Below are 144,179 nucleotides of genomic sequence, written 5' to 3' on the forward strand. Positions count from 1 at the left end.
TAAAAAACAAACAAAAATTATATATTCATATTTTATCCAGTATCAAAGTGTATGATAGGAACATAATGAAGTAAGTGTCAAGGATTACCCAAAAGGTCATTAATTTTGATGAGTAAGTAAAGTGGCTTCATGGTCAGCCTTTTGTAATCAGTTACTTTCAGCAATATTTCAAAGAAGAGACATAATGTATGTGTGATTATTGCAATTGTTTTGATAATTTTCCATAATGGTAATATAATATACATGATGTGTGTGATTTTATTTTCAATTCTAAAGACTGTTAGAAGAATGTTACTGCACTGTTTGAATAGTTCTTTCTGATAAGATTGTGAGGTTCAGTCATTGCTCAAATACTTCTACTAGTCCTAGATTATTCTATTAGTGCTTCCTAAAGGGTTAAACTGCTGATGTGAGAGATCTTTTGGCCTGTTATATTATGGTGTAGAATTATATTCAATCACTATAACAATTTGAGCAAGGATGTCATGGTAATGTGGTAAACCAATTAATCTGTGATATATACAGTGCTTGCATAATGAAAGCCGAGTGCACACTTTGTCATTTATAATAGTCCTTTACGACTGTTGCTTGTCAGACTGTACGAACATGGGGCATCATTAACTATGTGCCGATTCAGGCTGCGGCCCCTTTAAATTCTCGGCTCCCCGTCCACAGAGCTCGCACTTGCCTTAAACAGCATAAACAAAGTTCACACAGCTCATATAACCCTCAAAATGGATCTTTACAAAGTGTTCTTCATGCAGCATGTCTAATCGCGTAAGTAGTGGCTAAAGCTAACATTACACACTGTTGGAGAGATTTATAAAGAATGAAGTTGTGTTTATGAATTATACAGACTGCAAGTGTTTAAAAATGAAAATAGCGACGGCTCTTGTCTCCGTGAATACAGTAATAAACGATGGTGACTTTAACCACATTTAACAGTACATTAGCAACATGCTAACAAAACATTTAGAAAGACAATTTACAAATATCAGTAAAAATATCATGATATCATGGATCATGTCAGTTATTATTGCTCCATCTGCCATTTTTCACTGTTGTCCTTGCTTGCTTACCTAGTCTGATGATTCAGCTGTGCAGATTCATTTTACAGCATTCCTTAAACTAGGTTTAAGTTAAAGAATATTCTGTTATTTAGTAATTCATGTTTGTTCTCAATACACTAATTACTGTTAAATTACACAGTTAATCATGATAACTAATGAATATAGAACACTCCAAAAGAGTCTAACTGTTGCTTCTCTGGTAATCCTGTGAATTCAGTGTCCATTTCTTTACATTATCCAAGAACAGACTTGATTCTTCATTAAATTATCAACTGATGAGACATGCATGTCTTATAAACTGAGTTGTCTATAATACATCAAACATGACAAATTGTTTCATATGACACATTAAATGTGATGTTTTCCTGCTTTGATGAAGTTTTCACTAAATTCACTAATTTTATGTGTTCTATGCAGTCTTTATAAATCAGGTTCCATGAATAATATTTGCCACTATTTGTCACTTTTTCCCCTTCATTGTTGGTACCAAATAGTACTCATTACTTATTACAAATACTCAGTCTGCCTAATTTTAACCTGCTTACTAGCATGCTGTTTCCCAGTTGTGTTGATTGACAATTTACATTATAGTTTATGTTCAAGTTAACATGTAATTTAAATGTAAATGAATGTAATTAAAAATACATCAATATGTTATTCTGTTATGATCTTGTTAGTTTGCACATCTCACAAACTTTGACCATGGCCTATACATTCCTTCCAGTGATCTTAGGGTAGGCTCTTAAAAGTTTATTGTAACCATTAATTAATGGTCAAACACATTATTAAACACATAATTAGCACAATATTATCCTTCCTGTAGCTTTAACCGTAGAGCATGGCACTAGCAATGCCAAGGTGATGGGTTCAGTTCCCAGGGAAAGCAAGAAACTGATTAAGACCTGATCGGTTGCATAAACTGCTAAGACTTGTCTTACAAGTTAGTCATCTTTTTTTGTATTTATTCTTCTTCTTGCCACACTATAAATCACTTTTTAAATCCACTCATAATCCCTACAAACACAGAGACAAAGAATGTTTGTACATGTGTATCTGCAAAGTATCACAAACATGTACCATGGAAAATTACAAACTGGTTCTGGTTCCAGTAATGGTCCACCCATTTATTAATAAATAAAATTGTGAGAGCTGCAGTTCAGCAACACTGCATTGAGCTGCTGGATAGAGAATCTGTCTGAGTTTGCTTTGACTTCAGGTAAAGTTATTTCTCTGCATTTTCTCTTAATGTGATCAAATGAAGATTTGATCATTTGCTTTTGATAAATCTAAATTGATATTTATCTCTGTGAACATTATCATTTATGTGTTTGCAGGTGGCGTTCGTCACAATGAGGTTTCTGATCTCACTGTGTGTGTCTCTACTGCTGCGGATTAATGGTGAGTGTTTTATAATCTGTCATGTGAAATAACTGAATATTTTTCTAATAATAAATGATATATTTTGTATTTACCAGTTGAAATAACCATTGGACAAACAGGTACAATCATTGTTTTACTTCATCAATTCTTCATCTTTCCTATCCTTTGCTTTTCATTAAAAATGTAGAAATGAAAGAAATTTAGTATGAATAATTCATAGTGAAAAAGACTGTCATACTTTAGCAGTCTATAACTTACACATTTTGGGGGTCGTTACATCATGCAGTTGTAACTTGTAACATTAATGTGATAGTTCTATTTGATTTGAATAGTACAGAGTTATTAAAATTAAGCATATTTTTAGGTGACTTCAGCAGACTTTTTTTTTTTACAGTGCTTTGCTAATGCTGCCATTCTTCACAAAAAATTCTATTTAAAAAATCTCACACAGAACACTTCAATTTATTATTAGGCTTATTTAATATAACATATATATATATATATATATATATATATATATATATATATATATATATATATATATATATAATAGGAAACATTTGAACTATCTATTAAACAGTTACATTAAATATCTATTATACAGTTCTAGATCTATTAAACAGTTCTGTGACAAAAAAGGAAGAAAAAAGAAAAGAAAAAGGCCAAGACAAAAATGACAAAATATTTTGTTGTCTTAATGGTGTTAACCATTTTAATCACAAATCTCTGGTCAGGAATTTAGCAAGAACTGCACAAATATCGAAGATAAAATAACTTAGCATGGAACCTTCACCAACTTGCAGACAGCTTTTTTTTTACAGGAAAAAGAGTTTTGTTCCACTCAATGTTAATGTTAACAGTTAACAGGGCTCAAATCTGGACTCTGACCAGGCCAAAACATGAGCTTGATGGACTTGTTCTCAAGCTGCCACTTGGTTTGTCTTTGCAATTTGGGCAGGCACATTGTCTTGTTGACAAATAACATCTGATCATTCCTCTTTAGATATCACTTTTCATTTGTGCGAAGCAAGCCATTCTGAAATATTATGATAATGTCTTTATGTACTTGCCATATGTGGGAGTAAACTCTGGGTTACCAATAGGAAGTTGATTGAACTTGCTCTTTGTAGGAGTTTTGGAACTGACATGCCCAAGCAAGGTTTGGGTTAATCAATCAAGATTTCAGGGTATATGTGATGGCAAGTTAACCTTGCTTTCTGGAATACCCTTTGGTGATATAGCCATGTAGATAATGTGATGGTAATGATCAACAGGTGAAATGGGTGTAGTAAAAGGTGGGATGATCCATGATAGACAGCAGAACACTGGCACCCGACTTCACCTGCTAGTCAGAGCAGAAATAGCAGGATCTGAAAACCAACTGGAGAGAGATGATAGAATAGATGTGATGGCTATAATAACTTTTTAAAGCAAATTACATTAAACCATAACAAAACAATTTCTTATTTTCAAGATTTATTCAAAGCCACTTTAGTGATTTTTAGTATTTTTAGAAAACAAATACTTGCTGTACAAATACAAACAAGTGCTACTATAACAAGCCGAATGCATATATACTGAATGCATATGTATCATCACATTTCTGTCTGTTGTTTCTTTATCATCACAGTTCTGTCTGTTGTTTGTTTCTTTTCAGAACCTACAACTTCCAGCTCCGATCCATGCTGTGATTTTAAAAGTCTTGATGAATCCTGGAGAGACATACGGCAAAGCCAGTACTCTGGATATAATGACACTCTTGTTGAATGGAGTGGCTGGTATCGGCTGTATTTGAATGGAGAAAGTGCCCAGATGTCTGAGTGGTGTGTGAGTGAAGTTGCATGTGGTGGTGAAACTGGACTGTATCTCAACGGTTCGCATCCTACACTTGAGGATGGAGTGGTGACCCGTGAAGTCCCGGGAATTTATTCAAGGTGGTGGGGGAGGTATTCCGTTGAGTTTGGCACCTACAGATCCAAGTCCATCCAAGTCAAAGCCTGACAAAGAGATTATTTAGTCTATGAATTTGTCAAACCCATCATATCAGCTCCCGGGCCTACGTACTGTGCAGGTGAAATTTTAAAGGCCTGTTCACATCAAGAATGATAACTAAAAAGAAAACATCTTGAGTTACGACTCTAACCCTTGTTCCTTTTCAAGGTAACTCTCACTGCGTCAGCGGCACTTTGGGAATGCGTATACTTTATTGTGTTTAAAGCATGTGTGTGAAATCAGTCCAGTGGCATGACGGAACATCACAGGCGGGTTGACATCAGGATCAGAAAGCTTAAAAGCGCATCTGGAATAAGCATGGCATTAGCTTCAATTAGCCATAGCAAGTTGATCACAGGAATGCAGGAAGTATGGCAGGGCGACGCAGCGTCTCATTCCTTCTATGACTCTATGACTCTGGATGGTCTGAAAGATTGTGCCCCTGGCCTGAGACGGAAGGTCCCTTCTGACCAGAATCTCCAGGTAGAGCTGTCGAGGAGGGAGACAAGGTCTGAGAACCACTCTTGGGCCAGCCAGAATGCGGCTACTGTTACTAGACTGACAATGTCCCAGCCGACTCTCTCCAGAACTCCTGGGAGCAGAGCAATCGGGGGGAAAGCATACAGATGTAGCCTCGGCTATGTCTGTACCATGGCATCCAACCCTAATGAGGCTGGATGCATAGAACCAGAGTGGACAGTTTGTCATATCTTGAGACACAAACAAATCCACTTCCGCCTGGGCGAACACCCTCCATATGAGCTCCACAACCTCTGGGTGAAGTCTCCATTCCCCGGGCCTCAGCCCCTATCTCAGCAGGATATCTGCTCCCTGGTTTTAGGACACAGGAATGTAAAAAGCTGCTTTCCCTGGGACCACAGGAGAATCTGGCAGACCAGTTTATATAGTGGGTGCGACCTCAGACTCCCATGATGGTTTATGTAAAAGACCACCGATGTGTTGTCTGTCCGAACAAGCACATGATAGCCCCTCAGGTCTTGGAGGAAGTGCTTAAATGCTTGAAAGACAACCATCATTTCCAGGCAATTTATGTGCCACTGGAGATGATGGCCCCTCCATTGACCCTGAGATGAATGACCTTCCATGACCTTGAAGGGTGCATCCGTCCTAAGTGTTACGCGATGACAAGGATCCCCCAACACAGGACCTTAGGATAAGAACCAAGGCACATATCTCTGGTACAAAGGCATCTGCATGTAACCTTGATCATGCTGAATGGGTTGCCCTTCGGGGAAGCCCTTGGTTTTGAGCCACCACTACAGGGGTCTTTTGTACAGCAGGCCAAAAGGTATCACGCTGGATGCAGCTGACATCAGACCCAACAGCCTCTACAAATTTTCAGTGATTGGCCTAGTTTTATTTCTTTCACTGCCGCTAGGATCGTACCAATACGAGTGAGTGAGTGATAGACATGCCTGCATCATACCACGTCTAGAAAAGTAGTTTTCTGTACTGGAGAAAGCACACTCTTCTTGGCGTTCAGCCTTAACCCCAATACTCTCATATAGGCGAGGATGACATCTTGATGCTGAACCACCGCTCCTTCGATTGAGTTAGTAGCAGCCAATCGTTTGTATAATTTAGTATGTGAATGCCCAGGAGTCTCAACAGAGCTGCAGCTGCATCCACGCATTTCAGTGTGGGGTGATAAAACTAGACTGAAAGGAAGAACCTGGTATTAGTATGCTTTGCCCTGAAAGCAAACCTCAGGAACTTCCTGTGTTGTAGAAGAATAGATATGTGGAAGCTTGTGACAAACCAGTCCTCAGACCTGATTTAAGACACAATCTGTTTCATGTCAGCATCTCTAACTTGAGATATTTTGACAGAACGATTATGTTGGCCTATCCCTATCTTTCTTCAGAACGATGAAGTACAGGATGTTGAACCTGAATGCTCTTTTGGGTGGAGGAACACGTTCTATGGCCTCTATGCTTACGAAAGTTTTATACTTATTGTTCTGTTACCAGAGCCTGCTCGGGGCCGACCACTGTGGGAATGACCCAGTGAATCGAGGCGGGTGAGAACCAAACTGGATTCTGTAGCCTCTTTCTATGGTATGCAGGACCCATTGAGACATATTCAGCAGAAGTTTCCATGCAGAAAGTCTACTAAGGGAACCAGTCTGACTGGCCTCTGGTGTAGCCAACTCGACACCCTGAAGTGGATGACTGTCAGGTAACAACTGAGCTGATTCCTCTGAAGCCCTCCTCAGAGGGAGCAAGCCTCCCAATACCTCAATGCTCCCGGACAGATGATGTGACATGAACTTGCTGGAAACCGCTGTGCCCCAAAACACAGAGAGTGGCGGGGTTGGCAGCACGGCCTCTTAAGGGCACAGAGGAGTAATGGGCACCATATAATTACGAGGGAGCCATTACCCCACGTAGGGGCCTTCCCTCTGAAGTCCAGCACTTCTGTCATCAGCACTTCTGTCATCAGGACTTCTCTTTGGCCCTGACGGCTGGGGCTGCTCCCACCCAGCAGCCCCAGAAACCTGAGTCTTGTGAGGGAGATATTCCAGGTGTCTTGTAATGCACTAAGTCAGCCACCTCAAGAGCTGACCGTGCATGCTCCTCTCCCAAACAAACCACGCACAAATCATGTGTCTCCTTGTCTGTTATGTATTAAGGCCAGGAAAGAACACACAATTTAAATGCATGCTTTTGTAACTTGGACAAACAACAATAAATAAGACAGACAATTCATACAGAGCGCTTGCTGAGGCACAGACTCTAATGCCGGTCATTCCGGATGCACTTTTAAGCTTCCTGGTCCTGACATCAACGTTCCGTCCCGCCGTTAACCCGATTACACAGACCTGCTTCAGACACAATCACGTAGAGGCATTCACAAAGCATTATTGACACAGTGCGAGTTACCTCGAAAGGGAAATATTTTAGCATCCACACCAATGCACAATATCGTTCTGTTTATTATACTTTTCAGCCCACAACCCCCAAAATAACGATGCCAGTGACTTGCGACCCCCACTATCCTAGGAGGTGGTTAAAGTATACAAACGTTGTGCGCAATACACATGCTCTAACATCTGTTTCACACATACTCTGTTTACAGTGTTTTTGCCTGTTTTTATCTATTTTAAATTTAATTTAAAATGTTTGTGATTTTAACATAAAGCTTATGTTTAAATGTTTTGCCACTTGCATGAGCAACATAATATAAATATGAAGTATTACTATACATAAATATAAAGTAATTAAATTATTAAAATGTAGTGCATTTAAATGTGACATCTATGAAATAGGCTATTGTGGCGAGGGGGGCGTGGTTCAGCGAGGTCTGCAACCGGAGAGAATAGCGGGAGACGCTTGGTAAGTGAGTGGGTTGAATACAAATCACGAACACCTGTTTCTCATTCCAGTGATGAAACGCCGTGAGAAGCAGGAGTGTGTGAGAGAGAGGGGAACTGCTGACTGAGTCGTGTCGAGGTTTTGGAGTGAAGCCCTTGTGGATTGTGTGTGCCGGACTTGGAGGGAGGCCCTTATGGATGGTGTGTACCGAGCCTGGAGTGAAGCCCTTTGTGGATTGTTTGTTTTTGTTGTTGTGCGCTGCACAGTCTTTCTGTTGAACCCTTTTGAAGGTTGATGAAGTCTCAGTCAGCAGTTGTTCGTCGACCCTGTCCTCTTCCTTCCCCCAACTACGAACTGAACTGTGTTACAGCTATATTGTATACAAAGAGAATCGCAATGCTGACACGCCATGTTCAATAACAACTTTTGGATTTGAAATAAAAATAAGTAAATTTTTGTGTTTGTAATAAAAAGCCACGAATCAGTTGCGCACTGCAAATGCAGCATTCGTGAAAGCACAATAGCGCGTGCTGCGTCATACTGTAAAGACATGACGGTGGTGCTTCTCCGCTCTCCTCTGCTGACCTCCCTGCATTGTCTTTCATTTAGACAAAAATATAAAGCCTAAAGAATTATCTACGTGCACATGTCTGAATGTTTAACATGGTGCTGTAAACTGACCATGCTGTTGCTAATATGCTGTTAATCTGTCGTAATCACCTCAGGAGTCACGGTTGAGGGGAAGGAAAATCGAAAGGTTGATGGCTTTTTTATTTGCAGGTTTTTTTATTTTATTTTAATTTAACTACTATTTTTAGTATTTTGTTACAATTATTTATAAAATATGCTATTTCTAATCATTTAAAAAATCATTATTTTTTATTATTTCTTGAAATCATCCTGGGAGAGGTCGCGACCCCTACTTTGGGAACCACTGCTCTAGAGTCCAGTGGCGGCGTGCTTTACACCACTGCATCTGACGCTTTGCATTGCACTTGGTGATGTAAGGCTTGGATGCAGCTGCTCGGCCATGGAAACCCATTCCATGAAGCTCTCTACGCACTGTTCTTGAGCTAAAGGCCACTCAAAGTTTGGAGGTCTGACTTGGCACACTGTGTGACTCAGCATGTGCTGACCCCGCTCTGTGATTTGTACGTGGTCTAACACTTTGTGGCTGAGTTGCTGTTATTTCCAATTGCTTCCACTTTGTTATGATACCACTAACAGTTGACTGGAAATTTAGTAGTGAGGAAATTTCACGAATTTCACGGTACCACGCTTGAATTCACTGAGCTCCTGAGAGCGACTCGTTCTTTCACAAATGTTTGTAGAAGCACTCTGCATGCCTAGGTGCTTGATTTTATATTCCTGTGGCCACCAATCATTCCAGTGATTGGAACACCTGAATTCAATGATTTGGAGGGGTGTCCCAATACTTTTGGCAAAATAGTGTATATTAATTAAAATATTAAAAATATGCATAATTTGCTTTTTTTGTAATAATTCTGCATTACAGTTTAAAATGATACCTTTTATGCATGAACTTGTAGCATCTCATATCATACCACACAGCCATGTCATGTAAAGTACAAATCGCTAAAATATCTTATGATTATTACTATAGATTAATTTAGGCCTCACAAAGTTCCTTATTTTGATTTCTCTAACACAGATTATGATCCGTGCAATAGCTACAACATACTCGACAACCAGTGGAGAAGCATAATCATTTACTGGTATACAGACGGATATGTGAATAGACATGATGACGCTCGTGTAGAATGGGATGGCTGGTATCGACTCTTCATTAATGGATCAAGTGCTCAGATGCCTGAATGGTGTGTGTCTTACATGTCATGTGGAGGTTTTAGTTCTCTGTATCTTGGTGACTCTCATCCTCGGCTAGAAGATGGAGTTGTTACTCGTGAAATTTAAATTTAAATTCTCCCGTAATGATCAGTGCAGTCGCTACAGATCCCCCAATCCAAGGCAAAGCTTGTCCTGGAAATTATTATGTCTACAAGTTTACCAGGCCGACTCTTCCAATCCCAGCTCTTGTATATTGTGCAGGTACATTCATTCATCTTTTTATTTGACATGATTATTGTAAATTGTATTATAGATTTTCACATGATTAGCTGTGCAGACCTGTTAAAGTTTATTTTCTGTATGGATGCATTTAATCTTCACTATATAAAGCTCTTCTTTTTTATCAACAGTACCCGTCTCCATCCCAAGTGTTGACCCCTGCTACAGCTATACCAGTCTGGATGAGCCTCGGAGAGCCACTGACAACTCTTACTATAATAACTACTTGGGCATGTGTGATTCTAATGTGGAGTGGAATGGCTGGTACAGGCTGTACTACAATGGTCAAAATGCTCAGATGCCAGAATCATGTGTTAATCAAGGCATGTGTGGCACTAGTGACCCACTGTGGCTCAACATATCTCACCCACAGCTGGAAGATGGAGTGGTCACCCGTCAGGTCTGTGTCTCATCATGGAATGGCTGCTGTACTTACGCTTCCCACGCTATAAGATTCAAAGCATGTCCAGGAAATTACTATGTTTATGAGTTTGTCAAGCCAATATTTTGTGGAGCTTACTGTGTAGGTAGGAGAGGGTTTTTTTAATTTTACATGCATCCAAGCTCTAAAAAGTTCCTGTTTTAAGTGAACATAAAAAGTTGAGAAAGAAAACGCATGTTTAACAGTATAATAGATCCGTGCGCAGAGTGTTGTAGTACTCAAGACTCAGACTCGGTCTCGAGACCATATTGTAGCGGTCTTGGTCTTGTCATGGACTCGTGTGCATATTGACTCGGAATTGACTCGTACTCAAACATATTTGACTCGGACTCATTCCCAAGACTACTCGAGTCCCATTCAAAATATTTCATGACTATTACAGTATGTTAATGTTTTGGGGCAAATAGCGATGATAATATTGTGGTCAATAAAACAAAATGCATTTAAATTATAATTAACATGACAATGTGTACAATAGTAACAAATTGCTCAAAAGTCGGAAAATTCCAATTATTTTTACATATCCATCAGTGTGAGGCTTTGCCATAACGCGTTGCTATGGGTTCCACAGTCTGTCTCCAGCTATATATGGTTCATTCTCTGAGTGTTTATGGCTCAACGGAAGAAAAAAATAAACCAAACAATTTTTTAAAACTTTTTTTCCCCCATCAATAATCAAAGCTAGTGCGTCGATTTAATTAAAAGATCTATTATATATTTTAAAATATGACATAAATCACCATTTTATAAATGAAATTGCATCGCTGACAAAATGGATGTTAACTGACTACAAAGCCAAAAGTCGCATTAATGGTAAGTAGTGTTCAATTCATTTAGTGTTGATACCGTTTACTATTTGATGAAACTGTCAGTATCATAGTTAATGAAGCCCAAGTGCCACCTACAGGCCTATTATGTTAAGTGTAGGCTGGCGAAATGGTGACGTGTAAGGACTTTATTATATTACCATTTTTATAATTATTAGCTTATGTGGCATTATGAAATAGGTCTCTTATGCTTATCAAGCCTGCATTTAACTAATCAAAAACAGCTAACTTTATTCTGGGGACACCGAGGTCACAGAAAATTAATCTTTCTTTCAGCTGTGTTTATCCTCAAACACTTTCCACGAATGTGGAAATAAACCCACTGGAGAGGTGGGAATCTTTTAACTAGAAAAAACTAATGCACAGTATAAAAATTAGTAAATATAGCTTTTGTCTACAACCATACCAAATTAATTATTTAATCATTTACATTAATTGGTATATTCTACATCTTATTTTACTCAAGCTGATGTGATACAACAACAAAGGCAATCAAATTTATGTTTATTCAAATCATGAAAATGCCTTAGCTCAATAACATCTTAAAAATGAACACACTTATTTTGCAGCTTAAGGAAATATTTCTATAAAAGGCAGAAAGAAAGATGATTTGGTCAATGAACAAGGCACAATATAAGAAATAAACTTAGTCATATCTCAGTGAGGGATTGACATGAAGACATCAACTTGATGTTCATTTTGATATTTTTAACAATCTTATGTTGTTGTTGATTAAACAGGATATAATGTTATAGAGTGACACAATCCCATTAGGGTTAGCATTCAAATTGATTTACAATTAAAACAACATTCCCAAGAAAATATGTTTATCTTTAAACATTTAAATTAAAGAAAGACAGACAGACAGACCTAGAATATTTCTGAATAGATTTTTGTCACTGTATATTAAATCATGAATGATGTGGACATGAAAATGCAAGAATAACCCAATAGTTAATTAAGTTTGAAGAAATGCAGTTTTATTATATATGCTTTTTTTTTTTTTTTTTTTTTTTTTTTAATAATAATTTGCTTTCATTAATAACTAAGAGAAAAATTTGTTTTTTCCCCCCTCCTACCATATCTTTTTTTTTTTTTTTTTTTTTTTAACACTTTACAATAAGTACTGCATTTTTAGGGTGAATGGTAATACACATTATGCATTTTAGTATTTTGTAGGTTGTGATAAAACTGTTTCAATCGATCTGCTGGTGTTTTTTTTTCCCCCTGTCTTTGCTCTGCATTGTATAAAAATGACAACAAACCTGATTAGTTTGAGTAAACAAAAAAGGTCAAGGAAGGTTGAAGCTGATTCGATACAATTCAAATGCTGACGTCATTTTTATTTATATGATTGATACCTATTGAATATAGAACACTCGTTCCTCCCTTGGTAAACCAGTAAATATAGTGTTCATTTCCTTATTCTCCAAGAACAGACTTGATTCATTACTACGATCAACCCATGAGACATGCTTGTCTTATAAACCGTGTTCTACCCATACTATTATCAAACATGTATGACAAATTGTCTCATATGATGAGGTAGACATTAAATGTGGCATGCAAACATTTGCCCGTTTAGCCTAATTTTATGTGTTCTATGCAGTCTTTGTATATCAAGTTCCATGATTATTATTAGTCACTGTTTCTCTTTGCTTTTCCTCTTTGACGATACCAAACGGCGCTCTACCTTGACAGTATTACGTATTAGATACCTACTCATCTGCCTAATTTTAACCTTCCTATACTGTAGCATGCCATTTCCCAGCTGCTTTAAAATAAATTAGTGTTTACTTTAATGTTTAAGTTTGAGTTGTAGTTGCAATCAAGATGCATTCATATGTATTTATACTGTTGTAATGTTGCAAGTTTGCACATCTCACAAACTTAATCTTACTTGACTATACATTCCTCCCAGGGAATTAATTAATTAATGGTCTAACACAAGAATTATTAAAACACACAATTAACACATTGTTTTTACTTCCTGTAGTTTAAACAGTAGAGCACAGCACGAACAATGCCAAGGTCATGCATTTGACTCCAATGGAAAGCAAAAAGTCACTATGGATAAAAGCATCTGCCAAATGCATATGTATCTAAATATAATTTTTAAATTATTAAGCATGGATCTTGGTCTCTCACAGTATTTTAAGGTACTATTTTTTTATGTTTTTGTAAACCTGTTTGGAAAAAAAGCTAAATAAAAGAAACTGACTCACTGTTACTCAATTTCCATTGATCTATTCAAACACAGAGTGGAACAATGTCTTTCTATAGGTGTATGCAAAGAAACAATCAGTTCATTCATAGTGAAAATTGTGACATATTGTGTCACATGAAAAATTAATCTGGTTTAAGCTATGTTGATAAATTACTTCTAGTTCCCTGTAATGATCCACCCACAGTTATTAAAGGCACTGATAAGATTGTGAGATCTGCAGTTCAGCATCACTTTATTGAGCTACTGAAGAAATAATCTCCCCGAGTTTGAGCATCTGACCTCAGGTAAAGATATTTCTCTTCTTTTGATCTCATTGTGCTTGAATTCGCTTTTAATGGATTGGCTTTTGATTTGATCTAAATTCATGTAAATATCTGTGAAAATTATCATTTAAGCTGTTTTTACAAATATGCACAATAAAGAATAAAATTAACTAAATAAATAAGAAACATGTTTTAATATTTCTGTATGTTGTATGTGTGTGTGCAGGTGCGGTTCGTCACAATGATTAATGGTGTTTTATAATCTCTCTGTAAAATAACCAAATATCTTCCCAATATTAATTCTATATTTTGTATTTAACAGGTGAAATAACCAATGGACAAACAACAACAGGTACAATGATTCTTTCACATAAACTAATCTTTAGTTCCTAAATCTACTAATCTTTAAATGTTTAAATGTGCAAAAAAAAATCCCTTACCAGATCTGTACAGCATAAGCACAGATGTGGTCACATCATGCCTTGTACCTTTAGCTAATGCTGCCATTCTTGACTCTTGAGTCCTTCAATTCCTTATTAGGCAATAATAATTATAATATGAAGCATTTGAACTGTGATCTATTAGGCTACATAATTTCGAGAAATATAATTATATGGGCAGATCAGCACGTTCGGGGAAGAGTAGTGTTGCTTCCGACTTCAGTAATATTTTATGTAGTGGTGAAATTACAAACAAGACATACACATTCTGAAACATGAAATTAAATGAAGAACCTGGAATTTTTTTTAATCATTAATTGCTTTCTTTCATTTTCAACTTACACTTTTGTGAAGGCTCCCTTGCCTCTCCTGACAAGCCATCAGTATTTTTAGAAAACAAATACTTGCTGTACAAATACAAACAAATGCTACTATAACAAGCCTAATGCTGAAATAATCTACAATCGAACAAGAATAAGGAAAATACTGAGGAAGAATACCACTTTTTGCAGTGCAGTGAATGCGTATGTATCACCACAGGATTGTCTGTTTTTTGTTTGTACTTATTCTTTCAGAACTTACAACGTCCATCTCTGATCCATGCTATGATTATCACACTCTTGATGAATACTGGAGAGATATACGGCAAAAACAAGTTTATGGATATGATGACACTCTTGTTGAATGGAGTGGCTGGTATCGGCTGTATTTGAATGGAGAAAGTGCCCAGATGTCTGAGTGGTGTTTGAGTGATGTGAGATGTGGTGGTGAAACTGCACTGTACCTCAACGGTTCTCATCCTACACTTGAGGATGGAGTGGTGACCCGTGAAGTCCTGGGAAAACAGGCACTGTCCAACCAGTGTGGTGATTACAGATCTACGTCCATTCAAGTCAAAGCCTGCCCAGGAGATTATTACGTCTATGAATTTGTCAAACCCATCATATCAGCCTCAAGACCTACATATTGTGCAGGTACGATTTAAAATTTTTAAAGGCTCATTCACACAAACACATAACTATTAAGGTAACTAATGATAACTGTATTAATTATAATGATTAACTGTCTCCAAATACAAACCCGATTCCAAAAAAGTTGGGACACTGTACAAATTGCGAATAAAAAAGGAATGCAATAATTTACAAATCTCATAAACTTATATTTTATTCACAATAGAATATAGATAACATATCAAATGTTGAAAGTGAGACACTTTGAAATGTCATGCCAAATATTGGCTCATTTTGGATTTCATGGGAGCTACACATTCCAAAAAAGTTGGGACAGGTAGCAATAAGTGGCCGGAAAAGTTAAATGTACATATGAGGAACAGCTGGAGGACCAAATTTGCAACTTATTAGGTCAATTGGCAACATGATTGGGTATAAAAAGAGCCTCTCAGAGTGGCAGTGTCTCACAGAAGTCAAGATGGGCAGAGGATCACCAATTCTCCCAATGCTGCGGCCAAAAATAGTGGAGCACTATCAGAAAGGAGTTTCTCAGAGAAAAATTGCAAAGAGTTTGAAGTTATCATCATCTACAGTGCATAATATCATCCAAAGATTCAGAGAATCTGGAACAATCTCTGTGCGTAAGGGTCAAGGCCGGAAAACCATACTGGATGCCCGTGATCTTCGGGCCCTTAGACGGCACTGCATCACAGGAATGCTGCTGTAATGGAAATCACAACATGGGCTCAGGAATACTTCCAGAAAACATTGTCAGTGAACACAATCCACCGTGCCATTTGCCGTTGCCGGCTAAAACTCTATAAGTTAAAAAAGAAGCCATATCTAAACACGATCCAGAAGCGCAGACGTTTTCTCTGGGCAAAGGCTCATTAAAATGGACTGTGGCAAAGTGGAAAACTGTTCTATGGTCAGACGAATGAAAATTTGAAGTTCTTTTTGGAAAACTGGGACGCCATGTCATCCGGACTAAAGAGGACAAGGACAACCCAAGTTGTTATCAGCGCTCAGTTCAGAAGCCTGCATCTCTGATGGTATGGGGTTGCATGAGTGCGTGTGGCATGGGCAGCTTACACATCTGGAAAGGCACCATCAATGCTGAAAGGTATATCCAAGTTCTAGAACAACATATGCTCCCATCCAGATGTCGTCTCTTTCAGGGAAGACCTTGCATTTTCCAGCATGAATTACAACATCATGGCTGCGTAGGAGGAGGATCCGGGTACTGAAATGGCCAGCCTGCAGTCCAGATCTTTCACCCATAGAAAACATTTGGCGCATCATAAAGAGGAAGATGCGACAAAGAAGACCTAAGACAGTTGAGCAACTAGAAGCCTGTATTAGACAAGAATGGGACAACATTCCTATTCCTAAACTTGAGCAACTTGTTTCCTCAGTCCCCAGACATTTGCAGACTGTTATAAAAAGAAGAGGGGATGCCACACAGTGGTAAACATGGCCTTGTCCCAACTTTTTTGAGATGTGTTGATGCCATGAAATTTAAAATCAACTTATTTTTTCCTTTAAATGATACATTTTCGTAGTTTAAACATTTGATATGTCATCTATGTTGTATTCTGAATAAAATATTGAAATTTGAAACTTCCACATCATTGCATTCTGTTTTTATTTACAATTTGTACAGTGTCCCAACTTTTTTTGGAATCAGGTTTGTAGTACAGTTGAGTACACTTAGATGTGCTTAAGATTATCTTAAGAAGTACTAAAGAAGAATTTTAGTATATCAAGTACAAAATTAGTGAGTGAAAATAGAGCACTTTAAGTACATTATGGAAGTGTACTTTTTTCACCTGGGTACGAATACTGCATTAACAGTCACATCTGTTACGGTAAACCTTTATTTTTGCATGATGCTACAGTATAAGTAAGTGTACACTGGTCAACGCAAGATAAACCAATTGAGGAACATCTAAGGGTGGTGTTTGAAAAATCAATGTTACGACCACGTTTAATTTTTACTCATCAAAATAAGTTGAGCAGTTTTTTGTACAAGATTCAACCCATTTTTTTAAAGGCAGTTTAATGTAATTTAAGTTGAAATTACTTAAGGAAATTTACTCTAGGCTATTTAAAAATGTAAGGCAGCAACCTTTTTTTTTTTTTACAGTCTGACACATATGTCTGTTTATTTTGAACTGTGTTTGATTTTCATTGGTTCCTTTGTTCAGTTTCCCACCACTCCTTATTTGTCATGGTCACCTTAATTATGATTATTGTTTACCAGCCGTGTTTAGTTAATTACTCTTATTTAGTCCTTTTCTCCTTGTATTTAAGCCCTCTGTTTCAGTTAGTCCCTTGTCTTCCGTTGTATGTTCAAGGTGTTTTTTGGTTGGCAATTTCTTCTAGCCATTCTCCTGTTTATGTTGTTTAATGAATTAATAGTTCTCTTTGAAGATTTCCTTCGTTGTGCGCTTCATATTAGCCACACACCGTGACATCAACATTTAATTGTTTAATTTAAAATATCAGCAAATAGGCTTTTTATTTATGATTCTGTCACTATTACATCAGTATAGCTGCTCAGCTCATCTGTGATGTGCCACCAGATGTGCCAATAAGCATAGCGACGTATCATTGGCTTCTGTGCATCAGATGAGTTTGTTCATTCTTCTGTAAATTTTTAAATAAATTAGCTGGCTTACCAGTAAACTCAACTATTAAATGCTGACTGTTTCGATAAGTTCGTTACAACATGTAACAAATAAAATTCTCTTTGGAATCTATTGTATGGAAATTGATAAACTGCTTTGGTCTGACAGCATCCGTTAAATGAAGAATATAATGTTGCTTTGCTTTCTCTTTTTTCTTCCTGAATCTAATAATAATAAAAAAAAAAATTGGTTGAAAAAAACAAACAAACAAACAAACAAACAAACAAAAAGGCCTCTGGTCAGAATATTATATATATATATATATATATATATATTATATATATATATATATATATATATATATACACACACACACACACACACACACACACACACACACACACACACACACACACACACACAGTGGGTACGGAAAGTATTCAGACCCCCTTAAATTTTTCACTCTTTGTTATATTGCAGCCATTTGCTAAAATCATTTGTTCATTTTTTTCCTCAATGTACACACAGTACCCCATATTGACAGAAAAACACAGAATTGTTGACATTTTTACAGATTTATTAAAAAAGAAAAACTGAAATATCACATGGTCCTAAGTATTCAGACCCTTTGCTGTGACACTCATATATTTAACTCAGGTGCTGTCCATTTCTTCTGATCATCCTTGAGATGATCAGAACACCTTCATTTGAGTCCAGTTGTGTTTGATTATACTGATTGGACTTGATTAGGAAAGCCACACACCTGTCTATAAAAGACCTTACAGCTCACAGTGCATGTCAGAGCAAATGAGAATCATGAGGTCAAAGGAACTGCCTGAAGAGCTCAGAGACAGAATTGTGGCAAGGCACAGATCTGGCCAAGGTTACAAAAAAAATTCTGCTGCACTTAAGGTTCCTAAGAGCACAGTGGCCTCCATAATCCTTAAATGGAAGACGTTTGGGATGACCAGAACCCTTCCTAGAGCTGGTCGTCTGGCCAAACTGAGCTATTGGGGGAGAAGAGCCTTGGTAAGAGAGGTAAAGAAGAACCCAAAGATCACTGTGGCTGAGCTCCAGAGATGCAGTCGGGAGATGGGAGAAAGTTGTAGAAAGTCAACCATCACTGCAGCCCTCCACCAGTCGGGTCTTTATGGCAGAGTGGCCCGACGGAAGCCTGTCCTTAGTGCAAGACACATGAAAGCCTGCATGGAGTTTGCCAAGTTGGTGAGAAATAAGATTCTCTGGTCTGATGAGACCAAGATAGAACTTTTTGGCCTTAATTCTAAGCAGTATGTGTGGAGAAAACCAGGCACTGCTCATCACCTTTCCAATACAGTCCCAACAGTGAAGCATGGTGGTGGCAGCATCATTCTGTGGGGGTGTTTTTCAGCAGGGTCAGGACGACTGGTTGCAATCGAGGGAAAGATGAATGCGGAAAAAGTGCTCAGGACCTCAGACTGGGCCGAAGGTTTACCTTCCAACAAGACAATGACCCTAAGTACACAGCTAAAATAACGAAGTAGTGGCTTCACAACAACTCTGTGACTGTTCTTGAATGGCCCAGCCAGAGCCCTGACTTAAACCCGATTGAGCATCTCTGGAGAGACCTAAATATGGCTGTCCACCAACATTTACCATCCAACCTGACAGAACTGGAGAGGATCTGCAAGGAGGAATGGTAGAGGATCCCCAAATCCAGGTGTGAAAAACTTGTTGCATCTTTCCCAAAAAGACTTATGGCTGTATTAGATCAAAAGGGTGCTTCTACTAAATACTGAGCAAAGAGTCTGAATACTTAGGACCATGTGATATTTCAGTTTTTCTTTTTTAATAAATCTGCAAAAATGTCAACAATTCTGTGTTTTTCTGTCAATATGGTGTGCTGTGTGTACATTAATAAGGAAAAATATTAACTTAAATGATTTTAGCAAATGGCTGCAATATAACAAAGAGTGAAAAAAGGGGATCTGAATACTTTCTGTACCCACTGTGTATATATATATACACAGGAATAGGAAATTTACCATAAAAAATAAAACTAAATTATCCATCCATTCTCCTTACCGCTTCTCCTATATGAGGTCACAGGAATGCTAGAACCTATCCCAGAATATCGGGCCATTTGCAGGGCTAATTAGCTGATCTAATTGATTAAATCTTTCATGCAAATATTTAACAAAGATCTATTTTGTCCATGTCAGTTGCTTTCCAAAGCATCAGCAGTGATCCGTGCTACAACTATGAGTCTCTGGATCATCCCTGGAGAGCCAACAATGCAAGTGGAGATCACATTTGTGATGAATATTTCTCCTGGAATGGCTGGTACCGGCTTTTCTACTATGGAATGGACATCCCGATGTCAGAGACATGTGTTAGTTCATTCAGCTGCAACACGGCATTCAGTCTGTGGCTCAGCGATCCTCATCCTCAGATAGAGGATGGAGTGGTGATCAGGGAGGTCTGTGGAGGGTCTTTGAGTGGCTGCTGTGATTACAAGACAAAACCCATCAGAGTGAAAGCATGTCCAGGCAATTACTATGTGTATGAACTTGTGAATCCACTATTCTGGTGTTCAGTATACTGCACAGGTATCATGCTTTTTCCACTTTTCAACAAAGTATTTCAAGCATTTTAAAATAATATCAGTCATGGCTTAATTTCCTTTCTTTTTTTAAGATGTCAGCACCATTTCACAGGCGCTTTCCACAGTGAGTCCAGGAATAATCACTGGATCCAGCAGTAAGTTGTATACATTATTTACAGAGCGCTTGTCACACCTCTCTTCATCAATTTTCACTGGTTGCCAATATCTGCTTGCATCAAATTCGAGGCACTGATGTTTGCTTATAGAATAACCACTGGCTCTACACCTCTGCACCAATGCTACTACTACTGACTTATGTGCCCCCCTAAAAGTGTTTGTTCTGCAAGTGAATGGCACCTTATGGTGCCATCCCAAATATGCACAAAATCACTTTCACAGATCTTAACCTTAACTGTTCCCTACTGGTGGAATGACCTACCTAACTCAACCTGACTTGGGGATAGTAAGATCAGATTTCCAGATATCGGACCACCACTTCAGGCTCACCATTGGACCACCATCATATATTAAACTTGCCTAATCATTAACCTCATAAGCACTCTGACCATTTTGGGGATTTCCGCCTGGATTTGGCATACCCAAATTGAAAAGCTTCCCATACCCACATACAGTGCTCTAAATACAAAATCTTGGTGTCATTTTATAGGAAACCTTTCGATGTTACATACAACACTCCTAAAAGTGATTAAAAAAAATTATAGTATATATTGTACATAGTATACATCACCTCAGCATCACCCGTCTGCCTCCTGGAGATGATGCCAGCTACTGCTGCTGCTCACTAATCTTCAACAGATACTGAAACAAAGAAATGACTGTTTACTCACATTTTTTGCACTGTAATTATACCCATTTCTCAATATCAAAATGTAGATTTACTGAAATGGCAACTCTATTCAAGTTTGCATACTTGCAGACAGCTGTGCAGTGTGCAAATAGCCTTGCCATATCCCAAACGTATAGTTTTGACATTTTTTTGGTCAAATAAAAGTTTAATTATATTGGTTGCTGTTCTTTCAAATTTTATAATAATAATAGTTCAATCAAAAAATGAGTATAAGCATTGTAAATGCAGTAATACAGTTTATACATACCAACGCAGAGTCCTCTCCTCTCGTGCGTCCTCCCCATAGGCCTTTTTCACAAGAATCGGAAATCACGTGACGCAGGGTAAAGTTAGTTCCGCTATGCGTCTACGGCTATTAGATTGATATGCTATTTTCGCAAATATCGCTTCTTACCTTTTCTGTTTTGTCTGTTTTCCAAGTCGCTTTTGTATAATCTACAAAGAAATTATTTTCTACTGGTTTGTAGCTTGTACGGCCGCTAAGACCGTTGAATTTACCGGCAGGTGGATTATATTACCAGCTGTCATACAGTAAAGGCTACGCAGCTACTCATTCAGCAATTTCCCCGATCGTATTACGAACGACGAACATTATTTATATAATTTATTCATAAAAAAAAAAACTCCCAATATATACTTTAATGGGGGATAAAAAATCGACATACATAATATTGTCGTGAGTTTAATATGTTTTAAATATATATAGCATGTAATCTCATATGGCATCATCCCACATTCAAGCATGTTATAACTAATCCTGATCGATTAAAATGATTAAACTAAGACCTAATTAATTTCCAACACCACATTGTACAACTATCAGTCTTTGCATTAATGTTGCAACAGCACAATAATACTGTGCATAATACACACTTTAAGATGATGACGACAGGAAAATGAGTGAGAGACTGAAGTGTTTATATCATAGACTGTAAGGTTTATATCCAGAAATATCAGGGTGCGAGTGGTCCTGTTTCATGAATCAGAGGATCTTGCGTGATAAGGGAGCTTCCAGCTGATCATTTCCCCAGCACGTTGCTAAAAGCACTCTATACATCCCAATGTGCATACTATCCACCCTAAATAGCACTGAATATTACACATAGACTACTATTTACTATTTTATTACACATAGACTAGCACGTTGAGACGCAGGCACCGTCTGTACAGCACATGGAGCACGATAATGCACAGCCGCGCCAAACATACACGAAGAATAACCAGTTTAACCGCCATCACTTCAAATTGTTTATTAAATTTAGCTCTTAATGAGAGCTCTGTAGTCTCACCAATAATTTACCAAGAACGTTCAAACATTTTCATGACATTTAATTCGTAAAACGACTTTGATTCCCGAGCTGGTTCTGATCGAGGCTATCTATCACTGTAACCGGAAAAGCTTTTACACTGCGTGGATCGTTCCGGAAGCCAAAAACCCGGAAGTGTGAAATTGGCCTATTATGTCGCTGGCCGCGGCAATAATCACTTTAGTTTCGCTTTCAAAGATCTCTTTTATCGTTGCCATAGATGCTTTTCCATTGCTAGATGTGATTATCAAATTCAAAACAGTCCATAAACTATAAGTCCTCAGGAAAACTCACAAATACTTCTGTCAAGCCAGCTCACGCATCAACCAGAACTGAATGTGAGAGAGATCAGATGTCAAATTTCTCGTTTTCTGAATGGACGGTTGGCTTGATTGACATGTCCCCACGAACGCTAACTTTTGGGCATGATTTATATACCATCGACATGTCCTCAGAAAACGTTAGCATGCTTTGATCGATGGTTTGGAGATTGCGTGTTTCTTTGAGAGCGCATTTCCTGTTCTGCACATGGTGACAAAACAGTTATTTACGAACGAAAGCTCACAGAAACGTGAAAATGGTCTCATTTGAAAGAAATGTAGCTAGTTTGTAGTTTTTTTTTTTTTATACTGTTTTAGTTTGATACTGACGTAAGTAGCCCTTATCAAATGTGCAGGGGTCAATTTCTGTTTTTTTAAAACTGCGGGGGTCCTGACCCTGACCCTGACCCTCCTGTCCCCCATGGCAATGGCGTGCCTGCTTTAGCCATTTTCAAGAAACAACTGAAGATGCATCTTTTTCATCAATACTTAACCGAATAATACTAACACTTACTATTCTATTGTGTAAAAAAACAACAACAAAAAAATCAACCTTGCTGCATGTAATGTTCTAGACTAAATGGGACCAGTCACAGCTCTTACATATTGTTGCTGTTTTGTTTGTTTATAGCAGGGGTCCCCAACCCTGTTCCTGGAGATCTACCTATCTGCAAAGTTTAGCTCCAACTCTGATAAAACGCACCTGAACCAGCTAATTAAGATCTTCAAGAGCGCTTGATAATAGAGGATATACACGTGACGTCACCGTCGACCGTTAAGACTGCAGTCACGCCCACTGAGTGGCAAAATGACTGAGTGGCAGCATTGGTTTTCAGCGTTAATGCCGCAAAAAAAAAAAAACACACAAAATGCATCTGTCTAACAAAACGGGAAAGAGCTTTGCGACTGACTATACAAATAGATCTGACATAAAACCTGAGGTATATTTTTATAGACTGCTGAAAGCTACAGAAAAAAAGAAGCAAATGGATCGCTGCAGTTCGCAGAAACAGCTGGACTCCAGGCAAAGAAACATGTTTTGCAGTTATCATTTTGTGTTAAAATGTTGGATTTTGAGGTAAAATCATATACTATATTGTATTGTTATATTTTGTTTTGACAACTCATCAATTAAATATTTACCATCTCATATTCTGCATAATTGGGTGTTTAAAAAAAAAAAACACTGACAAAAACTATACAAATTTTAGGGCTGGACTATATGAGGAAATATATAACACTGATATAAGTGAGCTCTCCGATTTAGACCTACTGATATTGTATTTATATAAAGTGTTCATAGGCAGATTTGCTTTATGTGTTTCCCCGGCGTCGAAATCAGGCACATATAAATGTCAGTAAACAAGATTCCTGGCTGCATGTCAGTATCCACGGATTAGGTTTCCTTGACATGTCACAAGGAACACTTTCGAGCCCAAACTTCAGTGTAATCGTTTGTTTTACTTGCGTTTTTGCAGTTTCCCCTATTAAATCCAGTCAGGTTCTTTTGTCACTCAGTCCAGCTTAGGAAGTGCGTTCCTGCGGGAATGTGACGTCAATGCATACCCCCTATTAAAGACGTGTGTTGAGAAGAGCTGGAGCTGAACTCTGCAGGAAGGTAGATCTCCAGGAACAGGGTTGGGCACCCCTGGTTTATAGGGTTAGTTCACCCAAAAATGAAATTTCTGCAGTGGTATAATGTAACGAAGTAATAATACTTCGTTACAGTACTTAAGTATTTTTTGGGAGAACCTGTACTTTACTAGTTTTTATATTTCTGTCAACTTTTACTTTTACTCCACTACATTTCCTAAATAAAATGTATACTTTTACTCCGATACATTTTCCCAAAGCATTTCCGTTACTTACTACAAAATAAAGTCGGAAGAACACCGACTGCAAACAGGTGCTCGCACAACCGTGGTTGATTTCATTTTCAATTCGCGTCCGTTGCTGGAGTGGCTGAGAAGAGTGGGCTGTCATTAAACAGTACGAGAGCGACCTCTAGAGGCGAAATAAAAACTAATACTGATGCCTCGAAGAGTTTGTTTTGGCACGTGACGTAAGGCTGCATGCTGTACAGAGCGGGACATTTAAAAAACGGATTTAAAACAAACAACAAAATGGTATGCTATACAGTGTACACTACAGTACATGTTTTCATATCATTATAAAGTAATTAGTTTGTTGAGTAGATGCTGCATTAGTGGAGAACAGCAGTATGTTTGCCGTCGAGGCTGAGAGGATGCTAACATTAGTAGTACCTCAAGCGGTTGAAACAATGTGACAAAAACACAAACTGTTTGATGACACAAGTTTATATCCATTTGTTCGCTGTTATGCATTCATTATCGAGCGAAGTTGCATATTTAAACTGTATCCTCATCATGCAGCGACAGAAACATAAATCAGAAATGTATTTGATTTCAGTTTTATTTATTAGCACTATAACACATATTTTGATTAGATCATCATCAAGTTTTCTAAAATAGAGGCAAATATTAATGTGTTAAAGTATACATATAATAGACCCATGCTATGCCTTTGACTGTAAAGATGGTAAGTTTTAAGCATGACTGTTATGAAATGGTAACACTTTACAATAAGAGTCCATTTGTAAATTAAAAGGTTAATAAAAGTATTTTTCATTGTTAATTTCGACATTTAAATTTTTACATTTTAAAGTTGTCTCTTACATTAGTTATAGTGCACTATGAATTAACATGAACGATCAATGTATAATTAATATATTAGTGTTTTTATATTTTAAAATTACAATAAACGTTTAGCCATTTTTTAATTCAAAGAAACAAAATGTAAGAAAGATTTAAAACTGAACATAATCATGCTGCTCAAACTGTGTATAGAACAATTTTTAATAATATTTTTTTCTCGTTTTGTATTTTACATTTACTTGTAGTTTTACTTTCAATACTTAAGTACATTTAATATAAAATAAAATACTTTTCGTACTTAAGTACAAAAAATATCACATACTTTAAAACTTTTACTCAAGTAACATTCTAAACAGTTCTAAACAACATGAGGGTAATTAATGACAGAAATATTTTTTCTGGGTGAACTAACCCTTTTAACGGCTTCTATTGTTCTCCTCATAATTCTGCTTTTAAAATGGCATATTTTGAAATGGCTATCTTCTGGCATCACAATTAGCACACAGTAGTACATTAGAGTACACGGTCATGTCATGTACAGTACAAATGGCTGAAGTACCTTTATGATTATTAATATGTTTAACTGGTTCAAATTTCCCCTCACAAAGTTCCTTGTTTTGATCTCTCACTAAAACAGATTATGACCCGTGCAATAACTACAACATACTCGACAACCACTGGAGAAGCACACTCAATTACTGGTATGTTCGTGGATACGTATCTGCACACGATGACACTCTTGTAGAATGGGATGGCTGGTATCGACTCTTCATTAATGGATCAAGTGCTCAGATGCCTGAATGGTGTGTGTCTCACATGTCATGTGGAGGTTTTAGTGCTCTGTATCTTGGTGACTCTCATCCTCGGCTAGAAGATGGAGTTGTTACTCGTGAAATTTACGGCTCCCGTTATGATCAGTGCAGACGCTACAGATCCGACCCAATCCAAGTCAAAGCTTGTCCTGGAAATTATTATGTCTACAAATTTATCAGGCCACCTCTATCAACCCCAGCTCCTGTATATTGTACAGGTACTCATTCATTTTTATATTTGACATGCTTATCATGAATTTTTTTGATTTGTATTCATATTGTTTTCTTGAATATATTTAATCTGCAGTATATAATGCTCTCTTTCTACTTTTTCCCTTAATAGAGCCTTTCTTCACCCCAAGTGTCGACCCCTGCTTCAACTATACCACTCTGGATGAGCCTTGGAGATCCACTGACAACTCTTACAACAATGGCATGTGTGATTATAATGTGGAGTGGAATGGCTGGTACAGGCTGTACTACAATGGTCAAAATGCTCAGATGCCAGAATCATGTGTTAATCGGTTCAGGTGTGGCACTAGTGACCCACTGTGGCTCAACGGATCTCACCCACAGCTGGAAGATGGAGTGGTCACCCGTCAGGTCTGTGGTTCATCATGGAATGGCCGCTGTACTTACACAACCCACCCTATAAGAGTCAAAGCCTGTCCAGGAAATTACTATGTTTATGAGTTCGTCAAGCCAATATTTTGCGGAACTTACTGTGCAGGTGAACATTTACCTATCTGTACTTTAGTCATTTATTCGTCTGGATTTTGTTTGAAAGTTATTGATGTTGATGTAGGGTCCCGGCTGAGGGCCAGGGAGGGACCGGCGGGACAGACCAGGGCGGGACCGGCGGGACAGACCAGGGCGGCACCGGCGGGACAGGAGTCCTGGCAGAGGACCAAGGTGATGCTGGAGGAATAAGCGGCGCCAGCAGGGCAGACAGCTTGGCAGGCGCCGGCAGGGCAGACAGCTTGGCAGGCGCCGGCAGGGCAGACAGCTCAGCGGTCTCCATGGCTGTATCAGGGAGAGCGGGCAGCTCGATGACGGCAGCGGGCTCAGGCTGGGGCTGCTCTGGGACGGCAGCAGGCTCAGGCTGGCAGACTGTTCCAGAGTCAAAAACACCTGAGTACCTCCTCCAGGCATGCAAGACCGCCAAAACATAAAGAGTGAAGACAGCCCTCTTGGCCATCACAGGACTAACAGGGAGAGCATGCGGGGCTGGAGCGGACTCACGGGCTGGGAAGGCCTCCGGGCCTTGAGGGTTGGAGGAAGGCTTCTTCCTCTTCCTCCGTTTGCTAGGGTGAGGCGGTGGCACTAAGCTTTCCGCCTCTGTGTGCATTGCAGCATCTTCAGCAGCCTCTTGGGGTGCTGCAACGTCTTCGGCCACCTCTACTGGCACTGCAACGACTTCGGCTGTCTCGAAGGCTGCAAATAAAACTGAGGCGGGGCCGTTCTTCCTCCTCCGTCTCCGCGAACGGGTCATCGGAGGGCTGGGGCCTCCACTGACTGCAGGTGGAAGTGGAAAACAGTCAGTGGAGTGGGACTCTGCTTGAGGTGGGGGTTCAGGCTCCCCACGCTCAAAGATGTGGTACACAAAGTCCCAGAAACCAATATTCCCCAGCTTCTCCATATCCCACTGGCTGAGGGGCTGATCGAGGCAGATGTTGAAAACGTACTTGATATCAGCCTCACTGTAATCCAAATGGTCAACTTCAATGAGTAAATCACGGGCAAGGTCCCTTACGTCAGCCCCCTGCTGACGAAAGTAGCAAGAGTTGACATGATGGATCAACAACTGCCGGGTGGAAAGTCTTGTGGTGGGAGATGAAAAAAGAAAGATGCCCATTCTCTGCTGAGTCCTCTTGTGGCTGGTTCGTTCTGTCAGGTTTAGGGAAGGGAAGGAGCGAGGACTCAATGATGCAGAAAGAATGGGCTTTTATTTATAATAAAATAAAACAAAAACACAACAAAAACAACCCCGAGGGGGAAAACAGACTATAACTTAAACTTGACTGACTTGACTAGATTTGATGACACACAAGGAGAAATACGACAACGAACCAGCACAGGACTGCAAACACAAGGAGAATAAATAGGAGAGCAAACAAGGCAGGTAACGAGGGAGGACAGGGGCAAATCAACCAATAATCAGGTAACAAGGTGGGCGGGGTCAAGACAATAGACATGAGAGCACATGGCACAAACAAACACATGACAAACCATGTGCTAACACCAAACAAAACAAAGACACAAGCACATGGCCGATGAAGACAAATCACAAGCCATGTGCTTACACAAGACGAGACATGAACACGTGACTATGAAAACTCATAAGCCACGTGTTCACACAAAACAAGACAACATGAGAGCACGCAGCCCGTGAAACACAGACTGCGTGCAACACAAAAGACAAAACATGAAAGCACGCAGCAGGTGGAAACAACCGCGTGCTGCACAAAACATTACAATACAAAAGACAAAACATGAGACAAGAAGCACGTCAAGTGAAGGAACACTCGACCGTGCGCTCACAAGAGAGACAGGACTGGGAGCGCGAGTGTCCGAATCCCGACACGAAACCAAACTAGACACGAGAGCTGGGATCCGAACGCCACGCTCCCAACAAGAAACAAGGCACGCAGACAAGAGAACGCACGCCCCTGAGAACACTCGAGACCGTACACTCACACAAAAACACGACAAGAACGGGAGTGTCAGAGCTCTGTCACAAAACCAAGAAATAAACTAGACCGAAGTGACAGAACCCTGACAGTTTGTTTAAACGTTATAGAACAATTTAGAAAAAGTCATAGCAAAACTAATTTCTCCATATCAGAAGTAAAACAGCTCACAGAATGAGTATGTACAAATGAGAAGGAAAAAATAACAATTGCATAAAGACTCATCTTATGCATGACGCTTGACTGAATCTTATTGCTGCATTATAATAACGTGAACAGATTATGTGTTTTTTTTATGAAAATAAATCTGAGAGAACAACAGAAAAAGATGGTTATAAAAATAAAAAGTGCAGCTTTATTAATTGTGAATTATCTTTCATATTCCCAAAAGATTTACAGGTCTCAACCATCAGAGGCAGGAAATTACATAATGGCATGAATGTACAGGGATAAAAATAAAAGCAAAGGTATCAAAGAGGAATTTGATAACCTTCCATACATATATATACTGTATATATGTTTACAGTGTACTTTCATTGCTGATTTAGTTAAAGTTGCCCTAGAATTGAAAATTGAATTTACCTTGGCATAGTTAAATAATTAGAGTTCAGTACATGGAAATGACATACAGTGAGTCTCAAACTCCCCGACGCAACAGTCGGGATCATTCATATGTACGCATTTAAAGGGGACATGCGCAGAAATGGTGCATTTTTAATTATGCCCCAAAATAGGCAGTTAAAAAATGTAATAAAAATAAATCTATGGGGTATTTTGAGCTGAAACTTCAGAAACATTCAGTGACACCTTAGACTTTTATTACATCTTGTGAAAAAGCATTCTAGGGCACCTTTAAAAGAAAATTTTTAAAAATTACTTGAAACAATTTTAACAGGGAACTCAAGTAAAGAGAGCTCTACGGATAACAAATTCACAACTATTCACAACTGTACAACTACTACAACTATATGAAAGTATGTAACATTCAACAAAATGTTTTCCCCTAATATTTCCATAACAACAGCTCCCCCTGTTGACCCCTGCTACAATTACTATGTCCTGGATGATCCATGGAGAGCCACCAACAATCAAAATTTCTCTCAAATAATGTGTGATGCTGGGGTCAGTTGGAACGGCTGGTATCGTCTCTTCATTCAGAGTCAGAGCGTTCAGATGCCAGACACATGTGTTGATGAGTATAGTTGTGGCACTGATGCTCCACTGTGGCTGAACGGAGGACATCCAACAGTTGAGGATGGAGTGGTCACTCGAGATGTCTGCGGTCACTGGAGCAATAACTGTTGCTATTTCCAATCCAATCCCATTAAAGTCAAAGCCTGTCCAGGAGATTATTATGTCTATGAGTTTGTGAGACCAACTGCCTGCTATTTGGCATACTGTGCAGGTAAATATACAGCATTTACATGTGCAAATTTTTTTAAGTAAGAGACTATTATTTTTTATGTAATATTCTTTTTTTTTTTTCAGACGCAAGCAACATAAACAGCTCCTATACTACTGTCATTCCAGATACAACCACAGAAACAACAACCATAGAACCTATAGCCGAAATCACAACAACTGGTAATATATAACGTGCTGTATTACAATCTGTAGGATTATTGTTTTCCATGTTATGTGTCTGTGATGCTTTTAAAACAATGAACACATAAAATATTCAGTTAAATCTATAGTTATAAAACAAGTTCCTTTGCAGACCACCTTGTGTACTTGTTTCAGGAACAGTTTGTACACACAGTACTTGTGGAAGTTTTCTTTTTCTATTTGTTAGGCAATATGTAATGCTGAGAATTGGTTGATTTATGACTGGGTATGCTGTCAAAATTCTTTCATTAATTACTCACCCTCATGTCGTTCAAAACCCGTAAAATTTTGTTCATTTTCAGAATGCAAATGAAGATCTTTATGATGAAATCTGGGAGCTTTCTGTCCCTCCATAGACAGCTACGCAACTGAAACATTGTGCTTCAAAAAGTTAATAAAGAAAATTAATCCATATGAATTCAACAGTTTAGTCCACATTTTCTGAAGAGATGAATGATGATGTATGTTTTCATTTGAATAAAAGCATAAATGTAATCCAATAAATTCATTATATAAAGCGATTTGATTCGTTTTATGATCTCTTTATGAATGTTTGGTAGCTGTCAGTGGAGGGACAGAAATCTCTTAAGGCCCGTTCACGCCAAGAATGATAACTATAAAGATATCAATAAAGATATACTTCTAGATATCGTTCCAAATATAAAAGAATACCACTGTCCACACCACAGGTATAATGATAACTATATAGAGAAATGATATCGTTAAGATCACTTAATGATTTTTTCCAGCAGTTGATAGCCAATCAAAATCCATTCTAATTTAAGGGCTCTTGCATTTAAAATGGCAGATGACATTGCAAAGAAGTCCAGAAAAAGCATCCACTGTTTGACAAGTCAAAACACCCTTTTTCAAGGATACTTTAAGGAAAATGGATATATGGAAAGCAATCGGTCATACCCTTGTAATAAATGGTGAGAAGTATTAAAGGTGCTTCTTTCACAAGATCTAATATAAGTCTAAGGTGTCCCCTGAATGTGTCTGTGAAGTTTCAGCTCAAAATACCCCATAGATTTTTTTTTTAATAAATTTTTTTTAACTGCCTATTTTGGGGCATCATTAACTATGCACCGATTCAGGCTGCGGCCCCTTTAAATCTCTCGATCCCTGCCCCCCGAGCTCTCGCCTATAATACAGTGCATAAACAAAGTTCACACAGCTAATATAACCCTCAAATGGATCTTTACAAGATGTTCGTCATGCATACTGCATGCGTGCTTCGGATCATGTGAATACAGTATTTATTTGGATGTTCACATTTGATTCTGAATGAGTTTGATAGTGCTTCGTGGCTAACAGGCTAAAGCTAACATTACACACTGTTGGAGAGATTTCTAAAGAATGAAGTTGTGTTTATGAATTATACAGACTGTAAGTATTTAAAAATGAAAATAGTGGCGACTCTTGTCTCTGTGAATACAGTAAGAAACGATGGTAACTTTAACCACATTTAACAGTACATTAGCAACATGCTAACAAAACATTTAGAAAGACAATTTACAAATATCACTAAAAATATCATGATATCATGGATCATGTCAGTTATTATTGCTCCATCTGCAATTTTTCGCTATTGTTCTTGCTTGCTTACCTAGTCTGATGATTCAGCTGTGCACAGATCCAGACGTTAATACTGGCTGCCCTTGTCTAATGGCTTGAACATGGGCTGGCATATGCAAATATTGGGGTCATACATATTAATGATCCCGACTGTTACGTAACAGTCGGTGTTATGTTGAGATTCGCCTGTTCTTCGGAGGTCTTTTAAACAAATGAGATTTATATAAGAAGGAGGAAGCAATGGAGTTTGAAACTCAATGTATGTTTTTTCCATGTACTGAACTCTTGTTATTCAACTATGCCAAGATAAATTAATTTTTTGATTCTAGGGCAGCTTTAACAATGAGATCATTATGCCAAGCTAGCAAACAGTGTAAAATGAAATTACCTCAAGTATCCAGCCCTAGTTTCGACAACATTGTCTTGCTTCCTTTGAAGTACTTTGAAGAACAGCAAAAACATGTACACACTTTAAAACTGCAGTACGTGAGCTTAGAATAAACAGACCGTTATCGTTTGTTGGTGTGGACGCAAATATAGTTATCACTATAGTTATCTTTATAGTTATTCTAACAGGCCTTTAGATTTCATAAAAAAATATCTTGTTTTACTTTTGCGCACAAAAGTATTCTCATCGCTTCTTAACATTAAGGTTAAACCACTGTAGTCACATGGACTATTTTAGTGATGTCTTTACTACCTTTCTAGGCCTTGAAAGTTGCAATAATATTGATACAGTACCTATGGGTGCATGGTTCAGAAATCTATCAGATTTCATCAAAAATATCTTAATTTGTGTTCCAAAGATGAATGAAAGTCTTGCAGGTTTGGAACGACATAAGGATGCGTAAATAATGACTAACTGACCTTTTAACTGGTGAACTAACCCTTTAATTGATTGAGTGGTTTATTAAGTTTACATTTACAGCTGAGGTGATGTGCAGAGAGTATTTTCTTGGTGAAGTTGTGAAATTCTACTGTTAATTACAACCCGAATTCTGGAAATGTTGGGACTTTTTTTTTGTTGAATAAAATGAAAACTAAAAGACTTTCAAATCACATGAGCTAATATTTTATTCACAATATTTTATTCACAACGTAGATAACAAAATATAAAGGGAGAAATGTTACACTTTTATCCACTAATTGAGATTATTTAAAAAAACATTTAAAAAAATAAAATATTGGCTCATGTGATTTGTAGGTCTTTTAGTGTTCATTTTATTCCAATTTAAAAAACATCCAAACATTTCAAGAATTCGGGTTGTATTTAACCGGATCTAAATTAACATGACTCAGTATGTCTTTGTGTTGTATTTCCTTCTCCTAGTTGATGGAAACCCCTGTTCTGAGCTCAGCTGCTCTGAGGATGAAAGATGTGGGATGAAAAATGGTGTTTATGGCTGTTTATGTAAAAAGGACAATCACAGACCACAACCACATTCTGACTCTTTTGGTTGGTATCATTCCACAACTAAATGTGAAATATACTTTTTTTTTCTTCTGTCCAGTGATTAATAATTCCCTCTTTTTTGTCTCAGATTACTCAGAAACCTGTGAAAGCAGCTCTGGCTCCATGTCTGTGTCTCGCTGTCAGCTCTTTGAGGCTGGTTTTCCAGCTGATGTCTTACACCTCAATGATCCCAGCTGCAAAGGAACGGTCCGGAATGGCAGAGTGGAATTCTATTTTGATAATGATGAACACATGTGTGGTACAAATCTTGTGGTAGGTTTAGCTAAGTATAATATATTCAAATACAACATCAAATTATTTGTAGTCCCTGATAGAACTAAGAGTTTGAATTGACTCCCTGGAGAATGTCTATGCAACACCATGCCATAAAAGAGACTGGAGCTTGTGCCCACATTCTCCACCATTATTTAACTTGTCTAATACAACTTTTGTGGCTTTTCTAGTTTCAAGTGTAGCTTAAATACATTGAATTCAATTTAGGCTTAATTACAAAATGTTATATTTGTTGTCCACAGGCTAACGGCACCCACTTCATCTATGATAACTTTATTCTGGGGACACCAAGGTCAGAAGGTCTCATCAGTAGAGAGAAAATCCTGAAGCTTTCTTTCAGCTGTGTTTATCCTCAAACACAAACGCTTTCCATGAATGTGGAAATCAACCCACTGGAGAGGTACGATTCAAATATAAATTCTGGTTTCAGCTGTACCATTTTATTAAGAGTAGTTCAACCAAATCATTTTCTAACCTTGGTGTTGTTCAAACCCTAATCTTTTTATTTGTTACATGTAAGTAATAAGTCTTTCAATACAGTTAGTCCTACTGGACAGTTTCAAGTTTTAAAAAAGATGCAAGGATGTACTGCTTTACAAGTCTTTGTAAATGATTCCGTTGCATATATGGAGCTTGAGAAGCAGAGCAGTATTTTTACATTTCATTTTAACACTGATCTAACTGTTAATTCAGCATTGTGCACAAGACTCTTCCCGCTGGTGAAGGCAGATATCGTGTCCGGATGATTCCATATCAGGATAATGAGTTTACCCGGCCCTTCACTGGTGCAGTGGATGCAGAGCTCAACCAGGAGATGCATGTGGAAGTTCGTGTTGAGGGGGTCGACAGCCGCCAGTTTGCACTGGTGATGGACGCGTGTTGGGCTACACCTGTAAATGATCCTGATTACAGCCTCCGCTGGGATCTCATCGTTTCAGAGTAAAGCAGTGCTTTTTTAGGATTGCCTGAATAACTTATCTCTCAGGATTTCAAGACCAATGCACAGGATTACATTTTTGCACAGTGGAAAGAATGAAAATAGTTTGATTTATTGATTTGTCATTCTTGATATTCTCAGGTGTCCCAATCCAAATGACGACACTGTGGAGCTGCTGCAGAACGGCGTCTCAACATCCAGCCGTTTCTCCTTCAGAATGTTTATCTTCACTGCAAACTCCACTAAGCTTTACTTGCACTGTGCTGTTCACCTTTGCCTTCTGTCAAGCAATCGCTGCTCAATGGTCAGTTTTGAGTATTTAATATCAATCCGTCCATCCATGCATCCATCCAAATGTGAATTTTTTTTTTTTTTAAGAATCTGACAATGAAAAACTCCTGTTGATCAAACACTAATCTAAATATCAGCAGAGAAATATCACTCTAAAAGTCTATGGTGGTACGGTTTAATGCTCAAGGCTGCTAAAATATTTGTTTTGGCTGTTGTCTGCTGGAGACTTTGTGCACTCTTTTATGTTTCTTGTTTGTTCAGTGATATTTAACAGGGATTCACACAGCTGATTTTGGTCTTTTCTCTATTAGGACTGTGACTCTGGACACCAGCAGAGAGAGGACTGGTCTCTGGACTTCCATGACAGTGCTTCCATATCCATGGGTCCTCTGATGTGGTCTGAAGGGAACACAGGTGAACATTTCATTTAATTGAATCTTTTGTAAATAAAGGTTACTGATGATTTCTATCATGAATACATTACATATCATTTCATTATATTCCTTGTTTACAGATAAGTGGGTTCCAGACCAAGTGAAGGTATCTGAGGCTTCTTGTCTGTGTGGTTCTCTGATGGTGTTTCTTGTTCCTCTGATGAGTGTCCTGACCATCTTTTAGTTTAGTACCAAAAAAAAAAAAAAAAAAAAAAAGTACATACATATTGTCTAACTGTTTTGTCACAGATGCTATATAGCCTTTGTTTGTTTACTTATAAGCACCAAAAAATATTTAATTAATGAATTATTCAATCAATTAATCATTCAATAATTGCTATGTACTATGTTAGTCATTAATTTTACTTAAGAGGACATGCTGTAATAACAAATACATGTTTATTCAAATTCGAATTATGCAAAACATTAAAAGGATGATTCCTGTTCTCCGATTCCTTTCAGTTCAGTAACTTGTCTAAAAAAATTAAATGCTTATGTTGCTGTTCAAGGAATTATTTCTATAACAGACTTTCAGAAATAGAAATATGATATGGTCCATGAACAAGATGAAGACATCAATTCCATTCTGTTGGTATTTTTAACCATCTTTTTAATAGTTGAAAATATCAGACTACTTTGTGTAATTGGATCATATTTTAGTGACGCAAACCAGAGATTTGTTTTAGAAAGGAAAAATACATTTTAATTAATTTCCAATTAAAACAATATATCACAATTTGCAAAAAGTGAAGCACATTTTCAGAAATATAGCAGCTAGATGTTTCATTTGATATTTTATAAGTGCAGCACCATCTTTAAAAAACAAACAAACAAATGATATATTCATATTTTATCCAGTATATCAAGGTATATGATAGGAATGTAATGCAGTAAGTGTCAAGGATTACCCAAAAGGAAATTCATTTTGATGAGTAAGTAAAGTGGCTTCATGGTCAGCCTTTTGTAATCAGTTACTTTAAGCAATATTTTAAAGAAGAGACATACTGTATTGGTGATTATTGCAATTGTTTTGATAATATTCCATAATGGTAATATAATATACATGATGTGTGTGATTTTATTTTCAATTCTAAAGACTGTTAGAAGAATGTTACTGCACTGTTTGAATAGTTCTTTCTGATAAGATTGTGAGGTTCAGTCATTGCTCAAATACTTCTACTAGTCCTAGATTATTCTGTTAGTGCTTCCTAAAGGGTTAAACTGCTGATGTGAGAGATCTTTTGGCCTGTTATATCATGGTGTAGAATTATATTCAATCACTATAACAACTTGAGCAAGGATGTTATGGTAATGTGGTAAACCAATTAATTTGTCATACAGTATCTCATAGAAGTGAGTACACCCCTCACATTTTTGTAAATATTTATTATATCTTTTCATGTAACAACACTGAAGAAATGACACTTTGCTACAATGTAAAGTAGTGAGTGTACAGCCTGTATAATAGTGTAAATTTGCTGTCCCTTCAAAATAACACAGCCATTAATGTCTAAACCACTGGCCACAAAAGTGAGCACACCCCTAAGTAAAAATGTCCAAATTGGGCCCAATTAGCCATTTTTGAATTAGCTTGTTAGTGTTACAAGGTCTCAGGTGTGAATGGGGAGCATGTGTGTTAAATTTGGTGTTATCGCTCTCACTCTCTCATACTGGTCACTGGAAGTTCAACATGGCACCTTATGGCAAAGAACCCTCTGAGGATCTGAAAAAAAGAATTGTTGAGACGTTTGCCGAGACCCCGAAACTGAGCTGCAGCATGGTGGCCAAGACCATATAGCAACAGGACAGATTCCACTCAGAACAGGCCCTGCCATGGTCGACCAAAGAAGTTGAGTGCACATGCTCAGTATCATATTCAGAGGTTGTGTTTTGGAAATAGACGTATGAGTGCTGCCAGCATTGCTGCAGAGGTTGCAGGGGTGGGGGGGTCAGCCTGTCAGTGCTCAGACCATACGCCGCACACTGCATCAAATTGGTCTGCATGGCTGTCGTCCCAGAAGGAAGCCCCTTCTAAAGATGATGCATGAGAAAGCCCACAAACAGTTTGCTGAAGACAAGCAGACTAAGGACATGGATACTGGAACCATGTCCTGTGGTCTGATGAGACCAAGATAAACTTATTTGGTTCAGATGGTGTCAAGTATGTGTGGCAGCAACCAGGTGAGGAGTACAAAGACAAGTGTGTCTTGCCTACAGTCAAGCATGGTGGTGGAAGTGTCATGGTCTGGAGCTGCATGAGTGCTGCTGGCACTGGGATCTACAGTTCATTGAGGGAACCATGAATGAGCAGAGCATGATCCCCTCCCTTTGGAGACTGGGCCGCAGGGCAGTATTCCAACATGATAACTACCCCAAACACACCTCCAAGACGACCACTGCCTTGCTCAAAAAGCTGAGGGTACCTAAACCCTACTGAGCATCTGTGGGGCATCCTCAAACAGAAGGTGGAGGAGCACAAGATCTCTAACATCCACCAGCTCAGTGATGTCGTCATGGAGAAGTGGAAGAGGACTCCAGTGGCAACCTGTGAATCTCTGGTGAACTCCATGCCCAAGAAGATTAAGGCAGTGCTGGAAAATAATGGTGGCCACACAAAATATTGACACTTTGGGCCCAATTTGGACAATTTCATTTAGGGGTGTACTCACTTTTGTGGCCAGCAGTTTAGACATTAATGACTGTGTGTTGAGTTATTTTGAGGGGACAGCAAATTTACACTGTTATACAAGCTGTACACTCACTACTTTACATTGTAGAAAAGTGTCATTTCTTCAGTGTTGTCACATGGAAATATATATTTACAAAAATGTGAGGGGTGTACTCACTTCTGTGAGATTCTGTATATTCGGTGCTTGCATAATTAAAGCTGAGTGCACACTGTGATTTATAATAGTCTGTTTCACGACTGTTGCTTGTCATACTGTACGAACATGATCCCCGCTGTATTCCATGTCACCCTGTGGGATAACAGTTGTCATATTGAGATATGTATAATAATTAGGCAGTTCTCGGTCTCAGAGAAACGGGCACCTTGTACTTCTGGAGACTCCATGTAGGTTTCAGTTCTGGAAAATGGTGACTCTGAAGACTAAAGGGTTCCTGGTTGTTTCACACTTAATTCGTTGCCTTCATTCGTAAAGTGTTTTACAGTCGGTTTTCTTCTCAACCTGTTTTTTGCAACGACAATTATTAACAAAGCATTTCATTGTCTGATGGTCACACCTTCATTTTGAAATTTCCAAAGTGTTGCACCTTCACATGTCTCGATTGTATTATATATTTATACATTGTTGCTGGGAATCTTACTGATCCAGATTAAAAGGAACATGATCTGATTTTACACATTAACTATTGTTTTCACTGTAATATCAGAGCAGTCCGTACACAACAGAGCTGCACAATGAAGTGAAATGATTAAATGGCAAGCATCGATACAATCTCTAACAAGATGAAAAGAAATGAAACACATCTTCATGGTATTGTTTAGAGATTACTCCCTTTTCCAGAAATGATCCTCCCACAGTTATTAAAGGCCCTGATAAGATTGTGAGAGCTGCAGTTCAGCATCACTCTATTGAAGAGAGTTTGATCACCTGACCTCAGGTAAAGATATTTCTCTTCATTTTATCCTGTTGGGCTCAAATATCTAGGCTTTTGACTGATTGAAATTATTTAGTAAAATGTTATTTTATATAAATATCTGTGGGCATTATAATTTAAGTTGTTCTTACAAACCTGCGCAATGTTTCATGTACATATGTGTGCAGGTGCAGTTCGTCACAATGAGGTTTCTGATCTCACTGTGTGTGTCTCTACTGCTGCTGATTAATGGTGAGTGTTTTATAATCTGTGAACTGACAAAATAATTTTCCAATATTAAATCAGACTTAATAATTTGTCTATTAAACATGTAAAATCAGGGGCCTTATAATTAAGCTTTTTTTTTTGAAGGTGCACCAATGAGACATGATAGTCTAGTGCCGTAATTTGTTTAAAGTAAGGGAGCTGGGTTCAAATCCTAAACTATAATATAATTCTTTTTATAACGAACCAAGCATATTACACATGAACTCAACTGCTAGTGATCGCTCTGTGATTTTCATGCATGGAAAACAGGAGAATTTTCTTTTTTTTTAAATAACACTTTGTTTTATTGGGAAAACCCAAGCCCACATAATTAGAATTCATAGAAATTAACTATTTGTGTAAATGACAATGGAGCATATAGATACAGTGTGAATTCAGGGTGATTGGGACACTTTTTGCCATTAAAATGACTGGGAAAAAGTGTCCCAATGAACCTGAATTGACCCTAGATACGGATCCTAGAAAACACTGAGGTGAGCAGGATTTATCTTGGTTTTAGACTAGTACATCTAATCCAGCGTTTCTCAACTCCACTCCTCTGGACACCCAGAATGTTTTCAGTGTATCCCCATTCAACACACTAAGAAGCTGATGAGTTGAATCAGTGTTAGTTAGATGTCTGAAACATTCTGTAATTGGTTATGTTTCATCACAGACTGTCCCCCTTTTCTTCATTCTCTCAGAATCAAAAACTTCCAGCTCTGATCCATGCTATGATTATCACACTCTTGATGAATATTGGAGAGACATACAACAGAGCCAAGACTATGGATATGATGACACTCTTGTTGAATGGAGTGGCTGGTATCGGCTATATTTGAATGGAAAAAGTGCCCAGATGTCTGAGTGGTGTGTGAGTAATGCTGGATGTGGAGGCAAAACTGGACTGCATCTCAACGGTTCTCATCCAACACTTGAGGATGGAGTGGTGACCCGTGAAGTCTTGGGAACTTATACATTGTGGTCAGGGGGGTTGTATTCCCATCGGTGTGGCGCCTACAGGTCCACGTCCATCCAAGTCAAAGCCTGTCCAGGAGAATATTTTGTCTATAAACTTGTCAAGCCAGATGTGTCGATGTACATGCCTTCATACTGTGCAGGTGAAGTTCTAGGCTCTGTTTTCAAAAGAGGTTTTTGTTAGTTGTATGCATACAGATTTGCTATGCAAATGTTTTTCAATTAATTTAAAAAAAAGTTAAAAGTGTAATGTGTTATTTCCATTCTTAACAGAATCAGTACATTTTTTATTAAACTGGTTCCTTTACAACCCTCCTTGATCAGACAAATGAATCAGGTCCTTGTTAAATGGACTATTACATCTTCATTCATCAACTAATGACCTGTTGAGCCATAAGTTCTCATGGTGGGCTCCTCAAGCAAACGGAACAATGAATGTTCTGAAAGAAAGTTTTTAGTCTTTGGGAAACTCAACCTAAGAATGATTTTTTTTTAGACTTTAAATGTGACCAAACACTTTCTACTATCAAATTTCTTTTAATAAATTTCAGTGGCATTATCCAATCACACAAAATATATTTGAAGGCATGTCACAACACGCCATCATTATTTATATAAAGTGTGAAAAGTCTTCTAAAATAATGTGTCTTTTCCTTTCGTCCATGACAGTTGCTTTCCAAAGCATCAGCAGTGATCCCTGCTACAACTATGAGTCTTTGGATCGTCCCTGGAGAGCCAACAATGAAAGTGGAGAATATATTTGTGATGACTCTTTCTCCTGGAATGGCTGGTACCGGCTTTTCTACTACGGAATGGACATCCGGATGTCAGAGACCTGTATTAGTTCATTCACCTGTAACACAGTAATCAATCTGTGGCTGAGTGATCCTCACCCTCAGATAGAGGATGGAGTGGTGATCAGGGAGGTCTGTGGAGGGTCTTATTGGGGAGGCTGCTGTGATTACAAGACAAATCCCATCAGAGTAAAAGCGTGTCCAGGCAATTACTATGTCTATGAACTTGTGAATCCACAATGGTGGTGTTCAGGATACTGCACAGGTACTGTGCTTTTCTCATTTAAGTATTTCAAACCTTTTTAAAAATGATTTCTGTCATGACATGAATTTCCTTCTTTTTAGATGTCAGCACAATTTCACAAGTGGTTTCCACTACAAGTCTAGATATAATCAATGGATCCAGCACCACCTTGCGTATGTTGAAAATAACATATATAAATATGTGAATACATGATTATCTCAACAATAAAATTTGCTGTTTTGTTTTATTTTCCAATGAAAGTTCTGCATTACAGTTTAAATGGCAATTTCTATACATGAACTTCTAGCATAACTTTTACACAGTCATGTGTCATGTATAAGTGGATTAAGAATCTCATGATTATTGTAGTGTTTGACTGGTTCACATTTACACTTGTGAAGCTCATTATTGTAATATAATTTGTTGGTTTTGGTGATCTCTTACTAACAGATTATGACCCGTGCAATAACTACAACATACTTGACAACCACTGGAGAAACACTCTCAATTACTGGTATGTTCGTGGATACGTATCTGCACACGATGACACTCTTGTAGAATGGGATGGCTGGTATCGACTCTTCATTAATGGATCAAGTGCTCAGATGCCTGAATGGTGTGCGTCTTTCATGGCTTGTGGAGGTTATACTGCTCTGTATCTTGGTGGCTCTCATCCTCGGCTAGAAGATGGAGTTGTTACTCATGAAATTTTCGGCTCCCGTTATGATCAGTGCAGAAGCTACAGATCTGACCCAATCCAAGTCAAAGCTTGTCCTGGAAATTATTATGTCTACAAATTTATCAGGCCACCTCTATCAATCCCAGCTCCTGCATATTGTGCAGGTACATACATTCATCTTTATATTTGACATGATTATCATGAATTGTATTGAAGGTTTTTGTTATTATACACTTTCTGTGATTTCATAATAGTATCTTTCACCACTCCAAGTATCAACCCCTGCTTCAGCTATACCAGTCTGGATGAGCCTTGGAGATCCACTGACAACTCTTACAACAATGGCATGTGTGATTATAATGTGGAGTGGAATGGCTGGTACAGGCTGTTCTATAATGGTCAAAATGCTCAGATGCCAGAATCATGTGTAGATCGGTTCAGGTGTGGCACAGATTCCCCACTGTGGCTCAACGGCCCTCACCCACAGCTGGAAGATGGAGTGGTCATCCGTCAGGTCTGTGTCCCATCATGGGGTGACTGCTGTACTTACACATCCCACCCTATAAGAGTCAAAGCCTGTCCAGGAGATTACTATGTTTATGAGTTTGTCAAGCCACCATTTTGCGGAGCTTATTGTGTTGGTGAGCATTTACTCGTATGATCTTCAGCCATCAACTTTTCTGGATTTTGTTTAAAAATGATTGCTGTTGATTTTATTGTCAATTTAATTGTTTCTAAAACCAGATGCCTCAAACCAGTCCATCTCATCAGTGTCTACAACAACAGAGAGAATCCCATCCACTGAATCCATTACTCCATCAACAGTAGAATCCATTGTAGAATCCATTACTCCACCAATCACAACCACTGGTAAAGTATTATCTTGCTTCCTTTATAAACTCTCATGAACAACTTAGACTTTTTTAGTTTGACCCATTACACAAGAGTATAGAAAAAGTCATAGAAAAACAAATTTCTCCAGAAAATAAATTTCTCAACAGCTTCTTAATTTTCTCAACATCCTTTTCTTACACATCATTGCTGAATTCCGATTCTTTCCTATTGTGATGGATGAGGAATTTGGCTTATGTGTCACATCATAATTAGAGCAGAAGTCATGACTTACAATTTAAGTGTTCCTAATCACTCAGGTGAACTTAACTTACAATATGATAATGAACATACTTTGGTTAGATTTTACTCTTAAGAATTTCTAAGGGTGACAGTTGAGGAGAATGTTTTATTTATTTATTTTTTCCTACAACTTCAGTTAAAGGATAGATTGTTGAGAAAATTTTGAATGAAAAATGTCATTAAAGGGATAGTTCACCCAAAAAGGAAAATTTGATGTTTATCTGCTTACCCCCAGTGCATCCAAGATGTAGGTGACTTTTTTTCTTCAGTCAAACGCAAATTATGATTTTTAACTGCAACCGCTGCCGTCTGTCAGTCAAATAATAGCAGTAGATGGGAACTTCAACTATAACAGTAAATAAAACTTACTTAGACAAATCAAAATTAAAACCTGCGGCTCGTGACAACACATTAATGTCCTAAGACACAAAACGATCGGTTTGTGCGAGAAACCGAACATTATTTATACAATTTTTACCTCTAATACGTCCAACTTCGTTCAGCTTCCTGTTAGTGAGGTCAAAAAACGCGTTCTGAAGACGGAAGTGATGTCTCGCCCATATACTTCAATGAGCGCGAGACATCACTTCCGTTATCAGACCTCACTAGCCGGAAGCTGAACGAAGTTGGACATAGTGGTGTATTAGAGGTAAAAAATTATATAAATACGGTTTCTCGCACAAACGATCGTTTCGTGTCTTAGGACATCAATGTGCCGTCACGATCCGCAGGGTTTAATTTGGATTTGTCTATGGAAGTTTTTTCGACTCTTATTGTTCAAGTTCCCAATCACTGCTATTATTTGACTGACAGACGGCAGCGGTTGCAGTTAAAAATCATAATTTGCGTTCGACTGAAGAAAAAAAGTCATCTACATCTTGGATGCCCTGGGGGTAAGCAGATAAACATCAAATTTTCCTTTTTGGGTGAACTATCCCTTTAATACCATGGAAAAATCACTGTTAAGATGCGTAAAGACAAAAATGCTTGTTAAAAAATTAAAAAGAAAGAAAATAGATAAATAAGAAATAAAAAGGAACAGACTAGTTAGGTTGGAATGATCTCTCTGAAACTGCATGTCTGAAGAAAGCAGGGCCGTGTATAATAAGCATAAATAGAAAACCATTGGCAACAATTGACTCTGATTCAGGCTGACAATGATTTTGAGAAACACAGTTCTCGTTAGCCTGTGTTCTGATGTAGAACCTGGAAGTGCTGAATGTAAACAGCATATGTGAATAACACAGAAAAAAAGAAATTGTTGAATAAAGTTGTTATTTTTGTTTTGTTTTTGCACAAAAAGCATTCTTATCACTTTATAAAAATAAGGTTGAACCACTGTAGTCACATGGACTATTTTAACAATGTCTTTAGTACATTTTTGGACCTTGACAGTGGTGGTTAAATTGCTGTCTGTGTCATATACCTCTCTGATTTCATCAAAAATATCTTAATTTGTGTTCCAAAGATGAATGAAGGTCTTACGGGTGTGGAACTAAAGACAGAATTTTCATTTTGGGGTGAACTAACCTTTTAAAGCCAGATAGATTCTGACAGTGTCAAGGTTTTTATTGTTTGTCAGCTGGATGAAATTATTCTGAAAGTGATTATGACAATATAGTTTCTCTATTTCATTATTGTTATAGTTGTGGTGTGTACAACACTATTCTCGTAGAATTGAAATGATTATTAAAACTTTTATAGTTATTGTGCTTTGTGTGAACGGCCTTAACATTTTTACTCTGGGATTTTTGTGATAACATGATTTTTTGTTTAATGTCAGTATCAAGAATAATTGTAATTAGTTGGTTAGTTAATTTACATAGCACAATAGATGAGATGTGTCTCATCATGGAATGGCTGCTGTATTTACACATCCTACCCTATAAGAGTCAAAGCCTGTCCAGGAAATTACTATGTTTATGAATTTGTCAAGCCAATATTTTGCAGAGCTTACTGTGTTGGTGAGCATTTACTCGTATGATCTTTAGCCATTAACTGGATTTTGTTTGAAAATTATTGATGTTGATATAAATATTTCCTAATAGCAGATGCCTCAAGCCAGTCCATCCCATCAGAGTCTACAACAACAGAGACAATCACAGAAGAATCCACTACTCCACCAATAGAAGAATCCACAGAAGAATCCATTGTAGAATCCATTACTCCACCAAACACAACCACTGGTAAAGTATTGTCTTGCTTCATTTATAAACTCTTATTTCTCCAGAAAATAAATCACATTAGACAGAAGTAAAACAGCTCAGAATGATTATTTCCTTGATAGTGGAACTGGCCATTTTCAATTATCTTTAATTTTTATTTCTAATATCAACTTCAATTTCTAAACAAAATATCTTTTGACCCATCCTTCACCTAATTTGATTTTTGAATTTGTCACACCACACCAAAGGGGTCTCTTTATAATTCTTCAATTATAATTATTCAGCCAATTTTATTAATTCGTCAAACGGAATATTCCCATCAACACTTTATTTTCCGTCAGAGCGGATCTGCACGGATCTTCCTCGCACAGAGGAATAACCAAAATATTTGCTAGGTAGTTGTGCATTTAAACATTACCCTTACAGACAATTCTTCCTGGACTAACTCTTAGAGCTCCATCCAAGGATAACACTACCTATTATGGGATGAGTTCAATCAATCCTAGCACCACAGGAAATTATTAAAAACAACTTACCTGTGATGAAGGATGACCTCTCAGTCCTCAGTCCCGTGTTTCTTGGGAATATCCCGGACGAGCCCCCAAACTGTTAGATCAAAATCTCAATAATAGGTAGAATATTTGTGGTCTCAGTCATTAGTTTAGAAACAGGTGCCTCAACCCCTGTGATGTGTGGCAGCAGCAGTGCGAGATCTCGGGAGAATGACCAAGCAGACACAGATCAAGTGCGGTACAAAGCATTCTCAGATTTATTCAGGAAGAAGGGTCATATTTATAGACATAGGTCAAACAACAATCTCCAGGATGGCTTGAGCAGCCAATCATACGACTTAAGAATCAAACCTTACCATGTATGGCATTTTAAGAAATGTAGCTGCATAAATGTGTGTGTGTCTTCAACTTCTGGTTATGTGTGAGAGTGTCAGTGTGTCCAAGGACTACTACTTCTTGTTTTGTCTAGGTAGGCACATGATGTGCACAATGGAAAAATCCCAAGACACAGAGAAAGTCAAAAAGTGAAGCCCAATAAATAAGAAATTATTTAACAAACATTTTCTCAAAAATCTTTTGTTTAACATAATTGCTGAGTTTTCAGTCTTTCCCATAGTGATGGATGAGGAATTTGGCCTATGTGTCACATCATAATTAGAGCAAGAGGTCATAACTTACAACTTAAGTGTTCTTAATCACTCATGTGAACTTAAAAACTTACAATATGATTGGTTAGATTTTACTCTTAAGATTTTCTAGGGGTGAGAATAATTAATAATAATAATAATAATAATAATAATTATGGCACATATTTTGGACAAATGTTGGATATGTATGTATATGAATAAGTCCACACTTTGACCAGTCCAAAACCAAAGGTCATCATCATTGTCCCACTACTAATAGCAGCCAGATTCCTCTCACATGACATAAACATGAGCCTCACAAATTACTGAAAAATGTAAATGTCAAATCTTTTGTATTTTTTTTTTTTTTTTTTTTCATTCTCTCAGCAGCACCAGAAATATTCTACCCTTTCGGCTCTTCAGGAGACACAAGAAATGCTGCTGCTGATGATGGAAGCTCCTCTAAAATTCAGCTGTTGAGGCCATTTCTGTTCTTTGGCCGCACGTACCAGCAGATTTATGTAAGAAATTGATTCCATCTTAATTCTGTGTCTAAATGTGATGTGCCTAAAGCTCATCTGTGATCAGAAAAAAATGTGGCTGTTATTTTGAAAGTATGTTCCATGTTTCAGGTGAATAATAATGGACATCTCACATTCAACCAGTCTTCATCACAGTTTATTCCCTACTCTTTTCCTGCGAATGGAAGCCAAGATATAATTGCTGGTCTCTGGACCGACCTTGACAACCGTGCAAGAGGTGTCATTTCATATCATCAGTACACTAATGGAAGTGTTCTCACACGTGCCACTCAGGATATAAACAATCATTTCCCAAATCTGACCTTCAACGCTTCTTGGGTCTTTGTTGCAACTTGGGATAAAGTCCCTTACATTTCCATGTTTAGAGCAGTAAGTTTGATTATACTTCTGAATTCAATTCCATTCAAAATCAAAATACTTTGTTGGCATGAATACAATACAAAGTGTTACAATACACAGAAAATGAATTAAATCATTAATATTAGCAACAAAGTCAAAATAATGGTCATACAAGAGCAATAATGAAAAATGAACATTAAATGATTGTCCTTTTTTCCAGTCTTTGCAGGAAACATCATTTCAAGTGGTTTTAATTTCAGGCAGTAATTTTTCATTTATTCTAATGAATTATGGTGACACTTCTGTAACAGGGCTTCCAGTGGAGGTAAAAGCAACTTATCTGTATCCGAACAAAATATAACTATTCAATACTATATGTACTATAGTGTATGTATGTATGTATGTATGTATGTACTGTTCACATATATAATTAGCATATTTTACATATTTTATCCAGGCTGGATATGACACTGTAAACTCCATACACTACTTTGTGATTCCTGGATCAGTCAATGGGAGCTCCATTCCAAACCTCAAGAACTCCAGTAATGTCAATGTTGCAGGCCGTTGGGCCTTCAGGGTGGATGGTGGACACAAAGGTATAAGATTTATCTTTTTAGAAATAGATAAAAACAATACAGTTTTGCTTTACAAGCCATTTTTTCTGATAAATGTCATATAACTCGGTGCAATGTTTTGAATGAAAAACATTCAAAATACTTTATAGTTATCGTGCTTAGTGTGTACAGCCTTAAGATTTCTACTCTGGGATTTTTGTAATGATAACATTATTTTTGTTTAATATCAATATCAAAACTAATTTTAGTTAGTTAATTTTTATAGCACAATAGATGAGATATGTCTCCTCATGGGATGGCTGCTGTACTTACACATCCCACCCTATAAGACTTAAAGCGTTGGTGAGCATTTGCTCATGATCTTCAGCCATTAACTTCTCTGGATTTTGTTTGAAAATGATTGCTGTTGATATAAAATTGTTTCTAATACCAGAAGCCTCAAGTGAGTCAATCCCATCAGCGTCTACAACAACAAAGACAATCACAGAAGAATCCATTACTTCACCAATCACATCCACTGGTAAAGTATTGTCTTGCTTTGTTTATAGACTCTTACAGTATATATCTCCGGAAAATAAATCACATTAGACAGAAGTAAAAAAGCTCAGAATAATTATTTCCTTGAAAGTGGAATCAGCCATTGTAGCAACGTTCAAAGTTCTTGGGGAAGGAAGAGGACAGGTTGGCTTTGACTGCTGACTGAGCTTTAATTCAGATATTAAATCTCCAACAAAAAGGCGACAGATTTTTGGCGTCTTCCTGAACGAATTTACAAATCATGTATTTAAGCGTGCGATTAAAACGTTCGACCAGCCTGTCCGTTTGTGGGTGAAAGACGCTGGTACGAATTGATTTAATGCCCAATAATTCATAAAGTTTGCGTAATGTGCGTGACATACACGCCGTGCCTTGATCAGTGAGGATTTTGTTCAGAATCCCCACTCGGGAGATTAGACTAAACAGTGCGTCTGCAACACTCTTAGCGGAATTGTTGCAGAGAGCCACTGCTTCGGGGTATCGCGTTGCATAATCCACAGTGACAAATGCAAAGCGATGCCCTCTCGCTGAACGCTCTAATTGCCCGATGAGGTCCATAGCAATTCTCTCGAAGGGGACCTGCATTAATGGGAGAGAGAACAAAGGCGCTTTTGGAGCGGCCGGTGGATTCACCAACTGACATTCACGACAAGACGCGCACCACCTGCGCACATTCTTGTGGATGCCCGGCCAAAGGAATCGGGTCATGAGGCAATTTAGTGTTGCCGTTTGTCCTAAATGTCCAGCCATTGGATTAGAATGAGCCACTTGGAAAAGCATTTCCCTGCTGCTCTTCAGAACTAACAACTGAGTTGTATCTTCCTTTGTCTGAGTGTCTTGGGTCACTCGATACAACCTATCTTTTATGATCGCAAAATATGGAAAAGTAAGCGGACGTCCAGGCTGGAGAGGCTGACCGTCGATGGTGCTGACCCTTTCAAAGGCATGTTTTAGTGTTGCGTCCTGAGACTGCTCCAGGGGAAAGTCATCGCGTTCCGAAAGAATAAGTCTCCCGATCCCGCTCTGTTCCCCTGAGGCTGCAGTCATTGGTCCCTGGTAAGTCTCTCCCACCTGCACTCGTGCATGCTTATCCAGCGTCTTTTTTCCCCAAGAGGCATCCGAGCACAAACATCCCATTAATTTATTAAACGCTGGCCAATACGTTCCCAGAATTATCGGATTATGCGGGTTAACTGCCACCTCAACATTATGCTTTTGCCCCCTGAATTTAATAACAATTGGCACTATAGGATATTCCACCACATCCCCGTGTACACACCGCACCCTAACCATGTGGCTTGTATCCAATGCCCCGGATGAAATCAGGCTTTGATGAACCGAGGTTTGGTTACATCCTGAGTCTACCAAAGCCTGATAAGTACCCCCTTGATACTCACAGGTATTTGGTACCAGCCAGCCTGACCAAGGGCAACCTGCGGGTCATCCGGGACCCGCATCATCGTCCCGAACTCCATGACCTGTCCCCGAAATGGTCCGTGTCCCTGCAACGCCAACAAGCCGGCCCAGACCTGCTCGGAAAACTGTCCCTGTTCAGTCCCGCCCCACCCCCGGGGCGGGACACGAGGAGGGCCGAGCGGATGAGACCTGGGGAGAGGGACAGGTCTAGAGAGAGAGGAGGATGGGGAAAGAGAGGGAGAGAGAGAGATAGATGGCAGGGGTTCGCCGACCCATGGGCACGCCACCATGTGGTCCTCCGCAAGTTGGATGGCCGAGTCCAGCGACGTAGGACAGTGGCACCAGGAGGTCCAGGAGACCAGGAGGTTCTGTACAGGAAGCTGCTGCGCTGCCACCGGCGACTCACCCGATAGCAAAGGGGTGAGCTGCATGGGCCACTGATCCCGGGGCCATCCAGAAACTTCGGCAGACTTTTCAAACAAGTCCAGGAAGGCCATCCTGCGGGCCCATTTTGTTCAGTGGCAGATTGGTGGTGGGCGCAGCGAGCTGTCCGGTGGTCTCCATACGAACCTCCCGGTCAATCCAGCTCCGGAACCTCTCGCAGTCTTCCTGCTGGACTTGTAGAATGGCCTGGAAGCGGCGGTCTTGATCCGTGCATAGGTCCAGTAGGGCTTGGTGTTGGTCTTGGTGCAAGACCACGAGGGATGAAATAATGTCCACAAACTCCGTGGCGGAGGTCGATTACATGGCGGCGGCTCCCTTCTTCCTTCCCGGGTTTCGGCACCAGTATAACAAAGTTCAAAGTTCTTAGGGAAGGAAGAGGACAGGGTCGGCTTTGACTGCTGACTGAGCTTTATTTCAGATATTAAATCTCCAACAAAAAGTCTGTGCTAATGCACAGCAATAAAATAATCTCCACAGTAATGGCTTCACTCCAGCAACAGGTGTCTCGGCAGTCCAGCGTTCTCAGTCAGCAGTCCCTCTCTCTCTCACACACTCCTGCTTCTCCTGGCGTTTTATCCTGTCTCCACGCCAATTACTGGAATGAGAAACCGGTGTTCGTGATTTACATTTAACCCACTCACTCACCATGCGTCTCCCGACTCTCTCTCCCGCTGCAGACTTCGCTGAACGACGCCCGCCTCGCCACAGCCATTTTCAGTGATCTTTAGTTTTTATTTCTAAAATGAACTTCCACATTTTCTCAAAAATCTTTTGTTGAAAGTCATTGCTGAGTTTTCAGTCTTTCCCATAGTGATGGATGAGGAATTTGGCCTATGTGTCACATCATCAGATAAAAAAGAGTGAACAATCCCTTAGTACAATGAATTGTGAATTGCAGTAGTCCAGTCTTGTTGAAAGAAATGCATGAATAATGCATGAATAAGTCCACATTTATACCAGTCCACAACCAGAGGTCATTATCATCCCACTACTAATAGCAGCCAGATTCCTCTCACAATACATAAATAAACATGAGCCTTACAAATTACTGTAAAATTTAAATGTCAAATATAATTTTTTTTTTTGTTCATTCTCACAGCCGCACCAGAAATATTCTACCCTTTCGGCTCTTCAGGAGACACAAGAAATGCTGCTGCTGATGATGGAAGCTCCTCTAAAATTCAGCTGTTGAGGCCATTTCTGTTCTTTGGCCGCACATACCAGCAGATTTATGTAAGAAATTGATTCCATCTTAATTCTGTGTCTAAATGTGATGTGTCTAAAGCTCATCTGTGATCAGTAAAACCTGTGGCTGTTATTTTGACAATATTTCTCATGTTTCAGGTGAATAATAATGGACATCTCACATTCAACCAGTCTTCATCACAGTTTATTCCCTACTCTTTTCCTGCTAATGGAAGCCAAGATATAATTGCTGGTCTCTGGACCGACCTTGACAACCGTGCAAGAGGTGTCATTTCATATCATCAGTACACTAATGGAAGTGTTCTCACACGTGCCACTCAGGATATAAACAATCATTTCCCAAATCTGACCTTCAACGCTTCTTGGGTCTTTGTTGCAACATGGGATAAAGTCCCTTACATTTCCATGTTTAGAGCAGTGAGTTTGATATACTTCTGACTTCAATTCCATTCAAAATCAAATTACTTTGTTTGCATGAATACAATACAAAGTGACAGAAAATAATGAATTAAAACAATAATAATAGCAACAAGATCAAAATAATGGTCATACAAATAAGAGCAATAATGAAAACACTAAATGATTATCCTTTTTTCCAATCTTTGCAGGAAACATCATTTCAAGTGGTTTTAATTTCAGGCAGTATTTTTTCATTTATTCTGATGAATTATGGTGACACTTCTGTAACAGGGCTTCCAGTGGAGGTAAAAGCAACTTATCTGTATCCGCACAAAATGTTACTATTCAATACTATATAAGTGTATGTATGTATGTATGTATGTATGTATGTACTGTTAACATATATAATTAGCATATTTTACATATTTTATCCAGGCTGGATATGACACTGTAAACTCCATACACTACTTTGTGATTCCTGGATCAGTCAATGGGAGCTCCATTCCAAACCTCAAGAACTCCAGTAATGTCAATGTTGCAGGCCGTTGGGCCTTCAGGGTGGATGGTGGACACAAAGGTAAAAGATTTATCTTTTTAGAAATAGATTAAAAACAATACAGTTTTGCTTTACAAGCCATTTTTTCTGATAAATGTCATATAACTCGGTGCAATATTTTGAATGAAAAATATTAAAAATATTTTATATTTATTGTGCTTGGTTTGTATGGCCTTAAGATTTTTACTCTGGGATTTTTGTAATGATAACATTATTTTTGTTCAATGTCAGTATCAAAACTAATTTTAGTTAGTTCATTTTTATAGCACAATAGATGAGATGTGTCTCCTCATGGGATGGCTGCTGTACTTACACATCCCACCCTTTGCTCATGATCTTCAGCCATTAACTTCTCTGGATTTTGTTTGAAAATGATTGCTGTTGATATAAAATTGTTCCTAATACCAGAAGCCTCAAGTGAGTCAATCCCATCCGCGTCTACAACAACAAAGACAATCACAGAAGAATCCATTACTTCACCAATCACATCCACTGGTAAAGTATTGTCTTGCTTTGTTTATAGACTCTTACAGTATATATCTCCGGAAAATAAATCACATTAGACAGAAGTAAAAAAGCTCAGAATGATTATTTCCTTGATAGTGGAATCGGCCAGTATAACAAAGTTCAAAGTTCTTAGGGAAGGAAGAGGACAGGGTCGGCTTTGACTGCTGACTGAGCTTTATTTCAGATATTAAATCTCCAACAAAAAGTCTGTGCAAATGCACAACAACAAAATAATCTCCACAGTAATGGCTTCACTCCAGCAACAGGTGTCTCGGCAGTCCAGCGTTCTCAGTCAGCGGTCCCTCTCTCTCTCACACACTCCTGCTTCTCCTGGCATTTTATCCTGTCTCCGCGCCAATTACTGGAATGAGAAACCGGTGTTCGTGATTTACATTTAACCCACTCACTCACCATGCGTCTCCCGACTCTCTCTCCCGCTGCAGACTTCGCTGAACGACGCCCGCCTCGCCACAGCCATTTTCAGTGATCTTTAGTTTTTATTTCTAAAATGAACTTCCACATTTTCTCAAAAATCTTTTGTAGAAAGTCATTGCTGAGTTTTCAGTCTTTCCCATAGTGATGGATGAGGAATTTGGCCTATGTGTCACATCATCAGATAAACAAGAGTGAGCAATCCCTTAGTACAATGAATTGTCAATTGCAGTAGTCCAGTCTTGTTGAAAGAAATGCATGAATAATGCGTGAATAAGTCCACATTTATACCAGTCCACAACCAGAGGTCATCATCATCCCACTACTAATAGCAGCCAGATTCCTCTCACATTACATAAATAAACATGAGCCTTACAAATTACTGTGAAATTTAAATGTCAAATCTTTTGTATTTTTTTTGTTCATTCTCATAGCAGCACCAGAAATATTCTACCCTTTCGGCTCTTCAGGAGACACAAGAAATGCTGCTGCTGATGATGGAAGCTCCTCTAAAATTCAGCTGTTGAGGCCATTTCTATTCTTTGGCCGCACATACCAGCAGATTTATGTAAGGATTTGATTCCATCTTAATTCTGTGTCTAACTGTGAGTGGTGAATGTTTTATAAACTCATCTGTGATCAGTAAAACCTGTGGCTGTTATTTTGACAGTATTTCTCATGTTTCAGGTGAATAATAATGGACATCTCACATTCAACCAGTCTTCATCACAGTTTATTCCCTACTCTTTTCCTGCTAATGGAAGCCAAGATATAATTGCTGGTCTCTGGACCGACCTTGACAACCGTGCAAGAGGTGTCATTTCATATCATCAGTACACTAATGGAAGTGTTCTCACACGTGCCACTCAGGATATAAACAATCATTTCCCAAATCTGACCTTCAACGCTTCTTGGGTCTTTGTTGTAACTTGGGATAAAGTCCCTTACATTTCCATGTTTAGAGCAGTAAGTTTGATTATACTTCTGAATTCAATTCCATTCAAAATCAAATTACTTTGTTGGCATGAATACAATACAAAGTGTTACAATACACAGAAAATAATGAATTAAATCATTAATATTAGCAACAAGGTCACAATAATGGTCATACAAGAGCAATAATGAAAAATGAACATTAAATGATTGTCCTTTTTGCCAGTCTTTGCAGGAAACATCATTTCAAGTGGTTTTAATTTCAGGCAGTAATTTTTCATTTATTCTGATGAATTATGGTGACACTTCTGTAACAGGGCTTCCAGTGGAGGTAAAAGCAACTTATCTGTATCCGAACAAAATGTTACTATTCAATACTATATGTACTATAGTGTATGTATGTATGTATGTATGTATGTACTGTTCACATATATAATTAGCATATTTTACATATTTTATCCAGGCTGGTTATGACACTGTTAACTCCATACACTACCTTGTGATTCCTGGATCAGTCAATGGGAGCTCCATTCCAAACCTCAAGAACTCCAGTAATGTCAATGTTGCAGGCCGTTGGGCCTTCAGGGTGGATGGTGGACACAAAGGTATAAGATTTATCTTTTTAGAAATAGATAAAAACAATACAGTTTTGCTTTACAAGCCATTTTTTCTGATAAACGTCATATAACTTGGTGCAATGTTTTGAATGAAAAACATTCAAAATACTTTATAGTTATCGTGCTTAATGTGTACGGCCTTAAGATTTGTACTCTGGGATTTTTGTAATGATAACATTATTTTTGTTTAATATCAATATCAAAACTAATTTTAGTTAGTTCATTTTTATAGCACAATAGATGAGATGTGTCTCCTCATGGGATGGCTGCTGTACTTACACATCCCACCCTATAAGACTTAAAGCGTTGGTGAGCATTTGCTCATGATCTTCAGCCATTAACTTCTCTGGATTTTGTTTGAAAATGATTGCTGTTGATATAAAATTGTTTCTAATACCAGAAGCCTCAAGTGAGTCAATCCCATCAGCGTCTACAACAACAAAGACAATCACAGAAGAATCCATTACTTCACCAATCACATCCACTGGTAAAGTATTGTCTTGCTTTGTTTATAGACTCTTACAGTATATATCTCCGGAAAATAAATCACATTAGACAGAAGTAAAAAAGCTCAGAATAATTATTTCCTTGATAGTGGAATCAGCCATTGTAGCAACGTTCAAAGTTCTTAGGGAAGGAAGAGGACAGGTTGGCTTTGACTGCTGACTGAGCTTTAATTCAGATATTAAATCTCCAACAAAAAGGCGACAGATTTTTGGCGTCTTCCTGAACGAATTTACAAATCATGGATTTAAAACGTTCGACCAGCCTGTCCGTTTGTGGGTGAAAGACGCTGGTACGAATTGATTTAATGCCCAATAATTCGTAAAGTTTGCATAATGTGCGTGACATAAACGCCGTGCCTTGATCAGTGAGGATTTTGTTCAGAATCCCCACTCGGGAGATTAGACTAAACAGTGCGTCTGCAACACTCTTAGCGGAAATGTTGCAGAGAGCCACTGCTTCGGGGTATCGCGTTGCATAATCCACAGTGACAAATGCAAAGCGATGCCCTCTCGCTGAACGCTCTAATTGCCCGATGAGGTCCATAGCAATTCTCTCGAAGGGGACCTGCATTAATGGGAGAGAGCACAAAGGCGCTTTTGGAGCGGCCGGTGGATTCACCAACTGACATTCACGACAAGACGCGCACCACCTGCGCACATTCTTGTGGATGCCCGGCCAAAGGAATCGGGTCATGAGGCAATTTAGTGTTGCCGTTTGTCCTAAATGTCCAGCCATTGGATTAGAATGAGCCACTTGGAAAAGCATTTCCCTGCTGCTCTTCAGAACTAACAACTGAGTTGTATCTTCCTTTGTCTGAGTGTCTTGGGTCACTCGATACAACCTATCTTTTATGATCGCAAAATATGGAAAAGTAAGCGGACGTCCAGGCTGGAGAGGCTGACCGTCGATGGTGCTGACCCTTTCAAAGGCATGTTTTAGTGTTGCGTCCTGAGACTGCTCCAGGGGAAAGTCATCGCGTTCCGAAAGAATAAGTCTCCCGATCCCGCTCTGTTCCCCTGAGGCTGTAGTCATTGGTCCCTGGTCAGTCTCTCCCACCTGCACTCGTGCATGCTTATCCAGCGTCTTTTTTCCCCAAGAGGCATCCGAGCACAAACATCCCATTAATTTATTAAACGCTGGCCAATACGTTCCCAGAATTATCGGATTATGCGGGTTAACTGCCACCTCAACATTATGCTTTTGCCCCCTGAATTTCATAACAATTGGCACTATAGGATATTCCACCACATCCCCGTGTACACACTGCACCCTAACCATGTGGCTTGTATCCAATGCCCCGGATGAAATCAGGCTTTGATGAACCGAGGTTTGGTTACAGCCTGAGTCTACCAAAGCCTGATAAGTACCCCCTTGATACTCACAGGTATTTGGTACCAGCCAGCCTGACCAAGGGCAACCTGCGGGTCATCCGGGACCCGCATCATCGTCCCAAACTCCATGACCTGTCCCCGAAATGGTCCGTGTCCCTGCAACGCCAACAAGCCGGCCCAGACCTGCTCGGAAAACTGTCCCTGTTCAGTCCCGCCCCACCCCCGGGGCGGGACACGAGGAGGGCCGAGCGGATGAGACCTGGGGAGAGGGACAGGTCTAGAGAGAGAGGAGGATGGGGAAAGAGAGGGAGAGAGAGATAGATGGCAGGGGTTCGCCGACCCATGGGCACGCCACCATGTGGTCCTCCGCAAGTTGGATGGCCGAGTCCAGCGACGTAGAACAGTGGCACCAGGAGGTCCAGGAGACCAGGAGGTTCTGTACAGGAAGCTGCTGCGCTGCCACCGGCGACTCACCCAATAGCAAAGGGGTGAGCTGCATGGGCCACTGATCCCGGGGCCATCCAGAAACTTCGGCAGACTTTTCAAACAAGTCCAGGAAGGCCATCCTGCGGGCCCATTTTGTTCAGTGGCAGATTGGTGGTGGGCGCAGCGAGCTGTCCGGTGGTCTCCATACGAACCTCCCGGTCATTCCAGCTCCGGAACCTCTCGCAGTCTTCCTGCTGGACTTGTAGAATGGCCTGGAAGCGACGGTCTTGATCCGTGCATAGGTCCAGTAGGTCTTGGTGTTGGTCTTGGTGCAAGACCACGAGGGATGAAATAATGTCCACAAACTCCGTGGCAGAGGTCGATTGCATGGCGGCGGCTCCCTTCTTCCTTCCCGGGTTTCGGCACCAGTGTAACAAAGTTCAAAGTTCTTAGGGAAGGAAGAGGACAGGGTCGGCTTTGACTGCTTTATTTCAGATATTAAATCTCCAACAAAAAGTCTGTGCTAATGCACAGCAATAAAATAATCTCCACAGTAATGGCTTCACTCCAGCAACAGGTGTCTCGGCAGTCCAGCGTTCTCAGTCAGCAGTCCCTCTCTCTCTCACACACTCCTGCTTCTCCTGGCGTTTTATCCTGTCTCCATGCCAATTACTGGAATGAGAAACCAGTGTTCGTGATTTACATTTAACCCACTCACTCACCATGCGTCTCCCGACTCTCTCTCCCGCTGCAGACTTCGCTGAACGACGCCCGCCTCGCCACAGCCATTTTCAGTGATCTTTAGTTTTTATTTCTAATATGAACTTCCACATTTTCTCAAAAATCTTTTGTAAAACATCATTGCTGAGTTTTCAGTCTTTCCCATAGTGATGGATGAGGAATTTGGCCTATGTGTCACATCATCAGATAAACAAGAGTGAGCAATCCCTTAGTACAATGAATTGTGAAATGCAGTAGTCCAGTCTTGTTGAAAGAAATGCATGAATAATGCATGAATAAGTCCACATTTATACCAGTCCACAACCAGAGGTCATTATCATCCCACTACTAATAGCAGCCAGATTCCGCTCACATTACATAAATAAACATGAGCCTTACAAATTACTGTGAAATTTAAATGTCAAATCTTTTGTAATTTTTTTTTTTTTTTCATTCTCACAGCAGCACCAGAAATATTCTACCCATTCGGCTCTTCAGGAGACACAAGAAATGCTGCTGCTGATGATGGAAGCTCCTCTAAAATTCAGCTGTTGAGGCCATTTCTATTCTTTGGCCGCACATACCAGCAGATTTATGTAAGGATTTGATTCCATCTTAATTCTGTGTCTAACTGTGAGTGGTGGATGTTTTATAAACTCATCTGTGATCAGTAAAACCTGTGGCTGTTATTTTGACAGTATTTCTCATGTTTCAGGTAAATAATAATGGACACATCACATTCAACCAGCCTTCATCACAGTTTATTCCCTACTCTTTTCCTGCTAATGGAAGCCAAGATATAATTGCTGGTCTCTGGACCGACCTTAATAACGCTGCAAGAGGTGTCATTTCATATCATCAGTACACTACTGGAAGTGTTCTCACACGTGCCACTCAGGATATAAACAGTCATTTCCCAAATCTGACCTTCAACGCTTCTTGGGTCTTTGTTGCAACTTGGGATAAAGTCCCTTACTTTTCCATGTATAGAGCAGTGAGTTTGATATACTTCTGAATTCAATTCCATTCAAAATCAAAATACTTTGTTGGCATGAATACAATACAAAGTGACAAAAAATAATGAATAATAGCAACAAGATCAAAATAATGGTCATACAAATAAGAGCAATAGATAAAAATAATGAAAAAATGAACACTAAATGATTATCCTTTTTTTTCCAATCTTTGCAGGAAACATCATTTCAAGTGGTTTTAATTTCAGGCAGTAATTTCTCATTTATTCTGATGAATTATGGTGACACTTCTGTAACAGGAGTTATGGTTGAGGTAAAACCAACTTATCTGTATCCGAACAATATGTTACTATTCAATACTATATAAGTATGTTTTTATGTATGTACTGTTAACATATATAATTAGCATATTTTACACATTTTATCCAGGCTGGATATGACACTGTAAATTCCATACAGTACTTTGTGATTCCTGGGTCAGTCAATGGGAGCTCCATTCCAAACCTCAAGAACTCCAGTAATGTCAATGTTGCAGGCCGTTGGGCCTTCAGGGTGGATGGTGGACACAAAGGTATAAGATTTATCTTTTTAGAAATATATAAAAACAATACAGTTTTGCTTTACAAGCAATTTTTTCTGATAAATGTCATATAATTTGGTGCAATGTTTTGAATGAAAATACTTTATAGTTATCATGCTTAGTGTGTACGGCGTTAAGATTTTTACTCTAGGATTTTTGTAATGATAACATTATTTTTGTTTAATGTCAGTATCAAAACTCATTTTAGTTGGTTAATTTATATAGCACAATAGATTAGATGTGTCTCCTCATGGGATGGCTGCTTAACTTACAAATCCTTCCCTATAAGACTTAAAGCGTTGGTGAGCATTTGCTCATGATCTTCAGCCATTAACTTCTCTGGATTTTGTTTGAAAATGATTGCTGTTGATATAAAATTGTTCCTAATACCAGAAGCCTCAAGTGAGTCAATCCCATTAGCGTCTACAACAACAGAGACAATCACAGAAGAATCCATTACTTCACCAATCACATCCACTGGTAAAGTATTGTCTTGCTTTATTTATAGACTCTTACAGTATATCTCCGGAAATCAAATCACATTAGACAGATGTCACTAGCCAGGCTAGAACTCGGGTCTGTGATGTAGTAGTTGAGAGATCTGCCACTAGACCACAGAGGCTGTAAAGTTGGACCCAAACGAAACACTCTAGGCAGAACTCCAGGCAATGTTGGTTTATTAAAAAAAAAAAAAAAAAAAAAAGTCTTTGCAAGCCAAAAATCTAACAAAAGTTCTTCTCAGACAGAGGTATTGGTAACATGAGAGATAATTGAAAAAAAAAAAAAAAAAACACATATAAATAAAAACTCCTTGAGGGGAGAAAACAAAACTAGAGCTCATTAACAATCAAATAACGAAGAACACCTTACTTGAGGTAGCATGGAAGGACTTGGAACAACAAGCAGGTAGCACGCAGCCAAGACTCAAAAACCAAGTGAGGAACAAAAGGAAAAACACAGCTAAAATACCCTAAGAGAAACAAGGCACAGGTGACCTGGATAATGCTAACAAGATCAAACGAGGAAGAATAAGACAGAGGGGAACACAGGAGCCTCTAGAGGCATGGAGACAAACTACAGGAGGTAGAATGCTGACAACAGAAGTAAAAAAGCTCAGAATGATTATTTCCTTAATAGTGGAATAGGCCATTTTCAGTGATCTTTAGTTTTTATTTCTAATACCAACTTTCACATTTTCTCAAAAAACTTTTTTTAAACATCATTGCTGAGTTTTAAGTCTTTCCCATAGTGATGGATGAGGAATTTGGCCTAAGTGTCACATCATCAGATAAACAAGAGTGAGTGATCCCTTAGTACAATGAATTGCAGCAGTCCAGTCTTGTTGAAAGAAATGCATGAATAACACATGAACAAGTTCACACTTAGACCAGTCCACAACCAGAGGTCATCATCATCCCACTACTAATAGCAGTCAGATTCCTCTCACATTACATAAATAAATAAATATGAGCCTTACAAATTACTGTGAAATTTAAATGTCAAATCTTTTGTATTTTTTTTTTGTTCATTCTCACAGCAGCACCAGAAATATTCTACCCATTCGGCTCTTCAGGAGACACAAGAAATGCTGCTGCTGATGATGGAAGCTCCTCTAAAATTCAGCTGTTGAGGCCATTTCTATTCTTTGGCCGCACATACCAGCAGATTTATGTAAGGATTTGATTCCATCTTAATTCTGTGTCTAAATGTGAGTGGTGGATGTTTTATAAACTCATCTGTGATCAGTAAAACCTGTGGCTGTTATTTTGACAATATTTCTCATGTTTCAGGTGAATAATAATGGACATCTCACATTCAACCAGTCTTCATCACAGTTTATTCCCTACTCTTTTCCTGCTAATGGAAGCCAAGATATAATTGCTGGTCTCTGGACCGACCTGAATAACGGTGCAAGAGGTGTCATTTCATATAATCAGTACACTAATGGAAGTGTTCTCACACGTGCCACTCAGGATATAAACAATCATTTCCCAAATCTGACCTTCAACGCTTCTTGGGTCTTTGTTGCAACTTGGGATAAAGTCCCTTACTTTTCCATGTATAGAGCAGTGAGTTTGATATACTTCTGAATTCAATTCCATTCAAAATCAAAATACTTTGTTGGCATGAATACAATACAAAGTGACAGAAAATAATGAATTAAAACATTAATAATAGCAACAAGATCAAAATAATGGTCATACACATAAGAGCAATAGATACAAATAATGAAAAATGAACACTAAATGATTATCCTTTTTTTTTTCAATCTTTGCAGGAAACATCATTTCAAGTGGTTTTAATTTCAGGCAGTAATTTTTCATTTATTCTGATGAATTATGGTGACACTTCTGTAACAGGAGTTATGGTTGAGGTAAAAGCAACTTAACTGTATCCGAACAAAATGTTACCTTTGTGTTCTATGAAAGTGTTCAATACTATATAAGTGTATGTATTTATGTATGTACTGTTAACATATATAATTAGCATATTTTACATATTTTATCCAGGCTGGTTATGATACTGTAAACTCCCTACACTACTTTGTGATTCCTGGATCAGTCAATGGGAGCTCCATTCCAAACCTCAAGAACTCCAGTAATGTCAATGTTGCAGGCCGTTGGGCCTTCAGGGTGGATGGTGGACACAAAAGTAAAAGATTTAACTTTCTAGAAATAGATAAAAACAATAAGGTTTTGTTTTACAAGCCAGTTTTCTGATAAATTTATATAACTCTGGTTTGAATGATTATTATGCATATGTTTAAACGTCATTCAACAAATATTTTATGTGTGTGGATTTCAGTGCTTATCTATCAGGTTTAAGTTTATCTAGTGCAGTGATGGCAACCTTTGAAAATTTACAATAATTTGTGGCACCCTACACTAGTGTTGTCATGATACTGGAATTTCTAACTTTCTAAGTAAATTGAGTTGAAAGTAGGATGTTAATTGATTGAGTGTTTCATTAAGTTTACATATACATTACATTTATGCATTTAGCTGATGCTGTTCTCCAAAGCGACTTCAAATAGTGGAACAAAAGCAGTTTGTGTTGTATTTCATCTATCTGTGCTTCCCCTTCTAGTTGATGGAAACCCCTGTTCTGAACTCAGCTGCTCTGAGGATGAAAGATGTGGGATGAAAAATGGTGTTTATGGCTGTTTATGTAAAAAGGACAATCACAGACCACAACCACATTCTGACTCTTTTGGTTGGTATAATTCCACAACATAATGTGAAATGTATTTTTTTTTTTCAGTCATAAATTATCTTTATATTTTTCCCTCTCAGATTCCTCAGAATCCTGTGAAAGCAGCTCTGGCTCCATGTCTGTGTCTCGCTGTCAGCTCTTTGAGGCTGGTTTTCCAGCTGATGTCTTACACCTCAATGATCCCAGCTGCAAAGGAACGGTCCGGAATGGCAGAGTGGAATTCCATTTTGATAATGATGAACACATGTGTGGTACAAATCTTGTGGTAGGTTTAACTGTGTATGATTTATTCAAATATACCATCCAATTATTTGTATTGTCCGAATGAACCAACAGAGTTTGATTTGACAACTTGGGGAATCGCTATGAGACTTTGAGAAGTCTGTATGGAGGTCTGTAAAGGTACTGAAGAATCTGTAACAACCAAGGGAGGGGCCCAAACAGACCTCCCTAAAGACTGAGAGATTCAGCAGGGAAGGATACACTAATCCATGCCACAAAAGAGTTTGGAAGTTTTGCCCGCATTCTCCACCATTAATGTCACCCACCATTATGTCTCTTGACTGAGGCAAATTTTGTCTTGGTTTCTGATTTTGCTTTAACAAAAATGAATTTAAAATACCTTCAATTAAATTTAGACTTAATTACAAAAATGTTATATTTGTTGTCCACAGGCTAACGGCACCCACTTCATCTATGATAACTTTATTCTGGGGACACCGAGGTCAGAAGGTCTCATCAGCAGAGAGAAAATCCTGAAGCTTTCTTTCAGCTGTGTTTATCCTCAAACACAAACACTTTCCATGAATGTGGAAATCAACCCACTGGAGAGGTGGGAATATTTTAAGCAGGAAAAACTAATGTACAGTATAACAATGAGTGAATACTGTATATATGCTATGCTCTTAATATCTGTGTTTCTAAATATAAATTGAGTTGAGACAAATATAACATGGATCTTGAACATGTCATCAGCATTGTGCACAAGACTCTTCCCGCTGGTGAAGGCAGATATCGTGTCCGGATGATTCCATTTCAAGATGATGAGTTTATCCGGCCCTTCACTGGTGCAGTGGATGCAGAGCTCGACCAGGAGATGCATGTGGAAGTTCGTGTTGAGGGGGTCGACAGGCGCCAGTTTGCCCTGGTGATGGACACGTGTTGGGCTACACCTGTGAATGATCCTGATTACAGCCTCCGCTGGGATCTCATTGTTTCAGAGTAAAGCAATGCTTGTTTTTTTATTCTTTAAAGCTTAGCCTTAACTCAATGTAGCACTTTTACTGAATAAATTATAATCATATCACTTTTAGGATTGTCATAGATAGTTTGTCTTTCAGTATTTCAGAATTAAAGCACAAGATTCCATTTTTGTACATGGAATGCAAATGTGTGATGATTTACAGAAGATAACTTTGTATTGACTGTTTCAAATGAAATCATTTGTATTGATATTCTCAGGTGTCCCAATCCAAATGATGAGACACTGAAGCTGCTGCAGAACGGCGTCTCAACATCCAGCCGTTTCTCCTTTGGGATGTTTATCTTCACTGCAAACTCCACTAAGCTTTACCTGCACTGTGCTGTTCACCTTTGCCTTCTGTCAAGCAATCGCTGCTCAATGGTCAGTTTTCAAAACCTCTCATAATAGTACTGAATTATGTTTTTGTATAATTGATTGTAATGGAGGTTCTCACCACACTGCAGTTAAAGTAACATCCATTTAAATGTATAAAATGATAGTTTAAGCTACAATATATACTTTTGGCCATCTAGCTTTTGGAGCATAACAAAGTTACTAGTGTTTGGTTATGGTTAAGGTCCCAATAAACTTTCAGCAAAGTTATTTTTCAGGGTAAAAGAAGTTGGAAATACCTTTTTCATGGATATACTGTTAACGAACATCCTCCACCCACACTGCTGAGAAAGGTGTTTAGCTGAACATTATGACCAGTCACAAGTAACATTGTCACATACTGAGGTCTGGGTAGATTAAATGCTAAGCAAACAATCAGTGCTGGTAATCAACTTGTTGGATGCAGGAAAATGGGCACTCTTACAATGGGCATGAAAGCATCAGAACTGGACCTTGGAGCAGAGAAAGTAGGTAGCTGATGAGTTCTGTTTTCTTTTACAAAATGTAGAGAATTAGCCCAGAAGGAAATATGATTGCATCGTATACTTTTACTTTTGCAAGCAGTGACCACAGACTCAGCACTCACGTAAATGTGCACAAAAGTTTTAACTAAATCACGAACACATACTCGTACATACATGGGTAAAATGGAAGTTAAAGTGAATTAAGAGTCAGTTAACTACCTGGGCTGCGTTTCCCAAAAGCATCGTAAGCCTAAGTTGATCGTAGCTCCATTGGTGGCAATGGAGCTACGATCAACTTAGGCTAACGATGCTTTTGGGAAACGCTACCCTGAACATAAACATCAGTTTCTATATTTAAAGCACCTTGGCAACAAGAGATCTACAGCTTATACTAAACCTCTGTTTTGTTAGTTAAGTGTATGATACTTGTTCATTGGACTGAACAATCGTCTGTCCAATGAAGTCTTAAAAAAAAGTCTTTATATTTTTTAATAGTTCGATGGTGGTGAAGAATGACGAACGTCAGTGATGTCAGTCTTACTCTCTTGTTGTCGGAGAGTTCTCTTTCCTGGGTGGAAAGTGACTACATGGCTTGTTGTAACTTTGAGGTCCAGCTGGCGTGGGGAAGTCCCACTGTGTCGCAGTCGGACCAAATGGTTCTACTCTTTTTTTCAGAAACAACTTAAGGAAGCATCGGGAGATAGTAGCTTTTAAATTCTGCAGAGGTCACACCTCTCCAGTTGGGCTTGACCAATGAAAAGGGTATAACAAAGTTTGTTTGTTTTAAAGTTGACTCATTTGAGTGGCCTTGTGGTTTTGTGTCCCTTTATACTCTGATTAATATAACAGGCATGCACATTATGACGAGGTGATGTACTCCAATGTATAGGAAATTAAATGAGGATCATTTTGACATTAAACATACCAATAAGGTTACATTATCTAATAATTCTATCATAAGGCATGCATAAAACAGTATATAATACAAAAGGGCAATGTACATGAATTTGCACACAATGTCCTGGGGATATGCATGTTCATTCATAGAAATAATGCCCTGTGGGACAAGCCGGTGGAGGGAGTGTGACGCTCTGGGCAATGTTCTGTTGGGAAACCCTGGGTCCACCCTGCCACACTGCCAACAAGTTTGATCCATGGTGGCTCCACCCCACAAACTGCAGGACTTGAAGGATCTGCTGCTAAAGTGTTGGTGTGAGACACATTCAGGGCTCTTGTAGAGTCCATGCCTTGATGGGTTGGCACTGTTTTGGCAGCATGCGGATGACCAACAGGATATTAGGCAGGTGGTCATAATGTTTTGGCTCATCAGTGTATGTGCTGCACGCTTTCCTCCCAATAAGAAAAAAAATGTACAACGAAAATAACAGCGGTGAGAAAACAGCAGTTAAGAAAGCATCTAATCATAGCGATGTGGACTTGTTTGTATGAGCTCTGTAATTCAGCACTCCAGTGAAGTCACATCATGTTTATTTATATAATCACGTTATACAATAGATTGAATTACAACTTCAGATTCTACTATAAAGCAGCTCTCTAGTGAGTGTTTTCACTCCCATCTGACCTCGACAGACTAAACAGAGGAAATGAACCAGAGAAGATTTCCATGTAAAAGAAGGCAGAGCCACACCTACCTATTATGTAATTGCCACGGACCAATGGTAGTACTATGATGTTTACCAGCCAGAGGGAACGTTTCTGGAAAGTTTGCTTTGGCAAGCTGTTTCAAACTCCTAAAACAAATTATTATATATGAATGTGGTATTATTGTAGGCTTACTGTAGTGATTCAGGGCAAGTCAAAAACACTGTTTGGAAGATGGATTCACAATGAGCTCAGTAATTATTAAAAATGTAATTAATATAGAACAACAAAGTTACATAGTGTAGTTTTAAATTAATCAAATGCCTCAGTGTCAGTATGTTAGGCTGCTAAAATGCTTGTTCTGGCTTTCCACTGCAGGACACTCTTGTGCACTCCTTTCACAAAGAACCTGATGCACTGTGAACTGTGATTTATATATCAATGATATTTAACAGGGATTTACACTTTCTCTATCAGGACTGTGACTCTGGACACCAGGGGAGAGAGGGCAGGTCTCTGGACTTCCATGACAGTGCTTCCATATCCATGGGTCCTCTGATGTGGTCTGGAGGGAACACAGGTGAATATTTAATTTATTTTAATCATTTTTTAAATAAAGGTTTCTGTTTAAATACATTATATTTCACTGCATTGCATTATATTCTCTGTTCACAGCAAAGTGGGTCCCAGACCAAGTGAAGGTATCTGAGGCTTCTTGTCTGTTTGGTTCTCTGATGGTGTTTCTTGTTCCTCTGATGAGTGTCCTGACACACCTTTAGTTTAGTGCCACAAAAAGGGCAGAATTTACATGCATATTGTCTGATATTTTAATGAATGTGGCGCTGATGACACACTGGTTTTGAGTTTCTAATTGTTTCTTTGTCACAGCTGATATGTATTCTTTGTTTGTTTACTTACAAGCACCAAAAATATTTAATTATTAATGAATTCAATCAATCATTCAAAATTCTATGTACTATGTTAGTCATTAATATTTACTTAAGAGGACATGCTATAATAACAAATGCATGTTCAAATTATGCAAAACATTAAAAGGATGATTCCTGATCTACGATTCCTTTCTGTTTTATAACTTATTTAAAAAATGTAAATGCTTATGTTGCAGTTCAAGATAACATATCTATAACAGACTTTCAGAAATAGAAATATGATTTGGTCCATGAACAAGATGAAGACATCAATTCCATTATTTTGGTATTTTTACCCATCTTTTTAATTGTTGAAACTGATGTAATTGGATCATATTTTAGAGTGACGCAAACCAGAGATTTGTTTTAGAAAGGAAAACAGACATTTCAGTGCATTTTGTGTTTCATAAGTGCAGTTTTTCTTTAAAAAACAAACAAGCAAACAATATATTCATATTTTATCCAGAAAATCAAAGCATATGACAGGGACATAATGCAGTAAGTATCAAGAATTAATGAAGATTGAATATAATCCTTTATAGGTGATATTTAATTGCTGATGAGGTCTAAAAATGCATTTTATTCATTTCAGTATAATAATTAGGCAGTTCTCTGTCTCTGAGAAATGGTCACCTTGTACTTCTGAAGACTCCATGTAGGTTTCAGTTGTGGATAATGGTGACACTGAAGACTAAAGGGTTCCTGGTTGTTTCACACTTAATTCGTTGCCTTCATTCGTAAAGTGTTTTACAGTCTTTTCTTCTCAACCTGTTTTTTTGCAACGACAATTATTAACAAAGCATTTCATTGTCTGATAGTCACACCTTCATTTTTGAAATCGTCGTGATTGTATTATATATTTACTATAAATAATACATTGTTGCTGGGAATCTTACTGATCCAGATTAAAAGGAACATGATCTGATTTTAGGTCAACATACACATTAACTATTGTTTTCACTGTAATATCAGAGCAGTCCGTACACAACAGAGCTGCACAATGAAGTCAAATGATTAAATGGCAAGCATCGATGCAATCTCTAACAAGATGAAAAGAAATGAAACACATCTTCAAGGTATTGTTTAGAGATTACTCCCTTTTCCAGAAATGATCCTCCCACAGTTATTAAAGGCCCTGATAAGATTGTGAGAGCTGCAGTTCAGCATCACTCTATTGAAGAGAGTTTGATCATCTGACCTCAGGTAAAGATATTTCTCTTTATTTTATCCTGTTGGGCTCAAATGACTAGGGTTTTGACCAAGCTAAAGTATTTTGTATATTTGTGAAAGTTATAATTTAAGTTTTTACCAATCTGTACAATAAACAAAAAGAAAAATAAATATTTTGAATGTTTCATGTATATGTGTGTGTAGGTGCGGTTCATCACAATGAGGTTTCTGATCTCACTGTGTGTGTCTCTACTGCTGCTGATTAACGGTGAGTTTTTTATAATCTGTGAACTGACAGAATAAATTCCCAATATTAAATCATGCTTAATGATTAGTCTATTAAACATGTAAAATCAGGGTCCTCATGAACTTTTTATTATTATTTTTTGAAGGGGTACCAACAATAAGAAATGATAGTCTAGTGGTGTAATTTGTTTAAAGCAAGGGAGCTGGCTTCAAATCCTAAAGTATAATATAATTTTTTATTATGAACCAAGCAAAAATTACCAATTAACTCAACTGCCAGTAATCACCCTGCATTTTCATGTATGGAGAATTTTCTTTTTTAAATAACACTGTTTAATTGGGAAAACCCCAAGCCCACATGTTTATTAATTATAAGAACCTAAATATCCCTGTAATAATGACTTCAATGTCTGTGCCTAATTATACACGTTTGAAGTATATGAACTGAAGCGAGATCATTATTATTGCCTTTAGTGTCATTATTCCAGAACATTCTTGAGAGAGCAGTCCTGCATCGATTCAGTCTTCCATGTATTCTGTAGCTCCTATAGTTCTTCAGCCCTGCTCCTGGAGACCTGCTCTCACCTGGCCTGTGATTTTATTTTTCAAGGTTCAGTTGTGTCTGAATAAGGCTGTATATAGCTGATATATATAGTTAAACCATCAGTTTTGGACACCACAAAGCTACACTCCACATTATCTCTGCGTTTGGAGTCGCATTTTGTGTAACTCCTGCACAAATTATGTTTTAGCTTAAAAAATCGGGAAATTCATAAAAGCATACAACTTCGGGGCACTAATAATTATGTACCTGTAATATTCATCGAACTTAATTATCAATTCATTATTAATTATCAATACAAGTGGTGGGCTACTGCATATAAATATTGAGTTGTGATGTATGATTAATTATTCTTACATTTGTTTTATTTCAATCTGACCTGATATCTGTGCACAACAGGGCAAACGGTCTTGATTTTATGGGATGAGATTAATTGTTGAAACTGATGTAATTGGATCATATTTTAGAGTGATGCAAACCAGAGTTCCCTTTCGTGGGAACTATCGACGCTACGTCGGATGACGTGATGGGAACCCTCTGTATTTTTGTGTTCGTGAAGCACCTCTGTATCCAACCAATGAAAAGACGCGACGTCAGAGGCGGGTGACGTCACGGATCAGGAAGCTATAAAGCACACCTGAACACAAAGCACGCCAGCTTCTGTTGTCTTCAGCAAGCGTTCTCTGTATCTTGTCTGTCTTATTTATTGTTGTCTGTCTGATATATATATATACATATTCACACAGTGATCTCTTCGTCCGAGGACAAGAGTTTCAAAGCACAAAAATAAGACAAAAAGCATTATGGCGGAAAAGCAGCAACAGTTTAAAAAGTGTACTCCTCCTTGTCCACGCTACATAGTGACAGGAGATTCACACGACATGTGTGTGAAATGCCTGGGGGTTGAGCATGCACAGGCGGCTCTCGAGGGAGCCGTCTGTGTACACTGCGATCAGCTCACCCTCAGAGTGCTGCGATCTCGCCGGGCGCTCTTTGAGGAGGGCGCCGAGGCGAGTGTTCCCCGCGGGTCTGGTCCCGCTGTTGCCGAGGCACAGCGAAGGCTGCACTCGTGGGGTCTCACAGATGGATCTAGCAGAGGGGGAAGAGACGGGCACTGCCCTATCGCTTCCCTTACCTGCTAGACCCAGTGTCTCTCCTTTGGTGGCGGAAGCACGCGTAGCGGTTTCTTCCCCCCCGAAGAGAGGCACCGATGCTTAACATATCTTCCTCCGAGGAGGTTGATGTGGAGAGCGTCGATGAGGAACCGCCATCCTCATCCCCTGCTTATGAGGAGCTATTAGAGGTAGTGACCAGGGCAGTAGAAAAGTTAAAAATCGACTGGCCCGCGGAAAAAGCTGAAAATAAACCAAAAAGTAAGCTTGATGAAAGGTTTCTTCCCGCGCGGTCACTACCTCAGCGCCGGGGTCTGCCGTTTTTCCCGACCTCCACACCGAGGTGTCGAGGTCGTGGAAGAGGCCAGTACAATACAGACTGTACAGCCCGCAGACGTCACTATATAGCAATATAGTTGGGCTGAAACGTCACGGCTATGGGGCGATGCCTCGGGTCGAGGAGACGCTCGCGAGCGCATCTCTCACCCGAGCCCACATCGTCCCTTAAGACCCCGACGCTGCCCACCAAGCCCCTAAAGACAACTTCCAGCTTGGTGGGCAAGGCTTATTCGGCGGCAGGTCAGGCGGCGGCATGCCTTCATACCATGTCTATCTTACAGGCATACCAAGCCGACCTGCTGGGGGAAATTGATGACACTGGGGAAGCGTCCTTTGAGGCTATTCACGAGCTCAGAAAGGCAACAGATTTAGCTCTCCGGGCCACCAAGGAGACGGCCAAATCCATCGGCCGCTCTATGGCAGCCCTGGTGGCCACGGAGAGGCATCTCTGGCTCAACCTCTCAGACATCAAGGAGAGAGATAAAAATGTTCTCATGGACGCGCTCGCTGTCTCCTTTTGGCCTGTTCGGCGACGCAGTGTCAACTGTCGTCGACTGGTTTCAGGAGACACGAAAGCAGACAGCGGCATTTTCTAAAATTATTCCCCGCCGCTCTCATCCCCCCGAGGCTGCTGGGCGGGAGCAGCCTCGGCCGACAGCCAGCTCCTCAGCACACAGGGTGCAACAAAGAGCCAGTGTCGCCTCCCGCGCTCCCCCACAAAGATTTGGGGGGCCGGGGCGTGGCAGCACAGGCGAAGCTCTTCCGGAGGTAGGACGGATCTGAGGACCGTCATTATCTCCCGGAAGGCTTCAAAGAAGAGGTCCTGACCTTTATAGTGCAGGATCTCTCGAGGGCAGCCCCTCCGGGGGGATTCGGATATCGGGTCCCTCCCGGTGCCCTCAGGGGACCGTCCTGTCAACCCTGCCACCCAGCGTGCGTCAGGGCACAGCGGTCTCCGCCGATCCTCCGAGGAGGGTTGGCCAGCACGTGATTCGCCTGTCTGCCGGTGCGCCGCGTCAGATGGACGAGCCAAGTGCTCAAAAAACACCAGAGACCAGTCTCGAGAGACTGGTTCCCTTAGTAGAATATTTGGAAGAGTGGAAAAATCTCCCGAATGTTTCGAAGTGGGTACTGCTCATGGTAGAACAGGGCTACAGAATTCAGTTCGGTTCACGACCGCCCAAGTTCAATGGGGTGCTTCCTACGGTGGTAACCCCAGAGCAGTCTCTGGTGATGGAGCAAGAAGTAACGACGCTTTTGCAAAAAGGGGCTATAGAAAGGGTTTCCCCTCCCAGCAAAATGTCGGGCTTTTACAGCCGCTACTTCATTGTTCCGAAGAAGGATGGAGGGTTGCGTCCGATCATAGATTTACGTGTGTTAAATCGATCAGTAAGGAAGTTGAAGTTCAAAATGCTTACACTCAGACAGATCATCCCTCAGATCAGGTCCGAGGACTGGTTTGTAGCGATAGATCTGAAAGACGCATACTTTCATGTATCCATCCATCCTTCACACAGGAAGTTCCTCAGGTTTGCTTTCGGGGGCGAAGCTTACCAATACAGGGTTCTTCCGTTCGGCCTATCCCTCTCACCCCGCACGTTCACGAAGTGCGTGGATGCAGCGCTGGCTCCGCTGAGACTCCAGGGCATCCGCGTGCTGAACTATATCGACGATTGGTTGATACTAGCTCAAACAGAACAATTGGCAGTTCAACATCGAGATGTTGTTCTGTCGCACATGAAAAGGCTTGGGCTGAGGCTCAACGCCAAAAAGAGTGTGCTGGTCCCAAGTCAGGTTGCAAACTATTTAGGTGTAATCTGGGATTCCACCACGATGCAGGCGCAGTTGTCCCCTGCTCGTGTGAGTTCCATTCTCGGGGCCGTGAAAGGGGTGAAATTAGGCCAGTCACTCACTGTAAAACAGTGTCAGAGACTGTTGGGTCTGATGGCAGCTGCGTCCAACGTCATTACTTTTGGCCTCCTGCACATGAGACCCTTACAGTGGTGGCTCAGGACCAAGGGGTTTTCCCCGAGGGGAAATCCTTTTCGCATGATCAAAGTCACGTGGCGATGCCTTCGTGCTCTGGTCATGTGGAAGAAGCCTTGGTTCCTAACCCAGGGACCCGTGCTGGGGACTTCTGGTCGTCGTGTAATGCTTACGACAGATGCTTCCCTCACGGGCTGGGGGCGATCATGAGTGGTCGCTCGGCTCAGGGTCTTTGGGAGGACCATCAGCTCTCCTGGCACATAAATCGGCTGGAGATGATGGCGGTGCTTCTTGCACTGAAACACTTCCTCCCCGACCTGAGAGACCATCATGTGCTGGTCCGAACGGACAACACTACGGTGGTCTCGTATATCAACCATCAGGGGGGTTTGCGGTCTCGCCCATTATCAAAGTTGGCCAGTCGCATCCTCCTCTGGTCCCAGGAAAGCTCCTCTCGCTGAGAGCAGCCTACATCCCCGGGCGGTTGAATGTGGGAGCGGACGCCCTGTCGAGGCAGGGCGCGAGATCGGGGAATGGAAACTCCACACCAAGGTGGTGGAGTTAATATGGAAAACTTTCGGTCGAGCTCAAGTCGATCTTTTTGCCACAGAGGAGTCAGCTCAGTGTCCTCTGTGGTACTCACTTCAACACCCAGCACCTCTAGGGCTGGATGCCATGCTACAGACGTGGCCGAGGCTACGTCTGTATGCATTTGCTCCCGTGAGTTCTGGAGAAGGTTCGCCAGGTGAGGGTCGACCTAATATTGGTGGCCCCTTACTGGCCGACCAGAGTATGGTTTTCGGACATAATGTCTCTTCTGCACGGCTCTCCCTTAGAGCTTCCCCCCTCAGGCAGGATCTCCTGTCTCAAGTGGGCGGCACGATTCTCCATCCCCGCCCAGAAATGTGGAAACTGTGGGCCTGGCCCCTGAGGGGGCAAGGCTCATAGGATCTGGTCTCCCAACTGAGGTTGTGGAGACCATCCTTCATTCCAGAGCTCCCTCCACGAGGAAGTTGTACTTATACAAATGGAAATTGTTCTCTGTGTGGTGTGAACAACATAATTTGGACCCGGTCCATTCTTCAGTCTCAGACGTGCTTCGGTTCCTTCAGGAAAAGTTCTCGGAAGGTTTAACCCCCTCCACGCTGAAATGTATATGTGGCCGCTATTTCGGCTCATCATATTCCTGTAGGGGGCTCCTCGCTGGGTCGAGACCCTCTAGTAGTACGCTTCCTCCGTGGTGCACTCAGGTTGAGGCCTGTGGTGCGCACAAAGACCCCGACCTGGGACCTCACTATTGTGCTCCAAGGGCTGGCTGAGGCTCCCTTCGAGCCAATAGAGGAGGTGTCAGACAAATTCCTGACACTTAAAACCATCTTTCTCTTGGCCGTCTCTTCTTTGAAGAGAATTGGTGATTTACAAGCGCTGTCAATAGCTCCATCTTGTCTTGAGTTTGCGCCTGGTATGGTGAAAGCCTTTTTGCATACCAGGCCGGGCTATGTTCCAAAGGTTCCGACGAGGGTCCCAGGCCCCATTGTACTTGAGGCTTTCTGCCCGCCTCCTTTTGCAAACTTGGATCAGGAAAGGAAGAATCTGCTTTGCCCTGTAAGAGCGTTAGATGCGTATGTCCACAGAGCTGCCCTGTGGAGAAAAACAGAACAATTGTTTGTGTGTTATGGGTCCCCTAAGAAGGGGGCCCAGCATCTAAACAGCGGATGAGCAAGTGGGTGGTCGAGGCCATCTCACTTGCATATGAGACGGTGGGGCGCCCGTGTCCTTTGATGGTGCGGGCTCACTCCACGAGAGGTATGGCCGCGTCCAGAGCTCTTCTATCTGGTGTCTCTATGGACGACATTTGTGGTGCGGCTGGATGGTCATCCCAGCACACCTTTATCAGATTTTACAATCTTCACCTTAATATCACTCCGGGGGCCAGGGTGCTACAAGATAGCAGCCAGACACTTGGAGAGACGGCGTAGTTGGGATTGCGTTCCCATCACGTCATCCGACGTAGCGTCGATAGTTCCCACGAAAGGGAACGTCTCGGGTTACGAGTGTAACCCTTGTTCCCTGAGTAAGGGAACGAGACGCTACGTCACGTGGCCGTATCTCCTGCATACCTGGTGCGCTTGCTTCAGACAACCTACAGAAGCTGGCGTGCTTTGTGTTCAGGTGTGCTTTATAGCTTCCTGATCCGTGACGTCACCCGCCTCTGACGTCGCGTCTTTTCATTGGTTGGATACAGAGGTGCTTCACGAACACAAAAATACAGAGGGTTCCCATCACGTCATCCGACGTAGCGTCTCGTTCCCTTACTCAGGGAACAAGGGTTACACTCGTAACCCGAGACGATTTGTTTTAGAAAGGAAAACAGACATTTCAGTTCATCTCCAATTAAAACAATATTTCCAAGAAATCTTTTTTGTTGTTGTTGTTGTTTTTTTTTAGATTTTTAACCATTTCAGTTGCAAAAAGTAAAGAAACATCAAGCTGCTATATTTCTGAAAATGTGCATTTTATATTTCATAAGTGCAGTTTTTCTTTAAAAAAAAAAAAGCAAACGATATATTCATATTTTATCCAGAAAATCAAAGCATATGACAGGGACATAATGCAGTAAGTATCAAGAATTAATGAAGATTGAATATAATCCTTTATAGGTGATATTTAATTGCTGATGAGGTCTAAAAATGCATTTTATTCATTTCAGTATAATAATTAGGCAGTTCTCTGTCTCTGAGAAATGGTCACCTTGTACTTCTGAAGACTCCATGTAGGTTTCAATTGTGGATAATGGTGACACTGAAGACTAACGGGTTCCTGGTTGTTTCACACTTAATTCGTTGCCTTCATTCGTAAAGTGTTTTACAGTCTTTTCTTCTCAACCTGTTTTTTGCAACGACAATTATTAACAAAGCATTTCATTGTCTGATAGTCACACCTTCATTTTTGAAATCGTCGTGATTGTATTATATATTTACTATAAATAATACATTGTTGCTGGGAATCTTACTGATCCAGATTAAAAGGAACATGATCTGATTTTTTACATTTGTTTCATTTCAATCTGACCTGATATCTGTGCACAACAGGGCAAACGGTCTTGATTTTATGGGATGAGTCTTGATAAAATGTACAATTAGTGTTGCGGTTTCAATTTAGAGGTTTATATAGAAATATATGGCAAAAAAAAAAAAAAAAATCATAGAAATAAACTGACCATGCTCATACAGATTTAGATAGGGATCCTAGAAAACACTGAGGTGAGAGGGATTTATCTTGGTTTTAAGTGTAGTCAGTTTATTTAATCCAGTGTTTCTAAGGCCCACTCCTCTGGACTCCCAGAATGTTTTCCAGTGTATCCCTATTCAACACATTAAGAAGCTGATGAGTTGAATCAGTGTTAGTTAGACGTCTGAAACATTCTGTAATTGGTTATGTTTCATCACAGACTGTCCCTTTTTCTTCATTCTCTCAGATTCAAAAACTTCCAGCTCTAATCCATGCTATGATTATAACACTCTTGATGAATCCTGGAGAGACATAAGACAGTATCTCTACTATGACTATGATGACACTCTTGTTGAATGGAGTGGCTGGTATCGGCTGTATTTGAATGGAGAAAGTGCCCAGATGTCTGAGTGGTGTGTGAGTCATGTGGGATGTGGTGGTCAAACTGCACTGCATCTCAGCGGTTCTCATCCAACACTTGAGGATGGAGTGGTGACCCGTGAAGTCATGGGAACTACTACATGGTTGCCGTTGCCATATTCCCATCAGTGTGGAGCCTACAGATCCACATCCATCCAAGTCAAAGCATGCCCAGGAGATTATTACGTCTATGAATTGGTCAAACCCATCATATCAGCCCCCAGGCCTATGTACTGTGCAGGTGAAGTTCTAGGCTCTGTTTTAAATAGATTTTTTTGTTAGTAACATGTATACAGTTAGTATTTCTTAGAAATGCTGTGTAAATGTTATTCAGTTTAAACAGAAATTAAACATGCAGTGTGTCATTATTATTCCTAACAGAATCTGTACAATATTTACTGAACAGGTTCCCCACAGGATCCTTGAGCAGACAAATAAATCGGGTCACTGTTAAACAGACTATTACAGCTATAGGGTCTAAATAATGATATTGTTCAGGCATAAGTTCTCATGTTGGGCTCCTCAAACAAACAGAACAATGAATGTTCTGAAATAACGTTTTCAGTCTTTGGGAAACTCAACCTAAGAATTATTATTATTTTTAGCCTTTAAATGCGACTTAAATATGTAGACAGTAGAAAGTGTTTGGAAAAAAATTACTTTAAAAAATTCAATGACATTTAATTATTTAAAGGGTTAGTTCACCCAAAAATGAAAATTCTGTGATTAATTACTCACCCTCATGTTGTTCCACACCTGTAAGACCTTCATTAATCTTTGGAACACAAATTAAGATATTTTTGATAAAATCGGATGGCTCAGTGAGGCCTGCATTGACAGAAAGTTAATTTACATTTTATAGCCCAGAAAGCTAATAAAGATATTTATGACAGAATATTCATTTTTGGGCTATCTAAACTTTTAAAGTGTTAAAAGCCTTCTACTACAATAAAGTCTTTTTTCTTTTTGTCCATGTCAGTTGCTTTCCAAAGCATCAGCAGTGATCCCTGCTACAGCTATGAGTCTCTGGATCGTCCTTGGAGAGCCAACAATGAAAGTGGAGAATATATTTGTGATAACTCTTTCTCCTGGAATGGCTGGTATCGGCTTTTCTACTATGGAATGAACATCCAGATGTCAGAGACCTGTGTTAGGCCAAACAGCTGTAGCAGATACTATAATCTGTGGTTCAGTGATCCTCACCCTCAGATAGAGGATGGAGTGGTGATCAGGGAGGTCTGTGGTAGTTATTGGGGAGGCTGCTGTGAATACAAGTCAAGACCCATCAGAGTGAAAACATGTCCAGGAAATTACTATGTCTATGAACTTGTGAATCAAGAATTGTGGTGTACAGGATACTGCACAGGTATTGTTTTTCTCATTAAAGTCTTTCAAACCTTTTAAATTGATTTCTGTCATGACATGAATTTGCTTCTTTTTTAGATGTCAGCACTATTTCACAGGCAGTTTCCACTGCAAGTCCAGATATATTCACTGGTATCACCTTAAGTAAGTTGTAAATTATTGTAAGTTAGTTGTAAATAGTTGTAAATATTCTATATACAGGTGCTGTTCATATAATTAGAATATCATCAAAAAGCTGATTTATTTCACTAATTCCATTCAAAAAGTCATTACACACAGTCTGATATATTTCAAATGTTTATTTCTTTTAATTTTGATGATTATAATTGACAACTAAGGAAAATCCCAAATTCAGTATCTCAGAAAATTAGAATATTGTGAAAAGGTTCAATATTTAAGACACCTGGTGCCACACTCTAATCAGCTAATTAACTCAAAACACCTGCAAAATCATTTAAATGGCCTCAGTCTAGTTCTGTAGGCTACACAATCATGGGGAAGACTGCTGACTTGACAGATGTCCAAAAGACGAGCTCTGTGTCCAAGCACATTAATAGAAAGGCGAAGGGAAGGAAAAAATGTGGTAGAAAAAAGTGTACAAGCAATTGGGATAACCGCACCCTGGAGAGGATTGTGAAACAAAACCCATTCAAAAATGTGGGGGAGATTCACAAAGAGTGGACTGCAGCTGGAGTCAGAGCTTCAAGAACCACCACGCACAGACGTATGCAAGACATGAGTTTCAGCTGTCGCATTCCTTGTGTCAAGCCACTCTTGAACAACAGACAGACTTTTTAAAGACAAAAAGGACTGGACTGCTGCTGAGTGGTCCAAATTTATGTTCTCTGATGAAAGTAAATTTTGCATTTCCTTTGGAAATCAGGTTCCCAGAGTCTGGAAGAAGAGAGGAGAGGCACACAATCCACGTTGCTTGAGGTCCAGTGTAAAGTTTCCACAGTCAGTGATGGTTTGGGGTGCCATGTCATCTGCTGGTGTTGGTTCACTGTGTTTTCTGAGGTCCAAGGTCAACGCAGCCGTATACCAGGAAGTTATAGAGCACTTCATGCTTCCTGTTGCTGACCAACTTTATGGAGATGCAGATTTCATTTTCCAACAGGACATGGCACCTGCACACAGTGCCAAAACTACTAGTACCTGGTTTAAGGACCATGGTATCCCTGTTCTTATTTGGCCAGCAAACTCGCCTGACCTTAACCCTATAGAAAATCTATGGGGTATTGTGAAGACGAAGATGCAATATGCCAGACCCAACAATGCAGAAGAGCTGAAGGCCACTATCAGAGCAACCTGGGCTCTCATATCACCTGAGCAGTGCCACAGACTGATCGACTCCATGCCACGCCACATTGCTGCAGTAATTCAGGCAAAAGGAGCCCCAACTAAGTACTGAGTGCTGTACATGCTCATACTTTTCATATACATCATTTTTTAGTTGCCCAAGATTTCTAAAAATCCTTTCTTTGTATTGGTCTTAAGTAATATTCTGATTTTCTGAGATACTGAATTTGGGATTTTCCTTAGTTGTCAGTTATAATCATTAAAAGAAAATTTAACAGAAATAAACATTTGAAATATATCAGTCTGTGTGTAATGAATGAATATAATATACAAGTTTCACTTTTTGAATGGAATTAGTGAAATCAACTTTTTGATGATATTCTAATTATATGACCAGCACCTGTGTGTGTGTATATATATATATATATATATATATATATATATATATATATATATATATATACAGTATATACAGTTCTGTATATATAGTTCTGTTACAGTAAAAAGTGACCTTTTTTGCATAAATTTGTAGCATCATTATTACAAATCATGTTATGAGTAACTTAAGAATCTCATAATTTTTACTGTTTGACTGATTCAGATTCACACTTGTGAAGTTCATTATTGAAATATACCTTTGAAATATAACTTGTTTTGGTCTCCATCTAACAGATTATGACCCGTGCAATAACTACAACATACTCGACAACCACTGGAGAAGCACACTCAATTACTGGTCTATGTATGGATACATATTTGATCATGATGACACTCGTGTAGAATGGGATGGCTGGTATCGACTCTTCATCAATGGATCAAGTGCTCAGATGCCTGAATGGTGTGTGTCTTACATGTCATGTGGAGGTTGTAGTGCTCTGTGGCTTGGTGACTCTCATCCTCAGCTAGAAGATGGAGTTGTTACTCGTGAAATTTACGGCTGCCGTGATGACCAGTTCAGTCGCTACAGATCCGACCCAATCCAAGTCAAAGCTTGTCCTGGAAATTATTACGTTTACAAATTTACCAGGCCAACTCTTTCAATCCCAGCTCCTGTTTATTGTGCAGGTATATTCATTCTTATTTATGTGTGATATTGCAGGCTCTGTTGAAGATGTATACTTATCTTGAACACAAGTATATAGTGCTTTCTTTCTTCTTTTTCCATAACAGTATCTTTCTCCACTCCAAGTGTCGACCCCTGCTACAACTATACCAGTCTGGATGAGCCTTGGAGAGCCACTGACCATTATAACTTGGGCATGTGTGATTCTAATGTGGAGTGGAATGGCTGGTACAGGCTGTACTACAATGGTCAAAATGCTCAGATGCCAGAATCATGTGTTAATCAGTTCATGTGTGGCACTAGTGACCCACTGTGGCTCAATGGATCTCACCCACAGCTGGAAGATGGAGTGGTCACCCGTCAGGTCTGTCTCTCCTCATGGAATGGCTGCTGTAACTACACATCCCACCCTATAAGGGTCAAAGCCTGTCCAGGAAATTACTATGTTTATGAGTTTGTCAAGCCACTATTGTGTGGAGCTTACTGTTCAGGTGAACATTTACTAATTTGTTCTTTAGTCATTTAGCCATTTACGTACTCTGGATTTTGTTTTAAAATTATTGCTATTAATATCAAATTTTCCTAATACCGGATGGCACAAGTCAATCCATCCCTTTAGCATCTACAACAGTAGAGACAATCCCAACCATAGAATCCATTACTCCACTAATGACTAAATGTATTTATCCTTGTTTCCAGTAAGGATAAACACTACCTATACTACTGTGATACCAAAGACAACTACAACCACAGGAAATCCAACTGAAAGTACAGCCACAGAAACTACAACCACAGACACTACAGGTGATAATATAATGTGCTGTTATCTGTGAGATCACTGTTTTACATAAGCAAATCGGATCAGTGTCACAGTATGTGATGCATGTAATATATGTGTTAAATCTATAATTGTAGAACTAGTTCTTTTGCAGTCCACCATGTCATGTTTGAAAAGCTAGCAGCGACAATTTGGGCTGTTTCTGAGAAGCTATTGGGATCCTGTGGCTTATTGAAGGGCACTGTGGATGATTATTTGTGTCTGGGAGAAGAGAATAGACAATTTCAATATTAAAACGTAGGATGTTAATTTAGTAGTGGATCAAGTCCTACTTTTCATTAACTTGGATGCTACTGGAACATGCAATGTGTTGAGTTATTTTGTACCCTATTTTTTATCTAACTGTGCTTCTCTTAGATGTGAGAGATCCTTGCTCTGAGCTCAGCTGCTCTGAGGATGAAAGATGTGGAATGAAAAACGGTGTTTATGGCTGTTTATGTGAAAAGGACAATCACACACCACAACCACATTCTGACTCTTTTGGTTGGTATCATTCCACAACTAAATTAAAATATATAATTTTTCAGTCATAAATTATCTCTATTTTTTTCCCTCTTAGATTCCTCAGAAACCTGTGAAAGCAGCTCTGGCTCCATGTCTGTGTCTCGCTGTCAGCTCTTTGAGGCTGGTTTTCCAGCTGATGTCTTACACCTCAATGATCCCAGCTGCAAAGGAACGGTCCGGAATGGCAGAGTGGAATTCCATTTTGATAATGATGAACACATGTGTGGTACAAATCTTGTGGTAGGATATATCACATACAGTGCTAAAGAAATGCATATTGTAACGAGGCAGTGGACTCGGGGAGATCCATATACAGCTTTAATGAACAATCGTAGTAGTACAGGCAATGGTCAGATAAAAGCAACAGGGATAACGCAGACAAGGCAAAAACAAGGTCAATACCAGGCAGATAGTCAGGGCAGACAGAACAGGGTAATCCAGAAAACGGGCAGAGATATAACAAGGTAGGCGGCAATCGATAAACAAGGTAAACAGGCAGTCCAGGGTCATACACAAGATAGCAGAAGACAGGGTAAACGCTAAGTAATGTATGCGCGGCAAAATAAGACTTCGCAAAGCATGATGGGATATATGAGTCTTAAATAGTCCAGCTAATGTGCAACAGGTGGAGGTGTAATCAGCCCAGGTACGTGGTGTGGGAGTTGTAGTTCTGTGACACGTTAGTATTCCAGTGATGGTGCCCTCAGGTGGCGATCGGAGGAAGCCACAGAGACTGTTTCAGTGACACATATCATCTCGAAATGTCACTGAATATTTGATTTATCATATGTGTGATGCCAGTTGTCTTTTTGACAACTTTTAATGTAATGTTCACTCACAAGAGACTCCAGTCATGATCAGTAGGCAAAGCTCTTCTTTTATACATATTAAATTTAATATTATAATGTATAATAGTATAATGAAGGGCTGATAACTTATGAGTTCAGCTTGGAGTGAGAATTATTTCTGTGGAGAATTATTCATTGCATCAAGTTTATTGTGATTGTCAAAACATTTGGTAACTGAACAGAATTTCAGTAGGTTTACTGACAACATGTTACAATGTTTACATGGTACAGTGCTGTTTCTATCTTGAGGTGATATAAAATAATTGAGATGAGAGGGAACGAGGCACTTAGCATGCATGGGGAAATAAAAATGTAATAGAGTTGTGTGTTTCGTCTGATCTCTGAATAACTCACTGCTGTTCAGTGCTGCTCTGTCTTGAATATTGTCGTGTTTTCTGTGTCCACTTTGCTCTGTGATGTTCATTATTTTCACTGCATGAGAACAGTTTCAGTTGCATAAGAGTTGAAACCCCCTTTAACACTTTATATTGTGGGTAAAATATTTGACGTTCAAGTATTATATCTATGTTCCATCAGGCTAACGGCACCCACTTCATCTATGATAACTTCATTCTGGGGTCACCGAGGTCAGAAGGTCTCATCATCAGCAAAGAGAAAATCCTGAAGCTTTCTTTCAGCTGTGTTTATCCTCAAACACAAACACTTTCCATGCATGTGGAAATCAACTCACTGGAGAGGTGGGAATCTTTTAAGCAGGAAAAACTAATGCACAGTATAAAAATGAGTAAATATATGTGAATATACTCCAAGATATATTTTATTCCATTTTCATCAGCATTGTCCACAAGACTCTTCCCGCTGGTGAAGGCAGATATCGTGTCCGGATGATTCCATATCAGGATGATGAGTTTACCCGGCCCTTCACTGGTGCAGTGGATGCAGAGCTCGACCAGGAGATGCATGTGGAAGTTCGTGTTGAGGGGGTCGACAGCCGCCAGTTTGCCCTGGTGATGGACACGTGTTGGGCTACACCTGTGAATGATCCTGATTACAGCCTCCGCTGGGATCTCATCGTTTCAGAGTAAAACAATGCTTTTCCACTTTTCCTTTAAGCTTAGCCTAAACTCAATGTAACACTTTTACTGAATAAATTATGATAATGTTACTTCTAGGATAACCTTAGATACTTTTTTCAGAACTTTAGCACAAGATTCCATTTTTTGAAGCATGGAATGCAAATGTGTGATGATTTACAGAAGATAACTTTGTATTGACTGTTTTTCAAATGAAAGAATTTGTCATTATTGATATTGTCAGGTGTCCCAATCCCAATGATGAGACACTGAAGCTGCTGCAGAACGGCGTCTCGACATCCAGCAGTTTCTCCTTCAGGATGTTCATCTTCACTGCAAACTCCACTAAGCTTTACCTGCACTGTGCTGTTCACCTTTGCCTTCTGTCCAGCAATCACTGCTCAATGGTGAGATTATAAAACCTCTCAAAATGATCATGTTTTATGAGTAACTGACAGAAATTATCACTTTAAATGTATAAAAATCACTGTTAAATTCTATATTAGAACTTTGATCAAATGCTTCAGTGTCGGTGTGTAAGGCTGCTAAAATACTTGTTTTTGGCTGCCCTCTTCTGGAGACTTTGTGCGCTCCTTTGTTTCTTGTTTGTTCAGTGTTATTTATCAGGGATTCACACAGCTGATTTTGCTCTTTTCTCTATCAGGACTGTGACTCTGGACACCAGCGGAGAGAGGGCAGGTCTCTGGACTTCCATGATAGTGCTTCCATATCCATGGGTCCTCTGATGTTGTCTGGAGGGAACACAGGTGAACATTTCATTTATTTTAATCATTTTGTAAATAAAGGTTTATGATGATCTCTGTCATTAACACATTTCACTACATTTCATTATATTCTTTGTTCACAGATAAGTGGGTTCCAGACAAAGTGAAGGTATCTGAGGCTTCTTGTCTGTGTGGTTCTCTGATGGTGTTTCTTGTTCCTCTGACGAGTGTCCTGTCACACTTTTAGTTTAGTGCCACAAATAAATAAATAAATAAATAAAATAAAATAAATAAGTGCACAGTTTACACGCATTTTGTCTAATGCCATTTTAATGAATGTGGAACTGGTGATGTATATACTGTAACTGTATTCTTATCTCATGTAGCTTGGCATTCATATAAAAATTACTCAATTTATATGAGTACATATATATATCTTATTTACTCAAGAGGGTGTGCTACAATAACAAACACAATAAGATTCATGTTTATTCAAATAATTCAAATATTCCTGTTCAGTGATTTAAAGTCCGCGTGAACCGTAAGTTGCAAACGACTTTTCTCCAGTGTTGTGACGTATTTTCCAAGTGAAGCGGAATACTGAATAGAGGGCAGGGTTTACTTCAGCACGGTTGGAGGTGAGTGGTTTAAGCAATTTCAACCCAAGATGTCAAACTGACGTCATTGGAGAAGGGGCACCGTTGCACAGGGAAGGAGCATTTTCAGATTTTGATTAAATATTACGAAGCCAAACAATTTTTTTTTGTGTGTGGATTGACTTGGCATGGATGAATTGTTCACCAAAAAACTAGCAATTTGAGCTAACAAAATAAATAAGGTAAATTTTGTGTACTTTAAGTTCTATAACCCATGTAAATATTTGAATTTGCTCATGTTGCAGTCAATGCTTTTGCAGTTTAATCAAACAGGATGTCACGTTTTAGAGTGACACAAGCCAGTTAGGGTTAGACATGCATTGATTTCATTGAATTTAAGAATTTTTTTCCCCCCAAGAATTCTGTATAGCTTTAACCCTCTGGGGACTGAGGGGGTTTTGGTCAATCAAGTCACCTTTATTTATGTAGTGCTGTTTATATAGACAGTTAACATTTCATTTAACATAAAAACAAACAAGGTTAACTAGTTGCTAACGATATAAAACTAACATTACATAGCCATACATTACATACATTAACCATACATATTTTGGTCCAGTGTCCTGTCGTCGTCAGCAGTGAACGTGTCAAAACCCAATAGAAAGTCATAAACCTTAAAAATGCACACACAAACGTCAACTGTCAGCTGTCTGTCACACAGTCGCTAGCCATGTAAGAACGCTCGGCTCATTGTTGCCACGTTTGGGACTGGAATACCTTTACACTTGTGCTGTGATTACACTACTTTTGGAATGGTTTTGTTGCACAAACCTGGCAACCGTACACTACAAAACCCCACCCCTTTCATGCACTTCGAAGTGCGCGGCCCCTGATTTGGGACACAGCTCGCTTTTGTTTGTATTCAGCGCGCAAGGTTTGTGCGCATGCTCCAAGTCTTCTTCGCTGCTTTAAGTGCATTTCTGTGACAGAATTACCGCGCCTCATAATGGTCTGGCATGTATACTGCATCATTTTGAGCCGTTTCACTGGTTTCGTGTGGACGCAGATATTTCTTGATACGGCGCCGTGTGGACGGGATTTTTTTTAGAACGAGGAAAAAAAGATCGGATTGGGGTAAGCTCCGGCTTAGTGTGGACGAGGCCTTAGAAGGAAAAAAAATATTTCGTTCTTCTGACTTTTCCCCCTCAGAATTGTGATATAAACTCACAACTGCAAGTTTTAAGGTCCGAACTAGGAGATATAAACATGCAAATGCAAGAAAAAAAGTCAGAATTGTGAAATAAAAATGTTATAGGCCATGTTTAAAAGTTCTCTATGTAAAATGTTATAGGTATGTTACCCTAGTGGAAAAAAAAGTATGCTAAGTATACTTGCAGCAAGACTAATTATTAGGATATTTCAAGTGTGTTAATGATTAGTTTACTTAAAGTGTGCTATTTTGAAACAAATAATTTTGTACTAAGTATATTTTAGTTGTAATTAAGTTGTAATAAAATACAACTTTAAGTATATTTAGTGTACTTTTGTGTGCTAAATTGGAACAACTTCAAGTATACTTAGTACACTTTAAGTATATGCCTGTGTAGGGACTAATTACATGCTTGATTAGTGATATTAAAGTGTACTTAATTTGGGTTATAAGTATACTTTATTTGTGTTATAAGTATATTTTATTTGTGTTGTATACTTTGTGTTATAAGTACACTTTATTTGTGTTATACTTTATTTCTGTAATGAGTACACTTTGTGTTATAAGTACACTTTATTTGTGATTTAAGTACATTATACATTAAATACGAGTGTCTTCAGAACACACAACAAGCAATATACAATGAATATATTACTTTACAGGTAATAGTACTGTATGCTCAGTACATCTGGCTTATTCCAAATACTAAAAATGACACACTTTGTAGTCAATAACAATACATTTTGTTATTATACTCTGTATAATATAGTCAACATTTGAAGTGGATCAAAACCTTTAATCAAAGTTCTAAAACCTTCTTCTTAGGACAACTTTGCTGAACTTTTTTGATCCACTTCAAATGTTGACTACTGTACTTTGAATTACATAATCTCACACAAAACAGTATTATAATTGTGCTACTATTTAAATACAGTTTAACACATTTTCCCAAAGTTGAATGCATTAAAATAATCCATTGAATCCATTAAAATAAATAATATTACTAATGCAATTACTAATGTAACATCACTAATTAAGAGACATATTCCATTAACAAATCCAATAGTTTTTATTTAAACTTAACATAGATTCAACAAAACTTACCATGTTTTTCATTAAAGAAAAAAAAATAAAAAAATAAATAAATAAATATTGGACCAGTGGTGACCCTCTATACACAAATACAAATGATACATTAAATTCCATTTTCTGATGAGCTTCTCATTGTGTCTGATGGCCGCTTACACAGAGGCAGTGACCGCAGAAACTCGCGAAGAACAGCATCTGTTAACAGAATATACCAAAGATATATGGTCATATATATATATATATATATATAATACATAAGATATAAGGTCAGACAGCATGTTCAACATTCACATTTACAATAGTCTGTCTGAATCCTACATTGAAAAAATATTATTTTTGAACAGTAATTGAGGATTAACCGCAGGGAACTGTATCAGTATGGCATGCCGATATTTTTGGTACATATTCAAGCATACAACACTTTATGAATTAATATCGTACAGAATACGGGCCAATTTGACCAATTATATGAATGTTTTGGAGCTGCATACAAACTTGTGCCATAAACCACCACACACAAACTCAAAAAGGAGATATCAAGCCGAAATATCGCTCTCTGTTTGTTAAAGAAAATAAATTAAAGTTTGTTAACTGGTAGACTACCACTCACCTCTAAATAGCAAGACTTTTCTCCGGTTCTGTCAGGATCACGTAGGCCATTAAATTCCCAGCTGGTTGTCGCTGCCATGTCACTTGATTGAGCTGGTCAGAATCCCCAAGATTGAGCGATGTATTGCGCTTTCGTTGTTTTATTAAATAAATAATTATACTGACATTAAACTGACATCTGCAGCTCTGATTGGCTGAAGGCAGTGAGCAACAAAATCTGATGATTCTGAATGCATAACCTTTTAAATATTCTTTCGCATTTCTTCCTTGTGCTTGGGAGTTTGTTGTCATTTTCTCCATGCTCATATATTAATATTCATTATTCTGTACAGTGAATGTGTTCTATAAACTTAATAAACATTTACACATATTTGGAAATTGTAGGCTACACTGCATATATTAAATGGGCTTGTAATGCATTAGTCATACTGAAATAAATAGCACAAGTAATATAATGAATTCTAAGGATGAATAAGTAAACTTAAAAAGTATACCAAAGTCCCTTTAAGACAAGTCATTTCACTCTGCGGCCATCTTTGAAACGCCTCTCGGGCATCCCGGGCATCATGCAATCTCTTTGAATGGGGAAACATCAAATTCTCCAAAACTGTTCACCAACCTTACGATTAAATTTAATATTTGAAACCACCAATGAAATCTAACAACAACCGGCTCATAAATTTAGTTTCTAAACGCTCGAATCATGACAAAAAAACCCCCCCAAAAAAACTATTTTTCAGGCTGGATCAAGCTAATGCGCATGCGCAGACCTCTTTGAAGTGATGCGATGACTTTACCAGTCACCGATTGGCTCTTATTTAGAAGGCAGGACTTATTCCGCCATATTGCGCGTTACACTTTCTCACATTCAAAACAATACGAGTGACACATCTTATGTTATTCTATAGTCTTTGAATATACTCAAATTTAACTTTAGATACATTACAACTTCAGGATATTAAATAATGTATTTTTTAAATATACTTTCATTGCATTGTTACAATGATCATTTTCAGCACACAGTTAAAATATATCTCAAATATATTTTTATAAAGTGCAAATAAATACACTTTAAAAAAATAAACTAAACTTACACTTCAAGTATATTTTTCTAAAATATGTTTTTTAGAAAATATACTAAAGTACAATTATTTTAAAGTGTGTTAAAAGTTGTATTGTGAAAATATGATACTAATATAATTTTTATATATTTAAAGATGCAATGTACAATAAAGTATACTTTTTTCACTAGGGTATATATAATATATATATACCCTACTGAAAATATAGGTTTCCAAATATATATATATAATGGTAAATAAATATTATTTAATGCTGTAACTGCTATGAATGTCCCCTGTGAACTGCATATGTGAATATTATGTAGACTGTTTACTTCAAATTCAGTTCAGTTAATAGTAATAGTTTCATCAGTCCAGTCTGTGACTTGCAACATAAACGTCTGCGTTTAGCTTCAAAGAGTCTTCAACAACGGTAATCTATAAAAATAAAAAATATACTTTTTGCATTCTGATTCTGACTTCCAAAGGCACAACAAAGCACTCCTGTGTAAGGCAGAGATAGCCTGGGGAAAGAAACTCATTTCATGCTCAGATGTTCTAGTATACAGTGATGCCTGAAGGCAGAAATGCAAACAGGTTTTTGGCAAGGGAGAGAGAGATCTGTGATAATGTTACCTGCCTGCTTATTCTGGAGATGTACAAGTTACTAACTATAAGTAACTTTGCAAATACATGTCAAATAACTCTCATTAGAATATTATTAATCTGTCTTGTTCTCTTTCTTGTAGATCCCCTCTTCAGATTAGTGTGTTTTATAGTTTTATTGCAGGTTATGATTCTTTATTTCAGTCTTGGTAAAATCCTTCCTTACAGTAGAATAAATTAATTGCAGAGTTAGTCAGTATATCTGTTGGAGGACTGTCAACATAAAGTGTTAGCAGATATTAAGCAGGTAGTCTACTTACGGGCGTAGTTTGTGGGGGGGATGGGGGGGGGGGGTAACTCCATCAGTTACAACCCCCCAATACAATACAACCATACCAACGTTCAACCCCCCCAAGTTGAAACCAAATCTACGCCCTTGAGTCTACTAATACTCTAATGAGAGTTAGTTGACCTGTAGTTGCAAAGTTACTTAAAGTTAGAACGTCTAAAGAGGACTGGCGAATTAAAGTGTTAACGAAGATTAAGACGGGGTGCAATTTAGCATTTGCTCAAATAACCAAATTAATGTGCTGTCACAAAACCAAGTGTGACATCAGAAGCCATGCTAACGTCGTCCTGCAGCCAATTCTTAGGTGTCCTTATGTTAAGAGCTAGTTTTCTGAAATCCCAAACCCGGCTGTCAGGTATATGTAGGCAGAATATGCTTTAAATATACATAAAAAAATAGAGATATTTGTTTTCTTTTTCTTAATGATTGTGTTTCTACTCCTCTTGTTGTTACAAAATGAAAAGCAAATAAAAGCATAAGTGTTTTTTGTCCATGTCCGGAATGTATGGAGGCGTAACATGCTCTTCCTGGGACTCAGAAGAGAGCACTATTCACCCTCCCCAGCATGACTGCTCGTGCTGAAACAGATCCTCCCGCAGGCTGGCCGGTGAGCTGTTTGTGTCTTAAGAATGCTTACCTCTGTTTTCCAACCTGGACATTTCCTTTTTCGCATGTTCTGTCAGCAGAATTAGGCTACTTTAACACTGTTGCCACAGTTGTTTCCAAAGATTCTGAGGTAATGGTGTACAGCAGTGCCTGCCTTTATTTTGCGAGCTTGAACACCATTGGCAGGCGGATTCTCACCCGCAAGATTTCATAAGGCTTTTGTAGATTCAAGGAAGGAGAGGATAACCCTATAGCGCCACCTTTCTGTGACGCAGTGGCTCGTTCTCCCCATGTCAGGCCAAAATCTACGTAAACTATGCATGTTTGCTTTGATGTTACTTTGCATTGTCCTCATGCCAACTCCTCACACGCTATAACTGGATCCACCCATCATGTGTTTGACCACAGAAAAAGAGTGCCTTTCTAGATGTTTCGTCTCTTTGCAGTAGCAATAATTTTATACACAAATATCTTGTCGAATGAAACATGAAAAACCGGTTCTAGTTCCAGTAATGATCCACACAATTGTTAAAGGCAAGATCGTGAGAGCTGCAGTTCAGCATCAGTGTATTGAGCTGTTTGCTCTGACTTCAGGTAAAGATACCTCTCTGCATTTTCTCTTCATTTTATCAAATCACTCTTAATGCCATTGGCTTTTGATGGATCTAAATTGATATAAATCTCTGTGTACATTATCATTTGAGTTGTTTTTACAAATATGTGCAATAAAAAAGAATTATATATATATATATATATATATATATATATATTATAAAAGAAACCTATTTCACGTGTGGGTATGTTGTATGTGTGTGTGCAGGTGCCGTTCGTCACAATGAGGTTTCTGATCTCACGGTGTGTGTCTCTACTGCTGCTGATTAATGGTGAGTGTTTACGGTGAATCTGACATGTAAAATGACTAAATTATCTAAAAATAACTATTGGACAAACAACACATACAACCATTCTTTCACTTCGTCTAATCTTTAATTCTTCCTCTTTTCATCCTTTGCTTTAAAAATGTAGAAATTAAAGAAATTTAGTATGAATAATTCATATAGTGAAAGAGCCTACTTACTGTCTAGAACTTATGAACTGAAAAAAGGTGCAACACTCACCCTTACAGCGCTCTAACTTTATTTTAATTTTATATATAAAGTTAGAACTGTTACCGTCGCTAGTGTTGAGACGAGGCAGATACGTATTTCCACAATAATGTAGAGTACTTTAATCAACAAAGGCAGGGAACACCAAACATACACGTAAACACAACAGAGAATGGACAGGGAGTGAAGGGAGTGAGTCCGTTATAAGGGGAGTGCTGATGATTAAGTCCAGGTGAAGATGATCGGTGATGAATGGGGAGAAGACGAGGGAAGTGAGTGCAGATGTGGAGAACAGGAGGATCATGGGAAATGGAGTTTGGGAGAAAAGGGATCTGTGACAAGAACGCTGTAAGAGTGAGTGTTGCACCTTTTTTCAGTTCATATGAATTTAGATGTTTTGATTGCACCTCCTCTTCTGTTGGTAGAGCACCTCTTTTTAACATTTGCGGTTTAGAACTTGTATACGTTTTTGGGGGTCATTCTGTAGGTAGCCTTAAATGTTTAAATGTGCCTGATTAAATACTCTTAAAGTTCTGTTCAAACAACAACCGTGACATTAAATTTGCTGTTGGCGGATCACCCGTCAGGACTAATTTGCTATTGCCAAACAGTAATGTATTCCTACAGTGAGTGATCCAGCTCACATGGCGATTACTAAAACAGACTTTCACTGCTACTGTCAGAAGTTCATCAGATCAGCAGCGGCAATATGAAGGAAACACATGTCAGTCAGTTATTATAGCAAAATAATTACTTGGACAACAAATCAACTTCTGCCTTTTCTTGAGTAATAAGTAATAAGGTCATTTTTATTTTTCACAAACACAACCTTATTTTTCATAGTTGCATCTCATAATTGCAACTTCTTTTTTTTTATTCCATATTTATTTTTCACAAATGTGACTTTATACAGTATGTTCATGTTGTAATTGCTTATATCTCACAGTAGACATAGAAATAGAGGCTATTTATAAAAAAAAATGTTTTAAAAGAGGCGCACGGTTTTAGAAGAGAACCCAAGATACTTAAAGGAATAGTTTGCATTTTTTTTTTTGCTTTTTTGGGGTGACGGAGTAAATTGTGGCGCTAATCAGGTCTCGCAAATGCGCATGTTGTGCAGCCGTGCAGAGAAGCCCAATGGCCAAGGTCAAGAATTTTGTCAAATAATACATTAAATTCTGGTTTGTTTTTCACTAAACACTATTGTATACCCCCAGAACACTTGGAATATATGGAACATGATGCATTGGACCATTGATACTTTTGCATCTGTTTTAAAAAGCTTGATGCTGGTCACTATTCACTGCCAGTATATGGACGAGCACAAGCGGGACATGAACATTCTCCTTTTGTGGTCCATGAAACACATTAGAACAACACAAGGGCTAGTAAATGATGACTTAATTTTCCATTTTAGGGTGAACCATTCCTTTAAAACAGACTCAAATGTCAGGCAGAAAAGAAAAGGACAACAACCAACTCTACGACTTAGGCTTACAGTACTTTTGAGAATGATGAACAGGAGAAATGATCCATGACTGACAGCAGAACAGTAACACCAGACTTCATCTGCTGGTCAGAGAAAGAACAGGAAAAACTCAAAAACCATCGAAAGAGAGAAGATAGATGTGACAGCTGTAATCACATTTTTAAGCAAAGACACAATAACTATTAAAACAATCCCTTATTTTCACTTTATTAATAAGCATTTACTTTTAAGATTTATTCAAAGCCACTTTAGTATTTTTAGAGTACAAATACAAACAAGTGCTACTATAACAATTCTAATGCAGATATACTGTAAAACCCAGCCAGAATAAGAAGAAAATTACTTTTTGCAGTGCAGTGAATGCATATTTATCATCACAGTCTGTTATTGGTTTGTCTTTGTTCTCTCAGGACCTGCAACTTCCAGCTCTGATCCATGCTATGATTATAACACTCTTGATGAATCCTGGAGAGATATACGGCAAAGCCAATCCTCTGGATATGATGACACTCTTGTTGAATGGAGTGGCTGGTATCGGCTGTATTTGAATGGAGAAAGTGCCCAGATGTCTGAGTGGTGTGTGAGTTATGTGGGATGTGGTGGAGAAACTGGACTGTATCTCAATGGTTCTCATCCAACACTTGAGAATGGAGTGGTGACCCGTGAAGTCCTGGGAACATATTGGAACAGTGATTGCGGCAGCTACAGATCCACATCCATCCAAGTCAAAGCCTGTCCAGGAGATTATTATGTCTATGAATTTGTCCGACCCAACATATCATCTCCAGGGCCTATGTACTGTGCAGGTGAAATTTTAAAGGCTTGTTCACACAAAGAACGATAACTAGACTATAATGAAAACTATATTTGCATGCACTCCAATGTTGTCTGGTGCTTTAATTTCTGAAGCTTATTCAAGCCGCATGGATTCTAATTGGTTGTCAATGTTTTTATCATTCATCAGCAGAAAACAAATCGTGTAAACAGCCCCTTAAAGAGAAGTGATTGATTTTCTCTGTCTTTTGTTGTTTGATTAATATAAAGGGTACAGTTGGCAGCAAGTTTATTAGGCTGCTGTCACTTTAAGAATGAATGCCGGGATCCAATACACTGATGCACATCCAATATAACTGTTTACGTTTTCTTAAGACATAACCGAGTGTCTCCAGAATGGACATTTTGACATAATGTTGTGTGTATTTGTCCATTCAGCCGTGAAAATATGTGAAAGACAGCTCAAATCAGTACTTGGAAGCTGTCTGAGAGGCGACTTTCTGCGTGCGCCACTGCGCTTCGGGTGTGTGTGCATAGAAAACTGTACCGAATAGAGCTATCTTTTGTGTTCTTTTTCAGATCTATCCATATGTCTGCTCTTCTCTTTCTCCCAAACATTTACATTTTTGAACGTTTTTTGAGACATGATGCTTCAGAGCTGACAAGAGGGAAATAAGGCTCAGGATTTTTTTTTTCACTTTTAGTGAATTGTGTTACCCGTTCTTTGCAGGGCTCTTCATGTACAGATCCATACATGACACATTTTTCTTTTCTATCTTTCCCTCTCTCTTTTGGGCTTTACAAACCACTGGTTAGGATGTGATTGCTCAAAATAATGAAATTACCCATCAGTGTCTCTGTAGTCAGGGCTAAAACTAAATGGTCTTTCATATAAATACAGCTTTTTAACAATATTTTACAGTATTTCTCTCTTTCGTCTATGACAGTTGCTTTCCAAAGCATCAGCAGTGATCCCTGCTACAACTATGAGTCTCTGGATCGTCCCTGGAGAGCCAACAATGAAAGTGGAAATAACATTTGTGATGAATCTTTCTCCTGGAATGGCTGGTACCGGCTTTTCTACTACGGAATGGACATCCGGATGTCAGAGACCTGTATTAGTTCATTCACCTGTAACACATACATCAATCTGTGGCTCACTGATCCTCACCCTCAGATAGAGGATGGAGTGGTGATCAGGGAGGTCTGTGGTAGTTATCATTTGGGAGACTGCTGTGAATACAACTCAAACCCCATCAGAGTGAAAGCTTGTCCAGGCAATTACTATGTCTATGAACTTGTGAGTCCACCATTTGGATGTGTCGGATACTGTACAGGTACTGTGCTTTCCCCCACTTATTAACAAAGACTTTAAAACCTTTTAAAATGATTTCAGTTATGTTTTGAACTTTCTTCTTTTTAGATATCAGCACCATTTCACAACCAGTTTACACTGTGAGTCCAGATATAATCACTGGATCCAGTATCACCTTGAGTAAGTTGTATACAGTATATATAATTTAATATCTAATATTCAAAAATATTATTGATTTGACTGCACTGACAGTATTGGATGAGAACTGACTGAGCTGGACAATGACAGTGCTGTTTTCTGCAGAACTGCTTTATAGTTGTGTAAGGAACCCCCCATCGGCCCAAAAACGGAGTCCGACGGCGTTGGGCGAAGGTTAACGCGTGTATGTCTTTTCAGCGTCTCTGTGAAGTTCACTTAATTTCACTCGTTTGATCTGACTCCAATTTCAAATGATTCTTATTCTTAGGTTGTGTCTCCAATTAGAAATTAATCATTTGTTATGTATTAATTTAGATATTTGATTATTCTGGGTATCTCTTATTTTCAATTATCCTTTCAGTACGGAGCCATATCACTTAGAAAAGTCACTTTTGCCATTTTAGTGCTTTTCACGATCACAAACTCGCCAGTTCTGATCTTAGTCAGAGGGTGCAGAGTTTACTAAAGCATTTGAGTCGAACTGCCACATGCTTGTTTTATTAGTCACGATACTGCAACTTGTTAAGCCAGTTGATAAACAAAAATGAAAAGGTCCCATGATGTGCAACCTGCTCCTTTCATTGAGCCTTTAGTTTTAATCTATCCTAACGCAGATTTGCGGAAATATGGACTCCAATAATCTACCGGTCATAATGATTTCAGAAGAATCCAGAGTAAATCAAATATAACATTTTATTTGTCAAGTAAAAATATATCATGCCAATTACATTACAATTAGACAATAACATCGATTACTCAAAGAAATGCATATATACACACAGTGATGCGTGAATGTCTTCAGCCTCTGGCTACAGATGATCCCACATGACTGCTTTGCAGTTTACCTTATATACAGACCAAACAAAGGGGTTATAAATATTTACTACACCAACACCTGTTTTGGGGGGAGAGGAGTGGGTTTTCACAAAAGGCACCACCCAAAGATAGGACAGAATTTTCCTTAGTTTTCAATCTTCTTCATAATACAAGTGACTGCTGTGAAATTGAGACCATTATACCAATCGCAGAGACATTTAAAATTTAAAATTATACCAAACATGAAAGGGAAAAACTATATATATACAAGTTACATTATACATAGAATATAAATTTTCAGTGACTTGAGGCAGGGGGAAGGAGAGTTTGTGTGTGTGTGTGTGTGTGTGGGTGGGTTGCATACTGTAGATGTGTGGGGGCAAGGCGTTGTCCTATGCTATTCTTTTAAGATCTTCTCTCCAGATAAGCTTTATAGCAGGATGCTTGATCTCCGTTTTCGTTTAGCAGGAAAATCAAGCCTTACAGTTGAAATGAACCAATTCAATACTTGATGATCTTTACAATGGAACTGAATCAACATTGAACTGACTTCAGATGAACAATGACATTATTTTCTTTTAAAGCTTCTGTACAGTCAACATGAACTCTGTTTGTGCCATTGAATAATTTTCCTGTTATCGCTGTAAAGCACTATAAATAAATGTGACTTAATATATATATGAATTAAAATATTAAAAATATCCATAATTTGCTGTTTTTTTGTAGTGATTCTGCATTACAGATTAAAATGGTACATTTTATGTATCTCATATCATACTACAGAGTCGTGTCATGAACAGTACAAATGGCTAAAATTCTGTATGATTATTACTATAGATCAATTTAGGCCTCACAAAGTTCCTTATTTTGATCTCTCACTAACACAGAGTATGACCCGTGCAAAAACTACAGCATACTAGACAACTACTGGAGAAGCACAATCATTTACTGGTATACAAATGGATATGTGAATAGACATGATGACACTCGTGTAGAATGGGATGGCTGGTATCGACTCTTCATTAATGGATCAAGTGCTCAGATGCCTGAATGGTGTGTGTCTTACATGTCATGTGGAGGTTATACTGCTCTGTGGCTTGGTGACTCTCATCCTCAGCTAGAAGATGGAGTTGTTACTCGTCAAATTTTCGGCTCCCGTAATGATCAGTGCAGTCGCTACAGATCCGACCCAATCCAGGTCAAAGCTTGTCCTGGAAATTATTATGTCTACAAATTTACCAGGCCACCTCTTTCAATCCCAGCTCCTGTATATTGTGCAGGTACATTCATTAATCTTTATATTTGACATGATTATCATGAATTGTACTGTAGATTTTCACATGATTAGCTGTGCAGACCTTTTAAAGTTTTCTTTCTACTTGGATGCACTTAATCTTTACTATATAATGCTCTCTTTCTATTTTTTTCATAAACAGTACCTGTCTCCACTCCAAGTGTCGACCCCTGCTACAACTATACCAGTCTGGATGAGCCTTGGAGAGCCACTGACCATTATAACTTGGGCATGTGTGATTCTAATGTGGAGTGGAATGGCTGGTACAGGCTGTTCTACAATGGTCAAAATGCTCAGATGCCAGAATCATGTGTTAATCAAGGCATGTGTGGCACTAGTGACCCACTGTGGCTCAACGGATCTCACCCACAGCTGGAAGATGGAGTGGTCACCCGTCAGGTCTGTCTCTCCTCATGGAATGGCTGCTGTACTTATGTTTCCCATGCTATAAGAATCAAAGCCTGTCCAGGAAATTACTATGTTTATGAGTTTGTCAAGCCAATATTTTGCGGAGCTTACTGTGTAGGTAGGAGAGGATTTACTCATATGCTTTTCAATAATTTATTTTGAAATTTATTGATGTTGATATAAAATTTTCCTAATTCCAGAAGCCTCAAGTCAGTTCATCCCATCAGCATCAACAACAACAACAGAGAAAATCCCACCAATAGAATCCATTACTCCACCAATCACAACCACTGGTAAAGTATTGTCTTGACTCCCATTACACAAGGGTGTAAAAAAATCATAGCAAACCTTACTTAATAGCAGGTATATATACAGATAAAAGGTAAAATAGTACTTTCGCTGCTGATTTGGCTCAAAGAAAGCACCAAATTTACTTAAAGTAGAGGTCTGCGCGTGACTGTTTTTTTTTCGTCCTCCTCCCGCAATGGTTCTATTCCGCACGAACCCGCTCCCGCCTAAAATTCAAAATAAAGATCGTTTTCAGAATCTCGCGTTTAATCTTCCCTTAAAGAAAGAGAGTAATTGAGGATAACACATATAAAATGTTGCATATATTCAAGATTTGTTATTTGTCTATAATGCTGTCAACACCATCCACGCAAGAACAGAATGACGCTGACTGACGACCGTTTCAGAACGTCTCTCCTCCAAAAATCCGATCACAAAGGTTGAATGTTTTTTGAACGTGCATTCGCGCAGACCTCTAATGCAAAGAAAATATCTTGCCAGGTTTATGAACGCCACCACTGCAGAAAGTTTTGTTCACTTCAAGTTCAAGCACAGATGCGCGGATGTCAATGCATCTCGCACGACTGCATGACTTTACAATAGGAAGAATCGCCGACAACTCTGTCTGGCATGCAAACTACATTTTACAACCAAACACACGCGAGATGTGACAAGGAAACAACATGATATCAAGCGTGCAAGACCAGAGTTCTCACGTGAGATTGGGTTTATTATTAAAAATGGTAGCCCGCAAGAAGCTTGCAGTACGAATTGCCTGTGCGCTGATTTGCAGCGAAAACAAATAAAAGAAAAGAAGAATATGGAGGAGGAAATGGTTGGGGAGATATTGATATTGCTGATATTGTGGTCTATAACTCCTCCCCGAACTCCCCGCTGCTCTGTATCTTGCTTTCTCATTAGCTGTCGGTCATCGCCGATGTAGTTTTCAGTCAGAACGCTTTTCATCGCGATTCTCTCGGATCACGTCTTTGCTCATTCACACTGCGTGATTGTCACTCGCGTGAACGAGCACCGATTTGCCTGTGATTTTGGGCATTTGTCGGTGATTTCTCGAAACCTGTCGGTGAGCCAAAATCGGGGCTAAAATCGTGCAGTCTGAACTCAGCTTAAGCTCAGTTACCGACCGCAATCCGCCTTTCATTCAAAATTTAAACCCGCGCATCAAGAAATATTATCGGGTTGTGGTGTCTCTTACAATAGGTTTTCATGCATTCAAGGAAAAAAAAAACCACTAATTTTTTAATAATATATATTGCACATCACCTGGTTTCTCAAAGAGTCTGAAAATGGTTTATTTTCAAGGTGGTTTAAGATTCAGTCTCTCTATACCCCTCCTTTCCGCAAGCCTGCTCTCCTGTGATTGGTTAGACAGTCCAGTCTGTTGTGATTGGTCTACAGCTTGTAGTGCGTCAGAAACTAAATACCCATTACCATATCTGATTTTCAGCCCTGGTTCTTCCTTAGCACTTGATGTACAGTGATACGAAAAGAAACAATGACTTTAGTTTTTCCATATCAATTCCAGTGTGATTCCTTTTTTAAATTAATCAAAGTGGATGTGCAGCGCTGAAAATGGGACATGAACAACACAAACCAAACTCTTCCAGTCTCAGCTACAGTGTTTTAGGTCAGGGTAAAGTAGACGTTCACAGGCTGCCAGTGAAGACCACAGGCTGGTATTATGTTAATTTGTTACATTGTTTTGTATGTAACAGGAAGTGTGACTGGAATTGCTGACAACTTGTTTTGGCAGTTCAGAATTGATTCTTTCTTTTAGGAGGCAACTTTATTTGTTGTGCACTTTGATCTTTAAAACTTTGCAGACCTTTTACATTCACAAACAGCTATATTATACACTGCATGAAAGTTAATATTTGAAAAAGTATAATAGGGGCATTTTAAAACAAAAATAACAGGGAGCTTTAGTAAAGAGTGCTTTAGAGATTACAATTTTATATGACAACTACTACAACTGTACAAATAAGTATGTGACATCATTTGTCAATGTATTTTTCTAAAGATACCATAACAACAGCTCCCTCTGTTGACCCCTGCTACAACTACTATGTCCTGGATGATCCATGGAGAGCCACCAACAATCAAAATTCCTCTCAAATAATGTGTGATGCTGGGGTCAGCTGGAACGGCTGGTATCGTCTCTTCATTCAGGGTCAGAGCGTTCAGATGCCAGACACATGTGTTGATGAGTATAGTTGTGGCACTGATGCTCCACTGTGGCTGAACGGAGGACATCCAACAGTTGAGGATGGAGTGGTCACTCGAGATGTCTGCGGTCACTGGGACAATAACTGCTGCTATTTCCAATCCAATCCCATTAAAGTCAAAGCCTGTCCAGGAGATTATTATGTCTATGAGTTTGTACGCCCAAATGGCTGCTATTATGCATACTGTGCAGGTAAATATATTCACATGCCCTATTATTATTATTATTTAGTATTACTTTTTTTCAGATGCAAGAAAAAATAGAACACTAAAAAAAAAGTTTATCTTGAGATCAAGAAAAATAATCATTCATTAAGTCTAAGAATATTTATCTATGGCTTTGATAATGTACAGTAACAGTGTAACAGCCAATAATATTCAGTGTACAATATCAGGTTAGAACAAGCTAGAGCAGAGGTGAAGTACAGAAAAGAAAATTATGATTTTTTTTTTTTTTTTTGGTGAAGTACTACTTTTAATCATTAACTCAGATGCTACATTAACATGACTCAGTGTATCTGTGTTGTATTTTATCTATCTGTATTTTTCCTCTTAGATGTGAGAGATCCTTGTTCTGAACTCAGCTGCTCTGAGGATGAAAGATGTGGGATGAAAAATGGTGTTTACGGCTGTTTATGTAAAAAGGACCATCACAGACCACAACCACATTCTGACTCTTTTGGTTAGTATCATTCCAGAACTATTATACTGTAGTTTTTTTTTTTTTTTTTTTGGTTTGTTTTGTTTTTCAGTCATTAATTATCTTTTTTTTCTCTCTCTCAGAATCCTGTGAAAGCAGCTCTGGCTCCATGTCTGTGTCTCGCTGTCAGCTCTTTGAGGCTGGTTTTCCAGCTGATGTCTTACACCTCAATGATCCCAGCTGCAAAGGAACGGTCCGGAATGGCAGAGTGGAATTCCGTTTTGATAATGATGAACACATGTGTGGTACAAATCTTGTGGTAGGTTTAACCATCTAAATATTTGTAGTGTATGATAGAACCACCTGGGGAATCTCTCTGAGACTTTGAGAAGTCTGTATGGAGGTCTGTAAGGGCACTGAAGAATCAGTCTGTAACCACCAAAGGCAGGACCCAAACAGACCTCACTAAAGACTTCTCAAAGTCTCAGAGAGATTCAGCAGGGAAGGAAACACAACACCATGCCACAAAAGAGACTGGAACATTTGCCCGCATTCTCCACCATTATTGTCACCCTCCGTTATTTCACTTAAACTATGACATTTTTACATATATAAGGCTAAATTACAAAATGTTATATTTGTTGTCCTCAGGCTAACAGCACCCACTTCATCTATGATAACTTTATTCTGGGGACACCGAGGTCAGAGAAAATCCTGAAGTTTTCTTTCAGCTGTGTTTATCCTCAAACACAAACACTTTCCATGAATGTGGAAATCAACCCACTGGAGAGGTGAGAGTCAAATACAAATTCTGACGTCAGGCAAAGTTGCGAGCATGAAATTGTCCAAAATGTCTTGGTATGCTGAAGCATTAAGAGTTCCTTTCACTGGAACTAAGGGTTTAAGCCCAACCCCTGAAAAACAACTCCACACCATTCACTGAGCTCCTGAGAGTGACCCATTCTTTCACAAATGTTTGTAGAAGCAGTCTGTATGCCTAGATGCTTGATTTTATACACCTGCGGCCATGGAAGTGATTGTAACACCTGAATTGAGTGATTTGGAGGGGTGTCCCAGTACTTTTGGTAATTTAGTGTATATGGTATTCTGTATTCTCTTATAACAGAATTTTTCAAAATTTTCCCTTTTCATCAGCATTGTGCACAAGACTCTTCCCACTGGTGAAGGCAGATATCGTGTCCGGATGATTCCATATCAGGATGATGAGTTTATCAGGCCCTTCACTGGTGCAGTGGATGCAGAGCTCGACCAGGATATGCATGTGGAAGTTCGTGTTGAGGGGGTCGACAGCCGCCAGTTTGCCCTGGTGATGGACACGTGTTGGGCTACACCTGTGAATGATCCTGATTACAGCCTCCGCTGGGATCTCATCGTTTCAGAGTAAAGCAGTGCTTTTTTAGGATTGCCTGAGGAACTTATCTCTCAGTGTTTCAACACAAAAGCTTAGGATTTCATTTTCGTACAATCGAATCAAAGAAAATAATTTGATTTGTTCATTGCATTATTTATATTCTCAGGTGTCCCAATCCAAATCACGACACACTGAAGCTGCTGCACAACGGCGTTTCGACATCCAGCCGTTTCTCTTTTGGGATGTTTATCTTCACTGCAAAATCTACTAAGCTTTACCTGCACTGTGCTGTTCACCTTTGCCTTCTGTCAAGCAATCGCTGCTCAATGGTGAGATTACAAACCGCTCATAATGATGTTTTATGAGTTATTGATAAAAATGTAATTGATCACTTTAAATATATGAAAATAACTGTTAAATTCTATTTTACAATTTTGATCAAATGCTTCAGTGTCAGTATGCAAGGCTGCTTACAGTGATATTTAACAGGGATTCACACAGCTGATTTTGCTCTTTTCTCTATCAGGACTGTGACTCTGGACACCAGCGGAGGGAGCGCAGGTCTCTCGACTTCCATGACAGTGCTTCCATATCCATGGGTCCTCTGATGTGGTCTGAAGGGAACACAGGTGAACATTTCATTTATTTTATTCCTTTGTAAATAAAGGTTTCTATGTAAATACATTACATTTCACTGCATTGCATTATATTCTCTGTTCACAGATAAGTGGGTTCCAGATAAAGTGAAGGTATCTGAGGCTTCTTGTCTGTGTGGTTCTCTGATGGTGTTTCTTGTTCCTCTGATGAGTGTCCTTTTAATTCATGTGGAATCTGATGCAACACTAACATAACTAATATTTTATACAGAATAATAAATTATTATTTAATCATTTATGTTTGTATATAGTACATTAATTCTGTATTACCTGAGGGGTTGTGCAACAACAACAAAGACCATCAGATTCATGTTTAACTAAAGGAAAACACGATTAGTTAAAACTAACTAATAAGACTTGCTTTTTTTAAAAAATATGTTGTAATATTTTATTCAGGCATTTATTATATAAGGCATGAAAAAGGTCTGAATGATCCAAAATGAGAAAAAAAAAAAAAAAAATCATTATCATTTTATTTCAGTAAAAGTACAAGAATGATTAATGATCATCTTTTTACTGAGATGTTTGTAATTGTTTTACTTATTTTCCATCGTGATGCTATGATAATATGCTTGAGAGATTCTTGCTATTTTACTTTTAATTCTAAAGGCTTTGAAGAATGTTGCAGTTTGTTTAGTGAATAATTAGAGAATCTTCATCCTTCATCAGTGTGTCTCTATAACACCTTTATACATGAGGTTTGAGCTTCACTGAGAGCCAACAGATACAATCAGCTCCTAATAATGTTCAGGTTTCCTGCTGTTCATTCACAGAGGAGTGTCTGTTTGTCTCTATCAATGGTTAGATTATCTCATCACAAGAATCTTGATCAACTGCATTTGCAACGGTTACTGGGAAAACCCACTGACAACTGCACATTGGTGACGAGATTCTTATCTGGCATCTATTCTGGTGGTTAAAAGCTGTGAAATGTTTTGACTACAAACAAGGAAATACACAGTACTTCTTCTTGTTTTGACAAGGGAGAATGTAAAAGACATATTACAGTTTTTCTCGATTGCTAACGGAGGCCCCCTTTTTGAAAATCTGCTCAGGGCCTCCGAAATATTAGGGTCGGCCCTGAAAGTGCAAGAATCTGCCTAAACTTGATGTGTTTTTTTTGAACTGATGACTGTTTGCATGGATTGTTTCAGAATTTGCCTTTGAATAGTTGCACGCTCAGGATAATGAGGTGACTTGTGAACATCGCTCTCTTTTAAAACTGATTACATGAACAGAATATTTGTTTTTGATTTGACTTACATTATTTAAAACCTGACATTTAAATGTCTCATGTGCCAGTGGGAGGACCAACAGCATATTAAACTGGTGGTCATAATGTTTTGGCCTGTGTTTATTATATTATAATGACAAGGAATGGCCTTTAATCGCATGATAATTTCACATTATTTTAGAAGGGAAAAGAAAACTGAAAGAGTATGAAAGGAAAAATAATAAAACTAGTGAGAAAGAACTTCTTTATCTTCTGTTTGTGCAAGAAAAATTAACATGCCCAGTATTTAACAAACTAAAATGATCAACCTGATATTGCAATATCTTGAATATATAGCCAAATCCATCTAAGGCAGGGCCAGATTGGCTAATCGGGAACACCGGGAGAAGTCCCGGTGGGCCGGTCTGTTTATTTGGCCGTGAGGGCCGGTGTATGCACTGGGTTGAAATATGGATGCTCTAGAAACTGTCGACGCGGCCAAATATACTAAGATGAGTAGCCTAACTTTTTCCTTAAAACCAGTTAGTGACGGATTTAGGCCTGGACGACATGGGCAACGGCCCAGGGCGGCATCTTGCCAGGGGCGGCACGGGGCACCCGTGCAGGAAAAAAACAAAGAAACTAATGCGCAGTCGGGTTTTTACTGCTCATTTGCAAGTTACGTCAATGATATCATGTCACTCTATGAGTAAATTAACCTGGTCGGGAGGGACTCGGAGTGTGCGCCCGGAAAAGACAACTCACACAAAAGTATACAAGACGAAAGGATGAGGTGATGTCTGTAGGGAAGCGGGACAAGTTCTAAATCAATGGTAAGGTAAAAGGTCTAAGCCACCGGAGGCCGATTTAAGAAACGTAAATAAATAAAAAGGAAGAGGGGAAACACGCAAAAGATAAAGCAGCTATTACTCATATTGTAATAATAGTGGGCAAATAATAAAATTTAGGGCCTAGTTGCTAGCTATGCTATTACACATTTGTCAAGAATATTCATTTTTCTGTCCAACTAGCTTACATAACCAAACAGTAAAATGTGATTTTGTAACATACTGTAACTTTTTTTAAACAAACGCAATACTTTGTGCAATTTTGGGGGATTTATGGTATTTTGTGTTATTTACTTGCCTCAATTTGTAATAAATTAAGTATATACATTTATATAAAATAGCAATTTTTTTTGGTAAATCGACTAATAAAGATCTACATTTCTCAGTTTCATTCGTAGTGATAGACATGAAAAATGTGCCTGTGTTTAGTGGACAATTGCTGCCATCTACTGGAAAGCAAATACTTAATTAAATTAAAATAACATGAATTTTGAACTGCAGCCACTAGATGGCTAGAGAATTAATCAATGGTTCACATTATAAAATCATTATTATAACAATAAAAATGACTCTATATCAAATTTTAGCATTTTTTGTACTATAATTTTTGAAGATATTTTTGAAAAATACAATTAATTACAAGGCTGTAGAGAACAGTAAACCATTGCAGACTGATATACTGAGATTTTAATTACATTATTTTAATATTGTCAGTTGTGAATTAAAGTGGGCTGGTCTAAGGCATGAAACTCCAGGGCTGAAAATTAATCCCAATCCAGCCCTGAGTGCAAGTGTGCATTAAAATATTATCCATAAAATCTCTCTTTTCCCTTTTATTATCATCACCAACAAACATAGCGAAGAACACAGAAACACTCGTTACAGCTAACAGTAAATTAATATATAAAGACCTTATGCGTTTCGGGTGGTGCTTAATAAACTGGTAAACTTTATACCCGTAATAAACTCAGATGAACTGTAATAAAGTATCCAGTGTACACACACTGCCAACACACATTTATGTCCAAACACCATGCAAAAGTGAATTTTGCATAATAGGTCCCATTTAAATTTCATTTAATTTACATATCTGCAACCCAGTGACAATAGGGTAAATTTTTCTTACCCTTGGAAAAAAAACAAAAACAAGTGCAAGTGTTGGCACACCAAAACATAAGTTTCTGGAAGAACAAGATCTAATCAGGGCTCACAGATGACTCAACTCCTGTGAAGAGATGACACCAACCCCTCTCAGGACTTCAGATGACTCCAACTCTGAATCAACATACACAACTGCCAAATTTTCTATAAGTTGCAATCATTATGATCACAACTTGTAATTGCTTTAATAAGATCATTGTTTCTGCCTAAATTAATAGATGATGTTTTGATTTGATCTTAGAACTGACATATGGCCATTACTTGGACATACTCATTTCTGATAACAGATCAGTCTAAGTTGTAATATACAAACATACATTTTCTGTATAGCTGCTTTGAAATGATATGTATTGTGAAAAGCACTATACAAATTTGAATTGAATTGAACTTATTTTTCTGGACATGTCATGGAAGTTTTTTACTATTTGCTGGAAGTTATGTTGACATCAGGCAGAACTCCACAGTCTTTACAGACCACAGAGATACAATTGCTAAGAAAACAGCACAGCATCAAAACAGAACTCATGCTCTGACCACAGATCTGACTATATAAACAGTAGGGGTGCAACGGTTCTCGGTTTTCCACTTACGGTTCGGTACGCATTGCACCGCGGTCCATCTCGAATGACGACGCATCTATTGGTTAATGGTTTGTTAGCAACGTGGAAAACAGACAGTTCAGATAATGTATGTTTCAGTCGATGGATGCGCAAAACGTTACAACAACGATAATCAAAAAGCGTGGACAAAACAGTCACTCTTTGTAAACTGTTCACTTTGAGTGCCGTATGCTCTGATGTCCAGTTCATTTACACCGTCATCACCCGGGTGTTGATACAGGTGAGACCTGAACAGAACACGTTGCTATCTGTGTTTAAACTAACTCATTTAAGCCTTGCTGATTTAAACCTTCAAGAACAAGACGCGAAATAGAGCATGCACGCGCTGTGAGAAGATTTGTGTGCGCTCATCCGTAGCGCGCACACGCTTATTTCAGTCAGCGCGCAAATACTGAGTTCTCTTTCAAATCTTGCGCTTCAGCGGCCAAATTCATACAAAAATTATATCAACATGCCTGTCTTGGCGAGTATCGTAAACATAGTCGGTTATATCTTAAGTGAACGTATTTTATTCGAGAAAGACAGCGCATGTTTAAGAGTAGGCTACATGTACTGTATTGTGCATGTCTTAAAGGGAAAAAAACTATTCTTGCTGCCTGTCTTTAATCGAAACTCCACTAGACCAGGCCCAAGAGGAAGCCATTCCTCTAGTAGAGTGAGCTCTAACTCCTATGGGGCAGTCGAGGCCCATAGAAGAGTAACAAAGAGCAATAGCGTCGACTATCCAACGCGAAAGACGTTGCTTTGAGACCGAAGACCCCTTGGTGCGGCCACCAAAGCAGATAAAGAGCTGATCAGATTGCCGAAAAGGCTGTGATCGATCAACGTAGGTCCTTAATGCCCTGACAGGGCAGAGTAGTTCCAGCTCTTGCTCGTCCGTTGAGGGAGGAAGCGCTGAGAGGGAAATAACCTGTGCTCTGAATGGAGTCGAGAGCACCTTAGGAACGTAGCCATGCCTAGGTTTCAAAACGACTTTGGAGTCGTTGGGCCCGAACTCAATGCATGCAGGGCTCACGGAGAGGGCCTGCAAGTCACCAACTCGCTTAACCGATGCTAGTGCAAGCAGCAGAGCGGTTTTGAGCGTCAGGGGCCTGAGGTCAGCTGAACGCAGTGGCTTAAAGGGAGGCCCTTTAAGAGCTCTGAGGACCAAAGAGAGGTCCCAGGTGGGAACAGTGAGAGGAGGAGGAGGTTTTAATCGCCTAGAACCTCGCAAGAAACGCACCACAAGGTTGTTTCGTCCCACTGACTGGCCAGCAATAGGAGCGTGAAACGCTGCAATGGCTGCTACGTAAACTTTGAGCGTTGAAGGGGTGCAACACAGATTCAAACGCTCCTGGAGAAAAGACAGTATCGGAGATACGTCATACTCCACTGGGTCTATGTTGCGTGTAGAACACCAGTCAACAAAGACCGACCATTTCTGGGCATAGAGGTGTCTCGTGGACGGAGCTCTCGCCTGAGAAATGGTATTCAGCACGTCCCCAGGGAGGTTAGCAGGCTACCGTCGAGGGACCAGAGGTGCAGAGCCCATAGTTCTGGCTGGGGATGCCAAATCGTCCTGTTCGCCTGAGAGAGGCGGTCCCGTCTCAGGGGGATCGGCCACGGAGCTTTTGTGGAAAGCCTGAACAGCTCTGAGGACCAAACTTGGCTCCTCCAGAGCGGGGCCACCAGGAGGACTCTGTGCTTGTCTTCCCTGATTCGTCTGATGACCTGTGGGATCAGAGCGATCGGGGGAAAAGCGTAAAGGAGGGTGCTGGGCCAGACATGGGCCAGCGCATCTTCCTCCTTCGAGAAATAAATTGGGCAGTGAGAGTTGCCTTCTGAAGTGAAGAGGTCTACCTCTGCCTTCCCGAAGAACTCCCAGATCATGAGAACCGTCTGGGGGTGGAGCATCCACTCGTCTGAGGGGACATTGCTCCGAAATAGCATGTCTGCTCCCAAGTTTGTTCTCCCGGGTATGTGAGTCGCCCTGAGCGACTGAAACCTCGGTGATGCCCATTCCAGAAGACGCTTCACCAGACGCATAAGCGGCTGGACGAAAGACCGCCCTGGTGATTTATGTATGACACCACTGTCATGCTGTCCGACTGGACTAAGACGTGGCGCCCTGTCAGGTGTGCCTGGAATGCATGAAGGGCTCGAATCATTGCCAACATCTTGAGGCAGTTGATGTGCAGATGGCATTCCTTGTGAGACCACGAGCCGAAGGCCAGTCTGCCCTCGCAAAGAGCGCCCCAACCTGTGTTGGACGCATCCGTTGAGAGCACCGTCCTTCTGGACACCGCCTATAGGGGTACCCCTTGGCTGAACCATACAGGGTTCATCCAGGGTTTCAGAGCTGCCAAACAGGCCTGATTGACCCTGAGACGCAGGCGGCCGTGCCGCCAGGCGTGAGGAGGGACCCGGAACTTCAACCAGTACTGCAGAGGCCACATCCGGAGAAGACCGAGCTGCAGAACCGGGGAGGCGGAAGCCATCAGCCCTAGCATCCTCTGGAAAAACTTCAGAGGGAAATAGGCTCTGTTCCTGACCGATGCCGCGAGCTGTTGAATGGCCAGAGCGCGCTCTGGAGAGACTACAGCCGTCATATGGACTGAGTCGAAAACTGCACCCAGGAACGTTATACGCTGGCTGGGGAGCAGTGAGCTCTTGGCAAAGTTGACCATGAGACCCAGGCACTCCAAGTGGCTGAGTAACACGGATCTGTGATGCTCCAGCTCGGCTTGTGACTGGGCTAGAATGAGCCAGTCGTCGAGGTAATTGAGAACCCGGATTCCCATCTGTCTCAGTGGGGAAAGCGCCGCGTTCATGCACTTGGTAAAAGTGCGAGGAGCTAGGGACAGTCAGAATGGAAGGACCCTATACTGGTAAGCCACACCCTCGAACGCGAATCTCAAGAATCGCCTGTGATGGGGGGCTATCTGGATGTGAAAGTATGCATCTTTCAGGTCCAGCGAGCAGAACCAGTCCCCGGGGCAAACCTGCGCGAGGATCTGCTTCAGCGTTAGCATCTTGAACTTCCGTCTCATGAGGGATAGGTTCAAGAGCCTGAGATCTAAGATGCGTCTGGCCATCAATTTTGGGAGCTAGAAAAAGTGACTTCGGCTCGGAGGACATGAACGTCATCCGTGTTGACTGAAGTCTGAAGCACCCCGCTGAAGCGCGGGGGCCTTCTGGCGAACTGAAGCGAGTAGCCTCAACTTATGGTTCCCAGAACCCAGCTTGACACTCCGGGGATGGCCCGCCAGGCCTCGGCCCGCGTGACAAGGGGCTGAATGGTATCGGGTGACGGGCCGCCAATCGGGGGCCCTTGCACCAGAGAGAGAGGAAGAGGAACTTCGCTCTTTCTTAGAGAAGGTAGAATATTCATAGTGTTCGCCACAAGTATGGCGTTTTGCATGGACGCAGCACTGGGCCCAGTTAGCACAACACTGAACATATCTCCCACGCCCGGAGCTGAACAGGCGGAGGGGGGGTGGAACGAAAAAGCTTTTGGGGTGGTCCGGCCGTGGCGAGACTTTGCCCCATCCTCTTCCCTCCTGAAACATCAGGAGGGCTTAGGAGACGTTGGGTCCAGCGTAATCTTAGGCAGGGGTCCCTGACGTTGCCTCGGGAAGGAGGAGCGCTTACAATGGTGCTGTTCCTTGGGTGGTGCTGCCTGAGAGGTAGAGGGGGCAGGTTTGTTCAGCTGAGCCGGCGCAGACTCGGGGCGGCTGGAAGCAGACGTGGAGCTAGAGCGTTTAGGCAGGAAGTGTCGCATAGCCTGAGACGACTTTTGTGCTGCAGTAAAACGCTCCGTAAGGCCCTCTACTGCTGGCCCGAAGAGACCAGAAGTAGAGACCGGGCATCCAAAAAGGCCATCTTGTCCATCTCCTTAATCTCGGTCTGGTTGAGCCACAAATGGCGCTCAAGCACTACCAGGCTGGCCATGGATCGTCCAATGGCCTGAGCTGTGGCCTTTGTGGCACGCAGGGCTAAGTCAGTGGCGCTGCGGAGGTCACGGAAGGCAGGTGAATCGACGCCGGACTCATCCAGAGAACGGAGGAGCTTCGCTTGAAACACCTGGAGAATAGCCATGGTGTGCAGCGCTGAGGCAGCTTGGCCTGTGGACGTATATGCTCTGCCAGCCAGGGCAGAAGTGGTCCTGCAGGGCTTGGATGGAAGGGCCCTCTTAGTTTTCCAACCCACAGCCATGGGGGGACAGAGGTGAGCCGCCACCGCTTCGTCCAGGGGCGGTAGATGCTCGTAACCCTTCTCATCAGAGCCATCCACAGAGGTGAGAGCTGAATAATGCGTAGTACATAGGCGGGCAGAATACGGGGCGCGTCACGACTTCGTCAGCTCGTTGTGAACTTCTACTGCTTTCGAGAGGATGCGGAAGAGCTCGGCTTCCATACCCGGCTTGCAGTCAATGGGCTCTGGCGAGGAAAGGCGGGCGGGGTCAGAATCACCGGCCCAACCTTCGGTTTCAGAGGCCGCGAGAGACATGAAGTCATCCAGCGGCTCGTCCTCAGAACTGCCTAAAGAGATGAGGTCCCTCGCACCTGCCGAGGGACGCAGCTCAGGGCGGGAGAACAGGACGGGGGACTGCTCTCTCGGGGGAGAGGGTGAGGCACGCGGGGAAGCCGGCGTGACGTCATCCGACTCCGTGCGCTGGGCTGCTCTGCCCCGCTCTGCCCCACTGTCTCTTCCTAGCTGGCTCACGGGAGGAAGAAGACGGGAGGGCGCGAGCGCCGAGATCGCCTTCACTGAAGAAGGCGATCCGCGAGCGCAGAGAGGCGAGACTCATGTTCTCACAGTGAGAGCACGAGGTCCCGGCGAGCGCAGCCTCTGCATGGGGTCTGCCCAGGCAGCCGACGCACTCACCGTGTCCGTCGTCGTCATGCAGAGGGGCTCTGCATGTGCCACACGAGTGGCACGGCATTTGTAACAACGCTGCCGCCGTGAAAACGGCGTTTGAGGGGCTCTTTTAGAGCGGTGAAAACCACTGTTGGAAGCTCTTTTAGAGCGGCAATAAACCGCGGGAAAATCGCTCTTTTAGGCGCGCCGGATGGCGGGAGGAGACGGGCTGGCAGGCAGCCAATTTGAACCGTTGCACCCCTAATAAACAGCATTATTTAAAGAGATTTTCCCAGCAGGCCTGAGCATCACAATGTTCACAACACAGCAAACTGTGTAAGTTGCAACAGCAGGTTCAGCTTTTAGATGCTTGTTTAAAACCCTCAAGAACAGTGCTGAAAACGGGCTTCTCAAAGCATGTAAAAAACAAATTGGAATACTGTTCTAGGGTTAGGGTTGGGTGTTACCTATTTTACTTTTACAGTTACAAGAAAAAGTATGTGAACCACTTGCAGAATCTGTGAAAATGTGAATAATTTTAATAAAATAAGAGATGTTATTTTACAAATGTTTTTTTTTTTTATTTAGTACTGTCTTGAGTAAGATATTTTACATAAAATATATTTGCATTTAGTTCAAAAGACAAAACAATAGCTGAATTTATTAAAATAACCCCATTCATAAGTGAACCATTGATTCTCAATACTGTGTGTGGTTACCTGATGATTATGACTGTTTTTATGTATTGTGATGGTTGTTCATGAGTCTCTTGTTTGTCCTGAGCAGTTGAGCTCTGTTCTTCAGAAAAATCATCTGGGTCCTGCAGATTCTTCTGATTCTGATATCCAAAGGCACAACAAAGCATTTTTCTCTTATTCTGTGGATTTTTTCCATTTTCCTCCACTTGTTACCACTATTTTTCTGCCACCACTTTGCACGCGCAGCTGCAAGTGACATAACTCAACTCAACTCAACTCAACTCAATTTTTATTTGTAAAGCATTTTTAAAACCATAAAAATGGACCAAAGTGCTGTCCATAAATAGAAGATAATTTATCAAATTCATGCCATTAGTCACTCACAGTTGACCTAATCAAACTCTGAAAGCTTGATAAAATAAATAGGTCTTCAAGTTCTTTTTAAAAATGTCCATGCTTGACGAGGATTTAATAGAAAAGGGAAGCACATTCCAGAGTGCAGGAGCCGCAACAGAAAAAGCGCGGTCTCCACTACGCCTCAATCGAGACTGTGGGACGGTTAAGAGCATACTCTGAAAGGAGCGCAGATGACGTTGAGACTGGTAAGGAATTAGCAAGTCTTTTAAATACTCAGGTGCCTGATCATGCAATGCTTTATAGACAAACATTAACACCTTGTATTGTATTCTATATTTTACAGGTAGCCTAACCAGTGAAGAGATATCAATACAGGTGTTATATGATCCCGTTTTCTGGTGTTTGATAAGATTCTCGCTGCAGCATTTTGAACAAACTGAAGACAAGCAACCAGGGATTCACTTATGCCCAAAAAAAGAGCATTACAATAATCCAGCTGTGTGGAAATAAAGGCATGCATAACCATTCTCAACTGAAAGAAAGATGTTTTCACAACGAGGTTAATTTGACGATCAAAGAATTTCACACTGGCTGCATCCGAAAACTGGAAAATGCTGCCTTCTGAGGACACATTTCAAGGTAGTAAGGCATCAAGGCACGTCCGAATCCAATGTTAGCTTCACTTCCTGTCTCATGAGATACCTTCCTCAGATCGATTTTTGAAGGAAGCATAGATGTATCCTTAGCTGCCTTTGATATCCCACAATCCTGTGCTTTCCATTCTGTGACGGATGAGCTAGAAAAATAAAGATGGCATCCGAAATTTGCATCTGCTGCTCAGTTTGTGTGTAAATGTACGATTTTGACCAACATATTGCAATTTTGATATCATTTCTATCGAGAAATTACTACTGTAATAGTTAAATATTTGTTTAGTTCTCACCGAAGCTTGTGCTATATTGCTGTAGATCATTAAACTGTTATGCTGCCTCAGAAGTCTGTCCTGAAATCAATTTTGTGAGGTACCTTCATGTACAAACGCTGCTGTACAAGTCATTCTCTTATAAGGCAGCGAGGCAGCTGGACAGCTACCTAGGTTTTTGGACGCAGCCACTATCTGGCGCCATCTTCCAACATCCCAATGAATCAAATGAATTGACTCCAACTGTAACTGTCACGTCTGCTCTAAATTGGTCTATAAGATTAAGGAAATAAAATATAATAATAATACATTTAACAATAAAGTAATATACATCTAGATCAGAAGACTTATGTACAGGTGTGTATTATGTGTATAAATGCAAATATGTATTTACATACTTATTACCCAACTCTCAGATGCCCTTTTGAATGCTAGCTATTTAAGGCAGAGATAGCCTTGGGAAAGAAACTCATTTCATGCTCAGATGTTTTAGTATACAGTGATGCCTGAAGGCAGAAATGCAAACAGGTTTTGGCCGGGGAGAGAGAGATCTGTGATAATGTTACCTGCCTGCTTATTCTGGACATGTACAAGTTACTAACTATAAGTAACTTTGCAAATACATGTCAAATAGTCTTGTTCTCTTTCTCGTAGATCCCCTCTTCAGATTAGTGTGTTTTATAGTTTTAATGCAGGTTATGATTCTTTATTTCAGTCTTGGTAAAATCCTTCCTTACAGTAGAATAAGTTAATTGCAAAGTTAGTCAGTATATCTGTTGGAGGACTGTCAACATAAAGTGTTAGCGGATATTAAGCAGATAGTCTACTAATACTCTAATGAGAGTTAGTTGACCTGTAGTTGCAAAGTTACTTATAGTTAGAACGTCTAAAGAGGACTGTCGAATTAAAGTGTTAACGAAGATTAAGACGGGGTGCAATTTAGCATTTGCTCAAATAACCAAATTATTGTGCTGTCACAAAACACAAAACCAAGTGTGACATCAGAAGCCATGCTAACGTTGTCCTGCAGCCAATTCTTAGGTGTCCTTATGTTAAGAGCTAGTTTTCTGAAATACCAAACCAGGCTGTCACGTATATGTAGGCAGAATATGCTTTAAATATACATAAAAAAATAGAGATATTTGTTTTCTTAATGATTGTGTTTCTGCTCCTCTTGTTGTTACAAAATGAAAAGCAAATAAAAGCATAAGTGTTTTTTGTCCATGTCCGGAATGTACGGAGGCGTAACATGCTCTTCCTGGGACTCCAGAGAGTGCTCTATTCACCCTCCCCAGCATGACTGCTCGTGCTGAAACAGATCCTCCCGCAGGCTGGCCGGTGAGCTGTTTGTGTCTTGAGAATGCTTACCTCTGTTTTCCAATCTGGACATTTCCTTTTTCAACATGTTCTGTCTGCAGAATTAGGCTACTTTAACACTGTTGCCACAGTTGTTTACAAAGATTCTGAGGTAATGGTGTCCAGCAATGCCTGCCTTTATTTTGCGAGCTTGAATGCCATTGACAGGCGGATTCTCACCCGCAAGATTTCATAAGGTTTCTGTAGATTCAAGGAAGGAGGGGATAACCTCATAGCGCCACCTCTCTGTGATGTAGTGGCTCGTTCCACCCTCTTAGATAACCAGAGATGTTTCGCTTTTCATAGATTTAGTTCCAGTAATGATCCACTCAATTATTAAAGGCAAGATCGTGAGAGCTGCAGTTCAGCATCAGTGTATTGAGCTGTTTGCTCTGACTTCAGGTAAAGATACCTCTCTTCACTTCACTTCATCTAATCTTTAATTCTTCCTCTTTTCATCCTTTGCTTCATGCAAATGTTAAATTAAAGAAATGTAGTATGAATAATTCATATAGTGAAAGAGCCTACTTACTGTCTAGAACTTATGAACTGAAAAAAGGTGCAACACTCACCCTTACAGCGCTCTAACTTTATTCTAATTTTATATATAAAGTTAGAACGCTGTAAGAGTGAGTGTTGCACCTTTTTTCAGTTCATATGCATTTAGATTTTTTGATTGCACCTCCTCTTCTGTTGGTAGAGCACCTCTTTTTAACATTTGCGGTTTAGAACCTATATACGTTTTTGGGGGTAATTGCCTATGAATGATTAAGTACTCTTAAAGTTCTGTTCAAACAACAATGTAAATCATTTTCCACCCGTGACATTAAATTTGCTGTTGGCGGATCACCCGTCAGGACTAATTTGCTATTGCCAAACAGTAATGTATTCCTACAGTGAGTGATCCAGCTCACATGGCGATTACTAAAACAGACTTTCACTGCTACTGTCAGAAGTTCATCAGATCAGCAGCGGCAATATGAAGGAAACACATGTCGGTCAGTTATTATAGCAAAATAATTACTTGGACAACAAATCAACTTCTGCCTTTTCTTGAGTAATAAGTAATAAGGTCATTTTTATTTTTCACAAACACAACCTTATTTTTCATAGTTGCATCTCATAATTGCAACTTCTTTTTTTTTTATTCCATATTTATTTTTCACAAATGTGACTTTATACAGTATGTTCATGTTGTAATTGCTCATATCTCACAGTAGACATAGAAATAGAGGCTATTTATAAAAAAAAATGTTTTAAAAGAGGCGCACAGTTTTAGAAGAGAACCCAAGAATAGTTTGCATTTTTTTTTGCTTTTTTGGGGTGACGGAGTAAATTGTGGCGCTAATCAAATCTCGCAAATGCGCATGTTGTGCAGCCGTGCAGAGAAGCCCAATGGCCAAGGTCAAGAATTTTGTCAAATAATACATTAAATTCTGGTTTGTTTTTTCACTAAACACTATTGTATACCCCCAGAACACTTGGAATATATGGAACATGTTGCATTGGACCATTGATACTTTTGAATATTTTTTAAAAAAATTGATGCTGGTCACTATTCGCTGCCAGTATATGGACGAGCACAAGCGGGACATGAACATTCTCCTTTTGTGGTCCATGAAGCACATTAGAACAACACAAGGGCTAGAAAATGATGACTTAATTTTCCATTTTAGGGTGAACCATCCCTTTAAAACAGACTCAAATGTCAGGCAGAAAAGAAAAGGACAACAACCAACTCTACGACTTAGGCTTACAGTACTTTTGAGAATGATGAACAGGAGAAATGATCCATGACTGACAGCAGAACAGTAACACCAGACTTCATCTGCTGGTCAGAGAAAGAACAGGAAAAACTCAAAAACCATCGAAAGAGAGAAGATAGATGTGACAGCTGTAATCACATTTTTAAGCAAAGACACAATAACTATTAAAACAATCCCTTATTTTTACTTTATTAATAAGCATTTACTTTTAAGATTTATTCAAAGCCACTTTAGTATTTTTAGAGTACAAATACAAACAAGTGCTACTATAACAATTCTAATGCAGATATACTGTAAAACCCAGCCAGAATAAGAAGAAAATTACTTTTTGCAGTGCAGTGAATGCATATTTATCATCACAGTCTGTTATTGGTTTGTCTTTGTTCTCTCAGGACCTGCAACTTCCAGCTCTGATCCATGCTGTGATTATAACACTCTTGATGAATCCTGGACCCATTCTTGCATATGCGACTGTCTGATTTGAGATCTGTCTTTTCACACTGAGGACAACTGAGGGATTCAAACTCCACTATTTAAAAAAAGGTTCTTCAACTTGATTGGAGTCCACCTGTGGCAAATTCAGTTGAGTGGACATGATTTGGAAAGGCACACACCTGTCTATATAAGGTCCCACAGTTAACAGTGCATGTCAGAGCACAATCCAAGCCATGAAATCCAAGGAATTTTGATCAAATGCTTCAGTGTCAGTATGCAAGGCTGCTAACAATGATATATAACAGGGATTCGCACAGCTGGATTTTCCACTTTCTCTATCAGGACTGTGACTCTGGACACCAGAGGAGAGAGCGCAGGTCTCTGGACTTCCATGACAGTGCTTCCATATCCATGGGTCCTCTGATGTTGTCTAAAGGGAACTCAGGTGAACATTTAATTTATTTTAATTATTTGTAATAAAGGTTTCTGATGATTTCGGTCACAAATACATTACATTTCACTGCAATGCATTATGTTCCCTGTTCACATAATGAAGGTGAGGCTTCTTGTGTGGTTCTCTGATGGTGCTTCTTGTTCCTTTGAGTATCCTGACCTTCTTTAAGTTTATTATCACAACAAATATGCAAATATTTACATGCATATTGTAAAGTCACCTTTATATATATATATATATATATATATATATATATATATAAATATAAATATATATATATATATATATATATATATATATATATATATATATATATATGTGTGTTTATAGAAATCAGGTTCAGACAGGGGATCAGTCCTCCTCTGGCCAATAAACAAGAGCATGATTATGATCAGGCAGCATTATTGTCTGATGCCATTTTAATAAACACACTGGTTTTGGGTTTCTAATTGTTTTCACATGTAGCCTTTGTCTGCAATCACACCAAATCATTTACATGAATTGTTATATACTATCTATTTTATTCAAGATGATAGTGATAATAACAAAGACAACCAGATTCATTCAGTGACATTATACATTATCCAATCACATAAATGTGACTGAAGGCGTGTCACAACCATGAGTGCCTTTAGATAACTAGAGCATTACAGTAGGCTCCCTACCCTGAATAAAAATGTCACCAGGCCATTACTCAATACATAGACATTTCAGTTTGTGCTCATGTACGAATAAATTCAAATGACAAATTCAAATTATCTGCCTTGTTTTTATTGAATTATTGATAAATCCAATTTCAGAAGAATTCAATTCTGGAGACATTGTTGTCCAGACATTTGTTTTTGTTTACCAGTTTTATGAATGGCCTATCACATGGCTATGTTCACACTTTCAGTGTGTATTCTTGAAATTTCCTGTGCACACAGCAGCTTACAATAGCATCTCAAATACTATTTGAATGAACATGCAAATCTATGACTGTATGACAGTGACCAAAGTACTATCAAAGATGGCGACATAAAACTGTAAAGTCTTATTAAATGTGTAACGACAAAAGTTGAGGCACAAGTTCATCTGTTAAATTAACTAGCAGCAGAGTGAGAGCGGAGCATTTGTGTCACGTCCAAACCACAAAACTCATGGCAGGAAAGCAGGATAGTGACTGGAGTTTAAAAAAAGATAAGATAGAGTGAGGCCCAGCCATTGCTCAAATAACCAACATTATTCCTGTATTGCTTAGATTTTAGTTTTTTAATGCAAGATGGTGAAGAGAAACTAAATTTGAGCATCTGAGGAGGACATAGGGCTGGACGATATGAACAAATATGTATCTTCTATTGATCATTTCATTCTGTTGTTCCTGTTTTCTCGTTTCCTGTGGTTAGTTTCTGTTGGTTGCCTGGGTTTCTGAAGGTGTCCTGAGTGGTTAGTATCCTAACGGTAAAAGACTGTAAAAATGCTACGGTGAAAAACAGTTAATTGGTTTATAGAAAGTTTACGTACTTATACAGTGAATAACCATAATGTAATTTTACAGTAAAATACCGTTACATTTACAGGTTTTGGAAGTGAAAAATAACAAGACATATAATTTACAGTGAAAAAACATAAAAATTGGCATTCCCACATTACCTGTGTGATACTTCGCATTTGATGTAATTTTGTTGAAATAACTGTTTCTTCCTATTTTTTTCTAATCAGTTATGTACATTAGGGTTTTATGTTACAAGTTGCTAAATTAATGTTTATTGCATTTGTTAAATTTCATGTTGTGTTACCATGATGGTGTTTAGTGTTTGTGTGAATGACACTGTGTGCACCTTCTATATATTAGTATTGTCCTCCTCAGCTTTTGAAAAGCTGCTTGTGATGAGCTTTGATTCGTCATGTGACTCTCATCACCACTGTGTTTGGTGGTTGTCAGTGTTTACAAAGGTATATTAGTACTTCAATTGGTTGGTAAATTAACATAATATCAGTTAATTAAATACATTTTTACTGTAAGTTTAAATCTGTAAAACCTACAATGTTGCTACCATATTTTTATGGTAAATTTAACCACTTTAACGCCTTTTTTTTTTTTTTTTTTTTTTTTTTTTACAGTCTGTAAAATAAACAGGTATGAACCTTTAAATTATACAGTATTTTTTTTTGGTAAAGTTCTGGCAACCACAGCCGCCGTTTTTTTCTTTACAGTATATATAGCCCTTCGTTTCAGTTGCTATTTGTCCATTCTTGTCAATGTATTAGTTTACTTTGCTCCTGCATTTCTCCTGTGCTTCCAAGTTCCAGAGTGTTTAGTTTTCATTTAAAAAATACCACAATCTTCGCATAAACCCTCCTTCCCTGCCACCTATGGTGTTTCGGTGGGGCAGCAGTTTTCAGTGAAATGTTAGGTGTTCTGTTGATTCCAGTAACACATCAGGACGTGGAACATCTAACATCCCCTCAAAGGGAAGTATCAAAATTAGTGCCCATTTCAGAGAACTTGGCAGCGTGGAAACTACTGCCAGGGATTTATGCGTGGGTTCTAAAGACAGTAAGAAAGGGATACAGAATTAATTTTATTCCTCGTCCTCCGAGTTTCAACGGCGTGGTCTCCACTACCGTGAAGCCGGGGCAAGTGACTTTACTGTCATAAGAGCTGCAATCTCTTCTGAAGAAAGGGGCCATAGAGCATGTTTCCCCCTCTATGAGAGAGAGAGAGAGTCAGGTTATACAGCAGATACTACTTAGTTCCCTAAGGACGAGGGGCTGTGTCCAATCTTAGATCTTCGAGGCTTAAACCATTCAGTCAAAGCTCTCAAGTTCAAGATGTTAACCGTAAAGATTATCGTGTCACAATCCATCATCATGATTGGTTTGTCATGATCGATCTCAAGGATGCATATTTTCACATAGAAATATTGCCACAACACAGGAGATTCCTGAAGATCGTTTTCATAGGGCAAAACTTGCCAATATCAGGTTCTTCCATTCGACCTAGCCTTATTACCCCGCCACACATACACAAAATGCATGGATGCAGCACTGGCTCCATTGTGACTCCAGGGCATTCGCATTTTGAATTACATAGATGACTGGCTAATACTAGCACAGTCACGAGATGGCGTTACAACACAGATGTCGTACTAGCCCATCTAGTTTCTCTAGGGTTGAGACTAAACAAGAAGAAAGTGTTCTCTGTCCTTCCCAGAGAACGACATATTTAGGGGTCATATGGTATTCGACCAGGATGCGGCCACAATTGTCTCCCGCTCGAGTCGAGTCCATTCTAACCACCCTGAACAATGTCAGGCTAGGCCAAGATTGCACTGCTCTGCAGTAGCAAGAAATGTTAGGTCTCATGGCATCAGCGTCCTCGGTGATTCCTATGGGCCTCTTGCATATGAGACATTCTGTTGTGGCTCAGAGCTGAGAGGTTTTGTCTAAGCAATTCCCCACGGCAAATAAGGGCAAGGGCACGCGCTGAGTGCTTCGTGCCCTTTCTAAAATCCATGTTTATGGTAAGTCACGTGCTAAAGCTTCGTTCCCTTTCTATGTGGCTCAGACCTCGGTTCTTCACCTTGGGTCCCACTCTATATGCATTGATGTTGCAAGATGCCAACAACTGACGCTTCCTGCACAGGCTAGGGAGCGGCCTTAGGTGGCCGTCCAGTCCAAAGGGATATGATGAGGTCATCTTCTCGATTGGCACATCAATTGCCCCGAATTGATGGCTGTATTTCTGGCCCTGAAGTACTTCCTCCACCAGTTAAGGGGTAACCATGTCCTAGTGCGGGTGGACATTACTCCGGTAGCCTCTAATATGAATCGCCAGGGTGGACTGCATTTGCGACGTCTAGCAGGCTAGTGCAGCGCATTCTGCTCTGGGTTCAGGACAAGTTCCTGTCCCTCAAGGCGATTTATATCCCCAGATATCTGTCCAGACAGAGCATACCGACGGGGGAGCAGAACTCCACCTGAGGTAGTCAAACAAATCTGGTAAAGATTTTATGAAACAGATGGACCTCTTTGCCCCCCAACGGGCAGCACAATGTCCACTCTATTTCTTTCGGAGTGACCCAGCTTCCCCTGGGTCTGGATGTGATGCGCATATGTGGCCCGGAATGCGCCTGTATGTGTTTCCTCCGGTTTCTGTGCTCCCAGGAGTTCTAGCCTAATTTCGCCAACAAGGGACTTGCCTCTTTCTGATAGCGCCACGTTGGCTGAATGGAATATGGTTCTCGGATAATATCTGTCCTCGATGGCTCGCCGTTGGCAATACCGAAGAGGAGAGACCTTTTGTCTCAGGTGCAGGGGACAATATTTCATCCCCTGATGGAGATGTGGAAACCTTCATTTTTGGCCCCTGAGGGGAACCAACTGAGGGACACAGGGCTTTCACTTGATGTTATTGAGCTAGGGCTCTCTCCTCTAGATAAAGTTATGCCAACAAATGGGGTGTCTTTGGAAGATGGTGTATTGCAAACAATGTAGATCCAGTTAACTGCCAGATTGCTACAGTTCTGGATTTCAGCTTGCCATGCTCTGGTTGACGGGGTGCCTTTGGACAAGCATGTCCTGCTCTATTGCTTTGTTCGAGGAGCTAGGCGGCTTAAGCCTCCTTCTAGAACCAGTTTCCCTTCATGGGACCTAGCAGTAGTCCTAGAGGGCCTGGTTGAGACCCCCTTTGCACTGTTAGAGTCAGTTTCTGTCAACCTGTTGTTGTTCTTATGGTTATAACTTCTCTGAAAAGAACTGGGGATTTGCAGGCTCTGTCCACTGTGCCATCCTGCTTAGACTTTGCCCCAGGAATGGTGAAAGCTATTTTGCATCCTCATCCTGACTATCTGTATCTAAGGTTCCTTTCTCGAACTTGCATCCGGTCACTCTTGAAGCCTTCTGCCCTCCGCCGTTCACTATGCCGGAGCAGGAGAGACTTCACAGACTGTGTCCAGTCCTTGCTCTTCAGACTTACATCCACCGCACTAGCCAGTGGCATGAGTCAGAGCAACTATTTGTTTGTCATTGCGGCCATAACAGGGGTGTGGCGGCCCTTACAAAATGTTTGTGATGGTACACCTGAAAAAAAAATAAATAAATAAATAAAAAAAATACCGGTGTGCATCTTGAGACAAAACAATGACACTGACTTATTTTAAGATATGTCAGTGCAATTTGCTTTCAGGTAAAATGACTCAAACATCCATTTTAGGACTGGCTTAAGCCTTGCCTGTGAAACCGGTCATAATTTAAATGCTAGCTATTTAAGGTGGAGCCTGGGAAAAGAAACTCTATTTATGCCAAGATGTTCTAGTGCACAGTAATCTGCCTGAAGGTGGAAGTGCAAACAGGTTTTGGTCAGGGTGAGAGAGGTCTGTGATGATGAGACTTGCCTGCTATGTGCATGTACGAGATGTACAAAAGATATAAAGAAATAAAGCCTTGGTGAGCAGAAGAGACTTCTTTTCTTTTAAAAACATTACAAAACACATAATTAATACATTACTATCCTTCCTGTAGCATGGCACTATCAATGCCAATGTCATGGATTCAGTTCAGGGAAAGCAAGGGCTGGGCTGGGCTGGGCAGGGCTGGTTCAAATTTATTTCTATAGCACTTTTCACAATTCTGCATGGTTGCAAAGCAAATATACATATAGAAAGTAGTTACAAAAGTAAATATTTGAAATTATGACAAATAAAGAAAACAACATATTGTCAGTTTGAAATGGTGGAAGATTATTTAGTGTATTTCTAATGCATTCCAATGTAATGCACTTTACCCATTAATGCTGCTTTAATGGCACGTTGCACATTGAAATATGGACTGCAGCCCTTTGGGCTGTCCAAATATTATGCATTATTAAACAAATTATTAAACTGATGCTGACCAGTCCTCAAAAATTACACAAAAAGTTAAAAGGTCAAATAAATTCAGAAATGTTAACTGCATGAAAGTAAATCATTTCAAACTATGTGTCGCATTTAAATATGCAGTGTAATGCGAGACCGCCTATTCATTTCATTGTGTTTTTGTCAGGAGCAGTTGTGGTTCATTAAGAGTTGAAGCACGCAAAGACAATTGGCAGAGGAATGTTACAGATAGTTTTATTCCATTCGCACGCACTGAAACACAAGCAGTTCTGCAGTGCACATCAGTCACATTCTTTAACCAATGAACTTTTAATCCATATAATTTGTGCTGTCATCGATAGAAAAATCAGTTTACTTGTAACAGTATAGAGAGAACACAAAGTAACCCCAGTTTTGCATTGAGTATATCTGCTTGGTGGCGAAACAGGTAAAGTGAGTGCTCTTGTGCAACAGCGCAGCAAGTTCTAATCCAGCCTGTACTTGTTCCTACATTCAATATACATATACATCTGTTCCCATTTTCTCATTGATAAGTTACTGGTATACTGGGGGTGACTGTAAAAGGCAAATTCTTAAGCTGTGACTTTAATTACACATATTACTTTATTGTAGCCTATTTGAAGCACACTATAATGATGTCATTAGCAAACTTCAAGTTTACTTGGAATGCCATTGCAATGCGTTTTAAAATCTCTAAAATTTTGTTATTAGTATAATATTAATGTATGTTCAACACTCTTACAGTGTAATTGAACTGCAGTTGTAACATCACCAAAATATATTTGAAGTTTATGCTGAGTTAATTCTGCATTTTAAAACTTAAATACAAGAGTATATTTAAAGGGTACTAAAGTATACTTGGAATAGTTCCACTTTAGCACAAACAAGTAAATTTTAATACAACTTTAGTTGAACTTCAGCACTGCTTTTGGACAACTAAAATGCATTTAGTACAAAATTAGTTGTTCCAATTTAGCAGTCTTTAAGTATACCAATTTATAGCATGCCACAAATACATTTAGTTATACTAAAGTAGCCTACATACGAATAAATTGTGTTTAAGTATACTATTTTTTCACTAGGGTAGTGATGGCCGAGCGTTAGCGTTATGAGCGTTAGCGTTATGAATCTTTTGTGTCGAATCATGATTAGGATTGGCACACCGAAAATATTCTTGTCACTTTATAATTTTAATATTGATCCACTGTACTCACATGAACTGATTTAAATATGTTTTTAGTACATTAATGGATCTTGAGAGAGAAAATGTCATTGCTGGCTATGCAGGCCTCACTAAGCCATCGGATTTCAACAAAAATATCTTAATTTGTGTTCTGAATATTAATGAAGGTCTTACGGGTGTGGAACAGCATGAGGGTGAGTAATAAATGACAGAATTTTCATTTTTGGTTGAACTAACCCTTTAAGACTGTTCATAACTTTAAGGGTTGATTCACACAGAATGTGTTTTTGCTGTGAAAAGTGCGAGAAGTAGGTCAGTGGAATGAAAAAAAGTGCAAGGTCTAGAGCTGCGTTTTTTTTTTTTTTTTTTTAACGGAACTTATTTTAACTTAAGCACCGCATTTTTAGAATGCCATTTCACGTGCGAGACGCTGCAAAAGACACGAGAGTGCAACAGTTAAAGACGTCCATCTAGCGTGTGTTTACTTTGAAAAATAATGGAAATTCAAGAAAGATCTACAACAGAAGAAGATAAGAAAGTTTCGAAGGGACACTATCGACTACAAAGGAAACAAAGTATATGCCTGGCTCAATCAAGGTGGTAATTCTACTAAGCCATTACGCAAGGTCCATTTCCAAGATAAAATCTCTCATATCTCAGCTTCCAGTGGGGACAGTGATGTGGATTTTTTTTAACAGATCATTCGAGCGACACAGACGATCATCGAAAAACTGCACGTCATTACCAACTGCGACGAAGAAGATCCTTCAGGGCAGATGGGCTGGGAAGAGGAGGAACTCTCCCAGTCACTCCGAGAAGGGGTGCCCACCAAAGGACTCCGAGTCACTCTGAGAAGGGATGCTCGCCAAAGGACAACTTGATCTTTAATCTCACTGCCAGGAACTCCAACCCCATGAAGTAAGTCTTTTGAACAAGGGGTTGAGTTTTGTTCCCACCAGAACTACAGATCCCTTTGTAACGAAAATTTAATTGTTTACATTTTTTTTTTTTCGATCCTTAAGACTGAAATGTTTTTATAGACATACAAGCACAGATCAAGAAAATGTGGTTTACCAATAGTGGTCATTTGAAATTCAAGCCAAATTGCACTTTTTGCCCTCAGGTTACAAACCCTTCGGTTTGCATTTTTTGTAGACTAGCGGAAAGAGATGTTAATAGGCTATTTTTTGACTCTCCTGTAAAGAATAAGTTCAATCTGTTGTGGTTTGAAAAAGATGCTTTTGATAAATTGTGTAAAGACAAAGATATAGTGGTTAAACCCGCTGATAAAGGGCGTGGCTTGGTAATTTTTCCTAAAGTTCTCTACAATTCTGAGGTTCTTCGTCAGCTACAAAATACCATGTACTATAAAGCCTTGACATAAGACCCCACAAGACAATTTTGTTCAAGAAATTTAACATTTTCTTAAGACAGCACATTTGGGTGGTTTGATCTCTGAAAAAGAACTACAATATAGTTTCAATCATTCTCTGACTAAGCCTGTATTCTACATTTTACCTAAAGTCCATAAAGATTTGACCAGCCCTCCTGGACGACCTATAGTGGCAGGCATTAATAGTCTGATAGAGCAACTTGACTTTGGTTACATCTCTAGGGATGACTTCATTGTCTGTCAGCTATAAAAAATCTGAACAATCATAATTGCAACAATGATGATGGTCTGCCAACAAATGTGTTTGCCTTGTATATGAATTGCCTTAGACCATCCATTAAGTTTACTTATCATGTGGAGACAACAGACATTAACTTCTTAGATACTACCATTTGTGATGTTAATGGGCAACTCTTCTCTACTTTACTCTTCTAAGAAACGGCTAAAAATAGTCTCTTACATGCTGAGAGTGCTCATCCTACATCTTTGAAACGTGGTCTACCGTATAGTCAGTTCATGAGACTATCGCATCTGCTCCAATAAGGATGATTTTGAAGTTAAGGCACAGATTTTATACAATGATTTTAGAATCACTTGGATATCCAACGAAATAGTTAGATATGGTAAAGTTCATTCTTTGCCAGATAACACCAATTTGATCCCTTCAAAGAATACATTTTCTTGTGTTATTAAATCTACTTTTAGTCCTTTGAGTTCAGAAGTTAAGAAGGTAATCAATAATCACTGGCATATTATACGAAGTGATTGTGAATTGTCAGATTTGTTCACTGATCCACCTCTCTGTGTCTACTCTAGGAACTCAAATCTAAGAGACAAATTAGTGCATGCAGATACCCCACTTCTGGGATCCTCTCAGATGCCCAAGCAAACTTTCCATGTAAAGCAGGGCCGGAGTGGGACTCATTTTTAGCCTTAAACCGGCCCACTTTAATTCAAGACTGACTATATTAAAATAATGTAATTAAAACCTCAGTATATAAGTCTGCAATGGTGCGCTGTTCTCTACAGCCTTGTAAATAATTGTATTTTTCAAAAATGTCTATAAAAATTATAGTACAAAAAAATGCTAAAATTTGATATAGAGTCATTTTTATTGTTATGATTTTATAATGTGAACCACTGATTGATTCTCCAGCCATCTAGTGGCTGTAGTTAAAAAAAAATTCATGTTATTTTATTTTTAAAGTGTTTGCTTTCCAGTAGATGGAAGCAATCATTCACTAAACCCAGGCACATTTTTCATGTCTATCACTATGAATGAAACCTAAGAAATGTAGATCTTTTTTTTTATTTTTTATTTAACATAAAATTTAACATAAAATGTTGCTATTTTATATGAATGTATATACTTAAATTATTACAAATTGAGGCCAAAAAAACCCAAAAAAAACAAAAAAAACAAAAAACAAAACATAAATCCTCCAAAACTGCACAACTTTACAGTAAAATATTAAAGTGACAACACCGGCTCTCACGGCCAAATAAACAGTCTGGCCCACTGGGAATTCTCCAGGCGCTCCCGATTAGCCAATCCGGGCCTAATGTAAAGATTGTACTGCTTGTCTTTATTATATAAAAAGTAAATCCTTTACACATCCAATTTGTGGCAAAAACTATAAAATTAAACAATTGATTACATGTAAAACTACACATGTGATATATTTATGTGTGTGTGTGAAATCATCTACCACCTGTTTGAGCCCAGCTGGTAACAATTAGTAATTGTGTCTATAGTAGAGTAGTGTTTGCTGTTTGTTCCATGAGCACTGAAGAAAGAAGGAGATGAATGTTTGCTCTTTGGTCTGTTTTTAAGACACGTCACTTTTTTGCAAATTTTTTTCACTTTGTATATGTCTAATTAAAGTAATTTTTTTTTTTTTGATAGACCCTTGATTTGGTCTAATTGCATGTCTTTCAGTGTGCAGATAACTTTGTTTTTTTTGGTTGATCATGGACACAAATGTATTTCCACAACATTTGCATTTAAGCATTATTTGTTTGGTGTTGCCACATAGTCTTCATGCCAAGATCCGCCCATGATCTGTTCAAACAATTAATGTCATTCCACATTTCAAACATCTGCAAACTATCAACCACTTCAAACACAAACATCTTATGTCACATGAAAAAATGACAAACCGGTTCTAGTTCCTGTAATGCTCCACCCACTTCAAGTCAAATGAAAAAAGCTGCAGGTCAGCATAACTATACTGGGCTACCAATGGGTGAATCTCCCTGAGTTTGCTCTGACTTCAGGTAAAGTAATTTATCAAAATTTTCCTCTTCATTTGATCAAATCACTCTTAATGCCACTGGCTTTTGATGGATCTAAACTGATGTTAATCTCTAGAAACAATTCTCAGAATTGACTTTACACAAACAGATTCATCAATTCTGAAAGCTTGTACAGTAGATCCATTACAATTGAATATTTGCACTCCATGATGCTGGTATCATTGTAGATAAGGGATACAAATAAGGGATTTCATTACTTGTAATAATGGTAAAAGTTTGTTTAACAAAAACGCCAATAAAGTCATACTTGTTACGGGACCCGAACTGCGTCAAAAAAAAAAAAAAAAAAAAAAACCCAAACAAAATACAAACAAACAAAAAAAACAGCCAGCTTAACTGCAAAGCATTTTATCGCGATTAGATCAAATTGAGACAGAGTGCATTCATGTACAAATCAAAGTGCCTCGCTCACAAGCTGTACCGTAACATTACATTGTATGACACTTAAATAGCATATTTTGCACTCCCCAAATATTACTTTCGATGAAGACGTTTGCCATAATAAAGCCAATAAAAAACGTTGCCTTGTCAGCAATTTGAAGGCTATTTGAATAATATTGGGACACTGACATGTTGGCTACAATTTTGCTTTGTAAAACTGAAATGCTGAATCGCTAGGAATTCCTTCGTGCACGGCTGTACGGTCAACAAGAAAAACTAAATAAAGAAATAAGGCAACGTGCGTGCAAGACAACAGAAAAAAAGCGGATGTCTAAACTTCATGTGATGCCAAACAGCTAATCAAAAACTTTTTTTAGGCTTTTGGCAAATGACTGTAGGTGGTACTGCGGTAAATTAACTGTTGACATATAAGACACTCTCTTCGCATCTTTCTATTCTAACACAAACAAACTTATACATGAACAAATGGCATTTGCATTGCACACGACATATGCAATATACACTGTAAAAAATAAAAACGGAATATATATATCAAGAGAGAGAGAGCGAGAGAGAGAGAGAGAGAGAGAGATCCATTTCAGAAGACTCTGTTTGCTAATTTTAAAACTTTAAATGCGTATTAGCATACTCGAAATCCACTAAGCTCAGGAACACTGAATAAATGTAATGTAACTAGCCGCGGGATTTTATCAGGGTGCTGGGGGCGATTTTAAGCAAAATCCTAATATTAAACAGCCCAAACAACTCTTATAGATAACATACAAATGAATTAGGGCAGGGCTATATGAGAACAATCAGAACATGATCAAATGCCAAACAAACAAACAAAACACTGTATATTTTACACTGCACTGTCTGCGACAGCACTAAACCTGCATCTTATATGATGCTCAAATGTAGTTTGACACTCAGTAATGCCGATGAATGCTATCTATATTCATCTTTTTTTTTCTTGTCAGACAGGGAGCGCAAATGGATTTTTGCCAGACAGTCCCAAAAAAAGGGAGCTTTGTCCCGCGTCCTGCAAGACGTAAGCAGTGTCCCTCATTTAAAGGGTTAGTTGGTTCACGCAAAAATGAAATTTCTGTCATTAATTACTCATCCTCATGTCGTTCTAAACCCATAAGACCTTCGTTTATTTTATTATTATATATATATTATACACACTACAATTCAAAAGTTTCAAAACATTACTATTTTTTAATGTTTTTGAAAAGTTTCTTATGCTCATCAAGCCTGCATTCATTTGATCAAAAATACAGAAAAAGGAGTAATATTGTGAAATATTATTACAATTTAAAATAATGGTTTTCTATTTTAATATACTTTAAAATATATATATTTTTCTGTAATGCAAAGCTAAATTTTAACAGCCAGTCTTTTGTGTCATGATCCTTCAGAAATCATTCTAATATGCTGATTTGATACTCTGTTATTATCAAAGTTGGAAACAGTTGTTGCTTAATATTTTTTGGAAACTGATACTTTTTCAGGATTCATTGATGAATAAATAGTTAAAAAGAACAGCATTTATTCAAAACCATTATTTTAAATAGTAATAATATTTTACAATATTACCGTTTTTTTTTTTTATTTCTGTATTTTTGATCAAATAAATGCAGGCTTGAAGAGTAGAAGAGACTTCTTTCAAAAACATTAAATATATAAAATATAGAGAGAGAGTCATAATATATTATATAATATATGAGTATAAGTGTAAGTACATTTCTGTTAAGCTTGCATGCACATATTTTTGTTAAAGCTGTAGTTATTAAGCAAGATAATTTTTTTTGACTGGTTTTCCCTGAATATAGTTGCTATTAAAAACAGAAGTAAAAGAGAGACGCACGTTATTTCATTATATTTAGTAGACTGAATAGGTCCCATAGAGTAAATTACATGGGAAGATAATCCCACATGAAAAAATACTATAGTAATTTATAGTAAATACTATAGTGTTTTTGAACCATATTATAGTGAATTATACAAACCCGATTCCAAAAAAGTTGGGACACTGTACAAATTGTGAATAAAAACAGAATGCAATGATGTGGACGTTTCAAATTTCAGTATTTTATTCAGAATACAACATAGATGACATATAAAATGTTTAAACTGAGAAAATGTATCATTTTATGGGAAAAATAAGTTGTTTTTAAATTTCATGGCATCAACACATCTCAAAAAAAGTTGGGACAAGGCCATGTTTACCATTGTGGCATCCCAGTTTACCAGTCTGACATTGTCATGTTGGAAAATGCAAGCTCTTCCCTGAAAGAGACGTTGTCTGGATGGGAGCATATGTTGTTCTAGAACTTGGATATACCTTTCAGCATTGATGGTGCCTTTCCAGATGTGTAAGCTGCCCATGCCACACGCACTCATGCAACCCCATACCATCAGAGATGCAGGCTTCTGAACTAAGCGCTGATAACAACTTGGGTTGTCCTTGTCCTCTTTAGTCCGGATGACATGGCGTCCCAGTTTTCCAAAAAAGAACTTCAAATTTTGATTCGTCTGACCACAGAACAATTTTCCACTTTGCCACAGTCCATTTTAAATGAGCCTTGGCCCAGAGAAAACGCCTGCGCTTCTGGATCATGTTTAGATATGGCTTCTTTTTTGACCTATAGAGTTTTAGCCGGCAATGGCGAATGGCACGGTGGATTGTGTTCACCGACAATGTTTTCTGGAAGTATTCCTGAGCCCATGTTGTGATTTCCATTACAGTAGCATTCCTGTATTTGATGCAGTGCCGTCTAAGGGCCCGAAGATCACGGGCATCCAGTATGGTTTTCCGGCCTTGACCCTTACGCACAGAGATTGTTCCAGATTCTCTGAATCTTTGGATGATATTATGCACTGTAGATGATGATAACTTTAAACTCCTTGCAATTTTTCTCTGAGAAACTCCTTTCTGATATTGCTCCACTATTTTTGGCCGCAGCATTGGGGGAATTGGTGATCCTCTGCCCATCTTGACTTCTGAGAGACACTGCCACTCTGAGAGGCTCTTTTTATACCCAATCATGTTGTCAATTGACCTAATAAGTTGCAAATCGGTCCTCCAGCTGTTTATGTACATTTAACTTTTTTTATTGCTACCTGTCCCAACTTTTCTGGAATGTGTAGTTCTCATGAAATCCAAAATGAGCCAATATTTGGCATGACATTTCAAAATGTCTCAATTTCAACATCTGATATGTTATCTATATTCTATTGTGAATAAAATATAAGTTTATGAGATTTGTAAATTATTGCATGCCTTTTTTATTCACAATTTGTACTGTGTCCCAACTTTTTTGGAATCGGGTTTGTAAGTGTACTCAACTGTGTTATTTTGAGACACCATGAAATATGAACTAAAATGTGCTAAAAATGTGCCTAAAAAAAACTAAAAATGTGTTTAGATATCACTTATAATAAATTTGAACCCATAGTGTACTACAAGTGGTAACTAAATACATTTTTTTAAATACAGAGATAGTATATTAAAAGCACATTTTCATGGTGTCTCAAAATAGCACAGCTGACTACTGTTTTTGTTTGTTTGTGAAACTAATGACTACATTTTTATAATGTTAATAAATTAGATTTTGAATAATTGGCTTTTTTAAAAACCCTTTTGAATAACAGTGAATATAATTCACAGTGAATATAATTCCAAAGCAGCAGGTTTAAATAATAGTCAAACTGTAAAGCATTAAAAATGTCAACCATTATTAGAATGCACTGTATTTATTTGTTTTTAATGAAACATGTTACTAGTGAACAACAACATAAATCACATTTACTGTCGTGTTTACATTGTTTTTTATTTTTTTTGTTTGTTTTTTGGGGGATTTTTTTTTTTTTTAGGAAAATTTTTTACTAAATTTTGCAACCTTCTAATGTGATTAATTTGTTTATATGCGTCAGTATGTTTGACTCATGAGACAAGTAAGTTGAGAGAGACGGCATCTTTCTCTTGAGTGGGTGTGGTTTCAGCACCGACAGCGGACACGCCCCCAAGCATTTGAGAGCAGAGAATACTGCTTATTTTTTTTCATGATTTTGATAACTTTATTCATTTACTTGGTGTTTGTTTTTATATTGCTTTAGACAGACTTTAAGTTGTTTTTACAAATATGCACAATAAACAATAAAATTAACAAAATATATTTCATGTGTGTGCAGGTGGCATTCGTCACAATGAGGTTTCTGATCTCACTGTGTGTGTCTCTACTGCTGCTGATTAATGGTGAGTGTTTTATAATCTGTCATGTAAAATGACTTAATATTTTCCCAATAATAAAGTATGCCTATATTGTGTATTTAATAGGTGAAATATCGATTGGACAAACAACAGGTACAATCATTCTTTTACTTCATCAATTCTTCCTCTTTTCATGCTTTACTATCCATTAAAAATGTAGAAATATAATAAATTTAGTACAAACAATTCATATAGTGCAAGAGCCTGTCATACTTTAGCACTCTAGAACTTCTTGGTGTCATTCTGTAGCCTAAATGTTTAAATGTGTCTATGAGCGATTCAATCTGCTTAAAGTTCTGTATGTGTCAACCACTTTCTGTGAGTGATGTCAGACATTACATGGCCAATGTTCCCTCTATTATTTTGTTCTTGCTGAGCAAATCAAGCTTTCTCTATTGGGCAGACATTTCGGGCATCTGAGCAAAAACATCCCTTACCAGATCTGTACAGAGTACACACAAATGTGGTTACATCATGCAGTTGTATCTTGTAAATTAAAGGCGCTATTTCTGTTTCACCCTTACTTATAATAGGGGATCATAGGCAACATATTTAGTGGTCTTTTAATGGTAGAGTGACCAGATATCCTGTTTTTCCCAAGACAATTCCATATTTCAGCTCTATTTTTAGCATCCTGACTTATTATGAAAAAATCATGTTTTGTCCTGTATTTCTTCTTTCCTAAAATGTCTTTATTGCTGATCATAAAAGAGAGTAGTAGTCTTCTGTCACGCGAGAATAGCCTAAACAAAGGTAGCCAATCTCATGTATGAGATGTAATGATGCACAGATGAAATGGGCGGAGTAACAGGTGTGATGATCTATGATTGACAGCAGAACAGAGAGTAAGACCAGAAAGAGAGCAGGAACAGCAGGACCTGAAAATCAACTGGAGAGAGATGATAGTAGATGTGATGGCAGTTAATCACATTTTTAAGCATATTACGTTTTTTTTTTTTTTTCCTCCAGCAAACACACAATAACTGTTTGAAAGAATTCCTTATTTCCACTTTATCAAAAAGCATTTACTTTTGAGATTTAGGCTATCAAAGCCACTTTGAATAATACTTGCTGTACAAATACAAACAAGTGCTACTATAACAAGCTTAATGCAGATATACTGCACAACCCAGCGAGAATAAGAGAACATACTGAGAAAGAAAATCACTTTTTGCAGTGCAATGAATGCTTATGTATCATCACATTTCTTTGTCTTTATCTTTATTCTCTCAGAACCTACAACTTCCATCTCTGATCCATGCTTTGATTATAAAACTCTTGATGAATCCTGGAGAGACATACGGCAAAGCCAGTCCTCTGGACATGATGACACTCTTGTTGAATGGAGTGGCTGGTATCGGCTGTATTTGAATGGAGAAAGTGCCCAGATGTCTGAGTGGTGTATGAGTTATATGGGATGTGGTGGTCAAACTGGACTGTATCTCAGCGGTTCTCATCCAACTCTTGAGGATGGAGTGGTGACCCGTGAAGTCGTGGGAATGTATTCATGGTGGTGGGGGAGGTATTCTGTTGAGTGCGGCAGCTACAGATCCACGTCCATCCAAGTCAAAGCCTGTCCAGGAGATTATTATGTCTATGAATTTGTCAAACCCAACATGTCAGCCCCCCAGCCTATGTACTGTGCAGGTGAAATTTTAAAGGCCTCTTTACACAAAGAATGACAGCTATAAAGAAAACCATATTGCACACCAATGCACAATATCACTCTGTTTATTAAAGTGAATCAGTTATGTCGTGTGCTGCTTTAAATCCTTGAGCTTTTTAAAGTTGGATGGATTCTAATTGGTTGTCAATCCATCAGCTAGAAAAAAAAATAATTCTGAAAGTGACTCAAACAAAACCCTTCCTCTCTGTGTCGTCATAGTTGTGGTGTGGACTTTGCTATTCGCATAAAATTAGAATTATTATTAAAACTATAATTTACGTACTTGGTGTGAACTGGGCTGCGTTCATTATATAATCAGAGGGGTATAGAAAAGTTTATTAAAGTGTCACTTCACAATACAATAGCAAAATATATAAGTATAGTATTTTTGTTACATTAATACCCATTGTGCGAGCTGTCTCCTTAATACCGCGTGGTTTATATACATCTTGCCACTGATTGGGCTGACATTTCTGACACACCCACCAAACAAGAGAAAACATATCTCAAACCTGTTGCACACCGTTACACACCGTTTCCAGGAAACATGTCGTTCAACCCGGAAAACGTAGCAAAGCGTTGCGCACCAGTTTGAACTTGAACGTGCCCCTGGTCTTAACTCTTTTGTTCTGCGGTTTTTGTGATGATAACATGATTTTTTTTAAATGTTGGTATCAAGAATAATTGTAGTATTTATTAGATCATTTTACATGTATAATAATGGATTATTTAATGAAATTAAGCTTATTTTAGCCGGTTAGCATCAGTGATTTGCAGTCCATCAGCCATTCTTTTGGCTTTTAGTGTTGAAACGAAATTTAAAAATTTATTAGTACCGGTACTTTAAGAATGACAGCATTGAAATAAGAGCCGTATCTCTTAATTTGAGTCGACGTATGACAGCAGGAGTCAGGACGTGTGTGTCAGGTAGTCAGGGCTAAAACGAAATTGTCTTTCATATAAATACAGTTTTTTAACAGTATTTTACAAAGATCTCTTTTGTCCATCCATGACAGCTGCTTTCCAAAGCATCAGCAGTGATCCCTGCTACAACTATCAGCCTCTGGATCGTCCGTGGAGAGCCAACAATGAAAGTGGAAATAACATTTGTGATGAATCTTTCTCCTGGAATGGCTGGTACCGGCTTTTCTACTACGGAATGGACATCCGGATGTCAGAGACCTGTATTAGTTCATTCACCTGTAACACATACATCAATCTGTGGCTCACTGATCCTCACCCTCAGATAGAGGATGGAGTGGTGATCAGGGAGGTCTGTGGTAGTTATCATTTGGGAGACTGCTGTGAATACAACTCAAACCCCATCAGAGTGAAAGCTTGTCCAGACAATTACTATGTCTATGAACTAGTGAGTCCACCATTTGGATGTGTTGGATACTGTACAGGTACTGTGCTTTCCCCTGCTTATTGACAAAGACTTTAAAACCTTATAAAATGATTTCAATCATGTTTTGAATTTTCTTTTTAGATGTCAGCACCATTTCACAGGCAGTTTTCACTGTGAGTCCAGATATAATCACTGGATCCAGCATCACCTTGAGTAAGTTGCATACAGTATATAGAGGTGTAACGGTAAACAAACATTACAGTTTGGTACATACCTCGGTATTGAAGTCATGGTTCGGTATGGGTTCGGTACAGCAGGGGAAGAAAACTAAACATAAAATTGCCTATTTTTTCTTTTTTTATTAAACAGTGGTTTATTGAACTGTCTCTCTTTAAATAAATTCAATTATAGCTAATATTTTCTTAAAGATTAAAAAAAAAAAAAAAATCTATCTCAGCTAATTCTGTACACCAGGGATGTCCGAACTCTAATATTGTAACGAGATGGGACACGACGTGGGATCCATGTGCAGGCTTTATTAAGCAATGTTCGTGGTCAAACAGGCAAGGGTCACACAGCGGCAAACAGGTACAGCAGGGACAAGGCAGAATCGTGGTCGTGGAACAGGCAGTAGATCAGGGCAGGCAGAGATCAATCACAAGTCCAAGACAGACCAAATAATCCAAAGGGCAGGCAGGCTCGTGGACAAGGTGATTGGCAGGGGGGATTATGGGAAATGGAGTCTGGGAATGACTGGAACTGTGACAAATATCACAATGTCACTTTGTCACAATGTCACACACAATGTCATGGACTTTAACCATGACTAGAAGGATCCCATGGATCCCTGTAAAATATAGGGTAATTGTTGGGTTGAAAATGTTCATGACGAATGTGTGAAGTGTCAGCCTGGTGACAAAGAACATGAGTGAGTCTGTTCTATGTACCATTTCGTTGTGCTTGGGAAAAGCTGGCATAGTAAAACGGAGGGAATCTGATCAAGCAATCCATCCTATTCGGTTTGAATTGTTCAAACAGTGAATAATGATGGCCTGGTTTCACAGACAGGCTGATGGCTTGGGTGGTGGCTTTAGTAGTGTGCAGGACCAAGTCTATTGAGCTGCACAGCTCCTTGAACATCGCCGGGTCGGGTCGAGATTCGTTCGTGTCATCGAGAAGTTTGGCCTGGTAAACTTGAAGCACCATCATTGTTTGCAGTGCAGAGACGACCTGGCCGTTAGCGGCAAATGCTCTGGAGGCAAGCGCTGAGCAGCGGCATGGCCCAGGCAGGAGATGCACTCAGTGTGCTCGTCTGGAGCGGGCAGGTCAGATCTGCATGTGCCCTATTTGAAACAAACAGTTCAAACAACTTTTGAAATATGCTCCGAAATTTGCTCGTAGCAGTCACCAGATGGCCGCAGGGGAGATCGCTGAATCCGCTTGCTTGCTGAAGTGTTGAAGATATGAACCTGGATTCAGAGAAAACTTGAGTTTTCCCCATAAATGTCAGCTAATGGACGCAATGCGATTGAACCGAATTGAAAAGGAACTTGTTTTCATGACAAATTTATTTAAACATATATTAAATAATTAAGACATTACTAACAGATAAAGTAAAAAAAATGAGCTAATATAGTGCATATATTTAGTGAAATGCCCCTCTATAAAATTAATTTAGTGAGCTAACAAGCTGTGGCCACTAAATGACATGCCTGATGTAAATGTAATGCTTCATAAGACTGTTTTATTGATGTCTTTCTGCGGTTGAAACTCTGATTGAGAGATTACACGTAGACCGTCTGTGGTTCTTCTTCTGTATTTTTTACTGGTAGCAAACGGTGTTGCATTACCTCATGTTCCACCTTCTGGATTGGAGTGTAGATCGCTTATGACTGACTGTATTCGTCATCTGACTGCATGCACGGAACCGTGACGACCATACTGTTACACCCCTAATATATAATATAATATAATATAATATAATATAATATAATATAATATTTAACAATATTATTGATTTGACTGTACTGACATTGTTGTATGAGAACTGAGCTGGACGATGACATTGCTGTTTTCAACACAACTGCTTTATAGATTAAATTAATTACAATGGAAATGAATCAACACTGAACTGACTTCAGATGAACAATGACATTATTTTCTTTTAGAGCTGCTATACAGTCAACATGAACTCTGTGTCATTGAATTGCTGTCCTGTTATCACTAAAGCTGCTTTGAAACAATTGGTATTGTATAAAGCACTATAAATAAAGGTGTCTTGACTTAATATATATGAATTAGAATATTAAAAACATCCGTAATTTGCTGTTTTTTGTAATGATTCTGCAATACAGTTAAAATGGCAACTTTTATGCATGAAGTTGTAGTATCTCATATTATACTACACAGTCATGTCATGTACAGACTGTAACACCTCATGATTATTACTATAGATCAATTTAGGCCTCACAAATTTCCTTGTTTTCTTCTCTCACTAATACAGATTATGATCCGTGCAATAACTATAACGTACTTGACAACTACTGGAGAAGCACAATCATTTACTGGTATACAGACGGATATGTGAATAGACATGATGACACTCTTGTAGAATGGGATGGCTGGTATCGACTCTTCATTAATGGATCAAGTGCTCAGATGCCTGAATGGTGTGCGTCTTACATGTCATGTGGAGGTTTTAGTGCTCTGTATCTTGGTGACTCTCATCCTCGGCTAGAAGATGGAGTTGTTACTCGTGAAATTTACGGCTCCCTTAATGATCAGTGCAGTCACTACAGATCCGATCCAATCCAAGTCAAAGCTTGTCCTGGAAATTATTATGTCTACAAGTTTACCAGGCCACCTCTTTCAATCCCAGCTCCTGTATATTGTGCAGGTACAGTCATTCATCTTTTTATTTGACATGCTTATCATGAATTGTACTATAGATTTATGCATGATTAGCTGTGTAGACCTTTTAAAGTTTATCTTGGATGCACTTAATCTTCACTATATAATGCTCTCTTTCTTATTTTTGTTCAATAGTACTTGTCTCCACTCCAAGTGTCGACCCCTGCTACAACTATACCAGTCTGGATGAGCCTTGGAGAGCCACTGACCATTATAACTTGGGCATGTGTGATTCTAATGTGGAGTGGAATGGCTGGTACAGGCTGTACTACAATGGTCAAAATGCTCAGATGCCAGAATCATGTGTTAATCAAGGCATGTGTGGCACTAGTGACCCACTGTGGCTCAACGGATCTCACCCACAGCTGGAAGATGGAGTGGTCACCCGTCAGGTCTGCCTCTCCTCATGGAATGGCTGCTGTACTTATGTTTCCCATGCTATAAGAATCAAAGCCTGTCCAGGAAATTACTATGTTTATGAGTTTGTCAAGCCAATATTTTGCGGAGCTTACTGTGTAGGTAGGAGAGCATTTACTCATATGCATTTCAGTCATTTATTTTGAAAATTTTTGATGTTGATATAAAATGTTCCTAATACTAGAATCCACAAACCAGTCCATCCCATCAGCATCTACAACAACAGAGACAATCCCACCAATAGAATCTATTACTCCATCAATCACAACCACTGGTAAAGTATCATCTTGACTCCCATTACACAAGGGTGTAGAAAAAGTCACAGCAAACCTTACTTTCTAGTAGCATGTACACTACCGTTCAAAAGTTTGGGATCGGTAACATTTTTAATGTTTTATAAAGAAGTTTCGTCTGCTCACCAAGGCTGCATTTATTTAATTAAAAATACAGTAAAATCAGTAATATTGTGAAATATTATTACAATTTAAAATAACTGTTTCCTATTTGAAAATATTTGAAAATGTAACTTATTCTTGTGTTAGCAAAGCTGAAATTTCAGCATCATTACTCCAGTCTTCAGTGTCACATGATCGTTAAGAAATCATTTTAATATGCTGATTTGCTGCTCAAGAAAAAAATTATTGTGCACAGATGTACAAAATATTTGTGTACAATATATATATATATATATACATATATATATATATATATATATATATATATATATATATATATATATATATATATATATATATATATATATATATTTTTTTTTTTCAGGATTCTTTGATGAATAGAAAGTTCAAAGAATAGTGTTTATTTGAAATATAATCTGTTGTTACATTTTAAATGTCTTTACTGTCACTTTTGATTGATTTGACTTGCTGAAAAAAAATATTTCTTTAAGTTCTTCTCAAAAAAATAAAAATAAAAATTCTTACTGACCCCAAACGGTAGTTTATAATGTTACAAAACCTTTGCATTTCAGATAAATGCTGTTCTTTTGAACTTTCTATTCATCAAGGAATCCTGAAAAATATACAGACAAATACACACAAAATATTGTCAAAATGCTGGTCTTCGTGAGTATTCACGTAAACACAGTCATTAATATTATAAAGCAACGAGAATATTTTTGGTGCACCAAAAAAAACAAATAACGACTTATATAGTGATGGCCGATTTCAAAACACTGCTTCATGAAGCTGCGTGCGTTATGAATCAGGATGTCGAATCAGCGGTTCGGAGCGCCAAAGTCACGTGATTTCAGCAGTTTGGCGGTTTGACACTGGATCCGAATCATGATTTACAATACAATATATATATATATATATATATATATATATATATATATATATATATATATATATATATATATATATATAATAATATGTATGTAACTCTCTTCATTGATGTGCTTCCTAGAAAAGATAAACTACAACATGTGACAGACAAAAATAAATGCTAGATGTATTCAAAATAGGAACAATAAAACCATAAAACACACAAATAAACCTTAAACACAATATAAAATACAAAAAATATACTCAGCCACATGGAACATAGTAAACGTGCAATAATATCAGAAATGCAAAACAATTTATCAAAAATAATCTAACATACGCTTTAGTAAATTTGTTAACATCAGTATATTTCCTTCAAAAACACGGATGGCTAATATAATTAGAGAAATTAAACAGTTATTATGGAACAACAGTGATAGCTTTCCTTACCTTTTCATAAAGGAAATAGTGCCCCAGGGATGACGCGTTTTTGTAGGCCAACCCGGAAGTTAGCGGCACACGGGTTCCCTCGATTGAAAGCCTATGCAATTTTCCCATAGACTTTTGGAAAATTGCAGAAAATAAGCTCTGTGTTTAACAAAGGGTTATGACACTTACACGTTTTGTCTATCAAGATAATCTTTACAAGTTAACACAACATTTATAGATTTTGAAGCCTAAATAAAGTGGTCAGATATAAAAGGCTAACAGTAGGTTATAAACAGACTACAGCACACCATGGTCGCGGATCAACGTCGTCACCACCAAGCGTCATCAAACTTTATTTAGAAAACAACTCTATTTAAAAACATGCTCACTGATTATGATCTGCGCTGTGTATGAATATTTATCCACTTTTTCATGAGAAATGCTGTCCAAATGTCCTGTTTGTCATGATGACGTCTAAAGTCCCCGCCAAAGGAAGTAGTCCCTTTTAGCAATTTGTTAGCAACCACCGATTTTAAGACACAGTAAAAGTTTAAAAAATCACAAGTGGGTTATAACTGGTGTGTTTTATGTCATAGATCAAAAGGTGAAAGTATTTAGAGGCTTTGTTAACCACAGACCTTATTTCAGGCGATTTAGCAAAAACTTATTGAAAAAACCCATAGACTTGACGGTGTTGGAACCAGAAGTCCTAAAATGCTAACTCGCTTCCGGGTTTTGCCTACAAAACTGCATCATGCCTGAGGCACTCTATAAGACTGTGGGGGTAAGGAAGGGGCAACTCCCCCAAAGAAACACAACAGACAGCTCCCCCCAATGGCAGGGAGAGCACATTACATCTTCCCAATATATATATATATATATATATATATATATATATATATATATATATATCTATATATATATATATCTATCTATCTTGATTGCTATGTAAGTATGTAAAAGTTCAGAATTGATTCTTTCTTTTAGGAGACAACTTTATTTGTTGTGCACTTTGATCTTTAAAACTTTGCAGGCCTTTTGCATTCACAAACAGCTATATTATACACTGCATGAATGTTCGAAAAAGCACAATAGGGGCATTTTTAAACAAAAGTAACAAGGAGCTTAAGCAAAGAGTGCTCTAGAGATTACAATTTCATATCACAACTAATACAAGTATGTGACATCATTCGTCAATGTACTTTTCTAAAGATACCATAACAACAGCACCCCCTGTTGACCCCTGCTACAACTACTATGTCCTGGATGATCCATGGAGAGCCACCAACAATCAAAATTCCTCTCAAATAATGTGTGATGCTGGGTTCAGCTGGAACGGCTGGTATCGTCTCTTCATTCAGGGTCAGAGCGTTCAGATGCCAGACACTTGTGTTGATCGGTATAGTTGTGGCACTGATGCTCCACTGTGGCTGAACGGAGGACATCCAACAGTTGAGGATGGAGTGGTCACTCGAGATGTCTGCGGTCACTGGGACAATAACTGCTGCTATTTCCAATCCAATCCCATTAAAGTCAAAGCCTGTCCAGGAGATTATTATGTCTATGAGTTTGTACGCCCAAATGGCTGCTATTATGCATACTGTGCAGGTAAATATATCCACATGCCCTGGTATTATTATTTAGTTAAAACAAATAATGACTTATATAGTGATGGCCGATTTCAAAACACTGCTTATTATTATAAAATATAAAATAATGTATTATTATTTAAAAAAAAAAAAAAAAAACATTTATCTTGAATAGTCTAAGAATATTTATCTATGGCTTTGATAATGTACAGTAACAGTGTAACAGCCAATAATATTCAGTGTACAATATCAGGTTAGAACAAGCTAGAGCAGAGGTGAAGTACAGAAAAGAAAATTATGATTTTATTTTTGGTGAAGACTCAGTGTATCTGTGTTGTATTTCATCTATCTGTTTTTTTCCTCTTAGATGTGAAAGATCCTTGTTCTGAGCTCAACTGCTCTGAGGATGAAAGATGTGGGATGAAAAATGGTGTTTACGGCTGTTTATGTAAAAGGGACAATCACAGACCACAACCACATTCTGACTCTTTTGGTTGGTATCATTCCAGAACTAAATTAAAATATATAATTTTTCAGTCATTAATTATCTGGTTTTTTTTTTCTTTTTTCTCTCAGAAACCTGTGAAAGCAGCTCTGGCTCCATGTCTGTGTCTCGCTGTCAGCTCTTTGAGGCTGGTTTTCCAGCTGATGTCTTACACCTCAATGATCCCAGCTGCAAAGGAACGGTCCGGAATGGCAGAGTGGAATTCCGTTTTGATAATGATGAACACATGTGTGGTACAAATCTTGTGGTAGGTTTAACCATGCATAAGCTATTCAAATCACCATCTAAATATTTGTAGTGTATGATAGAACCACCTGGGGAATCTCTCTGAGACTTTGAGAAGTCTGTATGGAGGTCTGTAAGGGCACTGAAGAATCAGTCTGTAATCACCAAAGGCAGGACCCAAACAGACCTCACTAAAGACTTCTCAAAGTCTCAGAGATTCAGCAGGGAAGGAAACACAACACCATGCCACAAAAGAGACTGGAACATTTGCCCGCATTCTCCACCATTAACATGTAACCCACCATTATTTCACTTGACTGTTGGTATTTGTAGTTTCTAATGTTGCTTTAATATATTTTTAAAATACATTGAAGTCAATTTAGGCTAACTTTACAAAATGTTATATTTGTTGTCCTCAGGCTAACAGCACCCACTTCATCTATGATAACTTTATTCTGGGAACACCGAGGTCAAAGAAAATCCTGAAGTTTTCTTTCAGCTGTGTTTATCCTCAAACACAAACACTTTCCATGAATGTGGAACTCAACCCACTGGAGAGGTGGGAATCTTTAGGAAAAACTAATGCACAGTATACAAATGAGTAAATATATGTGAATATACTCTAAGAATATATATGCTGTGCTCTTTTCTAAATATGGATTGAGTTGAGGCACATACAAAATTGAATAAAGAGCTTGTTGATATCTTTTTTTTTATTATTGTTATTTTTTTTGTGGATCTTGCACATTTCATCAGCATTGTGCACAAGACTCTTCCCGCTGGTGAAGGCAGATATCGTGTCCGGATGATTCCATATCAGGATGATGAGTTTACCCGGCCCTTCACTGGTGCAGTGGATGCAGAGCTCAACCAGGAGATGCATG

At 39.0% G+C, this 144,179-nt stretch overlaps 3 protein-coding genes and 2 pseudogenes across 3 annotated transcripts; all 5 read left to right on the forward strand.

The window, feature by feature from the left end:
- Window positions 1-4,760: 4,760 nt before the first annotated feature.
- On the forward strand, window positions 4,761-35,676 carry LOC137008293 (uncharacterized; annotated as a pseudogene).
- Window positions 35,677-37,529: 1,853 nt separating this feature from the next.
- On the forward strand, window positions 37,530-67,229 carry LOC137008294 (uncharacterized). The gene is made up of 32 exons (XM_067370263.1): window positions 37,530-37,608; window positions 40,064-40,480; window positions 41,007-41,396; window positions 41,477-41,548; window positions 41,826-42,218; window positions 42,309-42,695; window positions 46,882-47,012; window positions 47,124-47,402; window positions 47,602-47,697; window positions 47,830-47,971; window positions 49,814-50,230; window positions 51,447-51,580; window positions 51,692-51,970; window positions 52,388-52,529; window positions 53,882-54,015; window positions 54,135-54,413; window positions 54,844-54,985; window positions 56,816-57,110; window positions 57,490-57,590; window positions 58,444-58,577; window positions 58,697-58,975; window positions 59,385-59,526; window positions 61,073-61,206; window positions 61,326-61,604; window positions 62,046-62,187; window positions 62,623-62,748; window positions 62,829-63,013; window positions 63,423-63,580; window positions 63,724-63,969; window positions 64,210-64,372; window positions 66,928-67,030; window positions 67,126-67,229. The coding sequence occupies exons 1-32, from the start codon at window positions 37,530-37,532 to the stop codon at window positions 67,227-67,229; spliced, it is 6,504 nt and encodes a 2,167-aa protein (XP_067226364.1).
- Window positions 67,230-73,469: 6,240 nt separating this feature from the next.
- On the forward strand, window positions 73,470-84,368 carry LOC137008298 (uncharacterized). Its single transcript, XM_067370270.1, has 16 exons — window positions 73,470-73,539; window positions 73,631-73,708; window positions 73,987-74,256; window positions 76,273-76,686; window positions 77,425-77,811; window positions 77,889-77,954; window positions 79,782-80,174; window positions 80,280-80,681; window positions 80,872-80,976; window positions 81,368-81,493; window positions 81,570-81,754; window positions 82,900-83,060; window positions 83,159-83,404; window positions 83,641-83,803; window positions 84,061-84,163; window positions 84,265-84,368. The coding sequence occupies exons 1-16, from the start codon at window positions 73,470-73,472 to the stop codon at window positions 84,366-84,368; spliced, it is 3,273 nt and encodes a 1,090-aa protein (XP_067226371.1).
- A 6,714-nt stretch (window positions 84,369-91,082) lies between these two features.
- LOC137008299 (uncharacterized) lies at window positions 91,083-103,042 on the forward strand. The gene is made up of 15 exons (XM_067370271.1): window positions 91,083-91,131; window positions 93,253-93,648; window positions 94,564-94,953; window positions 95,040-95,111; window positions 96,833-97,225; window positions 97,382-97,765; window positions 97,848-97,940; window positions 99,992-100,372; window positions 100,736-100,864; window positions 100,957-101,138; window positions 101,471-101,610; window positions 101,975-102,220; window positions 102,358-102,520; window positions 102,718-102,820; window positions 102,915-103,042. Exons 1-15 carry the CDS (start codon window positions 91,083-91,085, stop codon window positions 103,040-103,042), a joined length of 3,249 nt encoding a protein of 1,082 aa, XP_067226372.1.
- A 29,817-nt stretch (window positions 103,043-132,859) lies between these two features.
- The window catches only part of LOC137008300 (uncharacterized), a 25,019-nt pseudogene continuing 13,699 nt past the window's right edge, over window positions 132,860-144,179 (forward strand).

The sequence above is a fragment of the Chanodichthys erythropterus genome, chromosome 19, assembly GCF_024489055.1.
Source record: "Chanodichthys erythropterus isolate Z2021 chromosome 19, ASM2448905v1, whole genome shotgun sequence".
Classification (NCBI taxonomy): Eukaryota; Metazoa; Chordata; class Actinopteri; order Cypriniformes; family Xenocyprididae; genus Chanodichthys; species Chanodichthys erythropterus.

Excerpts from the sequence above, each read along its gene's own strand:
- LOC137008299 (XM_067370271.1), top strand. The coding sequence starts at position 91,083 with ATGAGGTTTCTGATCTCACGGTGTGTGTCTCTACTGCTGCTGATTAAT. Across the intron at positions 94,954-95,039 it reads ATGTGTCGGATACTGTACAG|ATATCAGCACCATTTCACAA; the intron begins GTACTGTGCTTT and ends TCTTCTTTTTAG. Across the intron at positions 102,221-102,357 it reads TGGGATCTCATCGTTTCAGA|GTGTCCCAATCCAAATCACG; the intron begins GTAAAGCAGTGC and ends TTATATTCTCAG.
- LOC137008298 (XM_067370270.1), top strand. The coding sequence starts at position 73,470 with ATGCTACAGACGTGGCCGAGGCTACGTCTGTATGCATTTGCTCCCGTG. Across the intron at positions 73,540-73,630 it reads TTCTGGAGAAGGTTCGCCAG|AGCTTCCCCCCTCAGGCAGG; the intron begins GTGAGGGTCGAC and ends GCTCTCCCTTAG. Across the intron at positions 81,755-82,899 it reads TGTGTGGTACAAATCTTGTG|GCTAACGGCACCCACTTCAT; the intron begins GTAGGATATATC and ends ATGTTCCATCAG.
- LOC137008294 (XM_067370263.1), top strand. The coding sequence starts at position 37,530 with ATGATGCATGAGAAAGCCCACAAACAGTTTGCTGAAGACAAGCAGACT. Across the intron at positions 47,403-47,601 it reads ACATTTCCATGTTTAGAGCA|GAAACATCATTTCAAGTGGT; the intron begins GTAAGTTTGATT and ends CAGTCTTTGCAG. Across the intron at positions 51,971-52,387 it reads ACATTTCCATGTTTAGAGCA|GCTGGATATGACACTGTAAA; the intron begins GTGAGTTTGATA and ends TATTTTATCCAG.